The sequence below is a fragment of the Amborella trichopoda genome, chromosome 1 (genome assembly GCF_054954075.1).
Source record: "Amborella trichopoda isolate Santa Cruz 75 chromosome 1, AtrichopodaSantaCruz75HAP2 v2.0, whole genome shotgun sequence".
In the NCBI taxonomy this organism is placed as follows: domain Eukaryota; kingdom Viridiplantae; phylum Streptophyta; class Magnoliopsida; order Amborellales; family Amborellaceae; genus Amborella; species Amborella trichopoda.
This window is the reverse complement of record NC_142336.1, coordinates 53,747,690-53,890,285: the sequence shown is the minus strand read 5'-3', so window position 1 is coordinate 53,890,285 and position 142,596 is coordinate 53,747,690. Positions and strand designations below refer to the sequence as shown.

The window sequence follows — 142,596 nt, the reverse complement described above, 5'->3', positions numbered from 1 at the left end:
TAACCTTGGAAAAAAGAGAGACATTTGTACAAACTGATTGAATAGAAGACGGTACCCACAAAATCTTTCCGGATTGTAATGCTAGCCATTAGATCTCAAATTGAATGGCTAATGGCTTGGGGTGTGGTACAAAGTTTGAGAATTTCTCTTTTGAACTTTAAATGTAATCAATAACATACTCACAACTATCTGATTCGAAATTTGATGGATAAAAAAAGTAAGTAGTTTCTTTATATTCTTTTCCAAATCTTAAACGTCGATCGTTTTTTTCGAATGTAATCTTAAACATCTACATTTTGAAGGAATGGCTATGAAAATAGTCTAGAATCAAGAGTATATGACTAAATAAAAGGCCACGACATCAACTACGAATCCATGCAAAATTCAATGAAGGATTAAGTAACGAAGGATTAAGTGATTTACAAATTGCTGACCCGGATCAGGAACAGCATCAAAATTAGTGAGGGGACTGACAGTGTTATTTGCTAAAGTTAGGTATCAGACTGATTTAGAGGAAATCGCCCAATTCTATCAGAAATATGAGCAAATCTTCCGGTGAAACAGGCAATTTGGCTCAGCTGAATCGCAATGGTTCCCACCTAATCTCTTTTAAATTTTTTGAAATTATTAATTGTCTTAAAATACAAAAAGGAAAAATTTATATTCTCCGAATCGGTAAGGGAGATCTAGATAAAAAATGGCCAATCTGGATCAGGCCAGTAATTAGCGGATTCTCACTCGGCCTATCCGGATTTTTAAACATGGGTCAGAGTGTATACTGTATAATATACTATGGAAAATGCAAATAACAATTTTGTAATCTCATTGTAATCATCATTCATTAATAAAATTTTGTGCTCCGGTAAAAAGATAAAAATAAAATAAAAATAGCATTTCTCATATCCATAATTATCTCCCTAGTGGTGTAGCTTTTGATTAACCTGAGCAACTGAACTTACTAAAAAATCGAAACGGCGTAGGAAAAGGACAACCCTTCTCGAACCACATGTTGTGCTTGCAACAAATAAGACACCGTCCCCAAATCATTGTTGCTTTTGAAGTAGTTAACAAACCAACAAAACGGTACCCATCATAGCATACAAAAAGATGCAAAATACGACACCTGATATAGTCGCAAAAATTATGGATAAGGCACATCAAAGTGATTCTTTGTTAGGCTTATATGCATTGTTTTGAGTATATTGTACATTTACTCCCTCGGGTAAAATCCAATAAAAAAAATATTTTAGTTCCTTAAAATCTAGCGATCGAACCTCCCCCAGGACCCAATGACCACCCCCCCAAAAAAAATAAAAAATAATCATATGTATTTTATACTGAAAACATATAACATCTTAAGATTGAATAAGAACGTTTAAGATCTCAAAAAAAAAAATTACCTATTTTTATTTTTAGAAAAACTTCTAAGGCGGTTGTAAAGTGGATCCCAAAACTTCAAATAAAATTTTTTTTCCCAAAGTAAGTGCTTTGCTTGAGGGAGTAAATGTATAGATTGCTCCTACTAAAGTACATTGTATGTCAAGAAAAAGGACTTGGAGCATGGTGGGTAATGTACTCATCATGGGTATTATAGGAATGTGATTCTACTTTTATCCACTTGAGCCGGAACCAGATCCGAATGGTCCATTTACCAACTGGCCAAGACAGTCCTATTTTGTTTAGTATACATATACGTTAATGGTAATCAACAATCATTGCATTCCTTTTTTTCTTTTTTTTTTAGGGTGCTTGCCATCTTAACCGTCCATTCTAGATGCAAATGCCATGTTGACTACATCTAGAATGGGTTGGTGGGTCCAATCCAAGTAAGGGTGGGACCTGTGCCTTGTAACCATAGGATCTATCTACTCATTCTATATGGGACGCCATCTAGATGCATCTCAAAAATATTTGTAAGCTTAGATGGAAGTCTCAAAAATATTTGTAAGCTTAGTTGGAAGAAACACACATTCGGACTAAGATTTTATTTATTTTATATTTTTTGTCAAAGAAGGGGTCCCCTAATCATAATAGGAATGGAACGCAAAACATTAGGGTTGCAATCGGGTCAGGTCAGGAACTAGGTCTAGGTCTGGGTTCATGTTTTGGACACGACGGATCGGCCTCAGTTCCAAATGATGGCTTGGACCCCTATTGACTCGAGTCTGAGTCTAGGTCGGGTTGACCAGACCCGGCTTCTATAAGTCCATGTAGAAATGAGTCACCTATTAAAACTATATTTTTGAGATGGATATTTGGCTTAATTTTTAAGTACATGTAAACTCTAACATGGAGATCATGACTGTGAAAATTAAAAATAACATTTCTATTCGGCAAACATTTGGATTGGTAGTTTCAATTGTTTTTAGATGGACTGCGCCCATCTTTAAGATGGATGGTTTTATACTTCGGGGACCGCAAATGTAGAAATGCGTCAGGTGGCGCATGAAATAATTTTCTTATATGTATATAGACACGGTTAGATGCGGCCAAGCCTGCACATCTAGAAATGCGAGCCCCTTAATAAATTTATTTTTGAATTAGAATTCGATCCTAATTTTTAGAGAATATATTTAACATGGAGATCATGAATATGAAAAATAAATAAAATTTAAAAATTAGAAATAATAATTCTATTTTAAAAAAATTTGGACTGTTAGTTTCAATTGTTTTCAAATGAACTACCTATTTGTACCAACTTTTTAGATAGATGCTTTATACCTCAGGATTGCATATTGTACAAATGCTATCTCTCTATCTCGTAGTTCGGTTTGAGTCCAAATGACTTGGACCTAAAATTTTATAAAAAATTTAAATTTTTTTGGCAAGAAAGTCACAATTATCTTTAGCCATCATACGTGAAAGTCACAATTACCTCTAGCCATCATACGTAAAATCAGGAATGTAACAAGGTTTGAGCAAAAACTTTTAGGCTTTAAACCCATACATGACACACTTCCAGTGGCTCGATTTCACATCTACCAAAACTACATGTATAATTTCTCTCTCCTCTCATATTATCTTTAAATTTTTTTTAGAGAAGGGTGAGGTTTGTATTAGAGATCAACCTTATACTCTTGAAGTAAGGTTACCTCAAAACTGGCTACCTCAAAACTATGTCAAAATGCAGTTTTGATGCCACAAAGCCTTGCAATGATATTAAATTCTATAAATAGTGAGATCAAGCAATGCTATAAATATTTGGAAATCTTGAAAATGGATGATCCATATAATGTATTAGAAGATGAACTATTTTTAGGACTATAAATCCCCTATTTTTCATGTCTATAAATATCGACGTGGAGATGACTGATTTGAGGGTTTTCCTGCATAAGAACAACCTTTTCTTTTGGGTTTTAGGTGTATCTTACTTGTACAGTATAAGGTTGACAAGGGAATGGTCACCTGCAATTAACTTTTACCATCCGATAATGCGTATATGAAGGTCCTATAAGACTATATTGTACATGTTCATCTTGTGAGAATAAAACCAAGCCAAGTAGTTTTATGTCCTGGAATTTTTCAAGTTACCTTTTCACCTCGGAGGCGGAATGGATTTGGAACAATTTTTTAAGCTCCAATTCCTTTCGCTTAATTAATCTTAGAGATGACTATAAAAAATGATTTGAGAATTTTGGGTTCCAAAAAAATCTCCTACAGTATCATATCGGCTAGACCAAATATACAATGGGTGTGGGACCACCAAGTCCTTTTCCCACAATAACAAGGCCTCCATCAAAATTCTTAATGCTGAATACAATATTGGGAAAAATATACTGGTGGTCCATCCAAGAAGATGGGAATCACAGCCATCCACCATAAAAAACACTAAGAAGTCGCTCTCGCTTTGGAAAAGTGGGAGATCCATATAAAGAGAAAAGAAAGAATAAAGTTTTACAACTTGCCTCTTAAATATTGCCTTGTACATATTTGTTTGATAGTTAACTTCCACCACTAATTGAAATATAAACAATATATGATTAAAAAAGGGGAACTTGGTAGATGCACCCACTACAATTTTGGAAGCTTTTGGTAGTGAAGAGAAAGCAGAGGAGTTTGTATATCAAATAAGATGCATGGGAATATAAAACCATTTTCAAAAAAAAGAAAAAAAAGACGAATGGCTAAAATAATTGGTTTAGTCCAATAAGATTTGGGGTAGAGGCACATAGGACGATAATAATAAAATATATCCAAGGAAAAGAGGGGAAATGCATAAAGAATCACAATTTTATGGGCCTGCAAAATGTAGACTATATGGTCAATATAGCCTATATGGTCATGTTAGTATTGTGGAAGGCTCTAAAAAATTAAAAGAGAAGGCCCAAAAAGATATGGCGGAAGTAGTGAGAAGAGATACCGTGGCTTATGGTTTGACTGAGGGTATAGCCTTTGATAGAGTGGAATAGCATAACATGATTCATGTAGCTGACGTCAAATAGTTTGAAATAATGCTAAGATGATGATAATAAATAGTCATGATAACAACATGATCCGGAGGTTATCATCATTCATCAATTGGATGAATGGTTATATTAATGATTCTGCTATTTGTTCCATTGCCCATCCATCACTAACCAACCCATTTGATTTGACAGTGATAATTCGGATCTTCGTGATGTCATTATGATCATGTGGACCACACAATATGTATGTTGTCTATGCAACAGGCTTCTTTGTATACTTTGTCAATATCGTAGTCCTAGTGATTCACGGTCTTTCATGTTGAGCTTTTCCAAATGTTAGCTCCAATCACTATTTCCAAGATTAATTAAGGGGAATTTGTTAAATTATTAATTTCAAAATTCCATAAACAGACACGTGATAATTAGTTGAAAAAAGAGTAAAATGTTAAATAGTAGAAACTATAGGTGTATTTTGATAATTGGACCCGGTTTCTATGCGGTCAAGCTCGCATATGTAGAATGTGGGTTTATTAATAAATCTATTTTTGAGTTGGATTTTAGACTTATTTTATAATGACATATAATCTCTAACATAGACATCATGAATATAATAACTAAATAAATTTTAAAAACTAAAAATAATAATTATAATAAGAAAACATTTGGACCGTTTGTTTTCATTGTTTTTAGATTGAACACCTACTTGCATCCATCTTTATGATGAATGCTTTACACTTTGTGGACCGCATATGTAGTCATGTGGTCTAGCCCACTTGAAACAATTTTCTTTGATAATTTCCTGTTACATAATCAGTTTTGAAAGGGATTTAGTTCATTAATCATCTGCTTAAACAATATTTACCATTGGCTCAATTTCCTACCAACTCTCAATTTCTGACACTTAATACTAGCGAATTGTCATAAATAATTTCAAATTATTTTTGCGTACCCATTGAATCTCGTAGTTTGAAGATAATCTCTACTTTCTTTTCGAGTAGTAGTGATATTACGTACTCGTTCGATAGTGACCAATTAATCATATTTGGCTTAAGCCGGTTACCTACTCCTTTTTCTATGATGGCTTATGTAGTTTAGTGTTAGTTAACTCGTTTACTTTACATATGGTTAGGGCATAAATTCTATTTTCATATATATCTACATGTACTTATAAATGTATTTGTGTGAAAAAGTTCAAAATCTATTGGATTACTATTGCAATCTTCATTGTGTCTTTCATAAATCAGGGAGAGAAGTTGATCCACGAGTTTCCAATTACTATGATGCAAGAAGAAAAAAAAATTTCGTCTCCTCTCGGAAATCATACACCAAGAAAATTTCTCACCAAAATGACAAGAAACTCAAGAATTCATTTTTATTACATGCACTTCCTTGGAGGAATCGAATTGTTATTAATGGCTCAAAAGACTTAATTATTATTACATGATTTACTTCTCAAGCTTTATTTCACGTAATTCATCACCTGAGTCTTATCCCAACTACTTTGGGTCAGCTATACAAATCTTGTTTCGTCATTTCACTCTATCAAGTGTCATAACTTGTGTCAGGCTATACGTCACCGTACCTTGTGTCATACCTAAGTGTAATTTAGCTCAGTAATTTGACCAACCTCAAACAAGAGAGGGCACACCCATAATTTTGTTGGAGCTTCTTAGGAATGTCAAATTACTAATATGTCCCTAATTGTTTTTTCTCATGCTATCTTGATAACATAAGCGTTTTTTCATGATATTTTGTGAGGAAGTATCCAAGTGAAATCGACATGTTTGGTGAGGAAGTACCTAAGTGAAATTAAGATGTTTTGACCGCTATTAATGCTATAAAGGATTCCCTTTTTAAAAAAAAAAAGTGTAGGTAAGCTTGGTTTGCACATTGAAGTTGTCCCTCTACATTGGACCAAACGGCAGGTCAACCAATGAATCCATTAATGTGTTTCTTTTTAAAGATCCAAAACCAATATTTTGAAATATTTTGGAACGTAGGAAACAAGAACATGGACACCAGTATGTGTATGTACCGTGTACCCATGGATAGATTCCGGGCCGTGGAGTCAACCTTCCTATGAAAATTACACCCTGCTGGGTTTTAAACAACGTCGATTTAGATTACAATTTCCCACTATATATGAGGAACCAGCCGGTTTCTATCGAGGAATTGGCGGATCCAACACCAACTTTTATTTTTCGTTATTTTCAATGTTTATTTTGTTCACCTTTTTTTTTTTATTGACCAATTCACTTGGCTGGATCCCCCATTTTGACTGTCAGATTACCGATCCAGACCAATTTTTCGGATAGACAATCCATGTCACTGATTTGTTTTTTTTGTAACTCTCGACTGGAAAAAAAAAAATCAGACCTTAGGCAAGAAACTAGTTTCTAGATTTTCATATTTTGAGACAAACTCGAGCATTCCTAATGTGTTTTAGTGGAAGTAATGCATATCTTTTTATGGATATGTTGTTAGGATTTAGAAACACCCGCCTTTCATTATATGAGAAAACTGTATCTCCAGATTATCCCCCAGTTAAATCATGGTTTGCATATGTATTCTGAACGATGACCCATTTGTGTTTGCATATGTATTCTGAACGATGACCCATTTGTGTGTTGTAGCTTATTTGGATTTTTTTTAAGCTTTTATGTTTGGAAAAAGTTTATATAAAGTTGTAACTTTAAAATGTAGAATTACATATGCACTTCAAAAATCTATCGGAAAATATTGTTTTCCTATTGAAAATTTCTCTAATTGATTACCTCAACATCAAGATGTATGAATACGAAAAAAAAAAAAAAAAAGATTTTTGAGTCTCATAAATACTGCATCTTGCAATACATTATCTAGACCGCCCATTTTCAAGATTTTCATATATATATATATATAAATCTACTTGATTTTAATCGTTTTTGGAGTTCAAAATTTTATAACTAGATATGAAAATAGATTTTTAGATAATCCTAATAAGTTTTTATAATAAACTCACATATTATGATAAAATTTGGAGGTCCGTCTCAATTTGATTGTTTAAGGTTGCAACCTTTATAGAAACCACACCCTTCATATTTTCATGTACCTCTAAATCGCCGCCTCTGAGTTGGATAAAATAAAAGGGTAAGATTTATATAAGGCACCCATCGTAAACAGATGGGCCACCCAATCTTGTTAGAAGATGCTGGGAATTATTATAATGACTTGATAACCTATTTCGAAATTTAAAACTTAAAAAATAGTGTGGATCGAACATATCTATATCTATAAATACTTGATGGAGGCTTCATGACTTGGGCTACAATCTTTGTCATAAGCTTTTGGAGAGAGAAAGGAAAACTTGGTTGCGAGAACTTGAATGTTTGGGATTATAAACACCACATTCACCAGTGAAAAGAGAAAATAGAAAATATCAATAATACGGTCAAATCATCTCAAAAAATTAAATGAGGACCAACAAACTTACCATAAAGTAATTTAATAGTTATTTACTTGGATACCTTTCCAATCGTTTTGTTAAAATACCCAAAAAAAACCTTTCTCCTGGTTTTGGAACCTGAACAAGTAAGAGTATTTCCAAATGACTTAAATCCCTTTCCTTCTCCTTGTTCCAAACCTAGAATTTTTTTTTTTTTTGTTAAAAAATATTGTTTAATGTTTGGAACCTAAGAGCATGGATATTTATATCTTTTGACACATGTTACTTGATTAAATTACCAACATGCCCTTGCTTCTACCAAATCTCACACCCAAAACAAGATTTCTTAATGAAAACAAAAATTTCCAGGTTTGAAACTAGGAACAAGCAAATGGATTTGTCATCTGGTTCAAGTGACGTAGGTCAAATTACTAAGTTGCCCCACTTATTCAAGGTTACAAATCCAAAAGAAATGCAATTCGCTTTTTCTTTTAACAAAATTGTGGATGAGATACCTCAACAATATGATCTTTAAAAGTTACCACCTGGCTAGGAAAATCATTCATTTAACCACCTTCTTGATTTTAAGGTGGTTTGACAATTTTAACGATATTTTTTCAAAAAAATCATCAATGAGAGTAAAAATAACATGCATGTCTCTATAGCATAGGTCTATGATTCATGAAAGATGAGACAAAGGTTTTCATTGGCTCTCATACCTAACACAACCTTACTGCTTTATCTTGGCTTAGGAACTCCTTGATCATGCTAGGGCATTCTTTGTTTTGACTAAGGATATGGCTCTTGATAGAATAAAATGGCGGAACAAGATTCATGTAGCCGACCCCAAATGGTTGAGATAAGGCTCAAATAATGATAATGATGATGACCCTATAGCACTAAAGCATATGTGAGATTAGACAAGTGTGAAATGCATGGCTTCTTTTATTAGAAATGAAGATAACATGCAAGAGTCTTATGACTTTACACTATATAGTGTAAAGTTTACAATGAAGATCAATAAATGCTACCTATTTTGTCCAACAAAAGAATTACCTGTATGCGCTGCCAATTACTACCTCTTGTAGGGATCTTACTCAGACCATTTAAACACCAATTTCTTCCTCTACTAGGAGGTTTCCACTTTCATTAACCATTTTGAAACATTGTTATTATTGTTGAGGTAGCTAATGTTGTCGTCACTGTACACCTGAAATGAGTACCAATTAGTATCATCTGTTAAGATTGCCATAAGATGTCTGCATTGCTCTTGAATCTCTGCTATCTCTTCCATGGCCTTTGCTAGTTGGGATCGCAAGTCATTTGCTTGCTTTAACAAAGAGAAAATGGCTCCAGTGCACCCATATACTGGGTCTGTGAGCCTTGCGGTTGCCTCGTAAACCATGCTTTTCACTACATCATCTCTTTCCTTCACATCCACCTCCTGCCATCCAAAAGATGTCAACTGTTGAGTTCATTTTCCCTTTCTCTGTTCTTGGTCTTTGGGGTGAGAAAGGTTGAGTTAGACAATGCTAAGTTCGTCTGAATGTGTAGGGATTGTTGTTTATATGGTGAATTTGTTAACATGCACTGAAAAGTATGGTAGCATGTTCGTTTATTATGAAATCTATTTCCGGAATGTGATTTGATAAAGATAAATTTCCTGCAAATTGGATGTCATCTTCATATTCTATAGGTATGAAATGATGTCCAACAAAATGCCACTTAGACGTATAGCAGCGCTTTGCAGGGCTCGCTTTTCCGAAATTTTACGGAGCTACTCCAACAAACATTGGAGAGAGGCAATTGTCTCGGAAATCTCCTTCTGAGAAGGTGATATCCAAAGAAACAATAATTGCTTAGGACTAGCAATGTGCTCAGTGCGTTGGCTCGGCCCTGAAAAACTAGAGCATGAGCCACAAAATATGGTCCAAAGGCCAAGTTAGAGCTCCAAGGCAAGGGGTCGGCCCAGACCAGGTAGGCCGACCCAAAATAGCTCTATAGGAGCTCAAGTTGGGCTCATGCCAAGGCTGGATCGGCCGTGGCAAGAACTACATTTCCGATTCAAAGCAACAAACTCGGAATAGAGGGCAACTTGCCTTGAGATGTCTGATGAGATTGCTTGCACCAAACACCTTATGAACAACAAAGAACTTGTTGGGGTCGCTTGAGGGAAAGTAAGGGGCGAGAAAGCAGGAGCCATTGCACCTTCTCCTCAGTATTTTACATGCACCACAAGAAGTGCGACTCTTCTTCATTCCCCTCCCTCTTACTTTAATGAGTGCCTGCCTATGTATCATGAATATCCCTCTGCATTACTCAATAGTAAAATAGTGTCTTTTTATATATATATATATATATATATATATATGAGATGAAATGGGTAATGGGTGTTTACAATAAATGGGGTCATAATTTTCTAAAGTGTTTGGGTGGTGGGCGGCGATGGAAGACAAAATATTCAAGAGAGGGCCCAAACCACTCCTTATGTTGCTACATGTGTTAAGCCACTTGATAGAGATCTGAACAACAAAAGTCTATGACTTGCATTGTTTGGTTTTGTTTTATTTATTTAGGGTTTAGTATTGGTTTGGGGCCAGGGAGAGTTTCTTTTCTTTTTGACCCATATTTTTTGGAACTCAAGTATATTTTGTTATATATATATTTATTTATTTATTTATTTTTGTATCCTAGTGTTCCTTGAGATTTTCCAGGGCACAGGGTTATAGCTACTCTAATGTACCAATCGCTGTGCATATCTTGATCTTTTATTTGGGGTCATGAAGCATTAGAAAGAGAGTAGTGGGGTGGTTCAGGAACTGATCCATTGCATAGCGTCATGGAGTTAGTCAAAGAAAGATCTATGGGTAGGAGAATTATTGTTGAGTGGGAGACTCCTTTGGAAAAGGTGGATTAATTTAAATCTTGATGGGAGCGGTCATGGTAATCCGAGACAGGCTGGGATTGGAGGGGTTATTAGATATCATAATGGGAATATACTTGAGAAATATCATGGCACGGTGGGTACTGTAACACCAAATGAGGCAGAATTAAGGTCTGCTCTTCAGGGAGCTAAGACAGCTAAAGAATTTAATATGAAGGTAATTGTGGAAGGTGACTCTTTAAATGTTTTAAAGTGGATCTAAAGTGACATGAAAGCTCCGTGGTCATTGAGTATACCATTGGATATGGTGAGCCAATTTCTTCATGTATGCGGAAAAAAAAATTCCATTGCTGATGATTTAGCGAACGTGGGAGTTAATGCTAGTAGGCTAACCATTTGTTAGGGGAACAAGGATTTGTATTAGTAGAATTTGTAATTAGGAACGATTGTTTTTGTGACAATTGGCCTGATGGCTAGATATGTAACAGTCGTAGGATGTAATTTCCTTTAGTAATAAAATTTGTTAACATTTTGTCATAAAGAAAAGAAAAACCCTATGCAAAACATGCGAAATGCCTGCCCATGCGGGCACATATGAGCGCATAAACTCTTAAAAGTGCACTTTTCACTTCGCAGGCTGGCATATGTACTCTTCATATCAATTTTAAATCAAGAAATGTCTTATCTTCCCTAATCTTAGATGCTCATGGATCATGTTACCTACTCATTAAAAGAATTCTTTTACTTTTTCAGGGGGGAGAGTCTGATATGGGGGGGTTTTCCATTAGTTGGGTATTTTGGAATTTGATGTTAAAGGTGTTCCAACAACCTTGTAGATATTTTGCAGTGGTAGATGAAGGTAGCTAGTGCACGCGACTCTTGCAGCGTTGCACAGCAGGCAAACTAATATGACACTGGTGATTGCCTTTGACTAACAATCAAACCTTGGGGAATAAGAGTTTACTCTTGAGTGAAACCCTGAGTGCTGCGGATTAAGCTGATTAAATAACCGGTTTATACTTTATACCTTGTTTTGATGTGCTCGGAAACTTTATAATGGCATGAATATATATATTTTTTATCTATTTATAATATTTAAAGTTTTAAAAATGGTAGAGATCGAGCAGATCTATAAAAATTGAAAATCTTCAAAATAAATGGTTGAAATAACTTGTTAAAAGATGCATTGTTTTTAGAATTTGAAATTCTTTTTTTCTTTATATCCATGCATCTCTAGGTTGAGAATATTGAGATTATTAGTTGGAGGATTTCCCAAAATCAAAATACGCTCTTCTAGAGGATTTTGAAGTATGCCTTACTTCAATAGTATAAGGCTGACACCTTGTATAAACTTCTAGAAAACACAATCAAAAAATAAAAATAAAAACCCATTATCCAATCCTGGCTATTCTTGTTGTCTCAATCACATTAATTTTTTTATTTTTTTATTAGGAATTTATATAATGAGACCAATCATCTTTTAGTACAAGGAGGTTACAATTACTTATAACCATCCAATGTAATATCTGATAGCTAAAGTGTGTATCAAAGTTTGAAAAAAATTCTTTTGAACTTTGAGCTTGGTCAATGGAATAAATGCAATCACCCAATTTTACATTCATGGTCAATATTAATTGTGACCACGTTATAACTAAAGGTAAATGATCTCATTGTATACTTTTATCTTATTATTATGCTTCTTTTGTAGGACACCAATGTGCAAAGACTTGGCCATTTGATCATCCACGCACAAAGTGGACACAAGGAAGGTATGGGAAGAGTACTCACCACTAGTTGATTGAAGAGCGCGTGTGCGATGCTCATGCAGGAAACATTATCTTTTTCAAATACACAGAGGATGCTATTATAAAAACTCTTGAGGTTAATTTATGGGTTGAAGAGGTCACATTCCCTAAATTTCGGATCCTGAAATTGATTGTAGATGAGGTTTTAACCAAGGGAGTAAATAAACATTATACAAGAGCGGGAGTATAATATCTTTTGAGCTGAAAAATCGCATTTTAAGAACTCTTGGAACCTCAGCAAAGACAAATGAATTGGTCATGGGGGCCCCTGAGAAAAGACTTGCAATATTTTATGGAATTTCTCGTGTTAGGTCCTCTTCAGCTTAGCACTAGACGTGTCCATTTGAGTGAAAGGTCAAAGATTCAAACATTTAAAGTTTGTCCACTGCATGAATGGTCACGGTTGAGAGGAAAGCAGGGCCTATCATTTTGGGTCATGTCCCACTCTATAAAGACCTTTTCTAGGGTGGTGTCCAGCTAACAAGTAACATAGTTTAGATCAGTGTTCAAAAAATCGAACCGGTTTCGAAAACTTGTCAAGGGCTGGTTTCAATTAACCGGTAAATCGGCCGGATCAACTGGCCTAATCAGGCAAGTCCCAACCAGTACAAAAGGTATTAAAAAATAAAAAATACAACATAAATTTAAAAAATATGAAAAATATATTTTAAGTATGATTAAACAAAGCACATCCAAATGAAGATGAAAAGTAGTGAAAAAAATGAATTTTAAAAAATTGATTTGTGCCATGGGTGTTTTCGAAAATTTTCAAAAAATATAGAAAACATTAATAATAAGTATTCAAGGAGAAAAAACACTTTCCAATCTTTTCCAAAATGATAAAAAAAATTCAAAAATACTTTACAAACAAATCTCTTATATTTTGATATTTTTTGGTCAGACCACCAAAACCGGCCAAAATCGGTTCAGTCAGTGCCCGATTCCAAGTTGGAACGGCGGAGTTTGTGAACACTAGTTTAGATAGAAGTATCGAACATGTCCTTATCATTCATATTTTTAAAATAGGATTATATACTATGATATTATTTATCATTTTTATAAGAAGGTCACAATCATTTCTAGTCATTAGATGTCAAATTTGATAGTTTGGGGTGCATCATGAAATTTGAGAAATTATTATTTCAACTTTGAGTCTAGTCAATAACAAATTTATAACCACTCAATTTAAAATATGACCGATAAAAGTACTAGAAGTAAATAGTCTCTTTATATACTTTTTTAAAAAAACTATTAAAATAAATTAATGAAGAAATCTTATTTGACTTTAGTACAATAAGGTCACAATTACCCTTGTTTATTATACGTGGAATTGTTGGATTATGTTTTTGACTGGCATTAAGATCCCAAATCCTTTTTTCTTGACCTTAGTGAGATTGCCCAAGCTGTGGGATTTCATACCTAAAAGTTAGTGGTGATGATAATCAAAGTGCTCAAGATCTGACCAGCCATAGGTAAGGGGTTTGATTCATCAAAACCAGTTGGATAGGCTTGGACCATATTTTTAGAATAATATATAAGCAAAGTCTAATAGTTTTAAAATATAAAATATAAAATATATTCGATTAATTTTTCAAATTTTTTTAGCAAGTCAAATAAGTCAAACCAAACAGTTTGGCCGGCTAAAATTCGTCAAACTTGACCAATTTTTTGGGTGAAGGCCACTACACTAGGCTGTATTTCATCAGTGTTACACGTAACAACATGGCTAGCAGGTGCGGGCAATAACACTTGGATAGGAGGTTAGGGCAATATCATGATTTGAAATCTTTGGCAAATCTCATGAAATAATTCATGCCAAAATGTAAGATGCAAAAAAAATTATGCCACAAGATTGAATGCTCTGGCAGGAGCATATCTAGCATTACCCCCAAGGCAAAATCTTATCTAAAAATGTTTGAAATTTTGATATATATATATATATATAGGGGGGTAAGATTGGCACAAGGTATCATATTAAAAAAAGGAACATCTCAAAATTATGCCAAAAGTTGCAATATTAGTGCCAAAGATATCACGAAAATTTATTGTCACTACTAGTTATAAATTTTAAAGCTCAAAAAATGATTCAAATCAAGTAGATATAAAAACAACAATAAATGGTCCAAATAATGCATTAGATGCATTTTTTTTTTCATATCCATCATCTCAAGGTTGAGATAGTCAATTTGACGGTTTTTCAGCAACGGATCAACCTTTTCTAATGGGTTAAGGTAATAATAGCCCAAATTGAATGAGGGTTAAATTGACGGTTAGTCAGAGTTTGAATTTTTAGTAGCTTTTCTATAATCCATAAAATTTAGAGGTACATGTATCTCAATAGGCCAACCAAAATAAATTATGATACAAAATAAGTAACCAAAATACCCCATTGTTACAAATAAGGGGAGTACCTTTGTCATTTTAAATTTTTCAATATATATAGGGATTATATGCTATAAGACCATTTACCATTATTACAAGAACAATCACCCCTAGCCCTTAGATATCAAACTAGATGACTTGGGGTGTATGACGACGTACGAGAAATTTATTTTTGAATTTTAAATTTAATTAAAGACATACAAAATTAATTGTAACGTCCTTGTACTAAAAATAAAAAGTCATTTTATATACTTTTCCATTATATATTGCGTGGATGGGGTGCACACACCCCTAAACTTTAGGTCAAGGTATTAAAGAGCTAAGTATCCAAAAAAGTCCTAGTCACTAGGTCCTTTTGGATTGACTGACAATGAATTGTTGGACCAATACCAGTCCATTAGCATTGGGCTAACAAAAGTATTTTCCACACATTTACGCCCTTCAAACATATATCAGAGAAAAAACAAGATCCTAATATTGAACAAAGTCCATCCAATTGTTAGACATCCAGTTTTTTGACAGCCAGATTAAGTGTTTAGGAACTCAAATTCAATTCTCTCCATGAAAATACCCCGCGTAATTATTCTAAATGGGATCTCAGATTTTCATCAAAAAAATCCTCCTAAGTGGTCTTTTGACCAACGAACTAAGTGTAATAAGTGTACTCCTGCTTGATATGCTGTACGTGCCCATAATTCCATCCAATTTCTTGCGAAGAATAGAAATCTCCAACTAGGGCGGATCGCTGGGTCGACCCAACCCCCATTAAGATATGAACCATAAACTTGGACCCGACGGGTCAGGCCTGCCCCATTCGCAGCCTTACTTCTACTTGGACCTTGGTGAAGCTTAATCGTTTTATCATCATCATCAAAGCTTTTTTCCAACTACGAATCTTTGTCTACCATTCTGCACTATCAAAGGCAATACTCGCAATGAGGCCATAAGTCCTCATATCTTTTCTCACTACTTCCAACCATATCTGTTTTGGCCTACCAGTGTAAAAATGACCTAGCTTAGTCATGAATATTGATGTCACGCAACCATCGAAAATCAGATTTGTGGGTGCATGTATGGATATGAACGCACGCCCATTCAAGCACATCCATGAATGCTTGTATACAAGCAATTCTTGGACTAAATAGTGTAATAAAGATTCTTGTCTCGGCAGGTTTCCAGTTGACATGCACATGCACAATCACATTTTTCTCCCTTCTACTAAGTTTTCTCACTCTATTATCCCCAATATGGTTAAAGAATGGTGGATGGGAATTTAGGATCAAAAAGATTGGGAATTTGGCGTTTGGGTATCAAACCATGATGCAAAGGAACACGAAGATTCACTATTGAACAGAGCCTTTTACTTTTGCAAATGAAGTTAATATGGAAAGGCCACTGTCTACCTTCCTTGTACAGTCACCTTTGCAATTGCAGTAAAACTTTTCCTCATGTAAATTGCTCCTCAGTATGAAGTGAGGACGGAATGTCCCTTGAAGTAACACGAACTCACACGGTGTTTCATTGGATCAGCTTACTGGAACATCTTCTTGTGCTGTTAACAAACACGAACATGATAGTTTAGAACATGTAGTAACCACTGAAGAACGAAACATAGTGGAAACGGATAAACGGAAAGAAAATCATAGTCTGTGTAGTATGGTATATGGTACAGTATCTATGCTACTTGTTCCCCCTAATGGATGGCTTACTATTAACTGGATTAAATTCTGGTTTCAGACTGGGCAAGTTTGAAGCCAAATGATGGAGGCCTGACTCAAAAAAAGGAATGGGCCGCACTGGTGTACCTGTACTAGAGACTACACTAACTATAAGCATAATATAATATATAATAGTTAAAAAGTACACAAAATATTTTTGACTTACCATATTTTGGGCCAAGCTGTGGTCAAGGTAGGGCTGGCCTGGCCTGGCTTGGCTTGACCCAAAAATATTTGGGCCTTCAAACTCTGTCCCAGGCCCAGCTGAATGTCCTCCTTATATGGCCTAAAGCCTGAAACGAGGCCCAGTCAAAAAGACCAGGGGCAAGCCCAAGCCCATTATCAGCCCCATACAGGACCATAGTTACTGAATACCAGAGCGGGAATGGCTCCGAGATTGGGAATGGGGATAATTGGATCGACATGGGACAAAAGATTCAGTAATCTGGGAATGCAATTTGTACTAAAGTATCTAGCCTGGAGCTTGATCTCATTTAAAAAGGATCTCGGTCCCAACGCTCATGGAATCTAGATCCCATTTCGCATGGGCTGCCTTTCCCACTTCTGACGGGATTCCGACCCCAAATATGCGGGGACCGCGATCCATATAAATTGGGGTCCTCAATCTATAAATATAAAGGATTGCTCCTCATGCTCATGGAAACAAGATCCCATTGTATTAAATGTTTTAGCTATTTTATTCTTGATATGGTTTATACATTTTACAACTCTAGTATAACACTCCATAGTACACAATCTATATATAGCACTCTGAATATTTAATTATTGATGTTGGAATCACTACATGACATGGATGGCTATTCACATATATAGGATTCCAGATCCCTGAATCAGGGGATCAAGATCCGAACATGATACGGATCAATATCCATATATAGAAGGATCGAAGTCCCTCATTAGGGGATCTCGATCCCTACGAATAAGGGATTGAGATTCCTAGAAAAAGGATCGAGCTTCCTCAAAATAAAAAACTAGCTCCGTTTGAGATCCATAATTTGGGAGCTCGATTCGGGAGCCGGAACTATATCCTTGAGGGTTGATCCCCGTAACGACTATCCCCAAGGTACAGTATATCACCAACCACCAATCATGGTAATGGAATGTGCATTGAGCCCAGGAATATCAGGTGCCACGGTCCATTGGACCAAAGTATGCTTTCCCAAAGCTAAACATACACAAGATTATGTCGTTTAATAACTAGAGAGAATGGATATGGTGAGCTTACTGCTTAGTACAAAGCCTTGAAGAAGACTCTGAGCTCTTTCGGCCTGTTCTGGGGCACCTGATATCTCTACTTTCCTATCAGGCATCCCCGGTGTGCTATCAAGAAGAGTAATACTTGCTCCTGAAATCTGCATCAGCAATAAATATGAGAGAGATGATTCTTTTCTCTTAGAGAAGGTACACCACAATCCATAGGAAGATGATAAAAGATACTCCAAAGGCATCCAGCGTCTGTTTCTATTAATTAATATTGGAGATTAAGGATGGTGTAGGCCCAGTGGACATTCACCAAGGTAAAGTACATCTCCATCGTACATCATCAGCAATGGATGGGTGCTCCTTTGGAGCACTGTATATCATTCAACATTGAATTCTGGCATCCTTTTCTTCTAGCAGTAGATGTATTTTAGCATAAATTTGAGTCCTAACAAAAAGGAAGACCAGAAGGCAGAACACCTCACTAATCTGAGCAAGTTTGCTCCCTGATCTTGAAATGAGAGCAGCAATGGCATTCTCCGGTATTAAAACTTCCACTGTTGTTCTAGTGATGAGAGCTTTTGGAAACCTGATGACCATGAATCAGTAATAGAAAGGAGCCACAAGAGAGGCCACTACAGAGAGGACAAAGGACACATACAGGAAAAACTCACCTATCAAGCCGGTTTAGCACCTCTTCATGACCACCACTCTCTTCGTATTCCTGAGTTCGGCTACCAAATAATGCTGCGTCCTAATGCGCAAAACAGAACTTGTTATATTGTGAACAAATATCTGTCCAGGCCAGTTTTATCTTCTACACAAAAAGAAACCAGAACATTAAGCACTTTGAGGCATCATGCTAGCCACCACAAAGAGATAACCGAGGATCAAAATTGTCGATCCTGGAGAAAACTCGGAGGAGAGTGATTAAATTAATGAACAGCATCAAATCTTACTTCAAAAAAATAATATCTTACCTGAATAAAGAAAATTTGGAGTTGTTTATTTCTAATCTTTTTTATTACGTTGGATTGCCAATGCTGGATTGCCACAGGGTTATGACCCTCATTAAATTGTAACATTGGTAGCTTATTAATATGCTTCACCAGCAAAGAAGCATATCAGGGCATAATAATTATACAAGAAAGAGATGTTGAGAAACCTTGTCCAGTCATATTATATAGGATTTTACCAGCGAATTAAAAAACACCGGGTCAGCACAGAATCGCCCAGTCCGACCAGGGAATCAGTCACCCCATTTCTGGTTCTATGTCGCACGCGCACGCACACACACACACACACACACATATATATATATATATATATAATGGTGATTCTCTACAGTAAAATGGTGATCCGGACCGCCGATTCACGGATCCGTACTGGTTTTTGGCCAATTCACTGTTTTTTCACGTGTTTTTTTGCCAGTTCACTGTTTTTTCTGTAGAGTAAAACGGCAATCCGGACTGCCGATTCACCGATTCGGACTGATTTTTGGGATGCCCAATTCAGGTCACCGATCCAGTTTTTAAATCACTAGATTTTACCCATGGAACAAAGGATAGAGAGCTCAAGCCAAGATTTGTCTAAGGAACTGCAGAAAAAGCATTTTACATATTGTTCCAAAGTATTTTAGTCAAAGAAACCAATTTCAAAAGAAAGCCCATTAGTACTAAACAGATCAAGCGCACGTTACGTTGCCTAAATCCTGCTGTCATTTCCTGAATGACAAGCCAAAACCCAAAAACCACATATCTAACAGAAAGAAAGATTCATATCTAACTTCTATGATGATCCCCATTCTCACCTTTGATGACCATGCAGCATTTGCCTTCTGTGCAATCTGATAGCATGCCGCCAGGCGACCAGTTCCTTGGTACCCTTCACGACCTGAATTATTTCTAGTAGGAGATTCTGGCTCAAGGCCTACAACATTCCCAAGAGGACCTTGACCAGAAAGCGGTGGTAATGGCATCCTAGAAAAGGAACTTTCACGAGATAATGCATCACGTAACCTTGATGTCACCTGAACCAGTGCATTGCGAGCTGTGCATATATCCCCAACAATCTGTAAAGACTTTTCGTAGTCAAAACCCAGCCGTTAACTTGGCTAGCAAAAAGAAAGAGCGAGTGGCTCAAGTCCCCTACTTCTACTTAACTCGTACAGTGATTAAATATTCACTGCTTTAACTTGGGCAGAGGACCACAAACCTGAACAACCTCATCTGCACCGAATGCACATTGGGGAAGTTCATCACTTGGCAAAATCTCTATATTTGCTCGAGTCAACCTCTTCAACTCTAGAAGTGACGGACCCTCCCTTCCCTCTAAATATACAACTTTATCAACTGGAACAAGCAGCCTGGTTGTTACAACATTATCTTTATCAGGACCAAGATCCATGATGTGGTTCTGAATATGCAGCAAGGCTTCCTGAGCTGGAATCAGGTCATCTTCTGGATTCTGATGTAAACACAAATTTCAAAAACCTGAAGCTTTAGTGGATAGGTCACAAAAAGGTTATAATGAAATATTGAACTAGTAAGCTTAAAGACATTTCCCAGGGATCGAACATAGCCATTAATTAAACAAACAGATCATATCTATAATACAATGGTGGATACAAACAAACCATAAAATGTGACCGTGCTGAAGTAAGAAACCTTATATAAGAATGGACATTTGCCCTACGATGGGCTCTAGCATAGGCATGAATGAGATAAAGAATATTTTTAGCTGCACCAATGTATATCGGCAGACCATATATGAGACCATTAAAAGAAACAACAGTTACCGGCTGTCACATGACCAACAATATAGAGTGAAAGCTTTGAACTCAATCAACCTATTTATAAACGATTAAAATTCTGTTCCCACAGCTACCTTTTGTAGATCTTTGAAGAATATTTTTCATGAAATTTCAAAAGAGAACCTAGGTCAGGATGCAGATTCATCATCCATAGGGTCTTTCTCAACATGCACATTCAACATTTCCGATATATACAGTTGAGCCTTCAGCAGTCCGTATCCTTGAGGATCCACCCCGGACGACAAAATAAATGGTCTCAAAAAGGAGCTCCAATGTTTGCAAAAATCTCAACTTTGTTGTCTTCAATGGATGTCATCGGTATACCTTATGTACCTCAAGAGCGGATATGTTTAGCTAAATATGATGTAACAAAGGCAAATGGGAACTTACGCCACACAACTTAAAGATTGCTTTGCCTGCTCTGAATGCTCATCATTCAAATCACAGAAGAGAAGACAAGAAAAGAAAAGAAAGAACACAGAGAAGTTATCATAATCAAAAACAAAAAAGTTTGAGGCAGCTCATTTCTCGACACAGTGACACAGAATTTGTATTGCCAGTGCATAACAAACTTAATCATTTTTTCACTAATCATATTGATTGAATTGTGAGTTGTATGTGTGAGTTCTCTGAACATAATATGTATGATCAGAACAAAACATCTACACACAATTTTATGTGAACATCTGCATTTTTATGGTCTGGAGAAATTTAAAAATGATTCACCCAACATCTATAAGGCAAATAAAATGTCACGACAATCTCTGCTCAATTGTATAGAATTTCAAATCCATGCGAATGTCATGAAGTCTGCATAGTCATGGCCTCAATAAGCAAATGAAATCCAAAACACATACAGACTCTTGTCCCAATTTCACTACACTTGGGTCCACCATAATTTCAATCACAAAATATGGACACAGATATGCTAGTAATTGTTGGATTTGGTGCTATCCAAAATCACCTACATTAGAAAATCCCATATTATGTGGGATTGAGATATTCTCATATTATGTTGGATTGAGATATTCCCATATTATGTGGGATTGAGATTGATATTGATAAGTTTCCTAAAAGAAATATAAATCCAAAAAGATTAGGACTCTTAGATATATCTCTTGGTTTTTTAGATATATGTAATATCTATAGGAAGCTTCCTATTTAGTGTGAACTTCTAATCTTATATATATGGGATGAAAGTGTAGAGAATTTGTATGCCCTATTTGGGTCACCATATAGGAATGGTGGTTTCCTCTAGAGAGAGAGGGGGCCAGGGCTTCCTGTGCATAAGATGCAAAGCTTCCTCTTAGAGAGAAGAGAGCTTCTTATGGAGAGAAACATTAATGGTACCTCTTTTAGACTCCTGAAGATTGGAGGCTTGTTTCTTGTAAAGAAGCGGTTCCTATAGAGATTTTAGGTTGTTTCCCTTTTTAGTTAGAGAGAAAGTCAGTTTCTCGTTGCTCTTGCATTTCTATCTGGTGTTGTCGGTAATGGTTGCCAGAAGTAAGAGAAGGAAGGGAGAGTGATTTAAAAGGGTTTGCTCAACTGTATCTTTTGTCGGGGTTTGTTCCAAAATCTTTGATATAACTTTCATTAGTATAGTGTATTTTAGTTTGTCGTGCCCATGGGTGTAGCCTTTCTGGGGTGAACAACGTAAATCTTTGTGTTCTTTTGGTATGTGTTTGATGCTTTATTTCTCGTATTTTATTTGCCAAAAATCAACCCATCGGGTTTAGAGCTTCCGCCCACAACAGTAATGTGTTACCCATAGAAACTTTAAGACCGGCAAAAGCGCAGATGGACAAGGTATGAGGAATTGTCCCGTATCAATCAACATCGAGTAGTCACAAAGACTAGCAATCAATGAGCCATGATAGTCTACACACCAAGGTCACACAGTTAATAGAAAACATTGCCTCTTAAGCAGTTTGACCAGCAGATATCAAGTTACTCATACACATGACTAAGCATACCCATTTATTCATATAAGCAAATTGGTCATTTGATGCTTATGTGCGTCATACCAAAGCACAATGAAGCAAAGATGCCACATGATTTAAATGAGATGCCATACAATCATCATACTACTAGCTTCGGATAAGAACACAAAAGCTCAAAAGTAATACCTTGCAAGCATGCATGGAATAAGAAGCAGTAAAAGACAAAGCGAATAGAACATCAACCAAGACAATGATAATAATGCTAATAAATAGTGGGAGGACAGAGGACTACTTAGCTTTAGGTTCCTCAATCAATGAACGAACTAGAAAGTGAAAAATACCTCTTCTGAAGAAATGATTATTATCCGTTCATTTGATCCTGGTACAACATCAGTAACTCTAATACTCACTCCAACATCGCTTCGAAGCATTTCCATTATTCCATTCTCTTCTCCAATCATACTTTCAACCTTATCACTTGGACAAAGTATACGGAACAAAAGCTCCTCTGTTGCCAATGACTGTGGACGATCAACTGTGGGAGATGCAAAAGATTCAAGCATCACATGACTAGAGGGCCTTGTAGAATAGGTGCTGTTTCTTGCACCGGTCACACCTGTAGATGATCTAATGCCCAATGGGGGCCCATCTATGGGTGTTTGCCGTTGGATGTTGTTCATCTGGGGTGAGAAGTCATCATCAGGAGCAAAATAACGTTCCGGAGAATGCGCTCTATTATGAAACAAGGTACCTCTTTCACGGAAAGGGCTCTCTTTCAAGCGAGAAGAGATAATTTCTAGAGCTTTCTTCACATCATTGGGTTCACCAACAATCTAAAAAAAAAAGTGGAACAGAATCATTATAAGTTTGACAAGAATGGAGTTATATCTTAAAGAGATCAATACTTCTAATATATGTGACATATGTCGTGTGCCTTATACTTATGAGAAACAAAAACAAAACTCATGGGTATTGAAGAGAATCATGATTTATTTCATTAGTCTAGTTAGAAAGTTTCTATTCAATGGCCAACTTGGTAAGTTGCTACAATCAGTAGTTTCAATAAATTACAAATGAGACAGAACAACAATAAGATAACAAAGATCACAAATTGTAATATGATAACAAACTATCCAATTACTGAGCAAGAAAATTTAGACAGACAAGTAGGATTATGCATGTAAAGTCTAGAAGAGCTGAATGTGAATGCAGCTATAGTAAGTGGTCGACATTATAGACTCCAAACTCCTTACATCATCGTTCCAATTGTCTATTTTGCACTCATTTATATCTTTCGTAAAAAACTTGATCTAGAAGTGTTCAGCATCATAAATTCCATACACATTCTAGTTTACCATAGTTTCTCATTTGTATTCACCTAAAAATAGTTCAACTAATGTAGAAATCAAATAAAATAATTGAATTCTCTCTTGGCACCACATACCTGCACAATCTCATCATCCGGAGTGACACACCGAGGTAAGTGCTGGTCCCTAGGGAGTATCCTAATCTGGGTCCTGGTCTCAAACCTCATCTGTTCTATAATCTTCCCCCCTCTCCCCAGTATACACCCGACATGATTTCGCAACACCACAAGCCTTGTAGCCACTCTCCCTCCTCTCCCATATTGTTGAACCTGCTCCCTCTGATCACCATCCTCCTCCTCTAGTGTATCATCAAGAATCCTGTCATGTATCAAAAGCAATGCCTCTTGCGCAGGGGAGTACGAAGGGACATGACCATCAGGGTCCCTTCGACGCACGTCAGTGATCTCGATTACACGCTCTATATCTCCTTGAATAAGTGACTGTACATTGATCAATGCATCTGTTTCTTGACTAACCTTTTTTATTATGCTCCCGTTTTTTCCTACTACCCTCCCTGTTTTAGAATCAGGGCAAAGGATGCGAAAGCAGGTTGTTACTGGAAGGTTGGGTTCTTGAGATTGAGAGAATTTCGGTAAGCGGTGAGGGGGAGGCCTGCTTTGACTATAATGGCCATGGTGGTTACTGTGGTAATGGTGCCTGTAATCATAGACAAAGAAAAACCAATTGCGACTTTTAAAATTGTTTCTTGTTTTTCTGCAAATTTAAGGCTAGTACAATTTTCCTTGTTTTTTCTCTGCAAATTATGGTTAGTATCATTGTTTCTTATTTTTCCTGTTTTGCAAAAGTTATGTTAAGACCATTGTTTTTTGGGGTAAATAGTTAATATAATTGTATTTACTTCTTCTATAAATTTATCGTTAGTAAACCATTCTTTCCTCTTTTTCTTGCAAATTTATGGTTAATACCTGTGTCTTCTGCTTCCATTGATGGGTGGACCAGACGTTTCATGGTCCTGGTCATAGTAGTGCCTTTTTGAACGGGATCGCTCCATTCTCTGACCAATTTAGTGCAATTAAAGGCAGAGAGAGGTCCAAGGATCCATTTTCTGATGAGTTCGGCTCGATTTTGGTTTCTAGAGTAGGATTGTTCGATTTTCCAGCAAGTTCAGTTCAATTCCAGACGACAAGAGCTGGATCTCACAGTTTCCAAGCCAGTTCAGCTCAATTTCAGGGAAAAGCTCGAACTTTTCGAGATAATTTCAGCGCAAGCTAGGATTTTGTCACGCTTTCTTCACCTTGTTTCTCTGTGCTGACTTGAATCCGCCATTGCCGGTGTCGAAGGTCTCAGATGAGAAACTGAGTCAATTTTCTAGGGTTTTCTTAATATTTTTCTCCTGCTATTCTTTTTGTTAAGTTCAGTCCGCCATAGCAGATCGAAAAACGCAGCTGATGAGATCTAGATGATTACTTTCTTGGGTTTGTCAAGGTTTTGTTAGGGTTTTTCTCCTTTGCTTATTCAGTGTAGGGTTTTGTTGTCAGAGTTGTCTGCAACTCATAATTTCCTGAATCACGGATGGAATCGGCGAGAGAATGGAGAGACGACTCGATCGGGGATTGAGTATGCTGGGACCATTACATGTGCTTCACACGTGTGAGATAGGACCTGGTTGGACGGTCCGCATACTGTGAGGGGAAATACGGACGGCTTGGATGTCAGTACGTTGGTTCCTATGCAATCTGGACCGATCTTTTGAATTCCAGTTTGGAATTTTCCACTCCCTTTTAAGAAGGCAAGAGATCTAGTGGTCACGCGAGACTACCATAGTCAACATATGATTCCCCCCGTTAGACGCATATTTCTTTCTTTTTTTATTTTCGCTAGGCATTAGCATTTCCTTTTCAAGGTGAGTACAAAGAGATAATGCACTTTGTCTATCTACTGCGAGTTATGAAATTTTTCTCTGCGTTCCTTGTGGCTTCTTGAAATTAATTTTTAAGATATTTTTATCAAAAAATCAGGTTTCTTCAAGTATTTTTAACCATTGATGGTTAAACTAAGTAATTCCTCTCATACGCATTTTACCTATTTTTGAGAAAAATATCTTTTATTAAAGGGCGCAGTTTGTATGGAGCCAAGGCTCTAAACAATCAAAGTAAAGCGCTCCTTTGAATGGCATCGAGAAATATGGTTTTAATACCGAAAATCTTTATGATAGCTTTAAAATATATTTTCATTTTTAATTATAAAATTTGAAGCTTCAAAAATAGTGTAGATCGAGCAGATCTATGAAAACTTGAAAATCTTGAAAATTGATGGTCCAAAAATGTGTTACAAAATGCACTATTTTTGAAACTTGAAATCCATTTTTTCTTATGTCTGTGCATCTTGAAGTCAAAATGATCAATTGGAGGATATTTGGGCATCAAAACAACCTCTTCTAGTGAAAATTTTGAGGTGTGCTTTAATTTGATTGATTAAAGCCTTGGCTTTATATAAACTTTTTCTTTTATTAAATAGATTAAAATTTTATTTTAAAAAATTGAACCATTTCACCCCGTGACTTAAAAACCAATCTGGATTGATGAATCGACGGTCCGGATTGCCGTTTTTTTGTTCTGAAAAAATAGTGAACTGGCAAAAAAACACTTGCAAAAACAGTGAACTGGCCAAAAATCAGTCCGGATCAGTGAATTGGCAGTACATATCACTTTTTTACTGTAGAGATCGTCGGTTTACTGTGCAGAACCGCCGATTCCTTTTAGGCTCGAACGTTTTCGTATATATATGCAGAACTGGAACAAGTTGATCGATTCCCCTATCGGATAGGGCGACTCAGTGCCAACCCTGGTTTACCCCATTTGTCTCACTCACTTACAAAACTCATGCTCCCTGTCTTCCAACAACCCTCGATCATCTCTTTCTCCTTGGAATGTTCAAGAATTTTTTTTCGAGGGAAACCAAGCATGCCTTCATTTGATCCACTACATAAGATAAACACCATGGAACATTTAGTTGACTTTTATACCGACTTACTTCATTGCTTGAATGGCCTCAACCTTGGGCTACATGTTATGAAGAGCCCTAAGACCCTGCAACCAGAATCAAAGCTATGCAACATTTGCTGTACAACTATAATTTGAGCCAGAGAAAGTGATGAAGAAGTTATTTCATGGTTTTTTATAATCACCCCCGATACCAGCTACACTAGGGTTACCTCTCTCAGGAGCTTTAGCTCCAATGAAATTTGGCTTATTGATTCAGTAATCCCCCTAAACTCCTTGTGAATCCTAGCTGAGCATAGAGGCTAAGATATTGGCCGTGATCAATTCACTGCAATGTATTATCCCATTCAAGGTTCTTCTATTATGATCTTACCATATCTACAGAAGAGTAGCTATGATGTTAATTATCCATGGGATCAATCTGAGCAGATGCATTTGGGTCCCAAAAATATTTAAGTAAAAGTTGTGGTTTATATAAGGTTCCAACTTTAAACAATCAAATTAAGGCGCACCTCCAAATTTTGTCATAAACATAATTTTGGTGTTAAAAATTCTTATGATGACTTGAAAATCTATTTTTATCTTTAATTATAAAATCTTATGGTTCAGATAATGTCTTAAAAGATACGTTATTTTTAGGACTCGAAATCTTTTTTCCTTTTCATATTCACACATCTCAATGTTGAGATGATTAGTTTGAGAGTTTTTCAACATCATAACAACATTTTATGTTGGATTTTTTATGTGCACGTTAATTCTATATTTTAAAGTTGCAACCTTATATAAACTTGTTCCTTAAGTAAAAAACCTTGAATATGAATATGGCTGCAAGATCATATGTGTAGAGTTAGTCAAGCGGGATGACTAGGATAGAATTATGGTCACGAATTTTGGTACGGCCACACCTTAAAACTCCCCTCAAAAATATAATTGAAAACTTTGTGGTTGTTTGAGAATCTATTGAAAATCTTTTTTGCCTTTAATAGTTAAATTTGAAATTCCAAAAATAGTGCAGATCAAAGATTTGTGAATACTTAAAATAGATAGTTTGATATAGTTTTTTTGTAAGACTGATTATTTTTGTGCTTCGAATGCCATTTTCCATTTTCATGACCATGGAGGTTAAGATGATCAATTTACAAGTTTTTCAATACTAAAATGTCATAAACCAGGTATGTAAATCCACAATTTAAGGGTCTGTTTGGGAATACTCGTTATTTGATAATTCACTATTTCAATAGAATTAAACCTGGTAATTAATTATTTTGTTGTTTAGAGTGTCCATTGTAAAACTATCTAAAATAAACCCATAAGGAGATTTAGATATAAGTTTGGGGCTCCTTTTGGATACCAACTAATATTATTTGAAATAGATTGTCTTATCTTAAGCTAATATACTCTAGATAATATTTTCTTGTAAAAAGTTACACAAATTTATAAACAGTTTTATGTATAAATTTGGGGCCTCTTTGTGGCCGTTAATTTTATTTGGAATAGATTGTCATATCTAAAACTAATATGCCCTGGATAGTATTTATAATACTATTTAATTATTTAAATTTTTTAGGCGAGTTCCACCTTTTTTTTTGTTAGATATTTTTGGGTTTTTTAGTAAATTATTGTGAAAAAAGTAAAAACTCATTAAAAAGATGAACTTATCTCTAAGGAAAAATCATAGATACTCCCGAATTATACGTTCTAGACTTCTTTTTCGTAATACTTTTTATATCACACTATTAACTCCAACATTATTTTTCTTTGCAACCATCCAAATAAAAAAGATTTTTTAGACAAAAATATCTCGGACTGGTTTGTGCCATATAGGCTGGGCATAGAGTCGAATCAACATAAAAATGCACGACATGTACAAGTTGAATATAAAGCCCATCCGACACAAAACAAGTGCCCGAACCGGCTCTGTACAAGGTATGAGCGAGAAAGTGGGAAATGTGCCCAAGAGGGTATTTTGATCAAAAAAGAAGTCAACTTTTGTAGTTAAAAAGGTGGTTAAAAAAATAATAATAATAAGGTTAATAATGTAGTATCAAAAGTACTTTTTGTTTTGTTTTTCCATTTATAAAACTGCCTAGAAGTTTATTTTAGATAACCTTACCCGAGACACTACCAAATAGCATGTAATTCACTATCATGTTTAAGCTGATTGAAATAGTAAATCGTTAGTGATAATCAGTAAATCTAAGCAGGCCCTAATCTTTTTGAAATTTTACTTTATTCATAGTAAGTTGTTAGAAAATAACATATTTTTAGCCAAAAATAGTTAAAAGTAGCCAGAGCCCTCTAAGAATGTTAAATAATTAAAGGGTGTGGTTTCTATAAGGTTGCAGCCTTAAACAATCCAATGAAGGCGTACCTCCAAATTTTATCTTTACATATAAATTTGGTGTAAAAAAATTATTATGATTATCTAAAAATCTATTTTCATATCTAATTATAAAGTTTTAAACTCCAAAAATGGTTAAAATCAAGTAGATCTATAAACATATGAAAATCTTGAAAATGAACGGTCTAGATAATATGTTGCAAGATGCACTATTTATGGAACTCGAAATCGTTTTTTTTTCATATTCATACATCTCGATGTCGAAATGATTAATTATAGGGTTTTTCAACGTTAAAATAACATTTCCAATGGATTTTTGAAATGCATCTTTAATTCTACATTTTAAAGTTACAACCATGTATAAATTTTTTCCATACTTAAATTCTATTACACATAATAAAAGATACAAACATATGGCTAACAAGATAATATGATCCAGAATGTAGTAGTCCTATATAAGAAGTTTATTCTAGATACAATTAATTGGAATCAATCACGGCCTTAAGAATAATTTTCCCTTGAAGAAAAAGCTTGTTAAAGGAGTAGTAGTATAACAACTCTAAAAGTAAAATAGATTCACAGTACTTCTAATTGTATACAATGAGATTGTTTATTTTTGAGGTAAAGAGGTCACAATCATCATTGACAGTTAAATTTAAAATCGGGTGGTTGAAGATGTGCCATTGTTTAGGCACAATATCCAAAATAAACAATTTCTCGAATATGGTGATACTTTCATCTATTGGATTTCACATCTAGTTGCTGAAAATGATTGTGATCTTTTTGTACAAAAAATAAATAGTCTCATAGTATACAATACCCTAATATATATAAAACAAAAGTTCACTTCGATTATCTTATAAGCTATTCCAAACATCTTATGAAGTGTAACTTATATTATATCTAAAGATAATAATAAGGAGCTTTCTATTATCTACAAATTCAATAGTAAAATCATTACTGTCATAATTTTGATGTCATGAAAATGATCTAAGCATAGTGAAGGTAAGGTTGCGTTGAGGGAGCTTAAACTGAACACCTTTTACAACTTGGTTATCACTGTGATGGTACTTGGCAATCAAGCACCCGTAGTATTTATTAGCGTTAAGATGCAATTTCTATAAGGCCTAGGCTTTATGAAAGTAAAGCCTCACCTTTGAAATCAATTTTCAATAGCAACTATAAAATTGGAAGCTAAAAAAATGGTACAAATCTTACGGATTTATAAATACTTATTTTGAAGACGAAATAGTTGGTGTAGGTAATATATTATTTTTAGGATCTGAAATCTTAATTATTTTTCACAACCACTCTTTCTCTCTCTTGTGAACTCTATACCCCTTCATGGTCCAGTCTTTCTCTTGTTGTGCGTAGAAATGGGTTGATTTTTGGCAAATAAAGTATAAAAAATAAAACATGAAACTCATATCACAAGAACACAAAGATATATGTGGTTTACCCCAAAAAGGCTACATCTACAGCCACAACAAACATAAATCTACTATATTACTGAAAGTTACATAATAGATTTTGAAGAAAACTTCGCAAAAACACAGTCGAGCAAACCCTTTTAAACCAATGTCCCTTCCTTCTCTTTACTTATGACAACCATTACTGACAACATTAGATAAAGACGCAAGAGCAACAAAAAATTGATTTTCTCTCTAACTAAAAGGAGAAATTCTCTATGATAATCGTTTCTCTACAAGAAATAAATATTCAATCTTCGGGAGTCTAAAAGATGTATCATCACAATGTTTCTCTCTATAACCGCTTCTCTGCAAGAAACAAGCCTCTCAATCTTTGAGAGTCTAAAAGAGGCATCATCACAATGTTTCTATGCCTTCTACTTTCTAAAAGGAAATATTGCATCTTATGCACAGGAGTCCTTACCCGCTTCTCTCTAGGAATTCACCTTTCCATATGGTGTCCCAAATAGACAGATTTTTTGGACTTTCTATATATATATATATGAGCATCTACAAAACACCTATAGGTGAAGTACTTCACATACACTTCATCACCGTCTAAAGTTCATCACACGGTCACAGTTTTTTATAATATTTTAATTTTTATAATTTGTGTACGAATCAAATTTATCTCAAATTTGGGGCATGTGTACATATGACTACGTTGCAACCAGTGTTTTAAAACACGGCGAGTCGAACCGGACTGGCCCGTTTCAACTCGGAAACACGCGTGCCGATGCCGGTTCCAACCGAAAACCAGGAACCGCCCGGTTCTAGAGTGGAACCGCCGATTCCCATTAGGTTCAGCCCGGTTCTAGAGTGGAACCGCCGATTCCCATCCGGTTCATTCTGGTTCTAGAGTGGAAACGCTAGTTCCCATCCGGTTCAGCCCGGTTCTAGAGTGGAACCGCCGGTTCCCATCCGATTCAACCCGGTTCACACACGTAACACATGACACGTACATGCGAGTGTACCCTATGCAAACTCACACACGCACACGTGTGTTCGAGCGCACGTGCGAGCGTGCCACATACACACTCACACGTGCACACGTGTGTCCGAGCACGCGTGCGAGCGTGCCCCACGCACACTCACACATGCACACGTGCAAGCGTGTCCCACGCACACTCACACGCGCACACACTCACACTCACACGCGCACATGTGTGTCCGAGCATACGTGCGAGAGTGCCCCACGCATACTCACACATGCACACATGCGAACGTGCCCCACACACACTCACACATGCACACGTGCGAGCGTGCCCCACGCACACCCACACGCGTACACGTGTGTCCGAGCGCACGTGCGAGCGTGCCCCACGCACACTCACACATGCACAGGTGCGAGCGTGCCCTACGCACACTCACATGTGCACACGTGTGTCCGAGCGCACGTGCAAGCTTGCCCCACGCACACTCACACGCACGTGTGTGTCTAAACGCACATGCAAGGTTACCATAATATTTTTATACACATTTTATAATTCATATTGCATTGCATAGGTATTTATATACCAAATTTGAATACCCATCTTTCGATGTGAGATAATTCTCAAACATCATTAAATAAAAACGAAATGTAAATATAGTCTATTAATCAGCAATTTATAATCACATGTAGTTCTGGTTATGACTTTGAATTTTTTACTTGAGGTCCCAAGGTCGAATCCCCTTGGGCACCCCCTTGGGCATGTGTTGCATTTGAATCCCCTTAAGCATGTGTTGCATTTTTGTTGTGTATATAGTGGTTGGTATAAATATTTTTGTTGTTTTCGAATCCCCTTGGGCATGTGTTGCATTTTTGTTGTATATATAGTGGTTGTGTTACACCCCAAGAATTTACAATACTGTTATTCCTGAGGTGTGACAAACAAAACATATATACATCCATTGATAGGACAAATTTACAGTGGCGAGGTCTTACAAAGTAAATAAAAAAAGCTAGCACAACAACAGTATCTTCCAAGGTTTATCTTGACTAGCACTCAAAATGAATTCGCAGTTATCCTGAAAAAATGTTTACCATAGTTTGATGAGTTTGGCTACTCAGTAAGTGATCATCATAATCCTAAAAATAATCATGGTTGAAAGATATCAAATTTTCAAAAAGAAGATCTATTAACAGAAATGCATCAACAGTTTCACTTTCAATAAATGCATAATTAAGTATAATCCGAATAATTGAAATGTACATAACACTTTAACGACAGTGCATAATTCAAAGGATTTCACAAAATACCCTACTGGCGTCTCAAGTAGGTCACCTATATACCCCATCAGCTTCCTGATGGGTCCACTTAATCCCTATCGGAGTCCCAGATAGGTCCACTTAATCCCTACAGGTTCACTTATACCTCACAGGTGTACCGGATGAGACCACTTAATCCCTACAGGTCCACTTGTACCTCACCGGCGTACCGGATGAGTCCACTTAATCCCTACCGGCATCCCGGATAGGTCCACTTATACCTCACTGGCGAACCGGATGAGTCCACTTGCATACTTAAAATATTTCTAAATCTCTTTAAACATTCGAAAGCAACAATATCATGTACTCAATATATCACTGAAATCATTAATATGAATTTCACTGAAACCATTAATAGCAGTCACTTTCAATAACATTTTTAAAATAACCAATCAAATATTTTGGGCTCAAATTTAGAAAGGTAGCAGCTCGTAAAGACGTTCTAGCATAATTGCCAATTTAATATATATAGAAAAACTCTTATAAAAATTCAAGAATACAGAATTATCACAATTTATGGGATATCAATTCACAAATAAGCATTTCACGACAATGCTATAATCAATTGCAAAAATACCAATTTTTAAATAATAAGGCAGTCATTTGCGCATGAAATTTACCATGTCTAAATATTCAAAAACAGTAGAAAGAAATCTTACAATTTTACTAACAGCAAAAATATCACATTTATTTCTAATAATTTTATTAAAAAGATTATTTTTCAAAATAATGAGATCACTTGCGCATAAAATTTATCGTGCCTAAAATTCATAATAATAAGTAGAAATACTTATTTCATTTCATTTTTAAAAAGAGCGGATTATTTTTCAAGACAATGAAGTCACTTACACACAAAACTTATAAAATAAAGATCCTGGACAGAAATATCACTATTTATTAACAACATACTATTTTTCAAGAAGACGATGTCACTTACATTAACTCCGAGATTGGGGGAGCATCAGTTCCATCCCACATAAAAACATCGGTACTTTCTTCAGAGACTCGATGTGAATGAATAATCTTTTCCAGCGAAAAAAAATACATAAGTATCATTATTTAAACATAAACCCTAACCATGCTAGAGAGAGAGAAACCCGTTGATGGGGTTTTTGTTTGAGAGGGAAAAAGAAAAGCCTGCGGATGATGATGTTCAGCTTTAAGAGAGAGAAAAAAACGCGTTGATGGGTTTTAGTTTTAAGAGAGAGAAAGAGAAACCCATTGATGGGTTTTAGTTTTAAGAGAGAGAGAATGCCGAATCAAAAAAGGCACCTCAAGTGTTTATTTAAGGAGTTTACAATAAAGTCTTTGAGACGGTGGACCTAAGGTTCACCCAAATAAAATTAAATTATCAAGTAGATTAATAATAATATCGTTTTATATATTGTTAATATATAAAAAAAAATAGCAATATCTTAACGGTATCAAATTATTATTATAATTACTGATATATAATTATCATTTTATTTATTTATTTTGTATTTATTTTTGTTAACACCGTTAATATTATGATTATTATTAATTTCTTAATAAATATTTTTATTTTTATTTATTTATTATTATTATTTTTATTTTTTTGTTTGAAATTTTAGGATTATTACAAGTTGGTATAAATATAAATATTTTTGTTGTGTATAGTGGTTGGTATAAATATAAATATTTTGTAAATAATATAAAAAACATAAAAAATGAACAATAAAAAAATTAATTTTTTATATAACCATTAATTTTTGTTGTATAGTGGTATAATTATTTTTGTAAATAATATAAAAGGTATTAAAAAAATAAAAATAAAAAATTTATTCTATTTGAAATCTCCATCTTTCTACTAACAATCGCTTTTACTAAATTTATTATAGAAACCTAAAAAAATAAATTTTTGAAAAATTGAAGTGTTATTTTCAAAATTTGTATACATTTTATTAATTTTTACATTTGATAACCAAATCTTTTATTTTATTTATGAATTTTTACATTATAAATCATGTAATGTACTATTTTTCTTACAGTTGTCAATAATACATTTTAAATTAGATAATATTATAAAATATTTTTAATTTGTTATTATTTGTCTAATAAAATAATTATAAAATGTAAACTAATAATTATAATTTAAGTATATAATATTATAATTAGTGAGGTTGTAATAATTTTGGATTATAGTTAGTTAGGCTGTAATAGTTTGGGTTTTTTAGCGGGTTAGGGTTTTTTGCCAAAACGAGATTTTAATGGCCATTCTTTCATTGATTAGTCTACTCTTTATAATAGTCCATATATAATTATATATTTTATCCATGACAATTCTATGATTTTTCTTTTATGTGATGCAAATTTAATAGTTAAAATAAATTTATACAGGGCAAGAACATCTCAATATTCACAAATTGATAAAAAAAAATGAAAGTTAATAATGTAGTACCCTCATTTTTTATTGGATTCCTAAAAAACAACATTTATAATGAATTTTAGTAATTTTTTCGGATTTTTTTTAAGCTTTAATCAGACGGATTCAGCCGATTCCCGATCCAGATCGTCGATTCGCCGATCCGGATCGGTTTTTGAGGTGCCCGATCTGTGTCACCGATCCGTTTTTTAAACCATTGGTTGCAACAAATTAAAATATTAAAAAAATAATAGTCATAAAATAAAATGATGAATTTACCCCTGAAACTTTATAGGGGTATTTTACATAATTTTTATCATTCAAATTAATTGTTTCATATTTTATTCATGTGAATATCACTAAAGCGCACATACCTACAAACTTTCAGATCATTATAAATTGTAAAAAATATATTAAAATTTCAATATTATCTGACATCTGTGACCATGTAATAAACTTTGAATGGTGACAAAGCCATAAGTGAAGTACTATAGAACTTCGCCTACTTGCGTTTTGTAGTGTTTTTCCTATATATATATGAAAAAGTCTTCTCAATACCTATAGGCGAAAGTGAATAGTGATTTCGCCTACCCTCATTACCGTCCAAATTTCATCGTGCGGTCACAATTGTCCGATTGTATTTTGTTTTTCATTTTTTTCTACAAATTAGAATGACCTGAAATTTTAAAAGTATGTACATCTTACTGAGACGTATCTAACAAAAATATAAAAAAAATTATCTGTAAAAAAATTGATCAAAATACCCCTGAAACATTTTGGGAATATTTTGGTCAATTTTTTTCATGTAATTTTTTTTTTTTGAAGATTCCCCTATTTTTGATGAATATACGTTCCAAATTTCAGGTCATTCCGATTTGTAGAAAAACAAAATAAAAATAAAACACTACCAGACAATTGTGATTGTGCGATGAACTTTGGACGGTGATGAGGGTAAGCAAAATCAATGTTCATTTTTTCCTATATATATATATATATATATATGGGTTCTATAAGGTTGCAACCTTAAACAATCCAATTAAAGCGCACATCCAAATTTTATCATAACATATAATTTTGGTGTAAAAATTATTAGGATTATCTTAAAATGAATTTTCATATCTAATAATAGAATTTTAAACTTTAAAAATGGTTAAAATCAAGTAGATATATAAACATATAAAAATCTTGAAAATGGAAGTTTTAGATACCGTGTTGCAAAATGCATTATTTCTAGGATTCAAAATATATATATATATATATTTTTCATATTCATCGAGATGGTCAATTAGAGGGTTTTTCATCATTAAAACAACCTTTTCTTATGGATATTCGAGGTGTTTTTGTAATTATACATTTTAAGGTTGCAATTTTATATAAACTTTTTCCATATATAAAAGGGTAGAAATCTACATAAAATGGGAACCTTTCTAAACATATTACATGCATCTCAAATCAAAGAGATATATCAAAGACTCTTAATCTATTTAGATTTCTATTTGTTTTGAAAAACTTATCAATGTCAATTTCAATCTCAATCTCAATCTCCATAGTTGATTTTAGATTGCACCAAATTCAACATCTCTCTCATTTTCTGCCATTTTGTGGAAAAATCGAGAGAGTAATAATCACAGATATTTCCCCTTTATCTTATTTAGCCTTATGAATTGCCATCATTTACAAACTTTTGATCCCTGAATTTTAGGCAAAACGCCAAAAGCTAACTTTGAATGAAATTACTCATGAACCCTGCCGTGCAAGTGACGCTTCATTTCATCGTTTTCGAATCTAAAACTCTGCAATTTATTCAACAAAATCCACTTTTCAATTAAAAAAGTTATTTTTCAGGCGCTTAGCATCAATCAATTACACGGTGTCAGTGCAATGTTGTACACAAAATGTAACTAGGGGCGTTTGACTGGCTGGGCAGGCCCGCGGCTTTCGGGTTGGGTCCAGTTCCGGCGGGTGTAGCGTGTTTGTCTTTTGTTTTATTGTTTTATTTATTTATTTTGAACATTGGGCAGGATGTAGTTTCAAGCCACTCCTTAGTAGGCCCGGTGTATTTTCATGTTGGGCCTTGGCCTGGCCCAAATTTTTTTCATAAGATTTTAAAATAAAGTTTTCCTACATTTATAAAAGGCCTGTCCGGGCCCGATTATCAGGGTTCGAGCCATGTAGGTAAGATTTCAGGCGGGGCCCTGGCCGGACCTAGTTTACATGTTTTGGGCCAGGTAAAGGCTGGCTTGGGCCCAACCCAACCGACCTGCCCCTAAACAGCCCTAAGTGTGACCTTGGAGGCAAGTTATGATGGGATCATTTGATATCTCCCAAAATATGACGTTTTTAAGGTTACCATTACCTCCAACTTTCTGGTCCCCAGAGCCTTAACCATATCATCTTTGGACTCTCTTTTTAGTTTCTTTTTTTCTTTTTTTTTTTTTTCCTTTTTCTTTTTTCTTTATTTATTTATTTATTTATTTTCAATTTACTTGTCAAATATCAATATGTAGACACTCCAGTTAAGCTAAGGGAAATCCTAGGTGTCCAAGACCCTCAAACCCTAGGACCTAGACCTAGTCGCCTACCCAACGAACCTTGGACCCTAAGCCTACCTTTCAGCCCACCAAAATGCTCTGGTCCTACTAGGGAGAACACTGGGCTAGATGGTCCTCGGTCCACTACAATCCCATCCCCCATACACCTTAAGCCACAACACCAAAGTACCGAAAAAACATAGATTAGAAAATTAGAAAACCCCACTTAAAATACCGATCCACATAATTAAACTTGAAACCTAGCAAATCAGTTTAAACCCCTTAGAAAACCTTCTAAATTAGGCTAAAAACCTTTCAAATTTGGTCTATAATACCTTTAAATGTTCATACACCGCCTAAAAACTAGATTAGGAGACCTCCCAATACCATTAGGACCCTAATCGCCCCTAAGCACACCATAATGACCCAAACCCACAAACTGGCCTTTTGAATAAGGGAATTTTATCAAAATACATATAAGAGACCATCTATTTAATATTTGACTTAAATCTTTTGATTTAATTCACAATACCGACCAAAATACATATGAAGATGAGTTGAATAGCTGAAAAATCGTCAATTATTAACTGATGAATCGTGAGGTGCGTTTAGAAAAAAATCAATTTAAAAATAACAAAATTAAGGGTTCATCATCCCCAACGACTAACGCAAAAAAAAACATCTTATATGTCCTTGTTCCTTCGGTTTCACAAAAGAAAAATGAGAATATATTAAAATTCACATAAAAAATCAACTATTAATATTTTATCATGTTTTTAAATTTAATTTCAAAATACTCGTCAAAATATACATGACCATGGAATAGTAAAAAAAAGAGAAGTATTAAATTGTTGAACAATTAGTTATGTCTTAATTTTATCCCAATTTAATGAGAGGTATACGTCCCTTGCCACAAAGCCACCAACTAAACAAATAATGAAGCCCAATGCTCCTCACCAAAAAAAAGAACAAGAAAAATTTTAAATGATTTATCAGTTTGCCACAACTACAAAGATAAGAGAATCCAAATTATTTTCATGCTCGTTTGTATGGTTTTCTTTTGGTAGATCAACGGGGAATACACGCCCTAACCCATCTTTTAGGTAGATCAGTTGGGAATATACGCCCTAACTCATTTTAAAAATAGTTAGTAGTTTTCTAATGCAAATTTAGACCAGTAGTTGAGGATCAGACGGTGTTACCACCACGCCCTCAACCCGATTCCCACTCGTGTGTATAATTGTTTGTTGGCACATGCATGTGCACACACATAAAATGACAATAATTTTATGTATTTGAATTATTGGAAAAACTGTGGGTTTTATATAGAAAAATACCCAATTCAACCATATAATGATAATCGGGGGATTTTAAATTCTTTTGAAAAAAAGTTGTAAACATGATGAAATTAAAATAAAAACATGGGTATATATTTGAATGATTTGAATTCACCGGTGGGGAGAGGGCCCCTACCCTTGGTAGGAATTGAGCAAGGGTAGGAATTGAGCTGAGCAGGGTAGGAATTGAGCAAGGGTAGGAATTGAGCTTAAGACATAACGTTGCAAATCGTCAAGCGCTACCCAATTAAGACCGGGCTCTTTTCCTTTATTTTTGTGCTTAAGTGGTCCAAACTATTCATTGCACAAAATAAGGAATTGAATACTAGAAATTGCTCCCAATAGGGTCGTTTTGCCCTAAATATAAAAGAAAATGATTTCTGTTGTCACCATTGCCAAATTTTTTATAAAATGTTCCATTTGCTTATGACCATCGAAGAGTGCATAATTTCAGTCAAGGCCGTGATGTTCACTATGAAGATGTTGAAAAGGGGGTTAGGGTCGTGGTGGTAGCAACCCCACAACTTAGTCACCACTTTGTGGTTTTCATTCCCACCGCTAACACCACCTTGTTAACACTTTAAAAAGTCTAACTCTTTAAATATTTGAAAAAACGGGTAGAGCCTATCTTCCCCATTGAATTACCCTAAAAAACAATAGAAACAAAGAAACAGGGCCTGGCTTATAGATAAGACGAATAGAGGGTACAATGTCGTTCAGCCTTCGATTTATTTTGGTCTCATAATAGTGTTTCAAAACATAGGCCCAAATATGTTACTATGGTATTGGCACTATAATCTCTGATTAAACCACCCACTACCGCATGACCACTTTTTCCAAATTAACTAGCTGAGTCCATTTTAGGTACACCTGTTAATTGCCCTCCAGCTAAAAGAAGTATCCAATAAAACTCCATCAAAAACCCTTCTGGTTTTTTTATTTCTAAATGTCCTAAAGAATGACCGCTCTAAATATTTTCCATATGGCTTTTCTAATTTTTGGTATATTTGGGAGACCAAGATGGTCTACTATATCTAAGGATCTTCTTGGCACAATAATGGATAAGCCAATACCAGCACAAACCCAAATCCATATTTTCCGAGTAAATGGGAATCTTAAAAAAGGAAGATGGTCTTCATTTTCCTCATCATTCTTACATAACACGCAGATATTCACTATTACACTCCCTATCATTTTCAATTGATCAACGGTTTATACCTTCCCAAGGCCCACCACCTTTGTCAAAGTCTGAATCTTGTGAGGTATCAGCATTTCCAAATCTTCTCAAAGATGGGCCCATCTCAATATGTCATGGAACAAAACCAAAATACAAGGATTTAACTGAGAAAATAAGATCACTTTCCACCTCCTACATAGCCTCATTTGCAACCTCAGAACTTATATAAATCTCCTAGTTATATTGAATTTTGAGCTCTCATTAGGGATTAAGTTTGGTATTAGGAAATAATGTCAAAGAATAGAAGAGATAGTGCTTGGCTTTCATGTGATACGAATGCATATTTCGCCACTTTGCAAAGCAATGTATCTAGCCAATACCATATAATAATGAGCATGTTTGGTGAGATCTTTAAATTATCATTGAAATGACATAAAGTGGGCTACAAAAATAAGATATATATCTGGGAAGACGTGAGGAGTTTGGTGATTCAATTATAAAGAGGGAGCCACATGCAACTAATTGTGCTTTATCCATCCCAAACTTGATGCATTTATGTGCTTTTTCTGTTTTTGCAGTAGAGAAATCTTTGGTCCCCCTCTAAAGATGCGATCGATTCCTAAAAGTGAAGCACTCTCCAATTTCTTTTCACTTTATTGGATTATGGGATTATATATGGGGAAAAGGGTTTGTGAGCCGGCAGAATAATAGATAGTACAGGTAAGTGTAATGAGGATCAGATTGTTCACCAAATCGGTGAGAGCTTTGGTTCAGTTAAAATCAGTGCAATTTCTGATCGAATCGATTGAACCAATTTTTAGAAAAAAAAAAAAAAAAAGAAGTTTGATAAAATAGTTTTAAAATATAAAATATATTTTTAAAAAAGTTCTCAACTTTAATTAGATGGTCGAAAGATTAAAACTGATTAGTTTGACTAACCAAAACAGGTCAACTATTGATTTTGACCGATTTTCAAATAAACACAGTTTTTACTTTGGACTAGACCGTCCAAGACATGGGCTAACGGTCCGATTAGTCCGACCATTGGTTTAATCTGGTCCTGATAACTATGCTACATGAAGTTATGATAATATGCTATATCTAGTTCTCATGAAAATTCAATGGATCCAATGGTTAATATGTGTGGGCATCATTTAATTTAAAATTGTCTTACAAATTTTATTGACTTAAAATTTTGGAGACATGTGTACCTGATCTGCATGTACAAAAACATAATATGCTAAAAATTACCAAAATGCTATCACTCCTATCAGTGAATACTGGTTGTCAAGAGTTCAATTTGGGCCATCTAGTTTACAACTATTCCATGGGCCAAGTAGCTCGCACAATTTTTTATCCTTGTTAAAAAAAAATTTATTTACTATGAAATAGGAATACCATTATGGAGCACGATAATGGAATTAAGGCATTTTGATGAGGAAAAGTAAATGGCCGACATGGAAAAATCATAGAAATGATTTCAAGGCATAAAAGCCCAAGTCCACCCTTTCTTTTGGAAGGCATGTGTAGCATTTGAACAGTGGCTTGCTCCTCAATCATCAAGCCAAGAGGATGCTAATATGAGTCTAAATTTTGAACCCTTGTGAATACCTTCTCCTATGCATACTGAATTATTCATTTACACTACCTACTAGCACGCAAAGTGCACATTGTGAACTGCATATTATGACAACTCTCTCTCTCTCTCTCTCTCTCTCTCTCTCTCTCCATAATGGGCATGTATTTGGGGTTTCTATGCATGAAAAATAAGGGGTTGAAATGAAAAGCTCCACTGAATTGCATTAAAGCAAAGCTTGGGAAAAAATCCATTTGATGGTGTAACCCCTGTGATAACACCTCAAGATGTCAAATGCGAACATGGAGTAAGGCATGGTGTCACTTCTTTTCATGAGGTTAAAGAAAGATTCCTCTTGAATTTGAGTAAAATCTATTACGCATCCTTTGATATCTGATTTCACATCTAACCACTCTAATCTTACGTTTAACAACTTACGTTGCTTTTAGCTTCGGCCTTTTTAAAAAAGTAAACGGTCGATAGTTCTTTTTCCAAGTATTTTATAATGAGAAATGATCCTATAGGACTTTTTCCCACCCATGTGTGTAGGATCCAAAATGATTACCATTAAATTTGACACAGATATATAGAAAGTCAAGTCTCACACCCATGTGATAATTTTTTTAGAGATCCGTACCAATTTTAATGATAATCCTTTGAGGTCCTATACATATGGGTGGGGGAAAGTCCTATAAGATGGTTACTCTTTTATTATACACAAATACAATTGCAAGGAATCTATCCACACATTTGTTGTGTTTACCCTAGCTAGAAAATTTTGTTTACAACAACTCCTTTAAAAAAAGATAGAGGATATCACATAAGCGCATATACTATGCTCTTGCTGTAGTATGTTGTATGTTTAATCCTTCGGATGTGAAATTTTTGGAACCGATTAAAAACACCTAGATGATTATTTCTAAAAGAAAGAATTTGGATTTTGAGTTCTCTATCACTTAGATCACACCCTCCAATAGTTGGTCAGTCTTTTATTCAATCTCGAGGCATTATTTATTCAAGCACATAGAGAGAGTGCAATTTGACCTTTTTTTTCCCCTTAAATTAAGGTTAGTCAATGGGTTGAATAGACTACATCCCTAAAATTTGGAGTCTTAAAAGTACTTCTAGATTAGGTTTTACCTGAGGGAGAAAATAAACACTATACTCTTTCAAGAGCAAGAAATCTTTTGGCAACATATAATGGTCAATGCACTTCAGAAAATTGTTAAGGTAGTCAAATCAAGTCATTTGATACCCGTTTTAGAAATTCTTTCACTTAGGTGGCACCTTAAAAATAATCAACAAAAATGACCAAAATTTTCCAACTCGGGATTGGAAACCCTAAAGAAGAAAGGGCATTTTGGCGATTTCACCAACTCAAGTGGCATGATCTAAATGGCTATAGTTATTTACCATTAGAACCATGTAACAAGCATTTACAATGAAAAAAAATGAGTTTCTCTAATAGTTTGGTATTGCTAGCCCTAAACAAGTAGAGTATTTTTATCATTTGTCTTTTTGTTAAGCAGTTCCAAATTACCAACATGCCCTTCCTATTCAGGGATTCCATACTTGAACATGGGAATTCATTTGTCTCCACATATTTCAATAATATACTTGAACATTTTAATTTTTATTTTATTTTAAAAAAGAAGCCTATGGTTAAATGTGATGAGTTAACCACCTTAATTATTTCGTAATGTTGATTGACAATTATTTAATTGATGCCTTCCAATGTATGATTGTTACTAAACCACTTAAAAGATATTGCTTTCTTTAATGAAACAAGATATCCGTACTATATCGTTATATATAAAAAAAAACTCTTGAAAATATGCTTCTTGAAAATCATCTCCAAATTAAGTTGTGTTACCCTTTTTTTATTTATCTAGCGCCCTCCCCCTCTCTCCCCTCCAAATATTTATTTACCTATTTCACACTCAAGTCCCATATTTTAAGATTTATATTGATTTTAATTTAATTTTTTAATATACATATTGAGCTCAAATTTTGAGAGTTGATACTTATTGACCATATCATATTTGTAAAAAAAAAAAAAGTGTACAAAATATTTCAAAATAAATAAATCAAGCCAATCTACCACTAAAACTTTGAAATTTGTAGGTTTATTTTCGTTATTTAATTTAATTTACTTATTTTTAATATATTTAGGGGTGTGCTAGGTGAGAAGCTTGGGTGCACAAAATTTGAGCTTCGTCAGAAATATAAAAAAAAGGATAAAATTAAAATATAATATTCACTATAAAAAATGGGACATAAATGTAAAATATAATATACGGGACTGTATTAAATTTCAAAAATAGAAAAGGCTTTTTCAGTTAATTTTCCTTTTGTTTTATAGATAAATTTATCGTTTTTACCAACCCTCCACCAACAAATTTACCCAAAAATATACACATTTATGTTTGTTTCTTTGGTTTGGTTTTGTAGCAAATTCCAAATAACCACATCTTTTTTTAATTAGCTTTTTGGCACTATAAGTTTTTATTTGATTTTTTACTCAATATTTTTAAAATAAAGGTGCATCATTACAATATTGCAACAAGGCCAAGCAACAAATATAATTTAATGATGTTTTACAAAATCATAAAAGTGGTCGACATATCTCAATTAACATTAGAGGGTTTATATTTGAATTTTCATTTCACTTAGGCACTTTATTAAAAAAAGAAGAAGAAGAATGAAATGCGATTTAGTTCAAGTAGACGTCTCTACAAGGACAGGGGGAAAGCTAAAAAAAAAACAGGGATGAAAGTAGTGCAAAAAGATGTGGGGGACTTATGGGTCCACTGAGGGTATGACCTTTAATAGAGCAAAATAACATGATTTGTGTAGCGAACTCTAAATAGTTGGGATAAAGTTCTAGTGATGATGATGACCTTATCAATTTTTTAAAAAATATTAAAATTGCCCTTGTTTCAGGATTCCCAACTTTGAACAAGCGGGAGTACTTTTACGACATGCCTAAGAGGCTCCAAGCATGTGATGGGAGTACCCATTTGTTCGGGGTGGGTCAAATTATTAAAATGTCTCTATAAGTTAAGAGTTATCAATATTAAACAAGGTCAAATTCAAACATTTTTTAATATATTTTTTGAAGGGGTGCTATAGTGAAATAAAAATAAAAGAATTTGAACGCTAATTGGGAACGTTTAGCTCCTGCAAGAAGTTTTGACACCCTTTAAATAATATTTTCCAAATATTTATTGTCTAGTTTTGCAAGCATGAACAACATGGTGGCCACACCACTTAATGCATCAATTGGTGGTCCTCTTGGTGGATGGATGGATTAATTAGTTTCATGTTTGGTTTTGGGTGTAAAACTAAGTGGTTTTTTATTGTGTAGGTTTCCAATCTACTCTTGGATAGCCCATCGAGAACTTCGTAATTTTGAAATGAATTAGGATTACATTTTTTGGGATCTAAAAATTCTAAAAGGCACATAGACCTACTTGAGAATGGCCAAACATATCATATATTTTCATGTGTTAGCATAAATGAAAAAGAAAAATGCTTTTTTGAAGAAATTCGACGAGGCATTTTGTTAGCACCTAGAAAAGGTAAAATGTGCACACAGCCATGATTATGTAGGACCAACCAAATAAACCCTCTCTTTCCAGTAGGTTTCATAAAACCCGGAATCGGGTCAGGTGGAGGGCGAGTTGCAAAATCCACTTCCCGTTTCTCAATCAGTCTTCCAAAAGATTAAAAAAAAAGAAAAAAAGCCCCAAATAATTTTATGGTAGTTATTAAAAAAAGGGTGCCGTATGTATAGAGAGAAGGTTCTAAACAAATTAGAGTCTACCTTCAAATAGTGTCAATAAATATGGTTTCAATACTGGAAATCTTTGTGATAGTCTTAAAATATATTTTTATATTAAATTATAAAATTTAAAGCTTAAAAAATAGTGTAGAATGAGTAGATCTATGAAAACTTGAAAATTGACGGTCCAAAAATGCGTTACAAGATGCACTATTTTCAAAACTTAAAATCCATATTTTTTTCATGTACTTGTATCTTGATGTCCAGATGATTAATTTGAGGATATTTGAACATCAAAAGATCCTCTTCAAGTGGAATTTTTGAGGTGGGCACTAATTTGATTGTTTAGAGCCTCAACGCCATATAAACTTTTCCCTTAAAAAAATTCATTACCTCGTAATTTGTACTTAGTGGAATTTTTGAAACTACTACAAATCAAATACCATTTGTTGTAGATCTACCCTAGGACTGTCAAAACTCAAACTCCCAAGGATTCATTAGGTTAAACTTCAAATGCAAATTAGAGAGCAATCAGTTGATAAAGGGAACCATGGCAGACAAGAGAATGGAGAGCAAGAGAGCAATCAGTTGATGAATATACTCCAAGGAGCATACAATATGGACGAGAAAAAAACGAAGGAAAATTACAAAAAAAAAAAAAAAAACCAAGACGATGTTTTCTATGCAACTTATCCAACTTAACTCATTTTTTTCTCCAAAACAAACTTTCTAGGCAAATACCTCAAAAGTAAAAAGTTCATTTTTTTTTAAGATGGAAATGCTATTTTTTTACACAAGAATCATTTTGGCTAGATTTCATATTGATTTTTGGACCCGCATAAGTGCCGGACCGCCCTAAGACAACTACCAGACAAAAACTGAGTGCTGTTGAAACGCCTTAAGACAAGTGCCAGATAAAAACTGAGTGCTGTTGGATCACCGCCCTTTATAGCTGCCGAACCGCCTTTTGCAACTGTGGAAGAGCATTTTACATAGTACCGAGGTAGTTTAGGTATTTTTTTATTTTTTTTATTTGATTGAGGGTATTTGCCTAGAAAATGTACTTTGAAAAAAAAAAAAAAAGAAAAAAAAGTTAGATTGGGGTTAAGTTGCATCGAGAGTGTACTCTTGAGTTTTTTTTTTTTTTACCAACAAAAAAAACAAATATTTGTCAACAATAATGTGGAGCACTTCAATCATTTGAAAAGTTGATAACTAAGTCCTTTATAAATCAGAAGAGAGAACATTTAATGGGATTGCTATTTGCCCACATTTATCATTTAGAAGCTACATGGACCAATATTTGGGGCTAGAAAAATATATTCACTCATGTTTTGGGTGCAGATAGCAAAAGCAATGGTGCGAATAGCAATATCGCAAATAGCTGGCCAAAATCATGCAACTAGCTACTTAATTAACAATAGCTGGAAATGTCATAAGCACAACGATTTTAAAATCTCAGAAATCTCTTATTGTGAACTATTAATCCATTAATTTAATAATTTAATAAACACAAAGGGCCACCATTTTTTGGGCAAGCTTTTTTACGTCCCTTGTAGCAAAAAGTTCTATCCCCTTTTATCCGACCGTCCATTCTGAATGGAGGGTTAAGACCGCCTCAATCACAATGTCAAGTCTTTACACTATCTTTTTTTTAATTTTTTTTTATAAACTATTTTGACACCAAATTTTGAACGTCAATTCTTCTATTAAAATCGCATTAGCTTAAATATAAAACAAATATTTTTAATAAAATAAAAATGATCAAAATACTTTTAAAAGCGTCAAGAGGTATTTTGATAATTATATTTTATCAAAAAATTATTTTAAATATTTTTTATAGGTGTGTCTGAATGAAAAAGTAGCACTTACAAAATTTCACATTCATACAATTTGTATAAAACAACTAAAAATAAAATATTTTAAAATGTCGAATCTAAGATCAAACGGTAAGCGGTTCTCTTGATAAAGAAATACGAGCGGGTTACTATTTCTACCATCCCCTTTCTCTTTCTCTCTCAGTAGCAGGCGGCCCCTCAGTCCCCTGCTCTCTCTCTCTCCCTCATTTTCTCCCCCATTTTTTCCCCCCTCTCTCTCTCTCTCCTGAAGTAGCTTCAGCAACTAAGAACTTGTGCCCCATCTTCATTATTTTACCAAACAAAGTTTGTGAGATTCTACAACATAAATAAAACAAAAATTAAGCAGCTAATGAGAGATACCCATAACTCCAAATAAAACTGTAAAGAGAGAGACCCATAATTCCAAGTTTAAACCGTAAAAAAAGGTGAGAAAGTAGGTGGGCGTGAGACCAAAAGCAAACCTAATAATGTTTTGGACTTTTAAAGAGATGCAGCAAATTACACCAATTCATGAATTTAGGTTTTAGGAGTGATGGTGGGCTGTCTCCATTGAGTTGCTTGCAAGCAAACAGGAAGCATAAAAGGCCCCCCCAAAACAAAACAAAACAAAACAAAACAAAACAAAACAAAAAAATGCTGATACTGCTGGTCCATCACCTTAAAGCAATCAAAGGAAAAGTCCTACCTCCTCCCATTTGAAAGACTTAATGCACCAAATAAAGCAAAAATAGGAAAGAAACTTCTCCCTCCCATTTTCACCTTTCCCACACCCTTCAAAACCCCTTCTCTGCAACTATCTCACACAACACCTACTCCTCTCTCTCTCTAAAATCTCCACGGCATGCCTGGCTTAGTCTCTGAAACCCCAAAAATGGCGTCGAAAACGTCGCCAGATCCAAACACTCCATCACCTGCAAAGTCCAAACCCTCTCCTTCCAAAAAGTCGTCAATTTCTCCTTCCTCCCAACAGAAGAAGAGACTCTCTCTCACTGCAGTTGAGCATGAAGAGGAGTTAGGTCTCGACAACCCTGATCTCGGTCCCTTTCTTCTTAAACTCGCCCGCGACTTAATTGCCTCTGGGGACAACCCCTCCAAGGCCCTCGACTGTGCTGCGCGTGCTGCCCGGTCATTTGAGCTCTGCAATGCAGAAAGCCCTAGCCCTAGCCTTGACCTTGTGATGGCTCTCCATGTTCTTGCTGCCATCCACTGCGGCCTTGGCCAGTTTGCTGAGGCCGTCCCCATCCTCGAGCGATCCATCTCGATTCCAGACCCTAACTTGGGGCCGGACCACGCTCTCGCTGCCTTCTCCGGCCACATGCAGCTCGGCGACACCTATGCGATGCTCGGCAGTCAAGATCTCGCAATCAAAAGCTACACTCTGGGCCTTGCGGTCCAGAAAGAGGCCTTAGGAGACACCGACCCTCGTGTCGCCGAAACATGTCGGTATTTGGCTGAGGCACAGGCCCAAATCATGCAATTGCCTGCGGCAGCCGAGCTTGTGAAACATTGTCTGGCAATTCATAAGGAGCACACCGCCCCTGCCTCAGCCGAGGAAGCCTCCGACAGGCGGCTGATGGCTTTAATTTGCGAAGCCATGGGGGATCACGAGGCTGCACTCGAGCATTTGGTCCTCGCAAGTGTAGCAGCAGCGGCAAACGGGTTTGATGAGGAGGTTGCTGCTATTGATGTTAGTATTGGGGATTCTTATTTGGGGATGGGAAGATACGATGAGTCGGTGTTTGCCTACCAGAAGGCTCTGACAGTATTCAAGGCTGCGAGGGGGGAGAACCATTTGTCGGTTGGCACGGTGATGGTGCGGCTGGCCGATTTGTATCAGAGAACGGGGAAGATGCGGGAGGGAAGGTCCTACTGTGAGAGCGCCCTGCGGGTCTACGCCAAGCCAGTGCCAGGAACCGCGACAGAGGATGTAGCAGCAGGTGAGTAGGGTTTTGGGCAGGTAACGGGTGGTTGTTATAACGTTTGAGGCCAATGCAACCTTTTCAAATGGTTCTCTTTTAAATTGTCTTTCGAAACGTTATAATGATCTAATGGGTAATTATAACAGCATAACATGGTTTTCAAACATTTGGTGCAGGGCTGGCCGAGGTGGCAGCTGTGTATGAGGCCATGGGCGATCTCGATGAGAGCGTAAAACTCTTGCAAAAGGCAGTGCGAATGATGGATGGCTCAGTCGCACCAGGTCGACAGGGCCAAGTTGCAGGCATCGAAGCCCAGATGGGGGTGGTCTATTATATGGTTGGAAGGTATTGTTTGAGGGCCTGTTTGAATGATAGTCAATTTTGTCTCGGATATACTATCTTATCTAAAATTAACTTCTTCAGTATTTTGGAGATATTTTTAGCTATTTCTGACTAAAATTTTAGTAAATTTCTTTGAATAAAGAAAAATAACTTGTCAAAAAGAGAAACTTATTCAAGTACTGCCTATCTCCGATAATTTTATCACTGATGCCACCAAATAACAGGTAATTCATTACCCGAATTAATCTATTGAAATAGTGAATTATCCGTGAGAACAATTACATCTAAACAGGATGGTTCGCACTGTTGCTTTGTGTGAGAGTTGTTTCGTATATCATACTAACCCTTTTATGATTCATTTGAGAAGGCCTACACATTCTCCTGATCATCTTTTCATTCTATTTGCTAGATTTGTATAAGAGTATTTTGATTATCATAATGTGCATAGAAACCATTTTAGGATGCGGTGTGACATATTTGTGGCTTCTCTATACGATCTCATTACTTGGCCATGGACTATGGTTCAATCATTAATATGTTTACAGAAATCCTTTCAAGGTTAATTGCGCAATTCTATTCACATTCTTCCCTATTCATTTTGTTATTATATTAGGTATGGGGATGCATATGATACGTTTAAGGTTGTGGTGGCAAAGATGAGGGCAGGTGGAGAGGCAGGCTCTGCCTTTTTTGGGGTGGTTTTGAACCAGATGGGGCTGACATGCGTACAAAGGTTTGAAATAAAGGAAGCGGTTGAGCTGTTCGCGGAGGCAAAGGTGATATTGGAGAAGGAGTGTGGGGCATTTCATCCTGATACATTGGGCGTTTACAGCAACCTTGCTGCCGCTTATGATGCCATGGGCAGGCAAGTTACATTCTCCTATGCTTATAATGCTCATTTTTGTATGTCTATATGCCCCCATCCCCACCCCCACCCCTACCCCCACCCTTCTCTCCTCTCTCTAAAACATTCACACATCCACACACTCTTTTTTTTTATACATGTTAACCTGCAACCTTGTGTTATTGTGAGAAGTTAAGGCATTTTCCTTTGTGTATTTTGTGTTTGCTTTCTCATATTGATATGGGCATTTATTTCTTAAGCTATGCTTTAGCTGATCTAAAAATAGTAAAATGCCGTACCCATGCATACGGAACTTTTAAAATTTAGCTTTTGGTGAAAGCCAGCCCTTATTTAGTCCATAACCTAAAGATAGTGTACATACCCCTGAAAACTTTACTTTGGTAAACGCAGGGCTTACTGCTAATGAGGTAGATTAGTTGTATCAAGAAATTAGTGAATGAATTAGGGAAAACAATCATTTCCAACTGCTGCCAAATTTAGTTTGGTTGCATAGATAATTATGGAAGTTCTGCAAACATGAAAGCATACAAGGTTGCTTGCTTCCCAAACTTACTTGAGACTTTTGGTAAATTATAAACATGTGGTATGAGAACCACACTTGTTAGTTAGATTTTTCAGGATCTTCCTTCCTAAGAGATGATGGATTGGTTGTCATGGTCTCATAGCCCTGCAGGGGCTTACAACTGCTCCACCGATCTAGGTAAGTGGGAACTTTTGGATGGTTGTTTGTTTGAGATAAAATCTTCATTGAGCAACCATCTTTATAGAACAAGATCTCTGATGAGCTAAAATGAGTGTTGTAAGAACTGGCTACTATGGATGGTCCAACGAGTAAGATAGAAAGCAGTAACTATTCATGTGTGACGTGTAGGAGGCCTTGGAGATAATATATTCCAAAAGGATTTTCAAATTGGGTGACAAGAGGTTTTTACATCAGGGCTGCCAAAGTCTTTTATGGGGCTAATTTATCATGATGAATGGGGCCCCTTTTGGAGCATGTCCTCTCCTTTATCAGCATTGGTTGTATTTGAGATATGTTCAGGGGAGAGTCATGTTTTTCTTTTTTTATTTTATTCAATGATGAAATAGAGACAATATACTTGCCATACTCGTGATCTTCTTGGCATGATGCACTTGACCCTTGATAGTGGAAACGATGAATTCCGTGCACTAAAATGGCTTGCTAGACTAGCAAGGTTACCCCTTATCCATGGATGATCATTGGGACGATTCCAAAAGATTAAGAGCAATATGGAGGTCACCTTTCAGCAGTTGCATAGGTTTGCCAGTGATGTATTGATGCATGGGCTTGGACTGGGGTCTCAGTATGTTTCCAACCATGTAGGATTCTCTATTCCTATGTTTGCAATATCCACATGTGGTGATCCCAATGGTTTAAAAAACAGATTGATGACCCGGATCGGGCTTCCAAAAAACCGATCCGGATCGGTGAATCGGCGATCCGGATCGGGAATCGGGCGAATCGGTCATAATAAAGCTTAATAAAAATTCGAAAAAATTATTAAAATTCATTATAAATATTGTTTTTTAGGAATTCAATAAGAAATGAGGGTACACCATTAAGAATTTTCATGTTTTTTAATGAATATGCAAATATTGATATGTTCTTTCCCTGCATGAACCGCCATTCAGCATTTAATTTACATCACACAAAAGGATAAACATATAATTATCATAGAATAAGTATATCAACATACATGGACTACAATAAAGCATAAAATTAGTAACATATGATCTAAAAATAAAATGATAGACGACGTTATTGTTCTTCTTGGTCACGCTGGTGCCATTGATTGAATTCGTTTAACAATTCATTGATTCGATCTAAAACGAATCATCGATATTAGCAGGCGTCTGACTATTCCCAAATCCCTGAGTGTTAGTGTTTTGTTGTGTTCCCAATCTAAAATCCTCGAAGATTGTCCATCCTTCATGCTCACCTGCACTGTCGTGCTCATCCCTACACTGTTGCTGTTGGGACTCGATATGTGAATAATATGGCTGGGATAGGGTGGCCTCAAAATCATCATCTCTCTCATATTCTCTTTGAATAATATGGATTAAAAAAAAAAAAAAACAAATTTTCAAAAAAATCGATCATGGATTAAAAAAAAAAATCACAAATTTTCAAAAAATTCTATCATGGATTACAAAAAAAAATTCGATCATGGATTAAAAAAAAAAATCACAAATTTTCAAAAAATTCTATCATGGATTACAAAAAAAAATTCGATCATGGATTACAAAAAAAAAAAAACAAAAAAAAACAAAAAATTCAATAGTGGATTACAAAAAAAGAAAAAAACAATTCCATCATGGGTTACAAAAAATTCAATCATGGATTACAAAAAACTCTATCATGGGTTACAAAAAAAGTAAAAAAACAAAAAATTCGATCATGGATTACAAAAAAAAAAGCAAACATTTTGATCATGGATTACAAAAAAAAAACAAACATTTCGATCATGTATTACAAAACATGCGATCATGGATTACAAAAAATTCTATCATGGGTTACAAAAAAAAAAAAAAAAACAAAAAATTCGATCATGGATTACAAGAAAAAAAAAAAAACATTTCGATCATGGATTACAAAAAATTCAATCATGGATTACAAAAAATTCTATCATGGGTTACAAAAAAAAAAAAAAAAACAAAAAATTCGATGATGGATTACAAAAAAAAAAAAGCAATTCGATCATGGATTACAAAAAAATCGATCAAGTATTACAAAAACATCTATCATGGATTACAAAAAAAAAAAAAAAAAAAAAAATTCCGTACTGGACTCGCTGATTCACTGTTCGGACTCGCCGATTCCGTACAGTGAATCGGCGAGTCACTGTATAGAATCGTCCGGTTCTCTCTAGAATCGGACGATTCCCATTTTTTTCGCCGATTCGATCCGTCCATGGCGATTCCCGAGTCGAACCGGGCGAGTCCGGTTCGACTCGGCGTTTTTTTAAACACTGGGTGATCCTGTCGTACAAATTCCTTGTGCAACTTGATGGGATTTTCTTGGATGTTTCCAATTGTGCTGGATTCTCTCTGATTTTCACAAGTTTGTAGTATCGTCACAATGATGAGCTTGTTGTAACTATTCCCTTGTAATTATTGTAGGAAGCCAATTTTTGTTCAATATCTTAGTCAATTACCCACATGGCATTCATCATGGGAGCTGTTTCTAAATCTTGGTATATATCAATCTGAACCCAAATCAACAAAATGAACAACTGAGTTGACCAACCCATTATTTTACTTGTCATCTTTCTCCAGATATGAACTTATTAGACAGTAGGTTGTTGATAACTTACTTTAAGGTTCATGATGACAAAATGGGAGCTTGGAACGACCGAAGACGAGCGACAATGGCTGGTTAGGTTGATATTGTTTTCTTTTGCTGCCCACTTTATACCCTGGCATTGGTCTTTATGTTATTCAGTGTATATTGGATGAGGAGCTCATTCAGCTGTAAGAATTTAAACCAGGTTTTTGATGGTGTTTTTAGTTTTTATCTTTTTTGGCTTGGTCAGCAATGGACTCAGACTTGGGATGTAGTGTTGCATACGTCAACACCTTAACTAGTCAAGCCTAGGCCCAGTTTCTATATGGTAGAGAGATGATTTATTGTTAGCAATTGAACTCTTGCCTAATATTTAGAACTTAATAGTGGATAACTTATACTGAGAGTAACTGCACTTATGTGCCCCATTTCAAATGATCTTACCAAAAAATAGAAAAAAGTGTATATTAACATATTTTTAATTGCAAGTTAGTGGAGCATTGTAGTAATTTGTGCGAAGAGATGCCTTGATTTCTTGTGGTCCACAGTTAGAAACATTAGCATAACTTGAAAGCCAGTGACACAAGAGGATCAGACTTATGGTTTCTTCCCATTCATATGCATCCTAAGATCAATGTTTTAAAAAATGGTTCGCCTAGCGCCTAGGCGACCTGGACCAAAAATCCGCCCGCCTAGCCAGGCGGCCCTACACGGGCGGATGTACTAGGGCGGGCGCTCAGGCGGGGTAGGCGTTTTTTGTTTTTTTTTAAATTACGGGCTGCCCGAGGTTCTGGGCGCCCGCTTAGGCGCTAGGCGCCAGGCAGGCCGCCTAGCGTTTTTTGAAACCTTGCCTAAGATGCTCTGTTAAAAGGCAAACTTTACTGTGACCATATGACTTGTGGCATAGCATGATAGTGATATATAAAGAGTGGGTCTCACCAAACATGTCTTTGGTTCAAATTGTACGGACTACTCTCACATCATAACTGCCAACTCATTTATGAGAAGGTTATAACCTTGGGCCGTATTGTTTTTTTTTTTTTTTAATGTGTTAACCTTTAATTGAAGAGGAGATAAGTGCAAGACCTTAGCCTTCCACAAAAGAAGGATGCTCAAGGATAGAGTGAACAAACGGAATCAAAATCCTTTTTTAAGAGGTTATAGTGAGTCACAACAACCTAGAAAAACAGGTCGATCAGACAAAAACCCAAAAACTATAAACCAAAACTCCAAAACAAGTGGTAATCGATCGCCATCGCTGCTGCTTCTTTGGCTAAGATGTTAGCTTCTTGGTTTCCTTCCCTCCAAGGATGCATCCACACGACGGACATATTCCTGCAAAGGAATTCAATCTCGTCAAACAAGTGTGCTAACTGCCAAGGAGAAGAGGAGGAGGGGAGATTCTGCGCCCAAGAAATAGTATTCTTGGAGTCTCTTTCGATGATGAGGTAGTGCAGTTGTAGTGGGATTGCAAGTTTGAGGCCTTCCAAGAGTGCCGTCACTTCAGCCTCCATAGAGTTTGCATGGCCAATGTGTTTGGAAGTAGTTGCCACAGTGGAATCGAGGTGGTCTCTGAGGATTGCTCCTATTCCTGAGGGGCCGGAATTACCTAGAGAGCAGCCGGCGAAGTTAAGTTTGAGCTGTCCCTGGGGTGGAGGTTTCCATCTTGAGGCACGCGGCAGGCGTGTGCGATGGAATTGAAGGACTGAGCTCCAATCCCTGAAAGCCGAAGAGGAGACTCCTTCGAAGTAATGGTGGTTGGTGGCCCAAAAGATAATGGTTGACTTAAACTTGTTGAACACCTTGGGCCAAGGTGAGAAATCCCCTTGGAAGATTCTGTTATTACGCTCGATCCAAAGTGCCCACAAAGCAGCAGCCACCATTGATTTCCAAAGGAGGATTCCCTCTTTATTCCAGGGGAAAGGTTGTACCGAAGAAAGAATGGATGCCACCTCTGCTGGTAACACCCACTGTACATTGAATAGTCTTAGAATTGCTCCCCTAAGGTTGTGACCATATTGACAGTGCAGCAGGAGATGGTTATTAGTCTCTTCAGCCGAGAGACACATCATGCACCGATTAGGAATTGGGATACCTCTTCTTTGTAACTGATCTACCGTCAAGACTCTCTGCGAAAGGTCTAGTCATGAAAAAATCTTGATTTTAGTTGGGGCAAAAGATGTCCAAGCCCGGGCAGCTGGACATCTTTTGCAGCAGGAGCAAGAGGTAAGGTAGGAGGGAGAGATAGACGTCGGAAAAAGGAGGAGACTGTGAATTCCCCCAAAGGAGCCGGAGTCCAAATGATTCGATCTGACCCCGAAGGGGCCAGGAAGCAAGCTTGAAGTTCGGCAGCCAGGGTGGCAAAGTTTGTGGTTTCCTGATCAGTTAGAGCCCTTCTGAAATGTGGGTTCCAAGAGCGGAGGGAACCTGCTGGGAGCATTTCCTCTGCCACAGTGGCCCCTTGGTCTCTAGCTAGGGAGAAGAGGTCAGGAAATTTGTCCTTTAGAGGGGTGTGCCCCAACCAGGGTCTAGCCAGAAAAGGATGCGGTTACCCGACCTTGGATGGAATCTTATGCGAGATTTGAAGGCATGGAAGACTGAGCAAATTGACCTCCAGATGCCAGAGGACCTCTGGTTAGCCCTGCAGTTAGGTAATCATGGAGAGTTGTAGGTGGTATTTATGTTTGAGGATGTCGATCCATAGTTGGTTGCTTAGAGTCGAGAGACGCCAACACCATTTGCCCAGGAGTGCTTTGTTTTGGTTTGAAGGTTTTTGATTCCTAAGCCACCCCTTGTTTTGGCCTGGCAGACTTTATCCCAAGCTATCAGATGGAATTTGTTGGTGGAATCATCTCCAGACCAAAAGAACCTTCTCATCAGCTGTTACATTCTAGAACCGACAGCTATTGGCATGTGGAAGATGGACATCTGATAAACTGGAATGTTTGCAAGGGTTACTTTTATAAGGGTCAGCCTTCCTTCCGGGGAGAGGAAGCCTTTCCATCCGGCAAGTCTGCGATCGACTTTGTCTAAAATATGGGACCAAAGTCTATGATTGGGTTTGCCAATGCAGAGAGGAAGCCCTAGGTATTTGGAGGGCAAGGCTTCGACCCCACATCCCCAAGTGTTTGCAAAGTTTGAGAGAGTGAGTAGTAGGGTCTACATTTACTCCCATCAGTTTTGTTTCTCAAAATTGACTTTGAAGCCTGTTGCAAAGTCAAAGCACTTCAAGAAGAGGAAGAGGTAACGAATTTCAGCGGGGGAGTGCTGTTTGTGCAACAAGTATGTTATTGGGAACAAGTACGGTAGGGGCTCTGTCTGACTTCAACAAGTCAAAGCACTGATCATACTTCAGTAGCCAATGACCTCACATAATTCTGGGTACATACCTATTTTATTTTCATTTTGTTCTAGGCTGTTTCTCATGTTGGAATTACATAATTGATAATTCTGAACATACACATCTGCTTTAAGTTAGATATATCATCTATATGCCGAATCTTTGGCATCCTTAGTAGTTGCTGGAGTTGCTGGACATGTTCTTACGGACTTATGGAAACTAGCTTTCTGAATATCCATTATGTCTGCCTCTATTTTGTTGGAGGATAGTTGCTGGGATCTCCCAACGTAGATAGCTTTGGAATCTCATTCCTGCATACTGGGAAAAGAATCCTCAAGGGTTTTTTATTTTTAAATTTTGGGATCTCATTCCGCTTTGTTAGAGATCTCGATCCCCACCTTAAATTTCAAGATAACGACTAATTATTTATGGCCAGTTAGCCACACAACCATACTTTTAATATTGTATTGTTTGGTGGCTATAAATACAGAGATCCTTGCTTTAAAAAGTATATATAGTCCGGGAGCATATGTACTCTTTAAGGTTGGGAGCCAGATCCTTAAGAGCTTAAGAGTTGAGATCTTAAAAGGTCGGGATTGAGATTCCCAATAACATACTTGTTGCACAAACAGCACTCCTACCGTAGCAATCTTGTAGGCTTTAACGATCCCCCGAACCCAATCCAGATATTGCTTCCAATCCCTACAACTAGGTATTGGAGATAAAAAGTTCAGAAAAAAAGAAACAGCTTATGTGTATTGAACTGATTCAAGTGGCCTCTAATAGTGTGTTGGGCATTTTGGCTGGTTCAGCCTGTTCATTGAATCGTTGAACCTTTCTTCCTAGTTGTTGGGGGCTCCTATCTGAAATCTAGTCAATTTGTTCAACTGGTTGAACAGTTGAAATGGCTGAAATGCATCGGTTCTTTCCATTGCCCTTTTTTCAATTTTAATTCTACTTGTTTCAAATACACCAGCTGAACCAGCTGGTCATGGAAAAATGAGAGAGGTTTTCGTTCTTTTGTAACTTTTTAGTGTTTTTGTTTTTTGTTTCTCCTTTAATGTTAAACCTGGTAGGACTTGACTCAAGACATCACTTTCCCACCACCTATGCCTTGAGCCCATTCTTTAACTTCTTGATTGCAAATTATGTACATAAGCTGAAGAATGCTGGGAAAATTTGAAGTAATTCGCTGTTGATTGGAATGACAGGGTAGATGACGCCATTGAGATGTTAGAGTATGTACTCGGGGTGAGGGAAGAGAAGCTCGGAACGGCTAATCCTGATGTTGATGACGAGAAGAAAAGGTTGGCTGAGCTCTTGAAAACGGCAGGAAGAGCAAGGAATAGAAAGGCCAAATCACTGGAAACTTTACTCGATACCGGCTCCCAAAGGATGAAGAAAGACGTTACAAGGAGGTGGTCGGCCTTGGGCTTTAGAAGTTAACAACCCCAGTGCATGGTTTGCCTTGGGGGCTTTGAAAGCTCTCTCTCTCTCTCTCTCTTACTCTCTCTCTCTCTCTCTCTTGTGTAATATAGCTTGTGTAAAGGCCACGTGAGGAAATTTGTAGCTCCCAGCTTGTTTGATTTTATCATCTAATTTCATGTAATACTTATATTTTTTCCCCTGTTGTTCCATTTAATTATTTTGTTGCAATCAAAATACTTGGCGTGGCACTTTGGACAAATAATATTAGGTTTGGGCTCAATTGCTTTGATGCGATCTTTCTTGTTGAACATTTTCTTTGATTCTCTGAATACGACATGAGCAACACACTGGTTTTGACTTGCTCCACCATCCAACTCATGGATTAGATGGCGATGGTACTTCTGGCCCCTTGTACCATGCCTTCCTGAGGATTACATTATACAGATGCTATGTTTATTTGAAGGGCACGATTATGATTACCCTTACTAAGATTAAACCAGATACTATCAAGTACATCCCAAACTACTTAGTGAAAAAAGAGGAACTAACTACAGAAGGGCCCTCACAATTGACCAACTAAAAAAAAAAAAAAAACAACAGGTCGCTAATCCATGTGTCATGTGCTCCTCAGCAGAAGAGTCCAATGCGCATCTATTTGGCACTGAGATCCAAAAGGGCCCTTACAATTGACCAACTACAAAGAAGAGGCCTACAGGTTGCCAATGATGTGTCGTGCTCCTCAGCAGAAGAGTCCAATGCGCATCTATTTTTGCACTGTGAGAGCGCCTCTTCACTCTCGGGCCATTTCCTAAAATTATTCAACCGCTCTTGGGTTACACCCCAATCCATACTCCATGCCGTTGGTACATTCCATTTACAGTGACACAAATTAAGAGTACTCCTCTGGAGAGCTGCATTGGGTTTTGTGGATGGAAAGGATCTCCAGGATCTTTTGAGGCAATAAGTCCTTGATCGAAACACTAATTGACAAATCCATGTCCATCATTGCTTGGTCGAAAAACAACAATTTTTTTTCACACTGCTCCCTCTTGGATTTCTACCAAGATCTGACTGCCCTTCTATACCCAAACCCCACTATATTCCTCGATGGAGGCTATCAAAATAAGGCCAAATCAAGCTCAATTTTGATGGTTCCTCATTCGGGCCTCGTGGTAATAGGTGGCCTTTACCGTGATCCATCTGACACCATTCTCCTCTCCTTTTGACGTTCTATTGGCCATGCCGGCTCTAACATGGCAGAGGCACAAGCCCTACTTGAAGGCCTCAGAAATTTTAACCCCATGTAGAACTCCAACCTAGTGATTAAGGGTGGTTCTAGGAATGTCATTCCCTCAGCCTCTAAAGCCCCACCCTGCCCGTGAAGATTGGAGCACATTTTCGATGAAACCTTCCACATATCCTGGGATCTTACTGTTTCCTGGAGACGCATCTAGAGGGAGGCAAATGCGGTTGCTGACTCCCTTGCCAGGGAGAATGCCTCACAGTCGGGTGCATCCTAGGGGAACTTTTTGCCACCTTAGAGATTGCCACTCTGTTTTTGTACTTGTGAGCTCAAAGCTTCAAGTGTATAGCATTTTTTGAATCCCTTTAGGGATTGACACCATTTTTTGCACCCCTCGGGGTTTTTGTACTTTGGAGCCCGGGTTCTTTTCTTTACCTGTAACCGATGTACCTTGTCTTTTTAGCAATACAACAGTTCACATTCAAAAAGAATTCTCAAGAAAAAAGAAAAAAAAAAGGGAAGTAAGTGCGATGCCATGTAGCATGCGGACAACATGCTACCTGCTTCCAGTATTTTAAAAACTGGAGCTCAGTATTGCCCAACGTAAATCAGAACCAGTGGGTGGGTGATTCGAATCTGAAGAACCCCTGGGTTCACATGGTTCCCACTAGCCTTTTAGTTTTCTTTTTCAATACGAAAAACCTCGGAGAACCAGCAAACCTAAGTGGAACCGGCTGAACCCACTCAGTTTGTTGGGTGACCAGGTCAACCCCTGGTTTAGTCTTTAAAACAAAAAATATTACCGTGGCAAGCCTTCACGGTCTTCAAGGACAACAGAAAACTGCAAAATAAACCTATCTTTCTTGCATAAGTAACATTTCACGGATGAGGAAACAAATTGAGAACATGCACAGCAACGCTGTCCATGCAGCAATGGATGGAGCATCCACTGATGATCAGCGTTACAAAATTTCTCTTTGCTCATTCAGGATACAGCAGTCAGAATAAACGAAAGAGGGTCCTCAATTCCGGCTCTAACCAGTCACTCCTATGCATGATGGAATCCTCTCTCTCTCTCTCTCTCTCTAAATTGGTGGTTCAAGTTACTGGTTTCATTAGCCACCATGAGAGTTCTTGAGTATGCCATGCGATAACCACTTGCACATTCTCTTCCTTAAAAAAGTGGTTCTACGCTAGCTCACATCACTGCTACGAATGATACTACTTGCTAGGCCTCTAATTTTTCTCATTATTGACAGAGTAATAGGCAGGATGATCCAACTTATGGATCTCTATTCTATGTCAGTAGGGCAACCATCATATACTGCAAATGCAAGTGATTTTGGAAAATTTAATGTATCACTTATGGCCACACGGGATAAGTGATCACGGGATTGATCACCATCGAATTGATGGGTTAGATTATGTTAAGAGGAGGGATCAGAATGAGATAGTGTTTCTGATCAATGGGTTGGACAGTGATGCAGAGTGGGATGAGGACATGAGATACACTTTCATGGTGGGTTTATTGGATGGTATGACCACCTCCAACCATAGAATGACGGCATAATATGAACACTTACTGCGTCTATATGGACCATATTATTTTTCCCTTGGTTTTATCTAACAAAGATTGTGGGCACTGTGTCTGCCATGAGAGAGAGAGAGAGAGAGAGAGAGAGAGATTTCATGGAATTGTGATATTACCGCATTTGTGTATTAAACTTAGAAGAACAAGATACCCAAAGATTGAAAAATAAACACTCATCTAAACATCTGATAATAAGGGACAGCATACAGATGAAATATTGGAAAGCATCCTGATGAGATCAAACCAGACACGGTCAATCAGATCCCAAATTACTACAAGAAATCAGGGAAAGTTTATTGTGATGCAATGCAGCACACGCACAATGTACTGCCTGCATCACAGTGTATGGACTCAAAACAATGTACTCGCCTCCAATTGCTAGCAAAACTGCAAAACAAACTTCCTTACATGTTAACGAAACAAACACAACACATTAACATGGACCCTGTCCATTGAGTTACAGAAAGAGCACGTCACTGATAAACAGCATTACAAAATTCGTTCACTCATTGAGGAGACGATAATAGCAAGCCTATCATAGCAATAATTTGACAAAAACAGCTAATGTGAGATAAGGTCATCAGTTCTAGTCTCTCGACCAGTCGCACCTTAGCTTGACCAAATCTCCCACCTCCCCCCTCCCCCTTCCTCTCTCTCTCTCTCTCTCTCTCTCTCTCTAAAATCAGACTCAAGTCATTGGTTGATTAGCCAAAATCATGAGAGTTTATGTGGGTACCTGTTACATATTGTCTTCTTTGAGGTACGTTGGTCCAGGCTTAAAGGGATCTTCTTCCATATAGGCCTCTGGCCGATAAAAACCAGCATCATTCATGCGGTTGCTGAGAACATGAAGAATAGCTTTCTTGTGGCCATACTCATCGAGGTCATTCTCCACATATGCCTTGGCCTCCTCGGCCACCTCATTCACAAAATCAAACCTGTTGTCCTCCCTCAACATCAGCTTCTCTATATCCAAAGCCATCAGTCTCCCTGACTGCCTTATGCTCCGTATCTGCTCTTCTAAAAAGGGTATTCTCTCCATTCTGTACTCTGGTGTCCTGTCTTTCTTTGTCTGAATGTTTCACAACAAAGACAGTCATGATCTACTGAAATCAAAACACCACAGGATTCTTCGACAAGAAGGCTCTCTCTCTCTTTACTCAAATTAATATAATGGAACAATAAATTTAAGAAATAATAAGAACCTGTCAAGTGTCAACAAAGTAAACCACATGCTCCATTATAGCAATAATGATGACTATTGGTGAATTTGTGTTGTCTAACTGCCTAAATAAGCATATATGACGTAAACATTTCAAAAATAAGACATTACTATCTAGGTTAATAAGCGAAACTGTAAAACTCAAGAGACGACAAACTTTCTTCAAAAAAACATATACAGTTTTATTGAAAGATACAGTAGGGTTAAAGAGAACAGACTACTTCCATTATATCATACTGCATAATGTTTTCAATTTCCTTACATTTCATGCCAGGACCGCTTGAAACTCCTGGACCTCCAGATATCAACAAATATCCTAGTACTAAGAAGACAACCCATGCATGGTGAAAGCGGGTTGATGATGCCAGTGATACAGGAAGCGAGGATTTACCTTGAAGTTACAGGAAGAAATACGGTCTGGTTAAGTATACAATAAAAAGTAGATGTGAACCAAATTCCTAAACCCAATCAAATATGGAGATCACGAGGTCATTGTCCCTATGGCAAGCATAGTTGATTCTCTGAGTGTCATATTATTGTTAACTATCTCTTCAAAGAAATCTGCCAATAATTGATGAGGACATCTTTCATGGAAGCTACACAATTATGCATTGACCATGTCATCACCAATATCAAGAAAGATTACGGTCTCTTATGCAAAGAGTTATCCAAGTAACCAGTGTAGTACTCCATTATACAGACCTGTCTTACACCTCCAAAGATAAATAGTCTGTAGACATCACTGAAGTAGGTCACCATGAAGTGAATCTACCAGCATGGTAGGAGTACGTCACTGATGATTATTAGAAGTTCATATTCACTCACTGATCTCCATCATTTTCATATTGACCACATAAGCTTCCCTAAGATAAAACAAGTCTGTTCCAAGGCACCACGAACCCTAATTCATGGTCCCAAGAAATTTGACAAGGTAACATTTCATATTGGCATAATATTTTTCTGATAATTATCAATCAAGTATACCATTTTGATGCGACTATCTTAGTCGGTATCCTCTATGGGAATATAATCTCATAACGAAAATGGATCACAGGCTTAAATTATATATAGGTTTATAGGGTGCATCATAAGCCTAAAGATTCATTTGATATTACGCTCTTCAGGATGGTACATAGACTTGATGTAATGATTACACATAATGCAGCTAATATATAGGCTACATAAAAGAATGGTGGTAAGTCCCCATGATCACTATAGATCACTTCCAGGTCCTCTTCATCAACAGGCTCATCATAGATGGGATCACCTTCAAAAGAATGCTTGGTGTCCTCATCATAAAACTCCAGGATCTCAACCTTGAGACCAATTTCCCATCTCCTACTATCCCTGCTCGTATGATGCGCTACCTCTCTCCTTGGAGCTTGATCATGGAAGGGATTTATAGATTCCACATCTGATCTCGTCCTCCTGAGAAGGGGCTTCCATTTGCGCCAAACGCAAAGCTAGAATTTCGACCAATCTGCTTAGATCAGCAATCACTTCTCGCGAACAACATCAAAGACTTCATGGTTATTGCTTTTCCTCCTTTTCCTCTACGTGGAGGCATGATTGTGATCTAGGGCACAAAAATCGATGCTATAGTAATGTGATACAATACCATGCTACAGCAATGTGATACTGTACCGTGCTACAGTACCATCATTATTGATCGTCAGGCTCTAATACTAACCAGGCGCAGAACTAGTAGCTTGGAGCTAGGGTTTACAAAGAAGATAGAGAAGATCAAAAATTAGAGACAGATACTAAAAAAACCAGAGATAAAAGGAGCACTTGCTGCTCGAGGGTTTTGAATAAAATACATAACATAATCAACCCTTATATAAGAGAATCCTCAACAAGATTTAATCTTGGCCATCCATCTAATCTAATCATGGCCCTTTATTATAAAAGAAGTTAAGTGAATAAAAAGACATAAAAGGCTCTAGAAATTACTACTTACGCCCCTTAGTAAATAAAAAGACTCAATAAATAAATAAAAGGCATAAAATGGTAGACTCAATAACTAATTTGCCCTTATGTGGTTCCTCTTGGAGACTTTAAGCTTCTCTCACTTATCTAGATACTCGAGAGCAGTATTTTGTGCTGCATCAGTGTGGACTGTGGATCATAGCAGGGTAGAGATACACAAGGATGAGGAGGCACTGTAAAGTGAGAGGCTAGGGAATTTGGGTCTATTGTGGGGTTAGATAGGGTTGGGGTGCAACCAGCACAATGGGTGCTAGGCTTGTTTGACAATATCCCTTGAAAGAGGAGCCGAAGATAGAAAGTGGATTGATAGAGGGGGGTGAGCAGTACACAAGATCTCCTCTAGAGGGGAGCTTAAATGAACATTCAACCTGCCCTATCACATGGGAGCCAGAAGCACCAGCTGCCATCTGGTTATACAAATAGTGGGTTACCAGGGGGAAGAGCAAGAGGATGTGACTCCTTAGGCTGGTTAGAAGGGTAGGACCTCGAAAACCATACATGGGGGTCGGGTGCAGGGTCATCAAGGTCAGATTGGCGTCCGGGGCTCAAGGATGAGCCAGGGTGGAGTTTGAGGCACAAGGTAGAACTTTGAGGGCTTATAGATGACGGGTTGGAAAGAGGCACTTGGGACCAGGACTCCCTTGGGGCCAAGTGTTCGGCATGATTTGAATCTCTAGCTAGCAGTTGTCCCAGCACAAGTGTAAGGGGGCAGGGTGGCATGTGAAGGGTCACATTGACAGGCGAGGATAGAGAATGAGGGGGAATGCTGAGGAGCGGAATTGTAATTTGTATCACCAGGGGCCACCTCACCAGGTAGCCATTGGTTTGCCCTACGAAGCGGGGGCGACTGATGAGTTGATGATGGGTGATGCTATCCTTTTTTAGGAGACCAATGATCTTGGGATGAGGGTGATGACGCCTCCTTTGATTTCTTCTTTGGGTCACAATCATCCACCGTTGTGCTTTCGAAGGCTGGAGGTGACCATGGAGACCCCATGGGAGAGGATGCCAAGGCCCAGGAAATGGCAACATGGTAAGTCTCAGCCCCAATGGAGAGCCAAATATTGTGAGGGATGAGGCTAGGATCAAGTGTTTGAATCAGTGGATGGATGGACCCAAGGGGGAGGTACTCAATGGAGTTACGTTTTACAGTAAGGAAGTCCACACACAGGTTCCCAATCTTTTTGAAAGTCTCTAGGTGCCAAACGTGGAGAGGGATGTTAGAAGCACAGATCTAAACTTTGGAAGGTTGCACAACCCCCCACTTTTGAGCAAGTAGAAGTAGTGAGGGAAGCTCTTTTAAACCTCAAGTTTATGCTTTGCAGGGCCTGTAGAGCTTGGGTTTTAGAGGGGAAGGAGAAAATGAAGTTTCCTCTTGAAATTTTCTGGCATGTCATATCTGGCTCTCTCCGTACCACTTGTCCCCATTTTTCGATTCCCCTTAAATCATCCCTATGTCATTGAAATGTTCCAATGAGCACCTTGCACAAGGAGACTTGGTGTTTCAAAAAACAGTGGCATGGGCGCATTGCCCAGGCCTAGGCGGGCAAACTGAGCGGCATGTCCCTGGGTGGCCACCTAGGGGTGAAAACGCCAATTGTTGAGGGCAATTTTGGTTTTTTTCTAAAGTTAAGTATGTAAATGAAGGGGTTTAGGTTCATATCCAACCTAAACCCCATTTGAACCATTTTTAGAGAGATAAAAGCCTCAAAATATTTGTATTGTGATTTTCATAGGATCGAAGGGTTTCTCAAAGTTATGAAAAATCGATCCAAACAACACCCATTGAGATTGGATTTAGTTTTGGACTATTTTTAGGACTGTTGAAGGGTTTTTTATAATATTTTCCTTTTTTACTGTGTGTATGAACTTTGGAGTGCATGGAATTTGGATTATGCTATGCACTATGGATTATGGTCTAAAGGTTTGAAGTTTGAACTTTGATTTTTGAATTTGAAATGAATGGAATTATGAACTAATAGACTATGGATGGATTATATATTATGTATTATTAATGTGTTATATGTCTCAATATGTATTTTTAAATTTTTTTACACAAAATTTGACCCTAAAACAATTAGACAATTAGATATCTCATGCTTTTTATTCTATTGGGTCACCTAGGCACCACTCGGCGTTTTTTGGAACACGGAAGAGACTATTTTTTCCAAAATAAAACCTTCATCAAGCTTTAAGGTATTTGCTGAAAAAGGTTTCAGAGGAGTTTTAGGGGTTTGGGAGAGGGATGAGGGTAGAGACAATGTAGGGGTGAGGGGTTAGGATAGCTGGTGTCTTGGCAGTGGTCGTAATCTGTCCACCTGGGGAAGCTTTCTTTGTCAGCTTTGGCAAGTGGACTTAGTTTTGATAAAGGTTGGAGGAGTGGGGAGGAGGCAAATTGGGGGTTTGGCGTAAGGACAGGTTGCCGAAGCATAGGGTTTCCAAGATGCATCAGAGCTTAAGAATAAGAAGGTGTAAGGAAGTTGGGTTGCCTCCCTCTCCCTAGGGGAGAGAGGGAGTAAGGTTTCAGAACCAAGTGCATAAGGTTTAGAACCAACTGAACAAGAATTTTTGGAGGTAGGGAAGAAGAGTAGAGACAAACTGCATATCTAACACCATCAATAATAAAAAAGTAAAAAAAAAAAGAAAAAGAAAAAAAGTCTATACCCTATAGAATCTAAAATCCTAGCAGCCCATTGCTTATGGACTGTGTATATCTAAGAGCATATTTATATGAGGATGCATTATAATTTGCGACATTGTAGAATATTATGACTATAAGCTTGCAAAGTAAGATATGGATCAAACAAGCCTATTAAATGAAAATACATCGTATAAAACAATGATTCAAATATCTACGTCTATGAAGTAACTTGAAGAAGCAATGTATTTTTTGATGGGTGTCCATGTCATCTTAGTGAAAAAAAAATGTATCACAGATTTTGGGCAACCCTAGCTATAGTGAAGGGACTTCAACACGGTAAGAGCAGATGATCCTACATGAGAGTGAATGGCGGCAAGCACTAAAGTTCCAAATTCTAGTTCCAGATTCCTAAGAAACAAGATTCCAAAAGGCTCTCTCGAACCCAACTTTGGAGGCAATTCCATCAGGGGCATACCATATGAGTGGGAGGATTACTTTGAGATTGCCAAAGTACAGAGCTTACTGTTCTGCTGGCATGCACCTGTCACTCTATTGAGGTAGAAACAAGAGCCCTCTTTAAGAATCTTAGGTTAATCTTCCAATCTTCTCGAGTCCTCCAATTGGTCTAGGTGATTCTCTTCTCTTAATGTTATTCAGATGGGGGTCATGCAAGTCAGTTTACCATGAAGCAGCTAACAAAGTGGAAGGAAGTTTCATGCTAGTGTGCTTATTGCCTTATTAATCGATAACCCAGGGAATATCCCCATAGAGATCAAATAGAATAAACATATAGTAAACAACTTATAGGATCACTACAAACCCCAAAAGAAAACACTGATTCCCTATTTTCTATACTATCCATCACGTAGGCAGATGAAATACACAATAATGGATTTGAAAGTGGGTACTTGTTGAGTTTCCCCTGAGTGCTTTCCCACAAGTTTCCATAGCCACTTTTCGTTAAATAACTAGGAATGGAATAAACACCAAACCAAAGAAGCCGAATTCTCTCGAAAATGCAAATATAATTACCTGTGAAATCCAAATTTCTAGTATTCTGAGCCACAGGGAAGAAGAAAATAGATGAGATATAACAAGAGGATATGACATATGATTATCTGTATAGGTGCTTACAGACAAAAAGAGAAACCCAATTAAAAATAAATGAAATCAATCCTTATATTAATCATAGCTGAGAGAAAAAAAATTGCAGAAATATAATGATGGGTCAAACTCAAAATTTCATACTCTATTTTAGAATCAGAAAATTATAAATACCAGTTTTCTGCGTCGCCAAATCCTTCTTCCACTGCCATTCTGACCAGGTACTTCGCCACCGCTTTCATTTTGAACCCTCAATGTCTGTGTATTCATGAATTGAAACAAATAAATGTCTCCCCCGCGCCCGAGAGAGGCTTCCATTTTGAACGCTCAATATCTGTGTATTCATGAATTGAAACAAATAAATGTTTCCCCGCGCCCGAGAGAGGGAGATAGAGAGTACCTGGGACCTGGAGAAGCAGTTGAAAAGCCGAGGGCATTCCCCTTTGAGTTCAATCCTCTGCGACGAAACATGAAACTGATATTCATCAGTAACGAAAATCGAAAAATGTGTGGTGTGGTGTGTGTGCGAGAGATAGAGAGAGAGGAGATTATGGTTACAGGAAACGAAGAAGAGCAGATGAGTTGAAGAGAATTGAGAGCCATCGTTCCTACGCTTGTGAGCGAGCCATTCTTTGAAGGTTTAAATTAATTTTAAACGATTATTTGTTTCTCCTTTTATTATCTCCATCGGTTATTTATATTGTTATTAACTGGATTTGTAATACTAACTGTGAAATTGTCCTCTCTTCTCTATTGCTAATGAAAGGGAAAATTATCAATCTAACTATGACGGATGAATTATTTATTATTCTTCATATTTGTCACTATTCCAATTTAATACATATTTTTTGTGAGTATTTTGAAATTAAATCAATTGATATAGGTGTGATGCTAAATTATTCATTTCTTTTAAAATCTCCCTCAAAAAAAACTATCGTCTACTATTAGATTAGATTAGCAGTTGACCTTAGCAATGCTATAGCTTAAGTTTGATTCCTACTGCTTTAACTAACTGAAAGAAAGAAAAGGAAAATTGTATGTATGGACCAAATACCACATGTTATTAGATTCCTTAAATTCGATGCCTAGGCATTATGCTTTCGTGATTTTTCGTTTTACTTTTACCCTAGGTTCGATATTGTAAATATCTTTTTTTTTTTTCTTTTACATTTTCTTTATTAATTCAATACCCAAGACTGAATTTCCCCGTCTATGGGGCTGGAAAATTGGATTACCCCATACTTATATATGGGTGCAGTTGGCATACGGATGCATCCGTAGCCGAAGAGGCAAGGTGCACCTTCAAATTTTATCATGATATATAATTTTGATGTAAAATGTTTTTAGGATTATCTCAAAATATATTTTTATATCTAATTATAAAATTTTAAATTCAAAAAATAGTTAAAATCAAGTAAATCTATAAACATATGTAAATCTTGAAAATAGACGGTGTCGATAATATATTGTAAAATGCGCTATTTCTGACACTTAAAATCTTTTTATTTTTCATGGTCATACATCTCGACGTCGAGATGATCAATCAAAGGGTTTTTCAACATTAAAACTACATTTTCCGATGGATTTTTGAAGCACATCCGTAGTTCTACATTTTAAGATTGCATCTTTATACAAACTTTTTCCATTTATATATATATATATATATATATATATATATATATATATATATATACACACACACACGATGCAGTTGGCATACGGATGCATCCGTAGTTGTAGAGGTAAGGTGCACCTTCAAGTTTTATGATGATATATAATTTTGATGTAAAATGTTATTAGGATTATCTCAAAATCTATTTTTATATCTAATTATAAAATTTTAAATTTAAAAAGAAGTTAAAATCAAGTAGATCTATAAACATATGTAAATCTTGAAAATGGACGGTGTCAATAATATATTGTAAAATGCACTATTTTTTAAACGTAAAATCCTTTTATTTTTCATGGTCATACATCTTGATATCGAGATGATCAATCAAAGGGTTTTTTAATATTAAAACTACTTTTTCCAATGGATTTTTGAGATACATTCGTAGTTCTACATTATAAAGTTGCATCTTTATATAAATTTTTTTCCATATATATATATATATATATATATATATATATATATATGAGTAATGATTTTTTATTTATTTATTTATAAGGTAAATAATGATCTTTTATTTATTTATTTATATGAGTTATGATCTTTTATTTATTTATTTATAACATCGAACTGCCCTTTGTTCCCTTTTTTTTTGTACATTGTAACGACAACATAAATTATACCGCTATATAAAGGTTGACTACACCATGATTTACATGTAAAATGTACACATTACACGTATAAAACACACTACGATTAGGTTTCCTAGCATCAGAGCAACCTGTCCACATGTAAAGGGAAAGGTTTCTATACTTCCCCTGCAATATAGAAGATTTATGCTTCTTCTACCATCCAGCCGTCTAATTTTGATCAAGAGAGCCACTCACCGTTTGATCTTAGATCCGACATCTCAAAATAATTTATTTTTAGTTTTTTTTATACAATTTGGTATGTGACATCTTTTTATTGAGGCACACCTATAAAAGATATTAAAAATAAATTTTTTATAAAATATAATGACCAAAATACCCTTTGAAATTTTCAAGGGTATTTTGCTCATTTTATTTATTGAAAATATTGTTTTTATATTTTTTGTTAGTGCGAGTTTAATAGAGGACTGGACATCTAAAATTTGGTATCAAAATAGTTTAGAGAAAAAAAATTTAAAATAAAATAGTGTAGAGATGTGACATTGTGATTGGGGTAATCTTAACCCTCCATTCAGAATGGATGGTTGGATAAGGGGAAGTATATAAATTTTATGCTGTAGGGGAAGCATAGAAATTTTGCCCATATGTCAATATCTTTCTCAAAAAACCAGAAAACATATTTCACTTTGAAAGCTCTTATAATTTAATTGGGAAAAGAAAGAGTTTATCAAGGCGTCTCTCTAAAATGGGAAATCGTCCAAGCACTTTGAAAGCTCTTATAATTTAATTGGGAAAAAAAAGAGTTTATCAAGGTGTCTTATAAAAGGTTATTCTCTAAATGGGAAATCGTCCAAGTAACCATCTCAACTTCGGAGAGATGTATGGACACGAGATAAAAAAGATTTGAGGTGCTATACATAATGTATCATGCAAAATACTATTCGGACAATCCATTTTGAGAATTTTTAAATGTTTATGGATCTATATATTCGGAGACATCATATAAAATGTTCATAGCTTCACTTATTTGAGTTATTTTTTGAGCTTTAATTTCACAATTAGAGATAAAAAATATGTTTAGGCCAACATGGAATTTTTTGCAGGATTTGAAAATGGGGCATACTTTGATTGTTTAAATGCTATATAAACCATGCAAATTATTGAGGATAATAAAATATTAATTTCAACAATTGTCAAGGGAGTTTGTCAACGAAACAAGCTCAAAGCCTAACTAGAGCTCACGTCATCGTCAAAGTCATTTCTCAACTAATTGTAGTCTGTACACAAATTCAGGTAAGCCATTCAAGGGCCATACTCTCAAAGGCCACAACAACTAAGACTCATGTCTATAGTGGAAAATTAGTCTCCATCTTAGCCCATAAAATTTGCATGCTCCTCTGGTGAATAGTGGCACATCCACCGTTCAAGCCAAAACCAACCAACATTTCTAGGTGGAGATTTTCTCATGGACTTCTTTGCCACAATTGGATCATATTTTAAAGGTGGATTGGACATATTGCCTAATCTACACCATCCAAACTTCGATTAAATGAAGATGCTACTTGAAGTACATCTACACAATGCACTAGACAACAGCACTACAATACGCATCCTGGTGAAGATTATATATTTTCCCATAGAACTAAAGCCCACACTTAATCTCCATTAATTGAGTTAAATCAGAGGACTCAGTAAATCCTAGAGCTCAAATAATATTTTAAGTTCTAAAGGATCCAAGACAAATTTTAAGAGGCCAAAATATTTCCTCTCACACGAGAAGGAGAGATCATTCAATAGAAGGGAAATTGTTTCATGCGGGCCAGATCACATTTCTACACATACCATCCAGAAGATATAAAACATCCATTTTAAAGATGGATGCAAGTAGATCTTCTACTTAAAAACAAGTCTAAATGTTTTTTTACTAAAATTATTATTTTTAGTTTTAGAATTTATTTATTTATCATATTCATGATCTCCACATTAGAAATTACATGTCCTTCTAAATTAAGTTTTCAAATCCATCTCAAAATTAGATTCATTAAGAGACCTAGAGTTTTGGAGTTTTACAGCTCGGACGCATATAAACCAGGTCCATAATAGAAAGTATGCTATGATTGAATGTGATCATGATCAAATGAATGAGGTGTGAGGGGGTCATCACCGTCCAACTAACTACGATTATAAGAACTTAATGTACAACTTCCACTCCATCGCTGACTGACGGACTTAATGGATGGTGATGAGCCTTGGTGCTTACAATCTCGGTGCTCATATGGATCATAGATCCCGTTTCCTGATTATTCCCGAAGAGAGAGAAACATGGGATCCATGGCAAGGAGAGAGGGTAACAACCCGAAAGAGACAGTAACTATTTTCCCTATGCTTAGAGAGAGAGAGAGGAGAGAGATTATACCCTCAAGCTTAGAGAGAGAATGTGAGATTAGTCCCTTGGAGGTTAGAGAGAGAGAGAGAGCATCAACCCTTTCAAGTTTAATCCTTGCAAGCGTGAGGAGAGAGAAACTCTACTGTATTCCTAGAGAGAGAGAGAGAGAGCTCTGTCTCTCGCAAGTTCAAATGCCAAAATAGCCTCCACAGCTGCAAGCAATCCGAGAGAGAGAGAGAGAGAGAGAGAGAGATGTTTGGGAAATTTGGGCGAGGGGGAGGAATGGGCAGGGGGCAACCGAAGCGCATGATAATGGCTCCTCCTCCCCATAATTCACTGAGACCTACTTCCTCAAGGCCCCCTGGCTCGGCAACTCTCCCTCGACGCTCAGCCATTACAGGACCTCAACCTCCCGCTCCCTCTTCTTCGGCCATGGAAGAGAACTTTAGTCTTGTAAAGAGCGAAGACTCTCTCCCCTTTGGTATGCTTATTCGCCTTGCTCCTGACCTTGTGGAGGAGATTAAGAGAGTCGAAGCTCTAGGTGGAACTGCAAGAATCAAATTTGAGCCCAATAATAACAACCCTTCTGAAAGTGTAAGACCCATAAATTTTTTCCCCTAAAATTTTTCGTTTTCCTCTTTATTCATATTGCAACAAATTTGTTTATAATGGTTGATATCTATATTTTTAATTGCTATGATTGTTCCATTCCATCAAATTGTTATTGCCTTTGTAATAAATAAAAAAATTAAAGATTGATTTTATCTGTGACAACTATGATTTATCAAGTTCCAGGTATGAGAACCTGTTTGGACTCCTAAAAAGAAAATCTGGAATCCTGGTATACAACTCCATGTTGTGGGAATTCCCGCACCAAGTATTTTATGGAACACATTTTGGAAAGTGGAAAGAAGTGTCAAGGAAGTTCCCAATCTGGTTCAAATACTTATAACTTTATCTTCCGTGCAAGACGGTGTCATGGGTGATTTTGAATACATAACTGAAGCCAACCCATTGCTATTGTTTGAGAAAGAAATCAATCTTGTATATGTTAAATAGGTTGATTCTTGATTTCTGTAAAAGATAGAAAAATCAAAGAAACAGTGGCAAAAACAATAAACATCAAAGAGATGAGGCAGCATATAAAGGGTCTGATGACAAGAACTCTTCTATGGATAAAGGAGTCCATGGAACACCTGTTCGACCAGTAAGTTGGTCTCGTCATTGGCTTCTCTCCTTACATGCCATAAAGATAGGGAGCTTGCTGAAGCCTGAGCACAGATCCGTAATCTCATCAATATACTGGCCTATGCGAAGAAAGAGTTGCAAATGACAATCCACCATGAAAATGGTAAAAAAGTGATTCCCTCAGGATCTCTTAGTAGCCTTCCCACCCCTCCAGGTCCTCGGTTACTCCTAGAGCATCAATCTAAGCTAAGTTTCATGGTGCCCACTGAAGGAGGATGCGGCCTCAAGCTAGGCCAAGTGGTGGCCACGGATCATAGTGATGCAGTCTCCCAATTCTTTGATAGAACTACAGTGCCCGCATGTCAAGAAAATGTGGTATATAATGCACACCGCATGCCATGCGTGAGAATTTGGGATACTGGTCTAATCTCTGGTAGTGTAAGATATTATAAGCCCTTCTTGTGATACTTGGCTTCATTTGGGAGCCCTAGTGGGACTCTTTACTCCTTTAAACAAAAAGAAACCAAAGGTTATTGTTGATTTGTATTTGACTGGTTCTGCTACTGGTTTGCTGACAACTTATGAATTAGAATTTTTAGACTGCAAGGGTTTCAAGATAGCTATGATAGAATGTTGTGATATGAGAAACCCTCGTAGAGAGGCACAATGAAGCTCATTCTCAATAACTTAAGATTTAATTATGATGTAGGGATTGTCCATCATATACAATATATCTAGGCTGCAATCAAGTAAAATCTCCTTGCACAATTATCTATATGCACGCAATATGCAGAGTTATAAGTAATTACATGCATCAGCAATTGTGTGGCCACTTTAAGCCTTCATACCATAAATTATAGTTACTGAATGTATACCCTCCATTACACCCTGTTTTGTTTAGTAATGATTGAGCAAAATCCTCAAAATAATACCCTCTTCAGCAAGAGAGCCACATATGTGAATTATGCTACTGTTTGAGGACGTATACATTACTTGAAATGCTTGATAATGGTATTTAACAACTCTCAATTTCTTGTGTATCTTCAATACTTTATAGAGTTTTTAGTTTATGTGTACGTTTGAGCATAGTGATAAGAATGTCCATTCCACAGAATTTAGTATAACACGTCATATGTGCACTTGTTCATTCCATTATTTCTTTATAATATATGTACTTGTTTCTTTGTACTGAATAACTTTTCTAATGGGGAAGTGACATAGAAATATGTAGTCATGAGAGGTCACAAAATGTATTATTTGATCTCTATCCTACACCCAAATTTTTGTCTTCTGGATTATTTTTATTGAACATGAGTTATCTCTGCCCTTTATCTTTCATTTTATTTCATCTTTATGTCATTTTATGATAGAGTATTTAATAAACGAAGTTGTAATTTCTTTTTTTAGGTTATTGATGTTGGAGGCAAGGACTTCAGATTTACATGGGCTCGAGAGCCAGAGGACAATTGTGACATTTATGAAGAAAGTCGAAATGGTGAGGATGGAAATGGTTTGCTTGTTGAATCTGGGTCTGTTTGGCGTAAGCTGAATGTGCAGCGTATATTGGACGAGTCTACGAGGGACCATGTGAAAATGCGGTCTGAAGAAGCTGAACGCAAGTCGAAATCTCGAAAGTTTGTATCTCGCCCTTGTAAATTTTGTCTAGCGTTAAAATTTTATATGCTTTAAAGTTTAGAATATTTCTACACATGTATATTGTTCCTTTGGCATACAATGATTTTTGTAAGGAAAAAGTTTATATAAGATTGACACCTTAAAACGTAGAATTAAGGCGCACCTCTAAAATCCTTGGAAGAAGGTTGTTTTGATGTTTGGAAAACATCTAATTAATCATCTCGATATCGAAACATATAGATATGGAGAAAAAAAGATATTCCAAGTCCAATAAATAGTACATCTTGCAACACATTATCTGGACCATCCATTTTCAATATTTTCATACATTTATAGATCTACTTGATTTGAATCATTTCTAGAGTTTAAAATTTTATCATTAGAGATAAAAATAGATTCTTGCACCATCCTAAGAATTTTCCACATAAAAAATGTATCACATAACAAAGTTTGGGGGTGCATCTTAGATTGTTTAAGGTTGCAACATTAGGCAAACCACACCTTTTTAGTGAGACTTATCACAGCTGGTAACCTACTTGTTTAAGTTGTTAAACTGTAGATATTGAGATAGAAACATTGAGTGGACTAAATGATGGTTTTAGGCTTTCAGCATCTTTTGAGGGCATTCAATTCGACTAGGTTTAAGCATTTGCATTTTTACTTGCAGTGAATTTTAGAATTGAAACAATTCCTTTTCTCGTCAACTCACAAACCTTGGATAGGTAGAGTTCTAACACCAAAGGTAAATATTAAATTTAATTTTGAAAATCATTTGCAATCACGCATAATGCTCTAGAATCTAAAGGGTTTAAAATCACCCGGACTAAGACAGTCAATATGGAATGCAAGTTTAATAGTAATAGAACTAGAGACAAGGAAGTAATTAAAATTGACGGCTAAGAAATACCAAAAAGAGCGCACTTTTGATATCCCAAGACGATAATCCAAGATAATGGAGAGATTGAGGAAAGATGTCATACATAGAATTACAGCTGGGTGGGCGAAGTGGAAATGTACAACCAGAGTTTTATGTGATTGCGGCATACCAATGAAGCTAAAGGGCAAGCTCTACAGGATAGTTGTGAGACCAGCTTTACTTTATGGGATGGAGCTTTGGGCAGTCAAGAAACAACATATTCATAGAATGAGTGTAGCTGAGATGAGGATGTTGAGATGGATGAGTGGCAAGACAAGAAGGGCTAGAATTTGAAAGGAATTCATTCGGGAGAAATTAGGTGTAGCACCAATGAGCAATAAGATGAGACAAAGTAGACTTAGGTGGGCTGGCTATGTGTGGTACAGAGGTGCGAGTTAGTTTAAGTAGAAGGCTAAAAAAAGGCAAGGGGTAGGCCCAAAAGGACATAGTTCGAAATAGTGAGAAAAGATACGGGGACTTATGGCCTCATTGAGGGTATGACTCTTAATAAAGCAGAATGGTAGATCATGATTCATGTATCTGACCCCAATTAGTTGGGAAAACGTTTTGACAATGATGATGATAAAGGCACACCAAGTGAAATTTACCACAAAAACCACTTGGAAAACCTTCAAAAAGAAAAAGAAAAAGAAAAAGAAAAAAAGAAAAAACTACTGAGACATATTTATTGGTATCAATATGTTTGTAATGTTGGTGTGTTGTGGAATTAGTTGTTCTACATTGCAAGAAAGAGAGTTCTCCATCTTAATTATTATATTAGTTATTTTTCATTTGCAATGTTGGTTCATTTTATTTCTTGTTGGATATAGGTCCATTGTGTTAGACCATGGGAACCCATCAGTCAAGAACCAGGCTAAGCCATCAGTTGCTGCTCCAGGTATTGATATACTCATTGCTTCTTCTTTGTTTCAAAATTGAGTTTACTTCTATAACCTCTTATGTTGAGATTTTATTTTGTTATTCACTTTAAAAAGTGGGCCCATCTGAATTGAGATATTTAGGTCTTTGTTATCTTTTGTAGGCTTTCTGTTTTTTGATCATTTTGTGGGCTTTTCAAATCTCCCATAAGTTACTTAGTTGACCCTTACCAGGAAAAAAAGAGGAAAAGTTACGTAGCTTACTCATTTGTGTTATTAGCTAACATATCTGAGATTCGTGCAATGCTGTTGATAGCTAACTCACGGAGGACACCTTTCAATAAAAAGAACGATTTTGTATCTAAGAAGCCGAAAGCTGAGGTCAGTCCAGGTAATCCATTGGATACATCTTTGCTGTTACATGTTTTTTCTCCTGTAGTGTGTGTGTGCGCGCACGTGCATGCTCGTGTGTGTGTGTGTGTGTGAGGGGAGGTTGGGGGGGGGGGGGGGGGGGGGGAAGGTGGGAGAGGAAGTAGGGGAGAGTGGGTGGGGGATTGAGGGAGGCAGGAAGGGAGGGAGGGGGGAGCTGCTGCTGATGTATATTATACATTATAGATTTTCATGGAGCTGTTATATGTTTCCAAAAACAAAAGAAAGAAATTGATAATTCTTCAATTACTTACATTCTGTTGAGGGAGGGAGGGAGTTGCTGCCGATGAGTAACGTACATTCCTAAATTTTTGTGGAGCTGTTATATGCTACCAAAATCAAAAGAAAGAGATTGATAATTCGTGAATTACTTACATTCTGGTGTCATCATTTTCATCTTTTTGCAGTCACACCTGCTTCTCTTCCTAAATCTGTTCCAAAACCTGCAGCACCTTTGAATTCAACTGTTGCTGCAAAGAGTAGGTCCTTATTGTCACCTGCACCATCTTCACCTGAGCAAAACACCATTCCACTTCAAGCTTCTGCAACTCCCCCTGGTGTTGGGTTTGGAGTATCAGGACAAGCACTTGGCCATGATGTTGCTGCTCCCCATGTTATAAGTAAACACGAAGCTACTATTCCTGAGAAAGAGATGCTTGCTAAGCCTTCTAAACCTGCTACCCAAGAAGCAGGTCATAAGGCTGGTTTGGGTACTTCACCAATGGATCTTCGAAACATTTTGATCACGATACTCATGGAGAATCCCAAGGGAATGAGCTTAAAGGTAGAGTTATTGATTTCATAATATTTACATATTTTTTTGAGTTGTCATATTGAGCATGAACTTTTATGATGCAACTTACATTTTGTTGCTACCAATAAAAGAAACTTCACCATTTAGGTGCCTGGCTTGCTTTCTGTAACGTGAAAAAATTTGATCCCTTACTGATAGAGTTGCAATCCATTTGAAAGTTTAGTTTGCCATAAGTTTCAATCAGATGTTTCAAGTAATTGTTCTGTTGACAAAAAGGCATTCTTTTTAATATCATAATTTCACTGACTTTGTCCAGAGTGATTGTTTCAAGCACGTCTAAGCAAGGATATTTAGCAAGTGACTTGTTTACATGTTATTTGATAAATAAGCTATTTGTTCTCCTTTTTGGCGGATTAATAGAGAACTTTTTTCTTAATACAACGTCTACTATGATGAGAAAAGAAATTTAGAGACAACAGACATGTAGAGGGTCCATCCAATATCTCTCTCCGTTATTCCCTCGACAACACTTGTCACCCATGTGTCTTCAATCCTGCTTCTATCTTTGTCGCTAACTGTGTTCCCATCTTTCCCACCTGAGATTCACAGAGGAGGGACTGCCTCTTGATCTTCGTTTGCTATGCAGCTCAAGCACAGAAGGAAATTGACTTTTATCTTTGTAACCTTTTTCCCTAATTGCATCACTTCAGTTATCATAAAATATCTGCTTTGTTTGATACAACTTCGTTACTTAAAATTTAAGTATGATCCTCAAGATTTTATATATTTGTGACATATAGTATAGTTGCTGATATCTCTATCAGGTACATGTACTAAAATCAGTTTGAAGTCGTCGTTAAATAATCCATGGAATTTGACATTGGATATACAGCATGACTTGCAAAAATTTGTCATGGGGAATCTTTTCAACCTGTGATGCTATTTGGTGCGTCATCCATTTTCTTGGAGATTAAGAGTTCTTAAAATTTACTTATGTGACTGTTGGAGCTATCCAACATTGGATAATGGCCAGCCCAAAATGTTACATCGTCATTCAAAATATCACCACAACTAGCTCAACAACAGTGATGTGGCATAATTAGTGCCGCTAAACCTATATTGGGTGTGTATGCATTGTTTTCACTGTATGCTATACTTGGAAATTTGGTAGCCTGCTGTGCTTCTTGATATGGCCATCATGGGATTGATCATGCAGGTCCTGGAAAAAGCTGTTGGAGAGGCTTTTCCTAACTCCGGAAGGAAGATAGAGACTGTCATTAAATCAGTGAGCAATAAAAACTCTTGTGGATATCTACTTATTATTTGAAATTAGTCTTGAGATTTACTGACTGTTGCTTTATTTGTGTTGCTCATCAGATTGCGACTTACCAGGCTCCTGGAAGGTATCTTCTAAAGGATGGTGTGGAAAAGGATACCTCTACAAAACCTTCATCAGATATTGGAAGGTTAGTTATGGTTTGTTTTATTGAGAAATTTTGAAATTATAGTTTCTTTTTCCTCTTTTAAAATTGAGAGAGGACATTACCAGTGATCTTGTTTGATGTTTTCACTCTCCCAAGATGAATATTTTGAAACAAGTTCAACAATGATTGTCTTATAATGATGTATATGGTGGATGAATATGAAATAATCCATTTGGAATAAAGGCCAAAGAATGAATCCTGTCATTTCATGCCTGTGTTCTCACTGTTGTGGATGCTTATTGAGTAAGTGTATTATTTCACCTGTTTAGGTTTCAAAGCTAGTGCACATACCCTCCATCACTGGGAATTTTTTATTATGGTTGGCCATACAGTTAAAATTTGCATTGCCCTTTTCAGTTCGCCCGAGTCGTTACACATTCAAACACCAATTGCAGAACCTGAAAGTATGGCAAAGCTTTCAACTGAAGAACCTGAGAAACATGATCAATTGAGCTCGAAGGTAGGAGAACAACCAAATGCTTTGGAAGAGAGAGAAACACACAGTGTATCACCTGATGAAGTTGGCGACAATAAAAAGATGACCAACAGTGAAGGAACTGGGGGCAGCAGTTCCAGTGATAGTGATAGCGAGAGTGAAAGTGCTAGTAGTGACAGTGGAAGCGATAGTGGGAGCCACAGTAGGAGCAGAAGCAAAAGCCCAAGCCCTGCTGGAAGTGGAAGTCCAAGTACCAGTGATAGTGAGAGTGATGGAACAAGCAGTAGCAGCGAGGAACCTGATGTTGATGTTGATATCATGAGTGATGAAGGGGAAGCCGATGATAAATTGGGTATTCCTGTTCTAACTACGTCCACATCTCCCATTACCAGGATAAGTCATGATGACGGGTTCGGTAGAGATCATGATGGTGAGAATAAAAATGATGGGTACCTCGAAACAATGGATATAAATTCTGAAGATGTTGAAATTTGCGACGATGTGGCTGATTTTACGAAAGCTTTGAGTCCCAATGGCAAAAATAAAACTTCTAGTGATCACGAAACTGACATGGCAGCTAATACTAATGTGATTCCTCCTGTAACAGATACAGAATTGTTGGAACAAAAGGTGCCTTCTCACTCCCCGGATCCATACAAGCAGTTAGATCGGGAAAGAGACTCTTATGGTGGAAGGCTTGTGGCTGATGTGGTCAATGACATGAGAGAAACCATGGCAAAGGATGTTTCAGGCCATGATCTGCCGGGTAATCTACAGAGAGCTTCTAAGGTGAAATCCAAAAGGGGACCTGATGTAAAGCATGCCCAAGACAATTCAGAAAATTTGAAAAGATCAAAGGCAGACGTGGAAACAGAGAATATAGCTCAGTCATTGGTCCATGAAAAAAGTAAGGAGACTTATGTCTCTGAGAGACAACATTTAAAATCTCCTGCTAAGTTTGAGCCTGGCCCCAATAAAAAGCATCTCCATTCTACACAAATGGCTGAAAGTTTAAATCGAGATGGAAGTGCTGAACCAAGTGTGCGGGGTAGAAAGGCTCCTGATAATGTAGACGTAGCGGTCAGGAATGCCTCTAATTTTGGCAAAGGTAGTGGACATGTTGAAAGAGGATCAATGACTTCTGATACAACAGGAGCATGTGCTTTAAAGAATTCTAATTTACAGCATGAGAGAGCCCACAATGAGATACTAGATGAAGAGAGAGAGGGTAGCAAATTCTTCTCTACCAAATCTAGCAGAGAGAATATCATCGGGGAGCGGATATCCATTGGCCATGACCCACAAAACAAGAAATCAAGTGAACAAACTGGAAAGAGATCAAAAGAACAATCAACTCAGTTTACTTTAACTGCCATGCCCAAGGACAATAGGAAAGATGGGAATAGGCGTGGCAGTGGAAAGGAAAGTTTCCTGAGGAGGGAGCTTTCTGATTTGGAGTTGGGTGAATTCCGGGAACCTGCGGTTGCTGAGGAGGCAAAGAAACAGCTTGAGAAATCAAATTCTTTCAAACTTTCACAAAGTAAAAGAAGTCCCACTGATTTGGATAGATCAAAGGGGAGAAATACTGGGAAAGTAGTTCAAGAGCCAAAGAGGCTCTCACCAATGAACCAAGAAAATGAGTTGGGTAAGAGAATGCTTGAAGACGAGCATTTAGAATCTACAAACCCTCATCAGAATTTCAGACATTCACAGGCTACACAAAGAGCAGACCTTGGTGAGTTTGATTCTTCATCTCATTTGGACAAATTTCTTGAGAAACCTGGTAGGGGGGATATACCTGATATGGATCCAAGCCATGGCATGGCCTTGGAAAGCAATTTCAATGCTTCAAAGAAGAGATCTTCAGGTCTATCCAATCAGCAAGATGCTAAGGCTTGGAGCCAGGGCATTCCCAATAATGTTCAGGGTAGCAAATCCACGAATACCAGTTCAATGACTGGTTCAGGAGGGAAAAGGAAAGAGAGGTCGTGGATGGAGCATTGTAATGGGAGTAAAAAGAGGAACTCTTTATCAGATGATGATAAAGTACTCTATGCAAAGTATGAGAAAGATGAGCCAGAACTAAGAGGTCCAATAAAAGATGATGCCCAGTAAGTTACTATCTTCTAGAATATGACCATGCAGGCATATGTGCATTCATGTTTGTAGAAATTTATCTATTCATCTGTCAAATGTGAAAACATTCATCTCCATGAACAATAAATCATCTGTTGGTCTTGTTTCTGCTGGTTAAAAATGCATCTTTTGTGTGATACAGGTACAAGGAGTATACTAAAGAGTATTCTGAAAAGCACAGTTGTTACTCCTCTTTATACAAGCTTCTGGAGAGCGAAAGGTAATGTCTTTTCCTGTTTAGAAATGGAGTTTCTGTGTTATTTGTTTGGTTGAATTGGTGCAATTCTGATTCTAGTGTTGAACACCCATTGGTAACTTAGTTTCTCATCATTTCTTAGGAATTGATGGGAAAAATATATCCATCATTTGTCTTTTATTTTGATATGTCATGTTTGCAGGGCTGACTTCGAGAAATTTAGACGTGATCTTGAGCATGCAAAAGACAGAGATATGGATTCGTATAACAACATCGTGGAGCGCATAATACAGTCTTATCGTCTATGCGGTCCGGTATGCTTTCTATGAAGTTTCAATCTAGAACTATTGGAGACATGCTTTTACATGATAATTCAAGGTGGAAGTATATGTATTTAGGGAATCAAATGCTAAGAATCTTTGATTTATAGGTAATTCTTAGTATTATAATATACATTCCAGTGGAAACAAAAGGGAGAACTAAACTTCGATTATAAACAAAACTTGTTTCCAAATCTCTCTCTCTCTCTCTCTCTCTCTCTCTCTCTCTCTCTCTCTCTCTCTCTCTCTCTCTCTCTCTCTCGTACTGCAATCTGCAAATATCAAGATCCCTAAAACTACAGCATTCCTGGGTCTTTTTGGGATATGATGCAGGGACATATACGGATGAAGAAAGTATTTATTGTGCTTCACAAAGAGTTGCAGGTAATGGCATCAAATGGGTGCTTCTCCATCAGTATATGTGATTTAAGCAATTTTTTTCTTATGTGCATAAGAATATTGAAAGTTATGCCTTTTTTTTCCCTTTTATTTGTGGGTGTGCAGCTCCTGAGGCAGAGAATAGAGGAATATGCAGCCACACATACATGAGCGGATATGATTAAGGGGGATTTATTTCCTCTCGGACATTTTAACAGTTGTGATGATCCATATTCCGTCATGATGAATGAAATCCTGCTCCCCTTCTTCAGTGACCAGGTTGAATGACATGGTGCCTCACAATGTTTTTGTTTTTCTTTTGAGTGGGTAGGGTGCTGGATTTTGAGAGAGAGAGAGAGACGCTAAAGGTGATGCATCTCCCATTGCAGTTACAAAGAATGAGGGAAGAAAATGCTCCAAATTAATGATTTCTTAGAAATATGCAGAACCAACTGTAAATGGTTGACAGCAGATGGGTTCAGTTCAAACTTCAATGGATACGATGAGTTCGCACTGAGGGTGAAGAAGTATCATGAAGTCTGCCGGTCCTGGCTGAAGTTTTGCCAATTTTTGTAAATACTGTTTCCTACCAGGACGAAGGTTATGATTGGAGAGAGCTCATTTCCACAACATTTACGTGTACATAAATAATTCTAAGTAGGCTTTCCTTTCGTAATTTGTGTTGTATCAATTGGGATTTGAGGCAATTAACAGAGGAGCCCCATGTTTTTTTCAATGGCCGGGTCACTCCTGCGCCTACCTTTTGTTAGTAGGAATATTTTAAAAGATGAGTCGTGCATATTGACCAGCATCATCTTTCTTTTGGCAAATATAAGAGGGAGAAACTGCTGAAATATTACTGCTTGAAAATATTGCCACTGCTGGTTGCAGTGTTGATCAAACTACAGCAGTATATGCGTGTGTGCGCGAGAGAGATCTGGGCGGCATTAACGTGAAATTTTAACTCCAGCGTGTGCGAGAGAGATGTTGGCGGCATTTAAGGAGCTGCAGGATTGATTTCAATCTTACATCGCCCCCAACAGTCTACCCCATTGTACAAATTACAATTGTTTCATGCGGGCTTGACTGCAATATACTGTCCGATCCGATGTATAAAGGTGATCCATCTAAAAACAATTGCAAGTAACTATCCAAATGTTTTAATATAATTATTATTTTTAAAATTTTAAATTTATTTATTTTAATTATAAAAAATGTATTTTTTTCATATTCATGAACTCCATATATGCAGGCTGGCCACATGCTAACCGGCATCCTTGTGCAAACGGGGAGAGAGAGGGGGCGGGGGTGGAGAGATTTGTATGAGTGAGAGATTATTGATGGTATATTGTAAGTCGGGGCAAGAGAAAATCGATTCATTGAATGGTGGGGTGGAGGATATTAAAGTCGAGCCAAATGAACTGATTCATTTGAATGAATTAGGTTCTATAGACCGGGCTAATTTACAAGGAATATTCTAAATCGTTTCCAACTAAGCAGGTAAAGCTATGATTTTAGATTTAAAATGTTTTTTTACTGCTAAATGCATGGCAACAGAGTATAACTGATACCAAAAATCAATTTTATGTTGATTAGCAGGACAGGTGGTATCCATAAATTTTTAAGCACGTATGCTCTCTCGTGAGCATGGTCTACTTGTACTCCCTCGGTAAGAAGACCACTTGGGAGGATTTTTTCAGTGCAAAATTCTCGAGAGAAATTTTTTTTTGAAATTTGAGTTTTCCAACACACGGATTTCACCATAAAAAAAATTGAATGATCTTTATTCAATTGACTTTTTTTTTTCCTCCAAGTACATTGAGGACATTGAGGGGTACAATTAGGAAAAATTTCTATTGAGGTTAATTTTTAAGTTGAAGAGGTTCATCCCCCAAATTTAAGGTCTTTAAATTAATTCTAGGTGCGGTTTTACTGGAGGGAGTAAAACTTCATTCTACTCCGTGGGAATAGAATATCTGTGGGCATAATTTTTAGTTACCAAGGCTGGGCTAAGCACTTGCTAACAATTTAACAACTAAAATATAAATTAAGTCGGAATGCAATCCCTGTACTTGGTTCTCAATTTTGACAGTCTTTGCTTTAGAGGTATTATATCTGTCTTCCTCCCCAATTTGTTGAGGAAAAACACAAGCTTCTTTAGAGTAGTTACCACTTCTTCACTCTCCGGACCCATCTCCTCCTCTTGAATCTCTAATACCCTCCAAAGCAGGGGCAACAGTTCTTCATCTTTCCCTAATCTGGTCTGTATAGAGACCAAGCAATCGAGTGCCTCCCCTGTTACACAACAACAATGCACATTTTCCTGTTCAACACCTTTAAGCATTACCAACTAAACAAGGTGACTGACATCTCTACTTCTTGAATAAAACCCAAGGATACATTGTGAAATTCTTCAATAAGATGTTCTCATTAGCATAATGAGATCTTTTTTCTCCTTTATTTTCTCTCTCTTCTCACCAAAAACTTCTTTTAAGAGAGAGAAATTGTTAAAAATACATTTAGAAAAGATAATAAATCATGGATTTGTGCAAATAATGTCGGTCTCAGAAAAAACAATAAAATGCAAGTTCATAGAATCTTCAGAATGGGGACTAAATTTTCTTCATTCTCTTTTTTTCATTTATTTCCTTTTTCTGTCTATTTATACTGTTATTTTCCTCAGACATTTACACCCCCCCCCCCCCCCCCCCACCCCCCCACCCACACACACACACACACATATATCAACCATCATCATTTTAGCCACATGAAAACAAACAATAAAATAGGCACTACTTACCAACGGGAGCTGATTGCCTCCCAAAAGCTTTCTCACGTATTCGCACGACCTCAAGAGCAAGATTCTCTGCTTCTTCATCGCGTTTCAATTTATAGAGTGTGACTGCAAGGTGTAACATTGGAACTGCAGTGGATGGGTCATCAGGATTTGTGTTGTCTGATAAGATCTCTAAACTCTTTCTCAACAAGCGCTCTGCCTCTCCAAAATTTTTAGAGCGAGAGTACGAGATGGCCAAGTTCACGAAGTGGGTTGCTGAACTTGGGTGGTTGGGGCCTTTGTATTTCTCAGTGATCACCAAGCACTCCTCAATCAGCTCTCGACCTTCTTGATCTCTGTTAAAATAGCAAGATTATGTAATAGAAGGGGGATTGAGAGGGAAACCATGTTTCGTATAAAAATATGGGGCATGCAAGAAATATAACAAGGTCGCTTCCTATAATCAAATGCAAGGAATTATGAACATAGGAGAAAATAAAATTATAGAACATGGAAAGCCATTTTTTTTATATCATTTTCTAGTAGCCTTTAAGTACACAATGGGTATTTGAATTATTCTATGCATCACCCTACAACGATGAGAGGTTCAAATCTAGTTCTTGAAATACATAGAGAACAAACTGAAATTAAATATTTTCATCCAATCAACAAGCGAGAGCTGACAGAGATCTTCTTTTTTACCTTCCTGCAACATGGAGCAACTCAGCCAAGTCTAGCCTCATTTTCTCGAAAACAGTGTCATCTAAGGACATGTACCCAGAGTCCTTGATGGAACGAAGGCCTTCTTGATATAACTTAATAGCTTCATCAACATTGCCTGAGGATGAGCGAAAGCATTAGTGTGTTGTTGGAACATGAAATGGTGTAATGCACTAGTGGAACATACCACAGTTAAGGGTAAATCATGTGACTTCACAGGTAATAAGCAAGTGAAGGGTTAGAAAAGGACCATTCTTGGTTTGCATACCTTTAGCACACGCTGCATGAGCTAAGGAACACATGGCCATTCCTACTCTTCCATCATCTTCTCCATATGATTTTGTATATATGCTCAAAATTCTGCATAAAACTAAGGGAGGTCACAACAATATATGCACAAAGTAAATCTTCAAAAAACAACATGGATGTAGGATACATTGCAGCAGCAGCAAGATATAAACTAATAATTGTTAAAGTCAATTGATCCAAAATTGCACCATTACATCTTTTTCTTTCAGTAAATATTTTCCATTTACATCTTTTACATATGGTTCTAAATCGTTGGTTTCATGGATTCTTCTGCAGTTTGAATGGGAGAGATTTGGATTTTCCAATAGACCAATGGAAGGTCTACTTATCACTGAAATGGAATTCTATACATTGCATGATTTCAAGGTCTAAAACTAACAAAAGTTGGTAACAACAATATAAGGAAATAAAAAGAAGACTCTGTTCATTTATCAGAAAAAGAAAAGAAGAGAAAGAACTCAGCTCAAAGAATCTTCATGATAGTGACGAACAAATCCGTTTTTAGAAAACTGAACTTCCTATCTATTCTGGTAAGTAAAACTACGGGTATTTTCACACATGATATTGAATATGGGAACATCCAAGACCCATATAAACCTGACTAGGCAGAACTAATTCACTAATAGCAATCAAATGGACAAAACCTTTTAAAAGAAACTTCTGCATCAACAGCCTTGCCTTCCTTGATGAAAATATTGCCGAGAGCAAGTAAGGGGTTGACAAGATCCACACTTTCAACACCTTTGCTTCCTTCCAATATACTGATAACCCGGCAATAGGTTTCAATTGCTTTTGCAGCTTTTCCTAAAGAATAATAAGCCTTGGCAATCCCCAGAAGTGATGTGACAAGGAGTGGACTGTGTTTTCCTGAAAAGGGAAACATAAGTGTATTTTAGGTGGCATCTATAAAATTAACAGACTAGTAAAAAAAGAACATCAAGATCAACCCTTCAGCACCATATGCACCTTAGGACCCTGGGAAGCCACAACAGATAGCAGTATTCTAGTTGTTGCGCAAACCTTAGAAAGCTTTTGAAAAAGGAATTCAAGACAAAAACAAGCTTATGAGAACTCTTCAGCATGTTAATTGCCTGTCTCAATCATATTATTTTTACAATTTTGAAGAAATTTACTTTCATAGCCCTAGACAACCAAAAAATAAATTATGATGTTAGAATTCCTCAATGAGTATCAGCATAAAGTATTTTTCATAGTTTAAATTTCATTAAAAGGGACAACATATAAAAAACGAAAAGGCCAATATCACAATGTAATCCAAAGATCAAGTATCTAGACTATAGACGGATCCTATCTAAATGAATAATCTAAATTCTAGAACACAATAATTATCTATACATGGTCCAAAGCATCGCTTCTCACTCAACTAGTTTAATACAGCATAGAGCTATGATTTTAAATTCACTACCAAAACTGATAATGAGAGCAGAGAAAATCCAACATTGAGTTGGGAACAAAAGGGTATCAAACCAAACCACCCTGTTCCTTATCGGATACTGACACACAGATCACAAATTCTATTAAGTTTGGCTCACAAGAAGGTGTTTCATTTTGGAGACAAAAAAATATCAAAAGACAAGCTCATAAAGCTATAAGCACAAGACGTTTGACATTTTTTTTGTCAATCTAAAGAAGAGCATAAGTGTACAGACAACAAAAAATATTCTTTTTCAGAAATAGAATGTAAGTCTCTTCAAGTAGGGTTGCATGGTGCATTTAAAAGAAACTTAATACCATGAATGGTCAAACTTGACAAACACAATTGGGACTGTATCATACACTTGGAAGTTCACCTACAGATGAGCACACATACCAATCATAGTCTCTTGAATTGAAATGCCCCTTTCATATGCAATCGATGCCTCCTCGAACATCTCCAAAGTTGTATACATACTTCCCATATGTGTTAATATGGAATCAACATAGGGTTCATGGTTCTCAATTGTTCTCAATATTTCCTTTAACTGCCCATCAAAAAGGGAAGGAAGTATAATGTATATCAATCACATGATCGAGAAGTATTGTCATTGTCACCATGTAATGGTAAGAAAAGGAAAATATAAGAGAAAGCAAATTAATGAGAATCCTTGTTCATAACATGGTGATTAAAGTTATACATGGGCATTACTTGGATATTCTTATTTATTAGGAATATATAAAATTATTTGTGATTTCCTTGCAGATGCAAATAATAATTTTGAAAAAATACCGCGCCAAAAACTAGTAAAATCACTCATCATACTGAAAGTCTCTCTCTAAACTCCTTCTCAACTCCATCAAATCAAGAATAAAAAACGAAAAAATTGATTTTGGATGTTACCAAGAATTCTCCATTGTTGATATGTTTTGTATGGGTCTATGGGTCTATCATGGAAGCTTACTTGTATTACAACATGGTTGTTGCTTTCTGTTTGTTTTAATGCAAACAAGGAATACTACATGAGTACATTTATCTAGATTTAATAAGAATTGTGAATATGTACAAATATATATATATATATATATATATATATATATATATATATATATATATATATTCAAGTCATCATCATTAAAGCCTTTTCCAACTAACTAACGTCGGCTACACGAAACCTGGTTTGCCATGCTGCTCTATCAAGAGCCATACCCTCAATGATGCTATAAGTCTCGATATCTTTTCTCACTATTTTCAATCATGTCCTTTTGGGCTTCCTAACAACCGTTGTATTGGGTTTGCACTGCACATAGCTGACCCATGTAAGTTTACTTTCTTTCTTCTTATCGCCAATTGGTGCACACCTAAATTTTCCCGAAGGTATTCATTTTGAATTCTATTCTTTCTTGTCTTAGCACTCATCCATCTCAACATCCTCAACTCAACTAACTTATTCTATGGGTATGTTGTTTCTTGACCGCCCAACATTCCACCCCATAAAGTATAAAACTTGCCTTTTAGCTTCATTGGTATATAAAACTCTGATTGCACATCTTCATTTTGCCCACCTAGCTCTAATTCTATGTGCAACATCTTCCTCAATCTCTCCATTTGCCTGCATTATTGATAAAAAATATCGAAAGTGCGCTCTTTTTTATATTTCCTAGCTGTCAATCCTAACTACTTCCTCGTCACTACTCTTATTATTGCTAAACTTGCATTTCATATACTCTTTCTTAGTCTGATTAATTTTAAAATCTTTGGATTCTAACGAATTTCTCCAAAGTTCTAACTTTGAGTTGATGCCATTTCGAGTCTCATCAATCAAAACTATTTCGTCTATGAACAACATACACCACAATACCTCATCTTGTAGATGCCTAGTTAAGTCGTCCATAACTATCACAAAAAAGTATGGGCTCAATACTGACCTCCAATGTAGACCTATTGTCATTGAAAACTCACTCGTCTCTCCACTAATTGTTCGCACACTAGTTAGTGCTCCCTCATATATATCTCGCACCAAGTCGATGTAGTATTTGAAGACTTTTTTTTTTTCCGACTCCCACCAAATAAAATCTCAGGGTACTCTATCATAAGTTTTCTCTAGATTAATAAAAATCATATGGAGGTATTTTCCCTTCGCCCTAAACTTCTCAATCAGTTGCCTTAGTAGGAAAATAGCTTAAGTTGTTGACCTCCCTGGCATAAAACTGAATTGATTTTCTGATACACTTGTTTCTTGCCTTAGTCGTTGCTCAATCACTCTCCCGCATAGCTTCATAATGTGGCTCATAAATTTGATCCCTCAATAGTTGGCACAATTCTGTATGTCTCCTTTATTCTTGTAGATATATATTCTAAGTAATAAATAAAAAATAAGCTAATACTTTTATTAACTCTACTTCCAAAATTACCTTTCCTTACATACAAAAGAATACTTGACACAGTTCAATCAGTTAAAGCATCATATACAAGAAAGGAATTAAGTCAAACGAATTAACTTTCTTTTTTCATGATAATTATGAGAAGCAACTAACCACTCAAAATTACCTCCTCAAGTAAACAACTTGCTGACTTGAAATCACATATGTGTGTATAAGACAAAGCTAAGACATCAAGAATAGCAGCTTGCTCCACACCTTTCTGCCCAGCATCTAGCTGCTCTTTCAATGCTCCATAGTTTGCCTCAACAAGTTTTAAGGCTGCATCTCTATTCCCCTCCCTTATCATCTTTTTCACTGTAGAAAACAACTCTTCTAGCTGTTGCTCCAAATCAGACATGTAAGTTATGGAGGTACTCAAATCTTCATTTGATGTTCTACACCTGGTAGCAATTACCCAGACAATGGAATGTTGAAGATAAAAAACGATGCTAACTATCAACTTATTAAGTTCATCTATGGAACTGCATCAATGATGATGCACATCTACTAAATAATAAGCATCTGTATCTATTTTTTTGTATAAAAGAATCCATATCGATGCTTATTGTTAGGTAAATCAACTTGTACACAACATAATAAAGCCAAGGGGGAGACCAAGACCCAAAATTGAGATGGCATTCACAAATCATACAGAAGCAATACATAAACAGAGGAAGTTAGTATAGGAGCCCATGCCACCCCATCTAGTTAATTATGAAATGCAGAGCATGAAAGTATTTGATATTCCATATACCAAGAGTCCATGAAGGAGTAACAAAACTACCAAGCAGCCGTAGTAAATAATACACGTAATAGGCTTCTGTCTTTTCGAAAGATTGCAAGCAACCTAAAAATACTAGAACTATGGCCCAAGCAATTTGAGGAACATGGTTTCTTCTCCGATCGAACATGAGCTACCCAACAGGTTAAATGCATCAAAATTTTCTCGATTTGGGTCCAATCAGATGACATGTCCCCCCTCCACACCCTTCCTACACAACCCAAACTGGAAAAAAAAAAAAGAGGTGCGGATGACAGAGCTTGAATGACGCTCAGGCCTTTCACTTTAATTTTGATTCGTATTGAGGGAAATAACCAAAGGAAAAAAAAGTGCATTTGTCCAACAAATTTTGGTTTCCTATGTGTCTAAATTTCAAGACTGAGTAGCAGTGTTTTGATTTTTAATATGCCATATAGCACTTTGAAAAGTCTTTTATTGATCAATCACACTTATTACTGAAAAATATAGCAGGAATCATTGTTCTCAAAATTTCGAGGTTTTAGCATGTTCATTACTGGTCCTTCTACAATTTTTTTTTTTTTTTTTTTTAAATAAAGGACAAACAACAGTCAGTGTTCGAACACAGAGGGTCCAAAACATCACTCAAACATATGAAAGAAGGGAATTTCATATACCAATCTAGTGAGGCCATAATTCTTTTGATGAATAGCTACAAATTCCACCTATAAACACTGCAAAAAGTTAATGAAATAAGATTTTGAAGAAAAGATACCTTTCTATGTGCTTTAGAGGTGAAACAGGAAGAGTGAGGGCCTTAGTTTTCAGAGTTCTGTGCCACCTTAAAGGCCATTTCTCCGAGCTCATAATTTTTGATGTATTAATACACTCTGAATTCACATCATATACTATTCGATGGCGTGCATCAAATTGGGGGTTGATGATCTTTATACCAGTCAAATGATTATAACCAGGAAACTGCTCATTCCTGAAAATAAAAATGGAAATGGATCACCACTCAATTACTGCATGCGTTTTAGTCCACGAAAACAACACCTGACGGTATATGTTTTTAGAGAGAGAAACATACCGAAGGTAAGAGGAAGAGAAGAGTGAAGAAGTCGCCATTATCTACTCAAGCAGAGAAACAATGACTCTTTTCCTGAGATTCATTGAACCATTTAGGTTAGGGACATATATCGCCATTTTAAATTTTTGTAAAAAATATGAAATGCTCCGGCGGGAGCACAGAATCTCTAGATAAAGAAATATTAAAACCTATTACCTATATACTTTTGGGGAGAGCAGCGTATGAGAAACATTCTCATATGAAACACCATGGGAACGCTGATCTCAGCCGTCCATCAAATTCTTTTCTTATAATTGATAACCTCTGTGATATTCCAACGTCGCGTTATGTGCGCCCTCTACTTTTAAACATAGATAAGGCCGCTTCAGCCCAAAATAGTGTAATGGGAAATCCGTCAAAAATGTGTTTAAGATATTTTATTATATAATAATTTAGGTAAGATATTTTATTATATAATAATTTATAAGAAAGTATATAATGAAATCATTTATCTTCGGTATAAAGTGGTCACAATTATTCTTGACCAATGGATGTGAATTTTGGTGCCTGCATTTATTTCATTAACCAATGTCAAAGTTCAAAAGAAATTTTCTCGAATATCAAATTTCACATCGGATGGTTGTAAGTAATTGTTATCTCTATGTACAAAAGGTAAATAGTCTCATTGTATGCAATTTTATAATTTATTTATATATTTTACTTTAATATATAATAATTTATTTATATATTTTAGTTTAATTTCACATTGCACATCAAAATACATACATTTTTATTTATTTATAAAAAAGTATATAATAACACCATTAATCTTTAGAACAAGATGGTCACAATTAACTTTGACCATTAGATGTATAATTGGGTGGTGATATTTATTGTATTGACCAAGCTCAAAGTTCAAAATAAAATTTCTTCAACTTTATGACGCATCTTATATTGGCCAAGGTCTAAGTACAAAAGAGATTTTCTCGAACTTTATGACACATCCAAACTATAAAATTTCACATTGAATGGTTATAAATAATTGTAACTTCCTTGTATCAAAGATAAATGGTCTCATTGTATGCAATCCTGTTTTGACGAAGAATAGTTAAAAGGTAAAATGTTAAATAGTTGAAAAGAAATGTGTGTTTTGATAAATTTCTCTAGTGTAAGTGACATTACATAGATGAATGATAACTACGTTAATATTTGAAAAAAAAGATTAGATAAATTTTGTTAAAAGCATTTAATTTTATCAAAATTTAAATTTTAGTTTACTTATTTTTATGACATTATTTATTTTATTACCATTTATTTTTTTTACCCTATTTAGAGTTGTTTTTATTTTTTATTTATTTTATGTTTTCTTTTAAGATAAGCTAAATACGCGCTTATAGTCTTAAATTTGATAAGAATATTAAGCACTAAGAGGCCCTTTCTAAATTTTAATTAATCTTTTTTTTCCTCGCTCCTATTTCTTTACATTAAGGTAAGGAAAGATTTGTAGGAGAGATGGACATGGTCTTCTCTAGCAACTTTATCACCAGAATATAACGAATCATTTTGGTCTTGTTAAATAGATTTAAGAGATAAGAGTTCAGTGGGAGAAAGATCGGAAATTTTTTGAAAGCTACATTCTTTTGTATATACTTGCTGTACGTGTGCATGAGATAATGCAATTTTAAAATATATTGTTTCTTTATATTTTCTGGCCAAAAAAAAAAAAAAAAAGCAAAAGGTAGGCCCAAAAGAACATGATATCAAGTAGTGCGAAAATATATGGAGACTAGTGGATAATCGCATATCAGGATTCGTAACGCCGACCTTAATTAATTGAAAAAAGCTTTGACAATGATAATTATTTTTTCATATTTTCAGTAATAACTTTTTTCATTTTAACTTCCTTTTTCGTTCATGAAGAAGAATTGGATTGTGCATCTATTCTGTACAAAGGATTCAGTTTCTTGGTGATTTATTTTAGGCAAATTGTTTCAGGCGGCGGATACTGCATTTCTACATTTAGGGTCCCTGAGATATAAAGCATTCATCTTAAAGATGGATGCAAATAGGTGGTCCATCTAAAAATACTTGAAGCTATATGTCTAAATGTTTTCTTAATAGAATTATTACTTTTATTTTTCAATTTTTTTTTTATTTTTTTCATATTCATGATCTCCATAATAAAAGATTACGTCCTTAAAAATTAGGCCTAAAAATCCATCTCAAAAACAAACTTTTAAGAGGTGACTCATTTTTACATGGACTCATAGAAACTCTGTCCTTTATTTTAAGGACACGGTTTCCATGTGGCGAAGCCCGCATATGTAGAAATATGGACCTAGTAATAAATCTATTTTTGAGATAGATTTTTGGACTTAATTTTTAAAGACATGTAATATCTAACACGGGGATCATGAATATGAATAAATAGATAAATATTAAAAACTAAAAATAATAATTCTAGTAAGAAAATGATTTTCTATTATTTTTAGATGAAACACCTACTTGCATCATATTTAAGATGGATGCTTTACACGTTTTTGGAGAGCATATGTAGTCATGCGGTCCAGTCCTCATGAAAAAATTTCCCTACTTTAATTTGTTTCGTAACAATTTTATCGCTTTCTCCTGCTGTCTATTTGGTTGTCCGTGGTCCTCTTGTGACCCCTTTAGTGGTTTACCGCCGTTACACTCTTGCTACATAATATTTTCTTATTATCCTTTCTCCCTGATTATCATGTTGCCACGTGCTCGCTTACGTGGTCCTTTCTCTTCCTAATTTATCTTATATGCTTCTCTTACTCATGCCCTTTTACGAGGCAAAATGTTTATATAGGGTTGAAACCTTATATTGTTGAAGTAAGGTGGACCTCAAAAATCTCACTGTAGAGATTGTTCCGGCGGGTTAAAACCTTATATTGTTGAAGTAAGAAGTAAGGTGCACCTACAAAATCCTACTGTGGAGATTGTTCCGGCATGGAAGAAACTTCCAACTTATCATTTTGCCCTTGATATAAATGAACTGATCATTTTGCCTAAATGGATGTAAAGGAAAAAAAAACCCAAGTCTAGAAAATAGTATATCTTGCAACAAATTATCTGGACCGTCTATTTTAAAAATTTTTAAAGGTTTATTGATTTGGAATATTTTTAAAATTTTAACTTTTTAACATAGGATAAAAAGATATTTTTAAGTCATGTTTTTCACGCCGAAACAACATCTCTAAGTAAAACTTATAGGTGCACCTTACTTCTATAGCATAAGTAGGCAACCTTATACAAAACTCTTTGAATGGCATTTCTGCATATGCGATCCAAAAAGTGTAAAGCATCCATCTTAAAGATGCATGCAAATAAGTGTTCCACATAAAAACAATAGAAACTAACCGTCTAAATATTTTCTTACTAGAATTATTATTTTTAATTTTTAAAATCTATTTATTTCTTCATATTCATGAACTCCATGTTGGAGATTACATATCCTTAAAAATTAAATCTTAAAATCCATCTCAAAAATAGATTTATCAAGAGGCCCGCATTTCTACATATGCGGGCTTGGCTGTATAGAAACCGGGTCCTTAATTGATATATTTAATAAATAAAAGTGATATGCCCGTCTTTTAAAGGGAAAAGTTTACATAGAGCTTAGGCTCTAAACAATCAAATTAGAGCATACCTCAAAAATTTTACTAAAATATGTTGTTTGGTGCCTAAATATCATTAAATTGATCATCTCCACATCAAGATGCATGGACTAGACAAAAAAATGGATTTCAAGTTTTTGAAAATAGTGCATCTTGTAATTTTGGACTGTCAATTTTTAAGTTATTCAAGTTTTAATATATTTGTTCGATCTACACTATTTTTGAAGCTTTAAATTTTACAATTAAAAGTAAAAATATATTCTAAGGCTACTCAAAATATTTTCAGTGATGAAACTATATTTCTTGATATTATTTGAAGGTGGCTCTAATTTAATTGTTTAAAGCCTCAGTTCTATTCAAAGTCAAACCGCACCCTTTTTTAAGTAGACCAGGTGGGGTGGTTAGCGGATTATGACCCGAGTCCCTTCTGTAGCAGATAGTAGTTATAATGGGTGTTCTCAATCTCCCATAGCATTTCATTCTCCATAAAAAAAACCCTTTTGATGTGTTCTTATTTTAAAATTAAAAGATAATAAGCATTAGAGGTAATTTTAGAAATCATCTAGATGAGAACAAAGAATTAAGGGTGAGAGCATCTTATCAGAATTCAAACATCATTTCCAATTCTATTGCTCTTGCCAAGTAGGAGTTTAGGGTAAGTAACCCCTAAACCAGTTCAACCGCTATCCATTCCCATAATAATTTATTCCCTTTGGGTTTTGTTCTAAAATTACCTCTAATACTCATCTTTTAAGTTCAAAATAAGAATACATCAAAAGGGTTTCTTTTATGGAGAATGAAAAGCTCTGGGATATTGAGAATGATATATGTTTTCAGTTATATCTGCTTATCAGCTACTCTTCCATAATCATTTAAGATGGCCTCAACGCTCTCCCATTAAGATTTGGAGATTGCCAGTTCCACATGTGGTTCAAGGCTTTTTCTAGTTTTTTTTTTCCGGTAGATCAATGGGGGATTACAGTCCCCTACCTATTTTAGAAATTAGAAATAGTCAGTGATTTCTGAATACATCAGTAGGAATGGAAGCCTAAACCGTTAATAGAGGCTGATGATTTTGATCAGGTTTGGATCGGTTTGAAACAATGATACCGAAAATTATTAATAAATAAATAAATAAAATAAAAATTAAAATAAAGTTTTATGAGGCATGGATTTAGAAGGGGCTTAAAAAATCATTTGGTGAGCTTAGGATACAACGAAAAAAATATATATATAATGGGAGTTTTAAGGGGACACCATGCTGAGACCTATATCATCTTGGAACCGGTTTGGTCTTGACCAATTCCCATCCGATGAAAATTGCCGCGTTTTAAAACACTGGTTTTGCTTACTTGGGGCAAACACCAAACATTCCAATGGCTAAATACATAAAGAAATTAAGGATACAAATTATTCCTGAATTCAGTGAAATTTCAAACGAAGGAAATTAAAAAGCAAACCATTTTATTAGAACTTTCAAGCTAACTGCATTTTGGAGTTGAGCAAAACTTCACCCATAATTTTAATTCTAAATGCTAATTTTATTAATATCACACATAAGCTACTCATTCCCGAGCATACCAGAGGAACCTTCACATACAATAAATTTGTTGTTCGTTCAGAATTTTTCCAAATAAGAAAAAGTTGAGAAAAAAAATGGTAACTATATTTCGAGTGAAGTGCTATGAAGGAGAGTTGCACATACAAGACATGGTCGAATTATGTTGGGATTTAAATCTACTTTATGTACATGTTGGGCAAGCTTAAAATTCATGCTCCAAGAAGGGAAGACAGCCAAATTCCTAATGATACAATGCCAATTGTTGCAAAAGCCTGCCCAATCTCATAGCCAAAGCTCTGTTGCTCTGGCTGAACACTCTGCCAATCCGTTTTCCTATCAAACGAGGAAAATAACACGTGAGCTTGATACTAAAGTGTAAAATACCTTATAAGAGAAATCAATTGTTCATCTTTACATATTATCGACAGTAAGGACACCAATGCATTTTGATTGCTATCGCTGATTATTTTCAATAACATATCAAACTTTTCAGTAGTTTTGTACATAAAAAGAGAACAAAAAGAAAGGACAACATTATGGACCCTGGGAGAAGGCGACAATATGAGATTCTATTGACCAATTTAACAGAAATTATATAACTCATGTTGGTGACAATGCTAAGCTATCTATAAAATTAATTAGTAAAAATTTGATTATGAAACCCAAGACAAGATGGGCAATAGTAAAGCTTTCCTTTCACCAATTTAGAAAAAATTCATAATCCCCTGTTTGTTGATGGCAACATCATCATTATCTATTGACCAATTCAGCACAAAAATAAAGTTGCAAGAAGAAAACGATAAATATGATAATCATCAACTTTGTGGAAATCACATACTTCATATCAATAGTGATGATGTCAATATTGTTAAAATTCACCAATTTGGCAAGAGAAAACCAAGACATGACTATAAAATGATACAACTCTATCACAAAAGTTAGAAGAAATCGCATACCCTAGGTCTGCAATAACAATGCTGATATTATCTTGGGAACGCCGGTCCTGCAAAGTCATCAAATTATGGTCAGCCCAGAAGGTAAAATGATATTCTGAGATTACAAGGTAAAGATACGAGTGTATGAAATTAATTTTAACAAAGCTCTTTACCAAAATTAATAACAGAAGGGACAACATTGATAACATTATGAATATATGTGCAAGAATTGAGGAATACCAAAGCTTCTTGAGCAAGCGCCTCACAAGCCAACTGCAATTTAAGTGCAAGAAAGTTAAGAAAGGGTCCATAGATCATATGATCATAGAAGAAGTCAAAGGACAAATGAAAAGCTAATCATGCACCTGAACATCACCGTGCTGGCAGAGTTGATTTCTGACAAATTTCACTGCATCTGAGCTGAAAAATAGAGAATATATTTCAAATGCAGTACTAGTTCTCCAGTCTCAGCAAATTTCTTCTTTGGACAACTACCCTGTTCTCATATTTCACATGCATAAAAACTAAGCAGAGATCTATTAGCTCATAATCTTATTTGTGAATAAAAAACAGAGAGAGAGAGAGAGAGAAAGAGAGATGGGAGGGGGGGAGAGAGAGAGAGAGAGAGAGAGAGAGAGAGAAACCAGCTCATGTAGTCCCATAGGCCATCGGAAGCAAGCAATATAAATTCTGCATCAGACCCAAGAGATACTTGGTATATATCTGGGGCAGCAGTAACCCAATCACCATTGATTTTTAATCTGCCATGGAACAAGAATGACACACTTAGAATCACTCTGTTCCCTAAATAATCTTATGGAATTGAGTAGAAGAACGTGTAGCTTTGTGGGAAATGCATTACCGAGAAATAAATTTCCTGGTCCATCGTCCGTCCTCAATTCCTTTCTCCAACATCCTTTTTAACAAAAAAGACACATGCGTCATGATATGCTTGGTCAGCTTGAAATAATTTGATTTAATTGCAGAATAGACTGATGTTTCAAGTATTAAAGGGATTTAAAATGATGAGGCAAGAAAGGAAAGTACAAGGCACGAACTCATTCTTCTTTGTCTTGAAACGGATGTCCCCGAAAGCACGGGATATAGAAATGTCCCCACAAATTCGCCCGTTGACAATCTAAAGAGAGCTTTAGTTATATGTATCTTCTAAGAAACCAAATTAAACAAAAATAACAGTATTCTTAAATAACATGAACTGGAACAATATCAATAGAAAAGTCGATAAAGCACTTAAATCCTGCGAACTTATAGCTCCAATCAAGTATATCTGCCTTGTGTCATGAGAATGAGAATCAAACTTTAGACAATAAGTTCTAGCATGTGTAATTCAGTTCCAAACACAATGACATATACTTCAAAAGAATATCAGATGCATTTATTGCCATGTCGTAACTCTAGAACTAGCAAGGTCAAAAGACATTTCCACCTAAAGGAACAAGAAAGAATCTTGAAAAGGCCTCAAAACTTTTATATGGGGAGAAGAAAATCAGAGGTAACGCATGTTGCATAAAAGCAAACCATGTTCCATCAAGCCATTGGGTTAACAACACTAAAAATATATCCAGTCTGCTCATAAAGGAATGCTGAAAGGCATTCCAAATGATGCAACATAAATGTCAACATCATCATCCAACCCTTGTCCCAATTATTTGGAGTTGGCTGATGCAATATACATATAACTATTAAAATTTATATGCTAGTTCTAACTTGTGATGAAAACCCATGTTGCTATTCCCACTTAAAGGCTGGCGGCAAGACAAGCCATGCCAAATTTGACATTCCTGGACAAGTTTTGGTGTACATATCAACGACATTGTTGACAATAGCAGTCCCTTAAATTGTTAGATTTGGTGGTAATAAGGTGTGGTTATCTATTGGACATCATGATATTTTTGAAACGCACCATACGCAGCCATAATATATAGTATATAACAGTAAAATGTACAAGGGCTTATACTGTCTAGATGTAAATAGAGAGGTGATTTTTCCAATTTTGCATGCATTTGTTGTCATTTTCCAAGTAAAAAGAACATTAGTCATTTTTCTTAAGTGATAAAAGCATTGCAGAAAAAAGTATTCCTGAAACAAATATGGAGAACAAGAAACATACCCATCCACCTGCTTCTCTTATTCTCCTAATCTCTTCGAGAGAAACTCTATTGTTTCCATAAGGACGATGAGAACTCGTCAACACTTCAGCTTTCCCAGAGCGGGAAAGAGCCTAGTAATAGTACACAAAAACATACACATATATTGAATCACAGAATATGAACAACCACCTTAGACTAAGTAAATTAGGTAAAGAATAGAGAAAGTGGTAGATTTGGTGGAAAAGATCACCCAATGAGATATTCAATGGTAGAACTTGGCAATTTGAGTTGTTAAATCCATACCACGCATGAGTCACCAACATGAGAGATTATCAGCATGTCATTACCCACAAATACCACTGTAGCAGTTGAACCAGATTCATCTTCCTTCCCCTTTTCTTCAAGCCTGTGAAAGAACATTGACTAAAGCTTAGAACATAAGAAAGGTAAATGATCTCAACTGAAAAAATAATAGCAAGCCGATTGAAAACGAATGAGAAGACTAAAGGTTCCTATTTATCAGAGATTCTCAAATAGATTGGATTGGAAATTTGGAATTGCATAACTTTTCTGGCACATAAACCTTTACCAATTTAGTAGTTTCATATCAGCTTTGAAGAAAGCATCTTCAAATGCTTCCCTAATAGCAACATAATCTTTGCCACTCAAGAGCAAACCATCTTGTAAAGATGTCACACATTCCTTGTACAGTTCATCCCTACAGTAAATAAAAGGTCAGATCGGGCATGAAAAATAGACGAGTAATTATTCCCAGCTAAAACAGTCCTTCAAAGGGAAGGGCAGCAGTGAACAATGTACACTTTCTTACGATATGCTAATTGATTGGTTTACAAAATATGGGAGCAGTTGGGAACCAATTAATAGTTAAGCTGTGATACCATCTGATGCTGGGAGCTTTAGTTGTTTGATAACATATCCTCAGTTATGTTATGAAAGCATCCGAAATTAAGTGATAAAAACTTCAGTAACTGAGTTATATATCATCTTTATTAGACATTGTTTACAGTGCAAATCAGGACGATCTCAAGATGAGAATCGACCGGATCCGAACCACAAACTAATTTTTTATAAGAGTGATAGAGAGTGGGAACAATCAAATTCTGATATGAGGCCAGATCTACTAAAAAATGAACAGATTTGCTCTCAGATCAGTGGCAGAGCCACATCAATCAGAAATGAGAAATACTACATAAAATGTAATAAAACTAATTTAATTCTAATAAAAATAAATAAATAAAAGAAAATACATGCAAAAAGAGTAAAAAAAAATACCAGACTCGGTGAAATGGCCTAGAACTCCTGAGGCTTCAAGGCCTCGCCTGTATCAGAACGACTGAGTTTATGTCGTGTGTCCTCTTTGTATCTCTTCAATGTTGGTTGAAAGGTTTTTTTAGATCTAATCTAAGCTTAGGATTTGATAAGGTTTTTCCTAGATCTAGGGTTTCTCACAAGTTTTCTCTGAAGGCTCTCTTTTTTCCAGCTTTCACTCTCTCTCTTGGGCTCTCTCTATCTCTCAGATTTACTGGCCTACTGGTTAACAAGTCCAACCTTAAATGGGTCAAAAAATGTGCTTATATAAAAGCTCAAATCGTACCATAATGGATATATACCAGATTTGCCAGCCAAATTTCCATTTTGGGGGTCAAAGGGAGCCCAAATATGACCAAAATTAGCAGCTTCAGGTTTTGGGGTGATTCGCATGTTTTTGTGATATTGCCTACCAAAAGTCAGGTAAAAATAAGTTGTTTTGCTATTTTTACTTGATTTATTACTAAAACAATGATCTTGCAGGATTCTGGATCACAGGGATCACGAACTACAATGGTCTATGGTTCGGGGTTTTTTGGATTAGTGTGATCTTAAGGGTTCAAGAATATCACATAATTTGTCAGTTTTAAAAATAGGGTGTTTACATACATAATAAGATACTCAGCCTACTCAAATGTGATTCATAGATAATCTAAAGAGGAAACATGAATTAAGGATTATCTCATAATATTAATTAAGGATTAAAACATGAATAAATCAACAAAAAGTCAACGACCGGTTTGGAGACATAAGAGGAAGACCATCTATACCAATGAGTGTCGTAAGGCCTAGCTCCGTGTTTGAGCATTAACCAAATAAACAAATGTCCAGAATATTTTTACCACAAAAAGATAAACCATCATATACAATTCACTCAAAATAACATAAGTACTTACAAATCCTCTACTACCGTATTGTCCAGATCATCACGAATAAGATATATCATTGTAGTGATCTCCATGTACATCATTCGAAAGTGAAGAATGGACGAGTGTGATAAGAAATAAAAGCCGTGCAACATAGAATTAGTCACAGGGATATCGGACACAATAATTGTTGAACATGATGAATCATGGGTGTCTCGAAACACATGAGTTTAGAATAACATACACTCAATTACGAGGAGGGACGAGTCATTGAGTATTAGTCTTTGTAGAACAAACAACAAAAATGGCTATATGCACTTTACTGACCTTCAAGAACAACTAATTCAGAAACTATGTTGCAATCATCTGAGTATGGGGAATAAAATCAGGAGTTAAATCAAAGAAATTGCCAAATCCCGTAAGAAAAGATACAGACATGCCATATAAAACAAACAAAATAAAAAAATTCAACCACAGGATTACAAGAGATAAAAATGATAATTAGTGAAATACTAATCGGTAATTCAGTACCATCAATACTAGGGTTTTTTCGATTGTGAAGTAGAGAGAGAGAGAACTGATGAATTGAACAGAGGAACCAGCATGGAGAGAGAGACCTGAGGAATTGGACAGAGGAGAAACCGGCATGGCCATCAAAGACGGCAGCATAGGCAAAGGAATCAAAAGCATTTGGCTTTACAACGACGTCATCTTCCATCTCAGAGCGAGGGCCCTGCACACTGCTCCACCCCCACTTTATGCCCCCTGCAACCGCAATGGTGGGATGGGCTTCAGCGGCCGCAATTGTTGCAGAGGGGCGAGAGAGAAAGGCCTTCTTCTTGGTCTCAAAAGCATTTGGCTTTACAACGACGTCATCTTCCATCTCAGAGCGAGGGCCCTGCACACTGCTCCACCCCCACTTTATGCCCCGTGCAACCGCAATGGTGGGATGGGCTTCGGCGGCCGCAATTGTTGCAGAGGGAAGAGAGAGAAAGGCCTTCTTCTTGGTCATCAGGCAGGTGCTCCTCAGCACCAGCCCTTGGCTCACCAAAGCCATCTCTGTCTCTCTTATTTCTCTCTCTTAATGGAGGACGGTGCACCAGAGCCACCACCCTCTTCTCTCTCTACTTATTTTCTCTCTCTCTCTCTCTCTCTCTTATCTGCGCGAGGGGAGGGGAGAGCAGCACGGCCACCAGCCTTTTCTTTCTCTCTCTACATTTGAAAGGCCTCCCGCCCTTTCAACGAATGACATTCTCGCCTTCCAAATTCTCCATCCAAGGATAAGGGATGTAATGGTAACTCAAAGAAAGATTAAGGATAAAATAGAGATTTTACATTTCCAGTGATCTTAACCGCCCATTTATTAGGTTCGGCAGTGATAGAGAAAGAGCGGGAACCAAATCCAAGGCATGATACCGCGCCCTCGCGGGTTTCACACAGATACAAGTATACGAGAAATTTAGTTTTGGGTGCGAGGCTCTAAACAATCACAATGGAGCGCGTCTTCAAATAGCGTCGAGAGAAATGTGGTAGTCTTAAAATATATTTTTATTTTTACTTATAAATTTTAAAGCTTAAAAAATAATGGAGATGAAACATATATATGAAAAGTTGAAATCTTGAAAATTGATGGTCTAAAAGTACATTACAAGATGTACTATTTCCAAAACTTGAATTACCTTTTTTTTTTTTTTTTTTCTCATGTCCATGGATCTTGAGGTTCACATGATCAATTTAAGGATATTTGGACATGAAAACAAACCTGTTCTAGTGAAATTTTTTAGGTGTCTCTTAATTTGATTGTCTGAACTTTTTTCTTTACTTTTAGCACAAGAAGGTCACATTTAATGTTGTTTTGCCACATTTTGAATTGGTTACTTGTAAATGTGTCATTGACTAGATTCAAATTTTAAAAAAGAAGGTGTGGTTTATTTAGAGCCAAGGCTCTAAACAATCAAAATAAAATACACCTTCAAATAGTATCGAGAAATGTGGCTTCAATATTGGAAATCGTTGCGATAGCTTTTATATATTTTCATCTTTAATTATAAAATTTAAAGCTTAAAAAATAGTGTAGATTGAGTAAATCTATGAAAATCTTGAAAATTGACGGTCCAAAAATACGTTACAAGATGTACTATTTTCAAAACATGAAATCCATTATTTCTCCTATCCATGCATCTTGATGTCGCGATGATCAATTTGATGATATTTAGGCATCAAAACAACTTCATCTAGTGAAATTTTTGAGGTGGGCTCTAATTTGATTATTTAGAGCCTCAGCTTTATATAAACTTTTTCTTAAAAAAAAAGAAGCTAATACCTTGAAGAAAAAAAAAAAAAAAAAGCTAACTCCTAGTCTACTTGAAAAAATGGGTAGGGGCCGATCTTCCCTACCCAATTACCCAAAAAAAACCTTTAAAAAAAGTCTCAAATTTCATGTCACACCCAATGCTATCCAATTTGACATCTAATGGTTAAAAGTAATTGTGGTCTCCTTGTAATAATGAATGGGGATTGTATACAATGAGACAATTTACTTTTACTACAAGGTTGTTACAATTATTGATAACCGTTCAATATGAAATAGCTCGAGTGTGTTACAAAATTCGAGAAAATATATTTAGAAGTTTGAGTTTAGTCAATGGAATAAATGCAACCACTTAATTTCACATCCAATGATCAAGATTAATTGTGACCACATTGTATTAAAGGTAAATGGTCTCATTCTATATTTTTCATAAAGATAAACAGTTTCATAGACTATTCACTTTTGATACAAAGATCACAATTAATCTTGACCAATAGATGTCAAATTGGATGGTTGTATTTGTTCTGTTGACCCAACTCCAAGTTCAAAATAAAGTTTTTTGGACTCTGTAACACACCTAAGTTGTCAAATTTCACATTAGATGGTTTGAAATAGTTGTGACCTCCTTGAACTAAAAATAAATGATCTCATTATATATGATGCCATATTTTAAAGCTTGTTTATGTCTTCTTATATCCCCCTCGTATCCACATCATGTGAATCCTTACTTTAACTTTTTTGTTTTTTAATATTTTTCGAGATTAACGATCTAATGATCCGATACAGATTTGTTGGGAGCATGACCTACCCCACTAGATCTTAAAACATTGAATAGTATCATAGCTATAGTTTGGACCAGTGTTTAAAAAAATGCCGAGTCGAACCGGACTCGCCCGGTTCGACTTAGGAATCACCATAGAGGGATCGAATCGCTGTAAAAAACGGGAATCGTCCGATTCTAGAGAGAACCGGACGATTCTGCACAGTGATTCGCAGATTCACTGTACGGAATCGGCGAGTCCCGTGAAGAACACGGGTTGCACAGTGTTCTTCACGGGATTCTTCGAAATTCGTCATTTTTTGATCATTTTTCTTGTTTTTTTTGGCATGTGATCTAATTTGCAGGCTGTAAACAACTTTATTCAGCTTTTACACGGATTAAATGGTTGAAAAATTTGGTGTTTTTGGATCACGAAACTTGCATTTTTAAGGTTTTCACCTTTCTTTGTGTTTCATGCCAAATAGGGCATGAATCTTTCAAAATTTGTAGGCATTTTGATCGTAAAGCTGTGCATCAAAACCTTTTGTTACTAATTTGTGATAATCGTTGAGAAAAACAGAGGTTTTTGGAGATTGAAGGCTTCGGTTCACAAAATCAGGTAAGAAGTTTGGGTTTTTTTTTTTTTCCGCCATATGATTAATTTCACAGCATATTTTGAAGATAATGAGTTCAATTTGTAGGGTTTTTAATCTTTATTGTGTCTATTATAATTTAAAATTTTCAATTTTATGTAATTTGGTCAATTACAGCATGAAATTTGATATGAATACAGAGATGTCTGCGGAACCAGAATTCCGCTGTTTGTTTTTTTTTTTTCCGCCTTTTGATTTTTTTTCATGATATATTATAAATAATGTGTTAAAAATTTAGGGTTTTGATTCTTTATATTGTTGTTTATCAGAAAATGTACTCAATTGGATGTAATTTATTCACTTAGAGGTGGATTTTTGAGTTAAAATGGTTTATGTAAGATGGCTCTGTGAAGAACAGATTTTTTTTTTTTTTTTTTTTGTTTTTGTTTTTTTTTTGTAATCCATGATCGAATTTTTTGTAATACTTGATCGATTTTTTTGTAATCCATGATCGAATTATTATTATTATTTTTTTTTGTAATCCATGATAGAAATTTTTGTTTTTTTTTTTTTTTGTAACCCATGATAGAATTTTTTGTAATCCATGATCGAATTTTTTGTAATCCATGATCGAAATGTTTGTTTTTTTTTTTCTTGTAATCCATGATCGAATTTTTTGTTTTTTTTTTTGTTTTGTAACCCATGATAGAATTTTTTGTAATCCATGATCGAATGTTTTGTAATCCATGATCGAAATGTTTGGTTTTTTTTTGTAATCCATGATCGAATTTTTTGTTTTTTGTTTTTTTTGTAACCCATGATAGAGTTTTTTGTAATCCATGATTGAATTTTTTGTAATCCATGATCGAATTGTTTTTTTCTTTTATTGTAATCCACGATCGAATTTTTTGTTTTTTTTTGTTTTTTTGTTTTTTGTAATCCATGATCGAATTTTATGTAATCCATGATCGAATTTTTTGTAATCCATGATAGAATTTTCTGTAATCCATGATCGAATTTTTTGTAATCCATGATCGAAATGTTTGTTTTTTTTTCTTGTAATCCATGATCAAATTTTTTGTTTTTTGTTTTTTTTGTAACCCATGATTGAATTTTTTGTAATCCATGATCGAATTGTTTTTTTCTTTTTTTGTAATCCACGATAGAATTTTTTGTTTTTTTATGTTTTTTTTTTTTTTTTTGTAATCCATGATCGAATTTTTTGTAATCCATGATCGAATTTTTTGTAATCCATGATCGAATTTTTTGTAATCCATGATCGAATTTTTTGTAATCCATGATCGAATTTTTTGTAATCCATGATTGAATTTTTTGAAAATTTGTGATTTTTTTTTTTAATCCATGATCGAATTGTTTTTTGTAATCCATGATTGAATTTTTTGAAAATTTGTGATTTTTTTTTTTAATCCATGATCGAATTTTTTTTTGTAATCCATGATTGAATTTTTTGAAAATTTGTGATTTTTTTTTTAATCCATGATCGAATTTTTTGAAAATTTGTTATTTTTTTTTTTTAATCCATGATCGAATTTTTTTTTGTAATCCATGATCGAATTTTTTGAAAATTTGCTGTACTTTTTTTATTTATTTCTTTTTATCCATGATCGAATTTTTTGAAAAATGATGATTTTCCAAAAAGATGTGAAAATCGTGATAAGGTTTTGATTATCATGATGTATTAAACCCAATTTTTAATTTTTATTGTTTGAGTTTGCTGTACTTTTTTTTTTCCATGATCGAATTTTTTGAAAAATGATGATTTTCCAAAAAGATGTGAAAATCGTGACAAGGTTTTTATTATCATGAGGTATTAAACCGTATTTTAAATTTTTATTGTTAAAGTTTTTGTTGAAAAAATTGTATGTTGATAGATTATTTATGCAAAAAAAATGCATGTTATTATATTTTTAATGCAAAACTATATTTTTTTTATCTGTTCATGGATTTTTTAGTTGGAATGACTGATGTTAGCTGGCTCTGTGAAGAATTGTTTTTATTATTAATTTTTTAATGCAAAAAATGTATGTTCTTGATAATTGAGTTGTAGCCATGTTTGGAGCTTGCATTTTGTATTATATTATCCTGAATGTTTGTAATTGATATATACGAAAATATTATTGTCAATAAAGGTATTTTGCAATAACAAATAACAACAAATATGACTACATGAACTACTGCAACATATGATCACTACACATGCTTGATTATTTTTCTTTTTGAACTGTCAAGTTAATTTTATACTTTTTACATCTTAAAACAGTTGAATCATGTCAAGATCTGCAGAAGACCCTGCATGGCAACATGGGGTCAGACTTGATCCCAACAAAAAAGACAAAATTATTTGTAATTACTGTCAAAGAGTGATAAGTAGTGGGGTACATAGGTTCAAGCAATACTTGGCAGGGGTTAAGGGAGAAGTTTCTGCATGCACTAGTGTCCCTAGTAATGTAAAAAAATAGATGGCGGCAATTCTTAATGCTAACAAAGGTAAAAAAAATTGCCAAACATAGGATGAATGAGGAGATAGCTAGTTTATATACACCATCAAGCATGAATGATGCAGAAGAGCAATATAATAATGACCTAGAAGAGCAATATAATAATGAGCTGGACATGGCCACAAGATTGAGTTTACATGAACAATATCAAAGGGAACGTGGGTTTAGAATGCCCGGTGGGTCTAGCTCAGACATGCATGGTGGGCCTAGCTCAGATATGCATGGTCGGCCTAGCTTAGATATGCATGGCGGGCCCAGCTCGAGCATGTATGGCGGGTCCAGCTCAAATATGTATGGAGGGGTTGGTGGCAATATGTATCAAGGAGAATCAGATGTTGAAGAAATTGTTTTTAGGTTATCCTAGAAGAGCCAGTATTGCAGGTCATGGTCGTAAAGACCAATTTCTCTCAAAGCCTAAGTCACAACAGATGACCCTAAAAGGCATAGTTAAAGGTACAAGAAACATGTTAGGGAGATATGTTGGTAAATGGTTCTACGATAAAGGGATTCCCTTTGATGCAGCCAATAACCCATATTTTCCACTTATGGTCAGTGCAATCCAGAGAGTCGGGCCCGGGGTAAAACCCCCGACGACATATGAGCTCAGTGGGCCAATATTAGATGAAGAGGTGGAGGAAGTTAAAAAGTGGATTGAAGAATATAAACAGAGTTGGCCAAGGACATGCATTACTCTCATGAGTGATGGTTGGTTGAATAAAGTTAGCAAAAATGAGTTTTTAAACTTCTTGGCCTATTCCCCAAAAGGTACAGCTTTTTTTTCTAGCAAAGACGTATCGGGGACGAAGAAGGATGCAAACTTCTACGTACGACAAAATGATCAGATAGTGGAGCAGGTGGGAGATAAGCATGTAGTCCAGTTTATTACGGACAATGCGCGTGCATGTGTTTCTGCGGGCAGCAAGTTGATGGATAAGAGGAAGCATCTAGTATGGACCCCGTGTGCTGCACACAACATCGATCTTATGTTAGAGGAGATCGGTGAGATCAAAATTGTGAAGGAGACTCTAGAGGAAGCAAGGTTGGTGTTGAGATTTATATACAACCACTTTAAAATTTTATTTCTGTTTAGAGAACACTCTAAGAAAAAAGAAATAATCAGGCCTGCCATAACCCGCTTTGCGAATGATTACTTAGCTGTGGACTCCATTCGAGAATCTGAAGGTGCATTAAAGAGATTGTTTACCTATGAAGAGTGGTTAAATGACCGCCTCTCGAAGTCCAGTACCGATATAAAAGTGGACAACATAGTCTCAAATGGGCGGTTCTGGTCTCACTGTTTCAGTGTTGTAGTGGCCACTGCCCCTTTGGTCACGGTGTTAAGAATGGTGGATGCTAACAAGAAAGCTACCATGGGTATCCTTTATGAAGGTATTGAGAGGGCAAAATCAGCTATTGGGGAGAAGTGTAATTTTGCTAGCAAAGTGATCGAGATTATAGAGAGGAGGTGAAACAGCAAATTTGGACGTCTAATTCATTATGCTGGTAAATATATATTTATATCATTACAATGTTTCAGTTTAAATCAATTTTTTATGAAATTGTAAATGACATTTTTCTACCTATATATTTTGTAGGTTACTACTTCAACCCAAAACTTTTCTATTTGACACCTGAACAACCCCACAAGATTATGGAAGGGGTCAGATACATTATTGCAAAGTTGGAGAGAAGCCATCGAAACCAAGTAGCAGCAATACAAGAGGTATTATTTAATGTTTGGGTAAAAACTTTATTGAGTTGTTATATTTGTGAGGAATAATGCACCAAAATGTAACATATTTGTTTTAGCTTGCTATGTATAGGGATGCAATAGGATCCTTCGGAATTAGACTTGCCAGGAATTCTCGAACTATGATGGATTCAGGTTATCCCCTCGCTAATATTTTGTTCATTCATATATTTAATCTTATGAATTGTTCTTGCCCTTACAATGCTTTTTGCATTTTAATCCAACTGAATGGTGGGAGATATATGGTACTGATGTACCTCACCTAAAGAGGATAGCAATCAAGGTGCTCTCCTAGACATGTTCTGCTACTGGCTGTGAGCGCAACTGGAGTACGTTTCAATGATTGAATACTACTAGGAGGAATCGACTCGCTTTTGAGAAGCTTCATAAACTAGTCTACGTTCATTATAATTTAAACCTCAGAGAGCGACAAATAAGAAGGAAGCTTGAAGACTATGGGCCGATAAACTTAGACACAATATTTGTCACAGACATAGCAGACCAATGGGTAGTAGAAGAGGAGGAGCCAGTGTTGCACAAGAGAGCGTTCCTTGAGGCTATCGGTGATGAAGATCTTGAAGAAAGTGATGAGCAGTATGAAAGAGGAAGCAGCCAGCCAACGTATCCACAATTCGTCGGAGATGTCGGTGATATTGCACCTAATGAGGGAGAGTGGGAAGGGGGTCTAAGAGAAAATGAGAGAGATGATGATTCTGAGGCCACCTATCCCAGCCATATTATTCACATATCGAGTCACAACAGCAACAGTGTAGGGATGAGCACGACAGTGCAGGTGAGCATGAAGGATGGACAAGCTTCGGGGATTTTGGATTGGGAACACAACAAAACACTAATACTCAGGGATTTGGGAATAGTCAGACGCCTGCTAATATCGATGATTCGTTTTTAGATCGAATCAATGAATTGTCAAACGAATTCAATCAATGGCACCAGCGTGACCAAGAAGAACAACAACGTCATCTGTCATTTTATTTTTAGACCGTATGTTACTAATTTTATGCTTTATTGTAGTCCATGTATGTTGATATACTTATTCCATGATAATTCTATGTTTATCCTTTTGTGTGATGTAAATTAAATGCTGAATGGCGGTTCATGCAGGGAAAGAACATATCAATATTCGCATATTCATTCAAAAACATGAAAATTCTTAATGGAGTACCCTCATTTTTAATTGAATTCCTAAAAAACAATATTTATAATGAATTTTAATAATTTTTTCGGATTTTTTTGAAGCTTTATTATGACCGATTCACCCGATTCCCGATCCGGATCTCTGATTCGTCGATCCGGATCGGTTTTTTGGGTGCCCGATCCGGGTCACCGATCCGTTTTTTAAACCATTGGTTTGGACCAAAGGTTTAAAAAACGGATCGATGACCCGGATCGGGCTTTCAAAAAACCGATCTGGATCGGCGAATCGGCGATCCGAATTGGGAATTGGGTGAATTGGTCAGAATAAAGCTTAAAAAAAATTCGAAAAAATTATTAAAATTCATTATAAATATTGTTTTTTAGGAATTCAATAAAAAATGAGGGTACTCCATTAAGAATTTTCATGTTTTTGAATGAATATGGGAATATTGATATGTTCTTTCCCTGCATGAACCGCCATTCAGCATTTAATTTACAGTATTTCGTGCTCATCCCTACACTGTTGCTGTTGGGACTCGATATGTGAATAATATGGCTGGGATAGGGTGGCCTCAGAATCATCATCTATCTCATTTTCTCTTTGAATAATATGGATTAAAAAAAAAAATAAACAAATTTTCAAAAAAATCAATCATGGATTAAAAAAAAAATCACAAATTTTCAAAAAATTCTATCATGGATTACAAAAAAAAATTCGATCATGGATTAAAAAAAAAAAATCACAAATTTTCAAAAAATTCAATCATGGATTACATAAAATTCGATCATGGATTACATAAAATTCGATCATGGATTACATAAAATTCGATCATGGATTACAAAAAAAAACAAACAAAAAAAAACAAAAAATTCAATCGTGGATTACAAAAAAAGAAAAAAACAGTTCGATCATGGATTACAAAAAATTCAATCATGGATTACAAAAAACTCTATCATGGGTTACAAAAAAAGCAAAAAACAAAAAATTCAATCATGGATTACAAAAAAAAAAACAAACATTTTGATCATGGATTACAAAAAAAAAACAAACATTTCGATCATATATTACAAAACATTCGATCATGGATTACAAAAAATTCTATCATGGGTTACAAAAAAAAAACAAAAAAACAAAAAAATCGATCATGGATTACAAGAAAAGAAAACAAACATTTCGATCATGGATTACAAAAAATTCTATTATGGGTTACAAAAAACCAAAAAATTCGATCATGGATTACAAAAAAACAAAAACAATTCGATCATGGATTACAAAAAAATCGATCAAGCATTACAAAAAAATCTATCATGGATTACAAAAAAAAAAAAAAAAAAAAAAAAAAAAAAAAAAAAAAAAAAAAAAAAAAAAACGTACGGATTCGCCGATTCACTGTTCGAACTCGCCGATTCCGTACAGTGAATCGGCGATTCACTGTACAGAATCGTCCGGTTCTCTCTAGAACCGGACGATTTCCTATTTTTTAGGCGATCCGGTCCCCTTTTCACGATTTCCGAATCAAACTCGGGCGAGTCCGGTTAGACTCGGCGTTTTTTAAAACACTGGTTTGGACATATATTGTTAGCATTAGTGTACAAAAAAACAACTCGGCCATCATATGCGGCCCTTGGCTGACGCCAGTTACTTAGGTGAGTCCAACTAACTGACCATAATCTAGCCTAAGTTAAACACTAGAAATAAATTAAATAATATATATTATATGAAAAAGTTTATATAGGGATTCAACCTTAAAATGTAGAATCTAGCCAAATGTTGTTTTAATATTTTTCAACCCTCTAATTGATCATCTCGACATCGAGATGTATGAATATAAAAAATATTTTTAGTCCCAAAAATAGTGCATCTTGCAACACATTATCTAGACTGTTCATTTTCGCGATTTTCATATGTTTTTAGATCTACTTGATTTTAACCATTTTTGTAGTTTAAAATTTTATAATTAGATATGAAAATAGTTTTTTAGATAATCCTAAGAACTTTTTACACCAAAATTACATGTATATGAAAAAATTTGGAGATGTACCTTAATGGGATTGTTTAAGGTTTGCAAAGTTATAAAAACCACACCAGTATTATATGACCTCCCCATTTCTTACATCAAATGTGAAATGGGCAGGTGCTCTTGGCATGCCTCATTACGCTAGGTCACGAGCTTTTTGTTAATAGAGACAAAATTCAAAAAAAATAGGAAAGTGGATTGCTCTTTCCTTCAAGAGGTGAATGAAACAAAATAGGAAGATTCAACAAGATAAGAAAGTGTAAATTACATCATTGTATTACCATTATATATAACAGAAACAAAATTCAAAACAAGATAGAAAAGTGCATTGTTCTTTTCTTTTAAGAGGAGAATGTAACAAGATAGGAAAACGTATATTGCGTGTCACAAGATAGGAAAATGTATATTGCGTGTCACAAGATAGGAAAATGTATATTGCGTGTCACAAGATAGGAAAATGTCTATTATTATACAATGAAAGAACCACCGCAAGAATTGTACAGGGCACAATTATTTTATCAAAAAATTCATTTCTCTCTAAAATTCTTTATGGTATAAGAGGAAAGGTGATCCTTCTTATTGAGGCCGTTTTTCTGCGGAAGTAAGTCTCTTTCTTGTACGATCTAAAATTCACGCCTCACCAAGCACCTCTAAGCTATTATTCCTGATAGCAATCTTTGAGAAAAACCAAACCAGTTGTATATATCGACGCTATTTCGAAAGCTCACGTCAACAGCATAAGAAGGGCTCCTATTATTGCTATTGTTGACGGCTTGCAAGAACTCAACGTTTTGCACAAAGGTTAACGCCTACCTTAGTCTTCAAGTCGAGGAGGCATTGTTTGTTCTTCACTCTTTCTTCCCATTGCACAAAAGGCCACCAACTCTCTCCCTCTTTATATGCAAATGCATATTTGAGCCTCACATTAACCCCATGACACCTTCTTTGGATCGTCTTCTTCTTTTTTTTTATGTCATTAACCCCATCACACCTTGCCCACCTTTTCTCTCTCTATAGGAAAATTTGTTCTCTTTCTTACTCTAATCATCATACCCTTTTCATTACCATTGTCTTTTTGTCTTCATTATTTTGCTAGCTTCAACGCCCTCATGTTCATCTAAACCAACTCTCTCTTGCAAATTTTTTTTTTTTACGACCCATCTAAACCTCAATATCTCTTCTTTAATGGACGACTCATCTTCATCAAGCAAGCATCCTTATCCTTTACCCTTAATGTGGGAAATTTTGTGTCTATTAAATTGATATTGAGCAATTATTTGTTATGAGAAACTCAAATGCTCTCTCTCATTGAGAGTCAGGAACTTTTTGGAATTATTAATAGTGATTGCCCTACACCAAGTCAAAAGATTTCATCTCTTGATGGTAAGAGTGAAATCGAAAACCCAGACTACAAATCATGGCTAAAGTCCAACTGGTTTCTTAAAGCTTGAATCACATGGACATTATCAGAATAATGTCTTAACTTTGTTGTTCGCCTCCAGACTTCTGCAGAAGTTTGGAAATGCATATGTAGGTAATTCTCAAGCTAGAGAGTTCCAAATTATCCAGCAACTCCAACTCTGCAAAAAATGGAATTCAACCCTATCAGAATACATTGCAAATTCAATCACAAAATATGACGATTAGGTAGCTATTGAAAAGCCTGTACCAAATGAAAATAAGGTATTTTGGCTTCTTAATGGTCTTGATCCAAAATATGAGACTTTTGCTACCACTATGTTTAAGCATCCGATTCCTTCATATTATGAAATTATACCACTTCTTCAAAGCCATAAGATTAGAAATCAGCCTCATGGCTCTAAAGAATACTCATATCCAAATCAGAATATAGCCCTTGTTCGACAACAAAGAAATTTTAGACCTAACATAGGTACTAAAAATTATAGATGTAGAGGGAAACACAACTTTGGTGGTCAACTGTTTTTCAATTCTTGAGCGCATGGATTTGCTCACACATGGCAGAATAATAATGGGGGACGTGGTATGCCTCCAACAAAGGTTCAAACAAGTTTCATAGATACAACAATCAACTCAAATACCCCAGTCTTTGAAACAAAAAATCTGATTTGTTTGTTGCATTTATGAAATTTCATCGTATGGTTGAAAGGAGGTTTGATAAAAGAATTAGAGTTTTTCAATGTGATGGAGGTGGTAAATTTGCTAAGAAATATTTTATCTCTCATTGGAATGATGCAACAATTATCATATCCAGGAACCCCTGAGCAAAATAGAATAGCTGAAAAGAGACATAGAAATATCGTAGAATTGGGCCTTACAATAATGATGTTTCATGCAAGAATTCCTAAACGTTTTTGGGTTGAAGCCTTTCATACTGCAGTATTTATTATCAACAAAATTTCCTCTACCAATTTAAAAAAGGATTCACCATACTCATTATTGTTTGAATGCTTACCAGACTACTCATCACGCCCGAGTATTTAGTTGTAGGTGTTTTCCATATCTTCGTGATTATGCTACAAACAAATTTAGTCCATGTTCTCTTCCATATGTATTCTTGGGCTATAGTGTCTAGCATACGAGCTACAAATGTCCACATCCACCAACACGACGAGTTTATATCTCTAGACATATTGTATTTGATGAAAATATATGTCCTTATGCTAACCTCAATTTTTTGTTTGATAGTGTTCAGGTTCAGGGGGAGCTGTCCACCTATGCAGATTGGTCAAAATGTTATGAGTTTGACATACATACTTCTTCATCTTTTGATTCATCAGTTCCCATGAACCACCCATATGGGACGCCCTTGATGCATCTGGTCCCTCAGGTCCTTCTTTGTCCATCCCTAATTATAGCTCTCCAACTTCTCTTGTAGAGGGAGATGTCACCACTGCAATACTAACCCAAGATGTCCAGAACGATATAACACACGATGATGAAAATGTTGCCACTCAAGAAACCAACCAATCTAATTCTTTACCAGCCTCTGAGAATCCTCACCATCACATGGTCACAAGATCTCAAGATGGTACTCGAAGACCTCGGATTCTCCTATCCATGACAGCAATATCAAGTGCTCCTACTTTTGAAGCTATCCTTTCTAAATCTAAAACCATTAAGTTTGCCTTGGGTCATCCAGGTTGGCATCATGCGATGGAAGAAGAAATTGATGCCCTACATATTAACTCAACTTGGGAGCGAGTTCCACGTCTTCTTGGTATGAATATTATTGGTTGTTGTTGGATCTATAAGACCAAATTCAAGTCTGATGATACTCTAGAGAGCCTTAAGGTCAGATTAGTTACTAAAAGATACAATCAAGTTGTTGGAATTGATTTCTCTGAAATATTCAGTCATGTCATTAAACCTGCTAATATTCGAATTGTGCTATGAAAGAAAGACCTATGTGATCTTTTTATGGGGAAATACAATTTTTTTTAATAATAATTACCCGTTATAATTTTGGCAACAAGATCACTCACAGATGGTCTTATTACAAGCAATATAAATTGCAAAAAAATAAATAACACACCAGTAAAATAAATCTCAACTACTTGATGCCATTCATACAACCTAATTGTATGCTTAAGAATATAAAATAAAAGAACTAACAAATAAAAGAAAAGATGCCGGAGATTATCTCAACCGGGCTTTTTACACCCCACACCGAGTCACCATATCCAATGGCGCCGGATCTGTGGTCTAGCTTCAATCTCGAACAGGGATAGTTGATTTCGGACAAACTAGGTAACTACCCCTTAAAATCTCTACTAAAACTTTAAGCCCCAAAATTAGCTTAGATCTAAAGAGGAGAGAGAGTACTACCTAAAGTTTGGAGAGAGAAAATTAGAGAGAGAAAGATGGAGGAGAGAGAGTGGGGTATGCCCCTATAGTAGAGAGAGAGAGGTGAGAGAGAGAGAGAGAGAGAGAAGAGAGGTTGTGTATGTAGAGATTGGGAAGAGCACCCATATTTATAGTGTATATTTAAGTTTAGGATTTCTTAGGGTTTTTCTATAGTTTGTCTCTTTCATGAGATTGAATCTAGACCGTTGATCAAGGTGATTTGTACTGTGAGAGATCTGAGCCATCCATTATATAGATGGGCCATCAACATTATGGAAGGTTCTTGGACTATTATTTTCCTTTCCTTAAACCATTTTCTCATCAATATATTTAAATAAAATAAATATCATGCATTCCATAAAATTGCATGATCCATCTCACATATTCCATAAAGATATGTCAAATATTATCAAGTAAATAAATACTACCAAATATAAATAAGAGAAGGCCAATATTTATTATCTATTCAAATTAACCATATCTCTTTAAAACAAACTTGCTATAAAACAAATAAATCCATGGTCAATATTTCCCTTCCAAGATTTGACCACATGCTACAAATCAAACTTACTTTAACTTAAAAACTTGAAGATAAAGCAACAAGAGAATCCAAAGACGATCGGGCGTGCCACCCTTTTGTGGCACATATGGGCCCCCACCCACATGCCACATGGTGCGCCCAAATGCACTTTGGGCCCCATGGAATTTTATAAAAAGTATTAAAATTAAATTAAAACGAATTAATATATATTTGAATTTTTTTATAACTTTATAAAATCAATAACTGTATTTTTATAAAACCAAAAATTACAAATAAAATATTGAGAGATTCATAAAAATTCAAATAATAAAACTAAATTCATTTTAATAATAAAATGAACACAATTAAATTAATATGATGGGAAAATGATCCATATGGTCTAAGAAATTCAATCTGTAAATCTAGGGTACTCCACCTCCAACTATGAATTATAGACCACACTAGCTTTATCGAACCGACTCAGTGTTTCCCATCACCCATAGTCTAAGCAGGGGCTCATTAGCGGGTTACCAAAGTTAGGTCGATGAATCAAGGGGTCTCAATCTCAATCTGTGGATTACAGGTCCTTCCTTAGAGACGAGTCAAGGTCACCACGACCTAATGCAACCACAGCTCTATGGTGCATAGCGGTATCTCTCACATATGCGTACGCTTCACCCAAAGGTGGATATCTGGCTTTCCTGAACGATCTATCGATATGTAGGCCGTGTGATGGAACATGGATGAGGTTTTTGGCCTATGTCTTAGTAGGCCTACCATCACACACAAGGGTCACAAAGTCTCTCGGCTCTCTCATCTAAGCATAAGCTCCGACTTCATCAAAGGTTAACCTAAAGCCCTCATCGGTTAATTCTTTATGCCCAGGTACCTTGGGTTTTCTAACCAACTGGCCTAGATCGATAAGCACAGTCCGGTATAAGCAAACATTATTGGTTTAGTATAGTCCTCCAAGGAGACACTCCCATTGAGTTTATGTTTCACTATAAAAGTATTTCAATACACACTCATAAGGTCTTTAAAGGCCACACTCCCACTGAGTTTATGTTTCACTATAAAAGTATTTCAATACACACTCATAAGACCTTTAAAGGCCACATAAACCCAACATCTTTTGCTTGGCCTTTAGACGCCTTACATTCTATCTGCCTCACTTTCTCTCATCCCCATCTCTCTCACATGTCTTACAAAAACATTAGGGACAACTCCCGTAGTCAAAGGGTCTACAATCATCAAATATGTAGATATGTAGTTGATCTCGATCTCTTTCATTCTCACCTCATTTCTCAAGTGATAAAAATAAGGCTTAATATGCTTGAAGTTCGTGTGAAATCGAGGCTCTTTAGAGACACAAATAGCCGCAGTGTTATCACATAAAATTTGCACTGCCTCACAACGTACATGATGAAAATTAAGTTGATTAAGAAACTTTTTAATCCACACGTCCTCCTTGGCTACTAGACAGCATACTTCATACTTGGATTCCATGGTAGACAAGGTTTCTTTGACTTCCAAGAAACCGCACCCCCTCCAAGAATATAAACACATACCCAAATATAGACTTCGCATCATCTAGATCCGCGAGATAGCTTTCATCTGAATATCTCTCTATTGTTATTTCAGTTCCGCCCTTATATGTGAGCGTATAGTTCATGGTCCCCTTTAAATAACTGATAACTCTTTTTACAACTTTCCAATGCTCCTCTCTTGGATTACTTTGGAAACAGCTCTCCAGACTCATGACGAAGGACAAGTCAGGCCTTGTTCCCGTCATACATAAGGGACCCAACTGCGCTCTTGTATGACACTCTCTCCATGGCTCTTATATCCATGTCTTCGGTAAGACACATCTTATTACTAAGCTTCGTCTTTTTGTCAATTTGGGTAGACATGGGCTTACACATACTCATATCAAACTTTTCCAGAATCCTCTCACAGTATGTTGCCTGGAAAAGTTGGATAGTCTTCTCTCTCCTGTTTCTTATTATCTTGATGCCCAACACATATGAAGCTTCTCCAAAATCCTTCATATTTTAAGTGTTGTGCAAATAAAATTTTCGTCTCTACTACTAGGGCAATTGAACTACTAACAATTAGCATATCATTCATATATAATGATAAAGACCACATCACTCCCACTGACCTTTGGATATAAAAAATAATCTTCATTATTTGTGGAGAATCCTGCAAGAGGAAGGGTCCCCTAGAATTTTATATACCACTGTCGCGATGCTTGTTTCAAGCCATATAGGGATTTATTTAATTTGCATACTAAATTTTCCTTTTCTTTTTCTTCAAATCCCTCAGGTTGGGTCATGTGAATTTCTTCTTCTAAATCCTCATTTTGAAAGGTTGTTTTGACATCCATTTGATGAACCTCAAAGTCAAAATGGGCTGCTATAGCTATAAGGATTTGGATGCATGAAAATTTGGCAACAGGGGAAAAGGTTTCCTCATAATCTATCCATTTTTTCTGAGTGAAACCCTTTGCAACCAACCTACCTTTGTATTTTTCTATTTTCCCTTCAGAGTTCAACTTTTTCTTGAAAATCTACTTACAATCAATGACCTTACGTTTTTCAAGTAGGGGTACTAATTCCCATACATGGTTTTGGTTAATGGAAGCATACTCATCTTTCATGGCTTCTACCTAGAATTCTTTTTCAGGACAGGTCAAGGATTCATGGTGAGTTCTAATTTCTGAATCTGGATCTTCCCCAACCTTATCAAAATGTTCTCCTAGGTAGACAAAATGTTCTAGGTAAAGATGTGGTCTATTGACTCGGTTACTTCATCTTGGTTCAGGTAAATGTTCACTTTCTTTAGGGAGTTCAGGAACAGGTTGGGTTGATTTAGAAGTTTCACGTTCAGGGTCTTGAACTACATCCTTGTTTTTGGTCTCCTCATAAAAGTTGGCTTGTTTTCTACTCACCCTTGCTTCAAGGAACTCTTCATCGAAGAAGTGAGCATCGCAGCTTTCAATAACCGTACTTGTTTCAAGGTTGTAGAATCAATATCACTTACCATGATCTGGATAACCAATGAAAATTGATTTGACAGTTTTGAGTTGCAATTTGGTTCTATTTTGATGTGGGATAAGGATATGGGCTGAGTAACCCCAAAGTTTCAGGTGTTCAATGGAGGGAGTACATGTGAAAATTTCGTGAGGAGTAAGTGGGGCAGCATTTGTGAGAGTCCGGCTAAGGATGTAACATGCCGTTAATACGGCTTCTCCCCAAAACTCCAATAAGAGATTTGCATGCCTCATCATACTCCTTACCATTTCCACTAAGGTCCTATTCATTTTCTCAGCTACACCATTTTGTTCAGGAGTATAAGGCATGATGTACTGATGGATGATGCCATTTTCAATGCACAATTCTTTGAAAAGGTCGGATGAATATTCTCCCCCTCTATCGGTTTTAAGGACTTTAATTTTCAAGTCGATTTGATTCTCTACCTACGCCTTATATTATTTGAATTTTTCTAGGGCTTCTGATTTTGCATTAATAAGGTACACATGGTCATATCGCGAGTGGTCATTTATAAAAAAGATAAAATATCTTTTTACACTTTTGGTGGTCACATTCATAGGTCCATATATGTCACTATGAATGATTTTCAATACGCTAGTAGCTCTTTTTGCCTTGGTGGTATTTTTTCTTATTAGTTTTTCTTACACACAAGACTCGCACACTTTCGATAAATCTCCCTTAGAATTTTGAAGAATCCCGTCCCTTTTTAATCTTTCCATTCGTTTTGATATTAATGTGTCATAACCTCATATGCTATAGGGTAGCATCTAATTCATTAGGGAACGAGACATAAGCAATGTTCTATTTTATTTCAATAGTAAATAACCCATCTACAAGTCATCTAGTCATGATCACATCTTTCTCTTTCTTGACTAACACTTTCTCCCTAATGAAAGTGGTTATAAATCCAGCCATAGACATCTTAGGAACGAAAACCAAGTACTTCCTCATATCAGGAGCATAAAGTGCTTGCTTTAGGATCAATGTGCTCCCATTCTTCAGTTTCCGCTCAAAATCTCCAACTCCAAGTACATCAGTCTTCTGATTTCCTCCCATATAAATATGCCGCTGTCCTGAGCCCATGGAAGTGAAAAAACGGTAACCTTCATTAGTGTATGTGACATGGGTTGTAGCTCCCAAGTCAAGATACCAAGAAGCTCCCTTGGGGTTAGCTAGCATGGATTCGAAAACCACATATGCCAATTCCTTGTTAGTTCCAATAGATTTGTTGAACCGACAACTATTTGCTATGTGACCCACCTTCTCGTAAATAAAACAAGTTCGACTCTCTCTTTTTGCTCCCTTATTTCCAAAATCTCTTCTTTTGAAATATCGTTTCTTCCCAAAAGTATTTCTTCCCTTTCCTTTCTTAAATTTAAAATATGGTTGAGATTTTACCATATGCATAGCATCCCTTGAGGTTTGCTTTGAACTCCTCTTTTCTTCTTCAGATTTGATGGTCGTGATGAGTTCCTCCAATTTTGGTACCTTTCTTCTAGCAGAGATGAAAGATATGAAAGTTTCCCATGAATTAGGAAGAGAATTCATTAAATGAATCACTGACATAGATTCATTGGGCTTCATGCCTGTATCTTCCTAATCTGTGACTAGCGCACGAAACACGTGCACATGATATGCAAACTTGGTATCTTCTACCATTTTTAAATTATTGTACCTTCTCATAGCCATAGTTTGCTTCATGAGAGAGGGTTCAACATACTCCCTTTCAAGTTTATCAAAAATCTCACTTGTAGTGTAGATTGACTCGTACTCAAAAGCATACGAGTCAGTCATGGCACATAAAAGAATGTGTGTAATTATCTTTGATTATTTGAGATGAGTCGTCAATTGGATGATGAGGTCGATCCTCAAAGAGTACCTCATGCAAGTTTTCTTTATAGAGCACAAATTTGATTCTTCTTTTCTATGAAGCACAGCTGGTTTCATCAAACCTTTCGGTTTTCAGGATCTCAGAGATGAAGGTACGAGTAGCCATATATTTATATTCTCAAGCAAAAATAAGAAAAGGCTCCTAATGACAATCAAGTAAAACTTGGCTCTAATACCAATGAAAGAGCCTATGTGATCTTTTACCGGGGAAATATATATATATATATATATATATATATATATTAATAATAATTACCCCTTCTAATTTTGGCAACAAGATCACTCACATATGGTCTTATTACAAATAATATAAATTCCAAAAAAAATAAATAACACATCAATAAAATAAATCTCAACTACTTGATATCATTCATACAACCTAATTATATGCTTGAGAATATAAAATAAAAGAACTAACAAATAAAAGAAAAGACGACGGAGATTACCTCAACTGGGCTTTTTACACTCCACACCGAATCACCACTTCCAATGGTACGGGATCTATCGTCTAGCTTCAATCTCGAATCGAGATAGCTGATTTTGGCCAAACTAGGTAACCTCCCTTTAAAATCTCTATTAAAACTTTAACTCCCGAAATTAACTTAGCTCTAGAGAGGATAGAGAGTACCACCTAAAGTTTGGAGAGAGAAAATTAGAGAGAGAAAGGTGGAGGAGAGAGAGTGGGCCATGCCCTTCTAGTAGAGAGAGGTGAGAGAGAGAAAAGAGAGGTTGTGCTTGTAGAGATTGGGAAGAGCACCCATATTTATAATGTATATTTAGGTTTAGGATTTCTTAGGGTTTCCCCATAGTTTGTCTATTTCATGAGATTGAATCTAGACCGTTGATCAAGGTGGCTTGTGGGGTGAGAGATCTGAACCATCCATTTCATAGATGGCCCATCAACATTATGGAAGGTGCTTGGACCATTATCCCTATTTCTTTAAACCATTTTCCCATCAATATATTTAAATAAAATAAATATCATGCATTTCATGAAATTACATGATCCATCTCACATATTCCATAAAGACATGTTAAATATTATCAAGTAAATAAATACTACCAAATATAAGTAAGATAAGGTCAATATTTATTATCTATTCAAATTGACCATAAGTCTTTAAAACAAACTTGCTATAAAACAAATAAATCCATGGTCAATATTTCTCTTCCAAGATTTAACCACATGCCACAAATCAAACTTACCTTAACTTAAAAACTTGAAGATACAGAAAACAAGAGAATCCAAATAGGGTGGGGCGTACCACCCTTCTGTGGCACATGTGGGCCCCCACCCACATGCCACATGGTGGGCCCATATGCACTTTGGACCCCCATGGAATTTTATAAAAAGTATTAAAATTAAATTAAAACAAATTAATATATATTTAAATTTTTTATAACTTTATTAAATCAATAACTGTATTTTTATAAAACCAAAAAATACAAATAAAATATTGAGAGATTCATAAAAATTCAAATAATAAAACTAAATTCATTTTAGTAATAAAATGAACACATTTAAATTAATATGATGGGAAAAGGATCCATATGGTTTTACGAATTCAATCTGTAAATATGGGGTACTCCACCTCCAATTGTGGACTACAGACCACACTAGCTTTATCGAACCAACCCAGTGTTTCCCATAACCTACAGTCCAAGTAGGGGCTCATTAGCGGGTCACCAAAGTCAGGTCAATTAATTAAAAGGTCTCAATCCCAGTCTGTGGATTACAGGTCCTCCCCTAGAGACGAGTCAATGTCACCATGACTTGATGCAACCATAGCTCTATGGTGCATAGGGGTATCTCTCGCACATGCATACGCTTCATCCAAAGGTGGATATCTGGCTTTTTTGAACGATCTATCAATATGTATGCCGTGTGATGGAACATGGATGAGGTTTTGGTCCTCGTCTCAGTAGGCCTACCATCATACACAAGGGTTACACCGTCCCTCGGCTCTCTCATCTAGGCATAAGCTCTGACCTCATCAAGGGCTAACCCAAAACCCTCTTCGGTTAATTCTTTATGCCCTGGTACCTTGAGTTTTTCAGCCAACTGGCATAGATCGATAAGCACAGTTCGGTATAAGCAAACATTATTATCTTAATATGGTCCTCGAGGGACCACACTCCCACTGAGTTTATGTTTCACTATAAAAGTATTTCAATACACAACCTTTAAAGGTTACATAAACCCAACATGCTCACCATAACTATTGTGCTTCAGTCTATCAAACTTCTTGATGTGAAAAATGCTTTCCTGCATGGTTTCCTTAAGAAACCTATATTTATGGAACAACCTTTGAGAATTGTAAGCTCAAAATATCCAAATCATGTTTGTAAATTAAAAATTACCAAATATTAGTATGATATTATGTAAAGCCTATTTTTAGAAAGAAAATATTTTAAATACGCTTGATCGGAGTTCATACATATCCAAAACTACTGAAATTTCAACAAACCAAGAAATCCAAGAGGAAACTACGCATTTTAGAGTAAAGACTGTTGCAGCAACCCCATATGCATTGTTGGGGCGCGACGACGCATATTGGTCATTGAACTCCAGTGGCTCAAATCGAGCCACATGGACCAGATCTTTTGGTAGTAACCTAATATAGAGCTTCCAGTCAATTTTTAGGGTACTCTTCGGGCTCTCAGCAAATGAAATTTTACGCAGTATCCCAGTTTCAGTCCAGTAAAACCTAGAAAAACCATAATAAACGCTAAGTCAAACGAACCTGGACTCTCTACAAAACTAGGAAAAGCTCAATAGAAAGCACATCCCTCGTGACTCCTAAAGCCCTAGAAGGATATTCCTAGGCCTCTTTCCCCAAAGTCCAAATAAGACTTCTGGATCAGTAAAACTTGAAGGTGAGGGAGCACAGACTAGAGCCATCATGTTTGGTCCACGTCCCAAGTGCAGGTGCGCTAAGCTCTGGGCCTTGCTTTTAGGTATGCTTCTTTCTTTTTTGTTATTTATTTTTTCTATTTTGAAATCTACTTCAAAACTTTCTCTCATGTTTTCCCCTACCATTTTCTAAAGTTCCCATACAATTTTGCGCATAGAACGAGACATAATGGACTTTTAGCACTCCTTTTTGTCTAGGACATGGTTTTTATGAGTCCATGTAGAAATGAGTCACCTCTTGAGATGGATATTTGGACTTAATTTTTAAGGACATGTAATCTCTAACATGGAGATCATGAATATGAAAAAATAAATAAATTTTAAAATTAAAAATAATTATTTTATAAAAAAAACATTTAGACTATTAGTTTTGATCGTTTTTAGATGGATTACCTAATGGATTCTTTATACCTCAGGGACAACAAATGTAGAAATGTCGTCCCCGCCGCATGAAACAATTTCCCTTTTGTCTATATTCCTTGTGTAAATAGGGTTGTATGAATGTTAAGACTTTCAATTCGTCTGGTACGTTAATTTTTTGCGTTTTGGACAATTCGAATTTCAGATTTTCAATTCGTCCATTACTTCAACTTTTTTGTGTTCCAGGCAATTCGAATGTTAGACTTTCAAATTTGGGGTTAAATAGGAATAAAAAGCTAAAAAATGTAGGAGGTGAATCAAATACAGCCAAAATATAGATGATTTAGTAATACCACAACTCTTTTTTGAGTCATCATCATCATCACGTTTTTTCCAATTAATTGGAGTCCGGTATACGAATCCTGGTCTGCCATTCAAGATTCATGATAAGTTTTGGCAAAATTTTATGTTGGCTACCTACTTAACACAATCCAATCCCTATACCAGAACATAGAATGAGTTAAGGGAAAGTTTAAGGTCATCACCCTTCTTAGACCCACTACTCTTTTTTGAATTGAGATTATTAATTCCTCAAATCATTCAAGACCTAGACTTTCAACAAAAAGTAAAGCCCCACCTCAAAAACCTCTAGAAAAATGTAACTTTTGTTCTAAAAAGCCCTGAAATTGAACAATTAACATCAACGACAATAGATATTTTTTTAAAAATCCAAACTCTAATGATAATGTCTTGTAACACATTATCTTGACCATGTATTTTCAAGTATTTACATATAAGCACCATATTTTGAATTTCAAATTTCATAAGCCAGGCTGAAATTAAAATTTCAGATCATTAGAGGAAATTCTCAGACCTAGAGCTACATTTTACAATGAAGTTTTGTGGTATGGCTTTAACTTTTAATATAAAGCCTAGGCCTTATTCTATCCACACTGTTACATCAATGTTTTCCTTTAAATGAATTTTGTTCTAAACTAATGATGGGAGAGCCCAACTAGGGCTTCCATAGACCCATTGCCATAAGGGCTTACATTGCATTTGCACACTTAGATGAGATTAGTAAAGGCTTTATCAAGACCATGACATGTAAATCTCTCCAATTCTATAGAGAGAAAGAGAGAGAGTGAAAGAGGGAGACTGCTACAATTGGGAATGCCGTAACAAGCATTATAACCATACGTGTATGTAAATATAAGCTTGATACAACCATATACCAATAAAAATCTGTAATATGTAAGGAGGCCAACATATGGCCATCATCCTAAGCATTAACATGTATTCACATGCATGTTTAGATATGTGGAGGATTGTGTGCATTAATGGGAAGAACCCCGAATCTTGCCGAAAAATATAGTTCTAATGCTTTTGGTGGACTCATCAGAAATAGTGGGGGCAACATCATGTATTCATACTCAAGCCCTTGTCGTATTGCTATAGCGAATGAGGCCAAAGCTCAAGGTTTATTGGAAGGACTGACATTGATCTCAAGGTTGGAGGGAGATATGATTATTGAAGATGACTCGACAAATATTATAGCTGGGAGTAAATGAGAGCCAATATTCTATGGAGGTTAAAGTCTATTTTTCACGAGATTAGGGATATTTTGATGGTACTAAATACTGAAATTCGTGATTGCTACCGGGAGGCCAATAACGAGGCCGATGCTTTAACCAAAGGGGATAGTGAATTGCCTTTCATTGATGGTGACCTGTTTTCATTACTTCCTCTTATTTTTTGGTTTCCATCAATTCTTTTTTTCATTTCTTATACACCTTGTATCTTGATTTGACTCACAGAAAATTCTGTCTTAATTTTTCAAAAAAAAATAATCCTAGTGCTGGAAAATTTCATAAATGAATGATCTAGGTTTCGAGAATCATGGATCTGACAATGAATATGAACCTTAAAAATAATTATCTCGTAAAATATTTTCTAGACCATCCATTTGAAGAGCTTAAGGATCAGTCAACACCTTTTTTTAACTTCAATTTTCATAATATGAGGCAAAAATAGAATTGACGGTTTTCGATATCGAAACTCCGAATTTTGAATAGAGGCTTTACCGGATATTATAAAGCCTCAACCTATTCTTCATGTGTATGAATCTATGTATGTATGTATCAACATGTGTGTACAGTATATATGGATACGTGGCTACGTGCATGTTTGAAACGATGTAACACTCATTAATCATTTAAATTATATTTTAAATCTGTAGAGGATAGCAGTCAACCATTAAATGCAGTTGTAAGCATGCATCTGCCTAGTGTATGGGAATCTCACAAGAAGTGGATAAACTTTCACTGCTTTTTTTATTACTTTTTGCTTCCTTGCATTCAATCCTATTAAATGAAAAACCATATTCACTAAAGTTTGAAACCAACATGTAAAACAAAAAAAACAATATTTTGACACACTAGAAGTTAAATCATGTATTTTTTTAAAAAAATTAACAGAAAACAAAGTAAATATTTTGTTTAGAAATCTAAAGAAATAAAGATCGATTTAAGTAAAAAAAATTGAAAATCTAACATATAACTAAAAAAATGAAAAGACATTTTATTATACAAGAAATACATTGAAAGAAAAGTAAATTGAGATTGGATTTTATCCAAGAGGTGACAGCTAGACACGCCAACCGGCTCAAAAGATGAGAAAAATGCAAAGCCAACCGTGAATGTGCAATTAAGATTGGTGGGGGTTTTGAGAGTCTTGGACATAGTGCCATAACCCCATCCACTAAAACATTAACTCCACCCCCAAAGAATACATCAATCCACGCATGCTTGCAAGTTGGAAAACAAATCCAGGTACTCATTAAAAGTCCCCTTCACTCACCTTTTTATACATCCTTCACCGCACAAACTAATTTGAATCACAATTTTTACCCAAAACTAGCTTAAAATTTATATAAGGATGCAATCTTATAATGTAGCACTACGGATGCACCTCAAAAATCCATTGAAAAATATAGTTTTAATGTTGAAAAAACCCTTTGATTTCGACATCAAAATGTATGACTATAAAAAATAAAAAGATATCAAGTCTTAGAAAATAGCTCATTTTACAACATAGTATCTACACCATCTATTTTCAAGATTATCATATGTTTATAGATCTACTTGATTTTAATTATTTTTTAAATTTAAAATTTTATAATTAGATATAAAAATAGATTTTGAGATAATCTTAAGAACATTTTACATCAAAATTATATACATTTTACATCAAAATTATATACATTTTACATCAAAATTATATATATTTTTATAATTAGATATAAAAATAGATTTTGAAGGTGCACCTTACCTCTACAGCTATGGATGCATCTGTATGCCAACTGCACCCTTATAATAAAGACCCCCAAAGTCAATTTTTACCCAAAAATAGCTTTTATAATAAAGACCCCCCAAGTCAACATCTTGATGTCACATTCTCATCACTAAGAATGCTGGACCGCTACTTCAATCGTCGAATTGAATGCCGGACCTAAATTGCCAGACCATATTACCAAATTGCCGGACCTAAGAAGTACATTCAGAAGAAACCCTGCTGGATCGAAACTAAGAACTTTCGAACAGCTTTATTATTTGCCAGACTAGAGAGGGGCATCCAAAAGATCAAATGCCGGATTGGAGAGGGGCATCTAAAAGATCAAATCCTGGATCGAGACATGTCAAATGTTGGACCACTCTATACTATTGTCAGACTGTTGCTATAATATTGTCGGACTGCTCTATACTATTCTCGGACCACTTGGATTCCAGAAGTCAAACTTACTGGACTGTTGCCGTAAAGTGTTGGACTGCATAGAACAAAAGAGATTGTTTAAAAAAAAGGGTATTTTGGTCTTCATTTGACCTTAAGTTTTTGCTGGGGGGGGGGGGGGGGGGGTAAAAGTTACACAAAACAGTTTATCGAATGAAGTAAAGAGTAGTTGGGGAGAGGTTGTCCAAGAAGTTACATCTTGGGGGATATATAATTTGCCTATAAAAGCTTTTTAGAAGAAATTACAATTTTATTTATGCATATCTGTTATTTTATTTATTTTTTATTTTTATCTTCCCCTTCTTTCACTTTAATAGTTTAATGATTCACCTCCTTCCCTCGCTCTACATAAACTAGAAAGACTCCTCGCTCTATATAAACTAGAAAGACTCGCATATCTCTTCAACCCTTCTCTCTCTCTATCCCTCGACTCACATTTCTCTTCAACCCATCTCTATCTCTCTCTCAAAACACAGTCTAGAGGCAATGGTATCTGCAGATACAGCCCGCACAGTGGTGGGCATCCTAGGTCAAATTCTATCCATCCAAGTATTTTTACCATTGCATAGGCAGATCATCAAAAACTCGCCAAAGTTTTGGCAGTGTTTTTGTTTTATGGGGAAGCATTTTACAATGTTTTCAGCACGCCATGCATTTTTGAGAGTCTCTGAGCTCTAAATCAGTGGCAAAACTGACGTTCTTATTTATCAAGATGAGTATAAGGAGGAAAGTTTCATTTTTTAAACACAAGGGGTGTTTTTTAATTGTGCAGTGGTTGATTTCTTTTACAGTTGCTAGTTTTGAAATAAAAAGGGGTGCAACAGTATTTTTTTCCATTGATGGTTAGAGGAATTAGGGGTCTTTGGGTAGTTTTGCATTTTGAGGCGCATTGAGTTGGGCTTGTAGATTGAAATTTTAAAATTGAAATGGCTATGAAATTTAGTAGGAATTTAAAATGGTTGAAAGTTTAAGGGCTCTTTTTTTTTTAAGAATTATTTTTTAGTAGTTGTACGAGGGTTTAGGATGTTGGTTTTTTATTTCTATTGTGTGATTTTGTGAAGTAATTGATAGATATCCATACTAACAGTTATTTATTTATGTTTCTTTGTTGCAGGCAACATAATAGCGTTGTGCCTTTTCCTTTCTCCAGTGTAAGTTTTCGAGTCTTAAATTGGAAAAGCATACAAGAGACCATTTGGAATTTGCTTTGTATTTTATTCAAAAAAATGCAACTGTTTGAGGGAAATATCCAATAACACCTCGTCACCCTTATAACATCCTCATAGCCTGTCACTGAAGCCTTTTGAAAATCCGAATCGGCCCGGTTTGACAGTGGTCCAATTCTGATTCGCCCAGTTCGACGTAGAGATACCCCGGCGTTCTGTCTATATTTAACAAATTTTTTTTTAAATATAGACATAACACCGGGGGTATTAAATATAGGCACGCCCCGGTGTTCTGATTCGCCCAATTCGCCCAGTTCGAGTCAACTAAAAATTGAGCTACAATTGATGGTCTCCTAATTTTTAGCTGACTCGAACAATTCTAAACCAGTTTATGAGCGAACTTGGGTATGTCAGGTTTCTTAAATCACTACTTTCAACTTAGCCAACAATGTAGCCACTTTTACAATACAATCCCAGCCATCAAATGGACGATTCATGTTGGTCATTTTCCCAAGAACCACATTTTCCATTGCTCTAAATTGTTTATGAAAGGCCCACTCTAAAACACCATTTAATATAAGAAAATATATTATCTAGGCATTTTCCTCCAGAATTTTTAATCATATTTTTGACAACAAATCCATCATTCCGTTCTATACCTTAAAGTTAGTGCCACTAGAGAAGCCATAGATGTAGAATAAAATATGTGCATGGCATGTATGTACATCGATGTATGTATGTGTATGTACAGGCCAACATTCATACAGATATGCAAGAAAGGAACAGTGGAGCGGTTTTCACCGATACCTTATTTGGCAACACTTCTCAATTGCATGCTATGGACTTTGTATGGGCTTCCCATAGTCCACCCTCATAGCACTTTGGTGGTCACAATAAATGGAGCTGGTCTACTCATTGAACTCACTTATGTGCTCCTCTTCTTGATCTATTCTGCAAAAAAACAAAGGGTAAGTTATAGTGCTCGCTTTTTTCTTAGGATTTGCTGCTTGGGTGTTATCTATCTAGATTGGTTGTTTTTATTATTTGAGTTTTTTTTTTTTTTTGGTCATTTTTTGATTGAATTGGGTTTCTCTTGTTTGAGGTGATGCATGCTAGTTTTTTTTGGACCAGTAAAAATGCAGGTGATGCATGATAATTTGTTTTGGTGGGCGAATAGAATCTTCTATCTTTGACTTTTTTTTCTTTCCCATTTCATAAATTTTTTTAGAAAAAAAAAAAAAAAGCATAAACACCCACTCTAAAATTATATTTCCAAATAATCCTTTGGCCTTATAAATATCCCATAAAACCCCAAGTTAAACAAAAAAAAGATGTTTAATCCTTCTTTATCTTTTCTATTGTCCAAATTATAGAATTATTATTATTATTATTATTTAATCACCGTGTTATCCAAATCCTAAAAAAAGGTCTCATTCTCTTTCTCTTTCTTCCTCACCCATAGACCTCTCGTTTCCTCTCTGGCAACCGTCCGCGAATGCATCTCTCTCTTATTTTGTGAACCCCACAAGTAAATTAAAAGAGTTATTACAAACTTGATTTTTATTATGAAGTTATGAGAAAAAAAAGAAGGTAAATTATGTAATTTAGACATTTAAAAAAAAATAAAAAAAGGTTATTTGGAGGGCTTTTTATAGGACCATGAGGTTATTTGGGATAATGAGGCTATTTGGGATAATAATTTTACAGAAAGAGGTATACATATTTTTTTATGGTTTAAAAAAACTCTCTCTCTCATACTTCTATTTTGGTTAAATGACAGCTTCCATCTCTCTCTGATGCTTCTATTTTGGTTAAATGAAAGCTTCGGCTTTTTTGCATTTCCCATTTGTCATGTCTTTTATGTGCTCTCTCTATCTCACTCTAAGGCTGTAGTTGATTTGCTGCTGAAAGTGTTCCTCTACCTACTTTTGGACATCACTTTTGTGGGCATGGTGATGCATGTTAGGTTTGTTTTGGTGGGCAAATTAAATCTTCCATTTTTGTCCTTTTTCTTTCCCATTCCATATATTTTTTATGCTGGTAGAAAACTCTGTCTCTCACAGTGTTGGCAAAACCATTACCCGGAACCGGCCACTGTCCGGCTAGGGTGGTCAAGCAAAGAACCTAGAAAAAGAAATTTAAAAAAATTATAAAAATCCAAAAAATAAGAAATTTGTTCGTAATAGGTTTTTTTTAATATTTTTTATTATTTTGAAAAAAATTGGGAAGTATTTTGGTTATAAATATTTATTTTTAATTTATTTTTTTTTAACTATTTCTAAACTACCCCTGAGCATAAATTGATTTTTTCAAAATCTATTTTTTCACTTTTTTTTTTAAATATTATTTATATGTATTTTATTTAACTATACTTTAAACATACTTTTCATATTTATTAGGATTTTTGAGATTTTTCTAAAAAACTTTAACTCTTTTTAGCCAAGCCGGGACCTACTCGGTTAAGGCCGATTACCCGGACCAAGCCCATGGCCAGGTTCTACTCCCGGGTACTGTTTTCTAACATTGGTCTCTCTCTCTTGCTTCTTTTTTAGGTTAAATGAAAGCTTCCATCTCTCTCTTTTATTTTGGTTAAATGAAAGCTTCCACTTTTTTTATTTCTTTTTTACATTTCCCATTGTTCATGCCTATTGTGTGCTTAGGAATCAGAATCAATCTCTCTCTCACAAAGTCTGTATTTGAATTGCAGCTGAAAGTGTTCCTCTACCTACTTCTGGAGATCACTTTTGTGGGGGTGGTCGCAGTCATGGTTCTCTCTCTTGCTCATTCACATGAAAAGCGCACGCTCATTGTTGGGAGCCTATGCATGTTCTTTGGCACTATGATGTATGTTGCCCCACTCTCTGTCATGGTAAGCGTTCTCTCTCTCTAAAACTATGGGTTAGTGCCATAGCAAAAATGTAGAAATTTGAAATTCTACATATTAATGTGTTTATATATGAGATTGTATAAAATGAAACTATTTATTTTTGGTATAAAGTGATCACAATTATTTATGACCATTAGATATGAAATCTGATAGCATGGGTGTATTATAAAGTTCGAAAAAAATTTGTTTTGAACTTTGAGCATGGTCAATAGAATAAATGCTGACATTTAATTTCGCATCTAATGATCAAGATTAATTGCGATCACCTTGTATCTAATGTAAATGATATCATTATATATTTTTTCTTTTTATTTATTTATATATATATATATATATGAGGAGTGATCTGTGTGTTTTTTGGATGTTAGAAATTGGTGATAAAGACCAAAAGCGTGGAATACATGCCATTTACCCTCTCCCTCGCCTCCTTGCTCAATGGAATTTGTTGGACAACCTATGCCCTCATCCGCTTCGACCTCAACATCACGGTAATCAATTTTATATCCCCTTCAATAATAATAATAATAATAATAATAATAATAATAATAATAATAATAATAATAATAATAATAATAATAATAATAATAATAATAATATTATTATTATTATTATTATTATTATTATTATTATTATTATTATTATTATTATTATTATCTTTTCAGGATTTGATGTGCGGCTGCATGAAGCCGTGGCTATATTAAATACTTTTATTATAATTATTATTGCCATTGTTAATGGTCACAAGTCAGGTGGCAAATGATGAAAATAAGATAAGGTGAGATGTAATTAGTACGAACAACAAGTTTAGTAGAAGTAATGGTGAAATAAGACTTTGGACCACCTTATAGTAGTAGTCATGGTTATTGATGCCATAATCATCCCACTTCTATACAAATGGATATGCTATAATCAGGTCAATAGACAAGAATATGGAATCCATTTCCCGAGCTTTTCTAGACGTGAGAGCATCGAAAATAATTTTGGTGCAGTGATTAAAAAATCGCTTGGTTGAGAATTGTTTGGAGCGGATCGGGTCCGGATTCATCTAGATTTGGATTCGGATCTAGATATATCTAGATCCAATCAATTCTACAATCCAATCTAGAATGGGAAAAAGCATTTAAAAGTATATATAAATAAATAAATAAATAGATAAATAATATATATATATATATATATATATATATATATATATATATATATATATAAATATAAATGATCTTATGAGACCCTCCCATACCCATGCTTGTAGGACCCTAAAGGATCACCAATAAATTTGGCACAGATCTCTAAAAAAGTCAAATCCAACACCCATATGATAACTTTTATAAAGATCTGTGTCAAATTTAATAGTGATCTTTTGGAGTCTTACATATTATATATATATATATATATATATATATATATATATATATACTATTTTAATAACCCTTTTGGATCGAGATCAAATCCACTTGTACCTAGATTTGATCCGAATAATAATTCAGATCTAAATTTTCGATCCTGATCCGAATATCGGATCTAAATCTTGATTCTATATACCTAGATGTGAATAGGATCCAAAATACGGGTTTCGGATCCGAGCCAGGTACGGAACTGCGTGACTCGGACTGGGTCAAGGGCAGGGTATTTGAGGTTCAAAAAACCCCCAAAATTGCCCCATTCTCCCAATCTTATTTATTTATTTTTATATATAGCCCAATCCGAGTTGAGAACTGCACGAGTTGGATTGGGCGATTCGGAATCGAACCCCTACTGAGTAGGAACCCGAATCTGGACTTCGAAACATTGTTTGACATCAAAATGGGCTTGATTCATATGAAATACAAAATGGTGCAGATCCCAAATGGCTTGGGCACATTGTTTGGGGTGGCTCAGCTTGCGCTCTATGCATGCTTTTACAAATCTACGCAACGTCAGTTGGCGGAGAGGCAAGCAAAAGCAAGTGAGGTGCACTTGGGAGAAGTGGTGATTGCAAGTAAAAGTGTGGCCCCTTCAAATATGAATGGAAACTCCATTGAAATTGAGGAGACTCCCAATTCATTCCAAACATCCAACCATGTTCAAGAGAGATAATCAAAACGCACCTTCTTATCCTTGTTCTTTTCTCTCTCTCTCTCTCTCTCTCTCTGTTCACGGTTCAGGCCTCAGTCCTTCATGAATATAAATGGATATGTCGTAGGGACATTTTCTCCTTCCATTTGATTGTTGCTAAATCCAACTTGATAACTTTTTTTTTTTTCCCTTACTTGTTTGCCATGGCTGAGGTGTACAAAATTATGAATAAGAAAAGAAAAAAAAATTGCATTGGGATTTAGAAATCGGCTGGGTCTCGATAGTGAACCACCTGGTTGTAGCCCTTGGACTTAGAAATTGGCCAGGTCCAACAGTGAACAACCTGGTTCTGAACAACTGGGGTAGTTTCTTACTTCGGGGACGTTTGGAAGCAGGCTACACCTAGAATTCAAGCCTACTCCGGTCGGTCAGTGTGAACCTTATGGTTTGGAGTTCTAGATCTTAGTTTGGTGGAGTGGCACTTTCTCTGTGAATGGGACCCGGGTAAGTCTTCTGTACAAGTGAAATTTTAGAGGAGTCCATAGAACATTTATTTTTTGTAAAAAGAGGTCACAATTATTCGTCCCTTAGATTTTAAAATAGGCAGTTGTAAGAGTGTCATTGATTAGACACAAAATTTCAAAAAAAATTTCTCGGACATCATGACTCACCCCAACCCATCCAATTTCACATCTAATGAGTGGTTATATTTGTGATCTCCTTATATAAAAGGTAAATGACCCTTTATAAACAATTCTTTTTTTAGTGGCGTTTTGAAATTAAATTAAAAATATGGGTATTGTGTTAAATTGTTTATTTATTATGGGGAATTTAATAAATTTCACGAAATTCTACCCTCAAAGGACCGATAACAGAAAAAGAAAAAGCATGAAGTAAACTAGGCTTACCTAGCGTAGAAACTAAGAGGGCATGACACCTTATTTATAAGTATGGAAATGGAAGATCCACTAGGCTCGTGTATTGAGGCTTTGCGTACCGTTGGATCAATGAATAGGGTTATCCCAACTATCCCATGAGCGGGAGCTATAGATCAACAGCTCTCATCATTTGACGAGGGGGACAACCCTGCACGTGGTTGGATCAGTGCAGGATCGTGCCCTCTTAGTAATTTTGCTTGGGAAAAATACTAGATATTATTATTCTTTCAAATGTTTTTGAGAACCTATCATTATCTGCCACATTTTACCCACCAATTTCCAACATGTCGTCCATGATGATTAAATCATCAATCCAAGGGTCACCATCGTTCGTTGTTGAAAACGATGGTTCCCTCGATCCAATGCGGACGAGTCGCGAACCACCATGTTACAGTGGGAGGTCTCTCCATAGGAATACCCCTCTAACATAGGGCATTGTTCCTGTTGACGGATTACTTCTCAATTTATTCAATATTGGCGGTTAGAGGTAAGGTCATGTTTGGGTAAATCTGTTGACTATGTAGGTATATTATTGGCTACCATTAAATGCCAGTAAGAAAAGGGTAATTTCATTGAGATTAAACCCATGGGGGTATTTGCGAGGTTAAAAATGGCCAAAGACAAACATGTTGTGGATCGGTTTCCATCAGTGCTTGCACAAAAAGTAAAGTGGTCGAGTGCTAGGCGACCAGGCTCAAAGGGCTGAGCTTGGGCCCAGGCAGTCATAGGGCCGGACTGCCCAGCCTTCTTTTTTTTCCTGACCTTTTATGTTTCTTTTCTTTGGGTTTATGAGGCCCGTCCCATAACTGGCCTGGATAGAGCCTCTCTTCAACCTGGAGTGGATCAGGTTACAGCCAGACAAAACTGGTCCACCAACATTTTATTTAAATCTAAATTTTTTGTAATTAGTTGTGTCTGTTTAATGCAGGAAACATGCTAGCCTTGTCCCTCTTCCTGTCTCCGATGTAAGTTTTTGAGCTCTCTCGACATTGGCTTGTGTTAGTTTGTGTTAAGTCGATTACACACATGCACACGCACAGGCACACGGAACGCGTACACACACATATGTATGTATGTTGGTAAGGAAACAAGGCATAAATGCTTATAGTAATGCTCAGTTATGTATGAGTGTCATATTTATGCATGAGGGTTTATGTATGTGCTTTTGTATGTTAGTGTAGGCCTACATTTGTGAAGATATACAAGAAAAGAGAGGTGGCGCAATTCTCACCGGTGCCTTACCTAGTTGCACTATTGAGTTGCATGATGTGGACTGTGTATGGCATGCCTATGCTTCATCCCCATAGCATGCTGCTCCTGACCACAAATGGCTCTGGTCTCATCATCGAATTCATCTATGTTCTCCTCTTCTTGATTTTCTGCAATACCAAACAAAGAGTAAGTCATCGTTAATTGAAAGGGAAAATATCAAGGGTTTAAAAATGGAAAAAGTGTATAAAGAGCTGACGCTTTAAAGAATCAACCTAGAGCCCACCTCAAAAATTTCACTAGAAGAGGTTGTTTGATGCTCAAATATCCTCTAATTGATCATCTCGACATCAAGATGCATGGACATGCGATTAGTAGAATAGCCATCATTGTGGTTGTGGTGCTCTTGCTTGCACATACCTATGCAAAGCGCACACTTACTGTAGGCAGCATCGTTGTTTTCTTAACTATTCTCATGTAAGCTTCCCCTCTCTCTATCTTGGTAAAAATCTCTCTATCTCTATGTTATTTTTTGCCTTATGTGTCTATATGCAATGCCATGTTATATGGTCTCTTTCTTTTCTCTTTCTACACTATTTTTCTCTAGTAAAAAAAAAGGCAAGAAATATGTTCAAAAGAATATAGCTTGGAACAATGAGAAAAGATATAACGATTTATGACCTCACTAAAGGTTTGACCCTTGATGGAACAGAATGAAATGTCATAATTCATGTAGCCAACTCCAAAGAGTTGGAATAAAATTACGATGATGCTAATGTATGCAATAACCATTAATCCACTCTCTCTCTCTCGTTATTGCTCCACATCATCACCACGGTTGGAGAGCTACACCATAGTACGAGGTGATAATTCAATTGGAGCTATGTTCATCTACGCATCGATGTTGAGAATGGACCGTAGATGACCTGTATATATGTGATGTATATTGATGTTACACTCTCTCCATAATCCAGAAGTTATGCTAACATGACGTGGTGGAAAGTGTTGAACATGTCGCAAGTGAAAATGAAAGTGCGGAATTTCCTAAACTAAGTGGCACTATCGTATGTCTTTGTGTGTTGCAGAGAATGGTTATTAGGACTAAAATTGTTGAATATATTCCGTTGTACTCTCGCTAACTTCTTTTGGCACTGGAATTTGCAGGACACCATATGCCCTCATCCGCTTTGACCTATTTGTAACTAATTTTAACCCCAACTTTTATTTATGTTGTTTACCTTGATGTTGGTTTTTAAACCAAGGATTCCGAATGAGAGCATTGTTATCAAGATTGGATCAGACCACCAGTTTCGATGGATCATATCGTTAACTAGAGCCTTGGCTAATCGAGTCCAAAGTAAAAAAAAAAATGTTTGGTAAAAACTAATAAAAACCAATGCATGATTGGTTTGGGGTAATCAGACCAGCCAATTCTAACAATTTGGGCCATTTAAAAAAGTTAGACATTTTTTAAAAATAAATATGTTATGTTTTTCTAATATTAGTTTTATTTTTTTTTTAGATTTTGAAAACTCCTTACTGGTTAGGTAACTGATCTGATCGTAATAACACTGGTTGGCAGTGACTAGGGTCCCTTGCCCAAGTCAAGCTACTCAACTTGACGATTCTATAGAGACTGTCAAGTCATAAAATGTTTAAAAATAAAACCTTAGGAGTCAGGGACTTCGAAGATTTTTGTTCAATGAGGAAGACATGCCCCTACCCTTTTTTTTAAAATAGATTAGCAGTTAGATTGTTTAAAGTGGGGGGGGGGGGGGGGGGGGGGGTTTGTTAGTGGTAAGAATAGAAAACTACAATGTAGTGACTAGGTGTGAGGATGCTACCACGACGACCCCTGCCCCATTCCTATCACTAAATGGTTGTGACCTCCTTGTACAAAAGATAAATGGTCTTTGTATAGACAATTTCTATTATTATTATTATGTCCCTAACCCTTTAAGTAATCTGGTAACCACTAATGTTCTATTGTAATAGACAAATGCGTGAGCCCACTTTTGGGTACTCTCCTTTTCAAAGTTTAAGCTTTAATTTGATATTTTGTACCATAAATGTTTTGTTATTAGAATAGCCCTAGACAAATGCATGAGCCCACTTTTAGGTATTCTCCTTTTCAAAGTGTAAGCTTTGATTTGATATTTTGTACCATAATGTTATTTGAATTGCCCTTAAAAAGCTTGAAACTAGATTGGCTCATAGGAATTCACATAAATGGCACAGATCCCTAATGGGTTGGATGGACTGCTTGGGGCTATTCAGCTTTTGGTCTATGCTATGTATTACAAATCAGCAAGGCAACAATTAGAAGAGAGGAAAGCAAGATTAAGGGAGATCAACTTAGAGGAGGTGGTGGTAACCGATAAAAATTGCACCCTAACAAGTATGAATAGACACCCCATTGAGATGGAAGAGAATCCTAATGCTTTCAACCCTTCCAAGGATGTTCATGATAAATGAACATAATTCAGTCTTATTCTCTCGTTTCATCTCTTTTGAGTTCTTTTCTCTCATTTTTAGTATTTGTTTCATGCCTTCGTCCTCATAAGTGATAGTACACATGATTTTGTGTGTACATTTTCGCTCCTTCTAATGAATTTGATAATGAGCCTTCCTAGGAACTGGGCTTGGACTTGAGTTAATTGACATTAGCAACACTACATCTTAAGTTCGATTTTATCACTGAACTACAAAAGGACAGAAAGAAATAAACTCGAGCATGTATCAGTTTTGTTTCCCTTTATTTTTGTAAAGGAAAATATTACGTTTTAGGTTAGCTGGTATGTTGGAGTTTTGTTCATATTTTTCTTGAAAGTGAGTGTATAGCAAGGGATAGGAGCACGGTTTTCTTTTTGATAGATATTGGAAGAAAAATCTAGGATTAAGGTTTTATCAAGTCAGAGAAGATAAATAAATAGATATTGGAAGATAAATCTAGG

General features: G+C 35.9%; 7 protein-coding genes and 1 long non-coding RNA gene across 19 annotated transcripts; 4 read left to right on the top strand and 4 right to left on the bottom strand.

Annotated features, from left to right (window-relative positions):
* Positions 1-8,753: 8,753 nt before the first annotated feature.
* RCF3 (RNA-binding KH domain-containing protein) lies at positions 8,754-25,483 on the bottom strand. 3 transcript variants are annotated; one of them, XR_016060810.1, is made up of 10 exons: positions 24,886-25,483; positions 24,037-24,616; positions 22,934-23,425; positions 20,055-20,306; positions 19,651-19,911; positions 18,515-18,594; positions 18,321-18,429; positions 17,866-17,992; positions 16,305-16,453; positions 8,754-9,274 (listed from the first exon to the last, which is right to left on the bottom strand). XR_016060810.1 is itself a non-coding variant. In XM_006844852.4 (9 exons), exons 1-9 carry the CDS (start codon positions 24,969-24,971, stop codon positions 16,428-16,430), a joined length of 2,013 nt encoding a protein of 670 aa, XP_006844915.2. In that variant the 5' UTR covers positions 24,972-25,483; the 3' UTR covers positions 16,241-16,427. The 3 variants fall into 3 exon arrangements, 1 of the variants encoding a protein (XP_006844915.2); XR_016060809.1 differs by lacking the exon at positions 8,754-9,274 and adding an exon at positions 15,354-15,893; XM_006844852.4 differs by lacking the exon at positions 8,754-9,274 and having other exon boundaries at positions 16,241-16,453.
* Positions 25,484-48,149: 22,666 nt separating this feature from the next.
* On the top strand, positions 48,150-59,108 carry LOC18434790 (protein KINESIN LIGHT CHAIN-RELATED 1). Its single transcript, XM_011625312.3, has 4 exons — positions 48,150-49,567; positions 49,726-49,894; positions 50,505-50,756; positions 58,612-59,108. The coding sequence occupies exons 1-4, from the start codon at positions 48,472-48,474 to the stop codon at positions 58,844-58,846; spliced, it is 1,752 nt and encodes a 583-aa protein (XP_011623614.2). The 5' UTR covers positions 48,150-48,471; the 3' UTR covers positions 58,847-59,108.
* Positions 55,182-69,240, bottom strand: PTAC7 (plastid transcriptionally active7). 3 transcript variants are annotated; one of them, XM_088873897.1, is made up of 5 exons: positions 69,177-69,240; positions 69,019-69,075; positions 68,793-68,876; positions 62,399-62,734; positions 55,182-55,395 (listed from the first exon to the last, which is right to left on the bottom strand). In XM_088873897.1, the coding sequence occupies exons 1-4, from the start codon at positions 69,219-69,221 to the stop codon at positions 62,402-62,404; spliced, it is 519 nt and encodes a 172-aa protein (XP_088730023.1). In that variant the 5' UTR covers positions 69,222-69,240; the 3' UTR covers positions 55,182-55,395; positions 62,399-62,401. The 3 variants fall into 3 exon arrangements, with proteins under 3 accessions (XP_088730023.1, XP_011623615.1, XP_088730004.1); XM_011625313.3 differs by lacking the exon at positions 55,182-55,395 and adding an exon at positions 61,821-62,049; XM_088873878.1 differs by lacking the exon at positions 55,182-55,395 and having other exon boundaries at positions 61,821-62,734.
* Positions 69,241-73,213: 3,973 nt separating this feature from the next.
* Positions 73,214-84,799, top strand: LOC18434793 (dentin sialophosphoprotein-like protein). Of its 4 annotated transcripts, none has more exons than XR_016060797.1 (13): positions 73,214-73,857; positions 75,859-76,085; positions 77,833-77,900; positions 78,197-78,271; positions 78,759-79,093; positions 80,280-80,348; positions 80,441-80,529; positions 80,905-83,094; positions 83,262-83,339; positions 83,518-83,629; positions 83,969-84,019; positions 84,140-84,292; positions 84,403-84,799. XR_016060797.1 is itself a non-coding variant. In XM_020667565.2 (12 exons), exons 1-12 carry the CDS (start codon positions 73,516-73,518, stop codon positions 84,182-84,184), a joined length of 3,681 nt encoding a protein of 1,226 aa, XP_020523224.1. In that variant the 5' UTR covers positions 73,214-73,515; the 3' UTR covers positions 84,185-84,799. The 4 variants fall into 4 exon arrangements, 2 of the variants coding, with proteins under 2 accessions (XP_020523224.1, XP_006844919.3); XR_002281014.2 differs by having other exon boundaries at positions 78,717-79,093; XM_020667565.2 differs by having other exon boundaries at positions 84,140-84,799.
* Positions 84,800-85,768: 969 nt separating this feature from the next.
* LOC18434795 (Tetratricopeptide repeat (TPR)-like superfamily protein) lies at positions 85,769-93,586 on the bottom strand. Of its 2 annotated transcripts, none has more exons than XM_006844858.4 (9): positions 93,506-93,586; positions 93,191-93,403; positions 91,804-92,077; positions 89,650-89,800; positions 88,463-88,685; positions 87,778-87,869; positions 87,492-87,627; positions 86,814-87,145; positions 85,769-86,308 (listed from the first exon to the last, which is right to left on the bottom strand). In XM_006844858.4, the coding sequence occupies exons 1-9, from the start codon at positions 93,541-93,543 to the stop codon at positions 86,061-86,063; spliced, it is 1,707 nt and encodes a 568-aa protein (XP_006844921.1). In that variant the 5' UTR covers positions 93,544-93,586; the 3' UTR covers positions 85,769-86,060. The 2 variants fall into 2 exon arrangements, 1 of the variants encoding a protein (XP_006844921.1); XR_016060794.1 differs by having other exon boundaries at positions 86,041-86,308; positions 88,497-88,685.
* A 5,062-nt stretch (positions 93,587-98,648) lies between these two features.
* Positions 98,649-105,037, bottom strand: TAP38 (thylakoid-associated phosphatase 38). Of its 4 annotated transcripts, none has more exons than XR_016060791.1 (11): positions 104,548-105,037; positions 102,325-102,453; positions 102,039-102,141; positions 101,756-101,866; positions 100,672-100,762; positions 100,487-100,540; positions 100,269-100,385; positions 99,990-100,044; positions 99,865-99,897; positions 99,646-99,692; positions 98,649-99,022 (listed from the first exon to the last, which is right to left on the bottom strand). XR_016060791.1 is itself a non-coding variant. In XM_006844859.4 (11 exons), exons 1-11 carry the CDS (start codon positions 104,985-104,987, stop codon positions 98,899-98,901), a joined length of 1,293 nt encoding a protein of 430 aa, XP_006844922.1. In that variant the 5' UTR covers positions 104,988-105,037; the 3' UTR covers positions 98,649-98,898. The 4 variants fall into 4 exon arrangements, 2 of the variants coding, with proteins under 2 accessions (XP_006844922.1, XP_088729964.1); XM_006844859.4 differs by having other exon boundaries at positions 100,683-100,762; XR_016060792.1 differs by lacking the exon at positions 102,325-102,453.
* Positions 105,038-115,533: 10,496 nt separating this feature from the next.
* LOC148783927 (uncharacterized) lies at positions 115,534-118,444 on the top strand. The gene is made up of 2 exons (XR_016044667.1): positions 115,534-115,875; positions 117,704-118,444. It is a non-coding gene; the product is annotated as an uncharacterized LOC148783927 (long non-coding RNA).
* A 13,108-nt stretch (positions 118,445-131,552) lies between these two features.
* LOC18434797 (bidirectional sugar transporter SWEET4) lies at positions 131,553-137,638 on the top strand. Its single transcript, XM_088873832.1, has 6 exons — positions 131,553-131,916; positions 132,502-132,538; positions 133,305-133,521; positions 135,261-135,422; positions 135,809-135,928; positions 137,280-137,638. Exons 1-6 carry the CDS (start codon positions 131,874-131,876, stop codon positions 137,514-137,516), a joined length of 816 nt encoding a protein of 271 aa, XP_088729958.1. The 5' UTR covers positions 131,553-131,873; the 3' UTR covers positions 137,517-137,638.
* Positions 137,639-142,596: the final 4,958 nt, after the last annotated feature.

Bases quoted from the DNA above. Each gene is read 5' to 3' on its own strand.
- RCF3 (XM_006844852.4), bottom strand. From the start codon at position 24,971: ATGGAGCGATCCCGTTCAAAAAGGCACTACTATGACCAGGACCATGAA. The intron at 24,617-24,885 runs GTATTAACCATA...CTATGATTACAG, and splicing joins AATGGAAGCAGAAGACACAG to GCACCATTACCACAGTAACC. The intron at 17,993-18,320 runs GTGTTCTGCCTT...TTGCTGATGCAG, and splicing joins AACTTGCTCAGATTAGTGAG to ATTTCAGGAGCAAGTATTAC.
- LOC18434790 (XM_011625312.3), top strand. From the start codon at position 48,472: ATGCCTGGCTTAGTCTCTGAAACCCCAAAAATGGCGTCGAAAACGTCG. The intron at 49,568-49,725 runs GTGAGTAGGGTT...CATTTGGTGCAG, and splicing joins GACAGAGGATGTAGCAGCAG to GGCTGGCCGAGGTGGCAGCT. The intron at 49,895-50,504 runs GTATTGTTTGAG...TTATTATATTAG, and splicing joins GTCTATTATATGGTTGGAAG to GTATGGGGATGCATATGATA.
- PTAC7 (XM_088873897.1), bottom strand. From the start codon at position 69,221: ATGGCTCTCAATTCTCTTCAACTCATCTGCTCTTCTTCGTTTCCT. The intron at 68,877-69,018 runs GTACTCTCTATC...ATGAATACACAG, and splicing joins ACTGCTTCTCCAGGTCCCAG to ACATTGAGGGTTCAAAATGA. The intron at 62,735-68,792 runs GTATTTATAATT...TGAAACATTCAG, and splicing joins TTTGGCGACGCAGAAAACTG to ACAAAGAAAGACAGGACACC.
- LOC18434793 (XM_006844856.4), top strand. From the start codon at position 73,516: ATGTTTGGGAAATTTGGGCGAGGGGGAGGAATGGGCAGGGGGCAACCG. The intron at 83,630-83,968 runs GTATGCTTTCTA...GATATGATGCAG, and splicing joins CTTATCGTCTATGCGGTCCG to GGACATATACGGATGAAGAA. The intron at 84,020-84,139 runs GTAATGGCATCA...GTGGGTGTGCAG, and splicing joins TGCTTCACAAAGAGTTGCAG to CTCCTGAGGCAGAGAATAGA.
- LOC18434795 (XM_006844858.4), bottom strand. From the start codon at position 93,543: ATGGCGACTTCTTCACTCTTCTCTTCCTCTTACCTTCG. The intron at 92,078-93,190 runs GTATCTTTTCTT...AATTGCTACCAG, and splicing joins CCTCTAAAGCACATAGAAAG to GTGTAGAACATCAAATGAAG. The intron at 88,686-89,649 runs GTATGTGTGCTC...TTCCCTTTTCAG, and splicing joins AATTCAAGAGACTATGATTG to GAAAACACAGTCCACTCCTT.
- TAP38 (XM_006844859.4), bottom strand. From the start codon at position 104,987: ATGGCTTTGGTGAGCCAAGGGCTGGTGCTGAGGAGCACCTGCCTGATG. The intron at 101,867-102,038 runs GTATGGATTTAA...TACTATTACTAG, and splicing joins ATGTTGGTGACTCATGCGTG to GCTCTTTCCCGCTCTGGGAA. The intron at 100,541-100,682 runs GTTCGTGCCTTG...TTTGTTAAAAAG, and splicing joins TTCAAGACAAAGAAGAATGA to GATGTTGGAGAAAGGAATTG.
- LOC18434797 (XM_088873832.1), top strand. From the start codon at position 131,874: ATGGTATCTGCAGATACAGCCCGCACAGTGGTGGGCATCCTAG. The intron at 135,423-135,808 runs GTAAGCGTTCTC...TTTGGATGTTAG, and splicing joins TTGCCCCACTCTCTGTCATG to AAATTGGTGATAAAGACCAA. The intron at 135,929-137,279 runs GTAATCAATTTT...AAAATGGTGCAG, and splicing joins GCTTCGACCTCAACATCACG to ATCCCAAATGGCTTGGGCAC.